General features: G+C 32.4%; 2 protein-coding genes across 6 annotated transcripts; one reads left to right on the top strand and one right to left on the bottom strand.

The window, feature by feature from the left end:
* Positions 1-17,227: 17,227 nt before the first annotated feature.
* On the bottom strand, positions 17,228-58,333 carry LOC124374460 (E3 ubiquitin-protein ligase RMND5A-like). Its single transcript, XM_046832673.1, has 8 exons — positions 58,056-58,333; positions 50,173-50,318; positions 43,734-43,871; positions 43,465-43,602; positions 38,790-38,922; positions 33,106-33,271; positions 27,034-27,136; positions 17,228-17,401 (listed from the first exon to the last, which is right to left on the bottom strand). The coding sequence occupies exons 1-8, from the start codon at positions 58,195-58,197 to the stop codon at positions 17,243-17,245; spliced, it is 1,125 nt and encodes a 374-aa protein (XP_046688629.1). The 5' UTR covers positions 58,198-58,333; the 3' UTR covers positions 17,228-17,242.
* Positions 58,334-72,306: 13,973 nt separating this feature from the next.
* LOC124374424 (inner centromere protein-like) lies at positions 72,307-143,855 on the top strand. Of its 5 annotated transcripts, none has more exons than XM_046832640.1 (16): positions 72,307-72,481; positions 77,679-77,838; positions 84,779-84,899; positions 86,737-86,891; positions 87,934-88,054; positions 93,325-93,480; positions 97,931-99,161; positions 99,995-100,139; positions 102,550-102,654; positions 106,936-107,031; positions 109,425-109,618; positions 118,083-118,326; positions 120,552-120,634; positions 129,582-129,669; positions 132,624-132,813; positions 142,481-143,855. In XM_046832640.1, the coding sequence occupies exons 2-16, from the start codon at positions 77,749-77,751 to the stop codon at positions 142,666-142,668; spliced, it is 3,207 nt and encodes a 1,068-aa protein (XP_046688596.1). In that variant the 5' UTR covers positions 72,307-72,481; positions 77,679-77,748; the 3' UTR covers positions 142,669-143,855. The 5 variants fall into 5 exon arrangements, with proteins under 5 accessions (XP_046688596.1, XP_046688600.1, XP_046688617.1 ...); XM_046832644.1 differs by having other exon boundaries at positions 72,307-72,576; XM_046832649.1 differs by lacking the exon at positions 102,550-102,654 and having other exon boundaries at positions 72,308-72,481.
* Positions 143,856-144,179: the final 324 nt, after the last annotated feature.

Below are 144,179 nucleotides of genomic sequence, written 5' to 3'. Positions count from 1 at the left end.
GGATTTTAATATTATTCCACACTCTCGAAAATGATTATCATATTCTTAAGCTTTTCTACCCTTAAAACTACCCCTAAATTAAAACAGTAAATATATATGATTACATATTATTTGAAAATAATTTAATTTATAGTAAAAAATTGCCATTTATTGGAAAAAATATTTACAAATTATACAAAATTCACTCAAATGTGTTATATATACATATAAGAAAGTTGGTATGTATTCATGCCTACATTTCCAAAATATATGAGCCATATTATGTATGTACTATATATATATATATATACACATTACAATAGTTTTGGATCTCTATTATACTGCGTACTTTCACATTGCTCCAAATATTCACAGTCCGAAAATTTTCAGTTACTAAGTAGAATAAAATATGATAATTTTTTTGACCATAACTCCTTCAATTTTCATGCTATCACAATTTATAAAAAACCATTGTAAAGGTAATTAAGAGAGCTACAACATCTACTATTGCAATATATAGTAAAAAACCTTTTTCTCAAACGGTGAAGGGTTAAAGGGCTTAAGAGAGGCTGTGATTGCGCTGCCACGCGCTCTTTAAACAATCATATTTCCGTCAATTTTTGTTTTACAGAAAAATAAAAAAATCCAAATTGTTTTTCAGAAATATACCTACTTTTTTCATACCTACACTTTTATTCGTATATGTCGTCATTTTTGAGATATTATGAAAAAGGTGGTTTTTTAAAAATTTGAAATTTTTTTTAATCGTGACTTTTTTGAAAAATATGTGTCCTGAAGCAGCCAAACTGATACAATCTAATTAAACTCTTCATAATAAAGTTGATTCTAGGCGGAATACGATTAATTTTAATTTTGGTGGAAATGGCACTTATGAAACCCATTGATTTAAAAGAAAAAACATTAGATGCTCCTCTTATTTGCAATACACCTCACTCATTTTACGTGCAAAAGACTTTTAATAGTGCTCATTTTAAAGCTTATTTCAAGCACTATAAAACTCTTTTTTATTAGAATGCCTAAAATGCATCTGCTCACCGCTAGATGGCATTGACCACATCGATTAAATTTCAGACAAAATAAAAAACGGCTTTGATTTATAATATCTAGCTTAATATTGCACTTAGAATACTTTATAAAAAACAAAATTGTTCATTTTTTTACCTGCTACAATTGTGTTCTTTGTAAAATTTTCGATAAAACGTATATTTTTGGAGATATTTGCAAAAAACCGATGAAAAACGTGAAACAATTGCGAATTTTCAATTGCCAATAACTTGAAAAGTATTGGATTTTTCGAAAAACATTATAGATGATTTTTTGCTTAAAATTAGACCTTCTATCGATATCCGAGGTTATTTTGAAAAAAAAAATAAATTCACTCCCGAGAAGGGGTGGCAACCACCCCCAGGGTGGTTGCGGAGTTCAAATCATTTTCACTTTTGAAGTTAAGGGTAAGATGAACCTAATTCCAAAATTTTATGCAATTCGGTTCACAGTAAAAAAATTCGGACCAATAATGCTTCAATGACTGCACTTTGTTTGAATGCATAACTACTATATTAGCCACATGGGAAAACCTTCAGTTGTTTTCTTCTATTTATACCAGGAAAATGCCACTTTCTGCATTCACAACTACTTTCGAAAACATTTTCGCTACATTGTGATAAAAATAATGTTAATGAGCTATAACACCAAATAAAATAATTATTAAAAACGTCAAAAGTGTATAATAAGCTAGATATTGTAACGCCATGTACGAAATCAATATAAGATTTCATTACGTCAGCCAAATAACTATTCGTGTATTTTATATACGATTTTAACTTTTCCTACTTTCCGATGCATACAATATCAAATTGTCATGCAGATACACATATTGCTATTGTACAAACCCTTTGGGTTTATCGGACTTTTGTCACAAGTAACGTGACAAACCAATAATCTCATATTTATGGTGTGACAGGAAGTCGGGTACAATCCACGTAGTCTTTTTATATTGTATTATATATAAAAGGCTGTCTGGAAAATGATAATAATAAATTTAAAAAACGTTTTTTACGGATTTCATTAAACACAAGATTTATTCCACAGAAATGATATTCTTCTCATCATCTCGTATTGAGTGGTAAGGTGCCCGAAGAGATGCACTTATCTATTAAGATGCGACCAATTATAACGTTATCTATCATTTTTCTTCCTTTAATCTTTTGGGTGATGGTCCTTAGAATTTATTTCCAGCTGCAATACAAATGAATGCTGGGTATATTAGCCAAGTAGGCAATGTATAATGCGAGATATAAACTGATGTTTTATTTCTACAGAGATCTATGATAATCATAGACATGTAATACATAGAATATTTAAATGTCTAATTTTGAGAAATTTAGTATCAAAGTATCACAATTCAAAGAGCGAATCGGCTGCGATCTCTGTAATAATCACTGAACCAAACGTAATAACTTTGAGACTCTTGTAGGCCACTCTGAAGTTATTATTGATTGTTAGAAACTGATGCAAAAGTATCGCTTTTAAATAGGTATTTGTATTATTGTTCCAGTTTGAAAACAATTGTAATTTTATGGAACAGTGTTAACATAAATGAAAAGTGTATCCAGAGGGGTCAGACAGTTTGCTTCTCTTTCTCAAACGGTTTGATAGGACTGACTGCTGAATAACCCCCCCCCCCCCTTGGGTATCACTTTGTCTGAAGTGAGAGTTGGGTGATGCAGTATTTGACACATCTACAAAAGCAGTTACGCGTTATCTGAGAATAAAATATTATCTTTCAGTTGTAAATTCCGAACTCATTCAAAATTATTATATTGCTATGAGTTTGCATTAGTATTAGAGAAGCGTTTTACTTCTCTAACAAGGGGTAAACCTATTCAATATACGCAATATTAACCATTTTCTTCAGGGTGGCTATAATATGTTTTGATATTATTTTGTTTAAATAATATTGATATTTTGCAATACTTTATGTATTGAAGATTTTCGATGGTATTCCAGTTTTGTTCCAAGAGAATATTTATTTAACGTGTTTTGTAAGGGCTTCTTAATGACTCTATATCAGTAGCGATGTGTGAGGTCAGCAGGACTGATTTGTGGTTGTAGATAGCAGTTATTTTACTTATGTATAAAGTAATAATACATTTGTGATGTATTGTTATAAAAAAATATGTAATATACTAAAATAGCTTAAATTTATACGACATTCACAGAAATTTTGTATATTATGCTGTGCCAGTATTACAGTATTGGCGTTGACTGGCAATAGAAATCGACATTTTCCATTTAAACGTGATGCAGTTTAGATTGAGTATGACTTGGTCGAAGTTTGCTGTCCAGGATGTCTGCTCGGGGCAGATGGTACGCGGCTCGGGTTACCGCACGGGCCCGACTCGACAATGGAGTTACTGATACCCCTAAGCTTGCCGACCAGGCGCGGTGGGGGTGGCTGTGGGATAATACAACTTAACACTACAAACAACAACAAACACAAACAGCTATTGAGACTATTCAGCTGGTAGTGGCGCTCTACTTTCGGAAAACCCGCCATCATCGTCTTGAATGAGTGGTGACTACTACTCATCAGAGAGAGTTTACTTTTGTAGTGATCAGAAAACATCTTACAATATACAGAAAAACATTTTTCAATGAGACCCTTTTGCATGCCTTCGGACTCCGCACATTTTCCTTAAATAATTTTTAAACTTGTACAATGCAATTTATTGCAAATAATACGTGACTAAAAGGACATTGCCAACCATATGTGCCAGTTTACTTTCAGTAAGTGCAGTGTACTACTTAGTACACTTTACTTTGGCCTCTGGTCAGACGTAGGTGATTGGACAACGAATACAGACCATGTATTGTGACCAGTGTTCTGTAGTTTTCAGTTTACTTCAAGTAAGTGTAGTGTACTACTTAGTACACTTTACTATGGCCTCTGGTCAGACGTAGCTGAATTGGACAACGAATACAGACCAATGTATTGTGACCAGTGTTCTGTAGTTTCAGTTTACTTTCAGTAAGTGTAGTGTACTACTTAGTACACTTTACTATGGCCTCTGGTCAGACGTAGGTGATTGGACAACGAATACAGACCATGTATTGTGACCAGTAGTGTTCTGTAGTTCAGTTTTTTAATAATTGGTGTTGTGTTTAGTACTCGTATTTCTATTAAGTTTAGAGACCCAGTAAGTTTAGGGTCTCTAAACTGGCTCAGTAATTTGGATTTAGCTTTGTGACGGGAGATCTTAATATTATTTTTAATTTATGACTCAAGAACTTTGTTCTTACGTACTTTTTAATAATTGTAATTTTTAATTTATTTATTTGTGGATAGCTGCCTTTGTCCCCCATACGATATATATATTATTTCTATTAAGTGCATGTTGTAGAGTTAGTGAAATTAACACACAACATGGTGGTTGTGATTCCTGACATAGGCGTGTCATAACGCTCTGGTATGATTAGTTTATTTTAACCTAGTTTGTAAATTATGTGTTAGGTTAGTTATTTACCTGAAGAATAAGATCAGATTGCAGATTTTACTGGTTTTTTGTTTCACTTAACAATGGCAAATGTCCGGAAAAAATCACATTTCCTTCACATTCCTTCCATTTTCAAAAATAAAAATCAAACAAAGAACTACTTAGTAATCGAATAAAAAATAGGTCTTTTTAATATGTATGTAGTTGGCTTATTTTGCAGGAGTTATTAATCGATTAAAATTAACCGTTATGTGTAATTTTTTGTACCTAACTTTGTGGGTTGATATCAAGAATGAAATATTAAGGTTGACGTTTGAAACCATTAATCCATAAATATTTAAAAATAATGTTCCCTTCGTCGTTCTGTACATTAGTAATGTGCGGCTAAAAAATACCACACTGTTACCAACAAAGAACGAACAAAATATCAGCTTATATTTATCAATATCATGTGGCGTGTTTTAGTGGTTACAGCAAGATAAACATATCAAGCGACAATGGGCATGATTTCTTGTTTGATAGACCTTTCATTGAAAGTATAACTCTTGGAAACATATACAGCATACTAGTAGCACAAAAAATCCAAAACAAAATTTGTTGGATGATGGTTCTTTCGTTAAGCGATTGTGCAAGCATTTTGATACGCGGTCAGACGAACATTAATAGGCGTTTCGAAAGATTTAAAAAATCTCTAAAAGTAGTAGTATTCACGTCTTCACAAAATTAAGGGAGTAATAAAAAGTGTGTTTTTTCATTTTTGAAAGTCCAGTCTTCTTTAAAATATTTTAAAACATCCTTTCATGTTATTTTTGAAAGGGCACCTAAGTCAAAAGATATTCTGTAGAAACCTAAATTACCCATTCAAGATGAACCACTTCAAAATAAAAATGTCGATTATGAACGTTGAGGAAAACCTCGCATCATGCAAAATTATAACTCCTAGCAAAACATACAACATACTAGTAGCACAAAATTAGTAGCGATTCCAAAAAAAGTTGTATGTCAATTGTAATGTAAATATGCTCAAAAGATTACATTACAATAATGATAAAATACTATATATAATTTCAATAAACATTGAATAACAAAAAGTACTTGCTCCGCCGGGATGATTCAATGTTTATTGAAATTAAATAAGGCTATTGCCATTTATACAATTTAATGTGTATATATATATATTATATATATATATATATATATATATATAATATATATATATAAGTAGGTAGTAATATGGCGGTCCTAGACCACTTTTGGAGCCGACCGAAAATCAATGGAAAATACTGTTTAAAGGACCATAAACGAATCTGTAAAATCACGTGATAAACAGTAAATCACGAATGAAAAATTAACCGAATCCGTTCCAAAAGCGACCCAGAAATCCCCATATATCTACTGACCATAAATGAAAAATCACGAATGAAAAATAACCGAATCAATAGCTGTGTGCTTCTACTTTCTTAAGCTGTCTATTGGAAACTTAGTCAAATCTGCTTCGAATCAATCTATTGGAAATGTTGAATCTGCTACGAATAAACGAAAAATCTAAAACAATTGTAGTTAAATCTGCTTTACTACTCAATCGCTAGACCGAAGCAAGACCACGAAGCTAGACCACGAAGCCAGCTCACGAAGCTAGACCACGAAGGAGACCACGAAGGAAGACCACGAAGCTAGACCACGAAGCAAGACCACGAAGCCAGCTCACGAAGCTAGAACACGAAGGAAGACCACGAAGCCAGCTCACGAAGCTAGACCACGAAGGAAGACCACGAAGCCAGCTCACGAAGCTAGACCATGAAGGAAGACCACGAAGCCAGCTCACGAAGCTAGACCACGAAGGAAGACCACGAAGCCAGCTCACGAAGCTAGACCACGAAGCAAGCCCACGAAGCTAGACCACGAAGCCAGCTCACGAAGCTACACCACGAAGTAAGCTCACGAAGCTAGACCACGAAGCCAGCTTACGAAGCTAGACCACGAAGGAAGACCACGAAGCCAGCTCACGAAGCCAGACCACGAAGATAGAACCACGAAGGAAGACCACGAAGCCAGCTCACGAAGCTAGACCACGAAGCAAGCTCACGAAGCTAGACCACGAAGGAAGACCACGAAGCAAGATCACGAAGCTAGACCACGAAACTAGACCACGAAGCAAGCTCACGAAGCTAGGCCACGAAGGAAGACCACGAAGCCAGCTCACGAAGGAAGACCCACGAAGGAAGACCACGAAGCTAGACCACGAAGGAAGACCACGAAGCAAGACCACGAAGCACGAAGACCACGAAGGAAGACCACGAAGCAAGCTCACGAAGCTAGACCACGAAGGAAGACCACGAAGCCAGAGCTCACCACGAAGCAAGCTCACGAAGCTAGACCACGAAGGAAGACCACGAAGCCAAGCCAGCTCACGAAGCTACAACCACGAAGTAAGCTCACGAAGCTAGACCACGAAGCCAGCTTACGAAGCTAGACCACGAAGGGAAGCTACTCCACGAAGCCAGCTCACGAAGCTAGACCACGAAGGTAGACCACGAAGCAAGCTCACGAAGCCAGCTCTCACGAAGCCATGAACTATCTATTAAACATTATGTCAAATCCGCTTGAAATCAATGTAAAATCTGTTTGGAAGAAATGTAATAATCTTTTGGAAATATTGTCAAATCCGCTTCGAATCAATGTAAAGTATATTGTCAGTGTTCTTATATCTGGTTTTGAGCTTATGAAAATTGTGTCCATCAAGAAGTTTGTTTGTTTGTTTAGAATTTAAGTTAAGATTTTTCTCTTATTTCACAACCCGTATTTTGGTCTAAATCTATATTTATACAGTCGGCCTCCAGAAATATTTTGTAACTCATCTACATCAATTGTGCTATTGATAATCTTTTTGACTATATCAGAAATTTTTTTCTTCATCTTCTGTATCGAATGTAAAATGAATCTGATTCTTCATTGTTTTAATGTATGTACAGTACTCTTACCATTTTTGAACTGTATTTCTACAAGCTCTGGTTTAAAATTGTCATCTAGAAGATTGTATAAGTTTTTTCTCAAATTCTTAAAGTTTGCTTCTGCATTTGGTATTAATTATAAGATTTTTTTGATTTCTTTCTTCTTCTATTTTTTTCTGTTTCGCTTTTTTAATAATGTTATTGCACTAGCCATTTATTTAAGAAAAATATTTACAAATTTAGTGAACTATTTAAAATTTTAAGTTTTCTCTTATAAAATAACCTGATTGTCTATAATTGTTTTAAACAGATTTATGCCTTGATTGGTATGCAATTTTTGCGCGTCTGTGATCAAGACTATTATCGTTTTTGTCATAAAATTCCAGGTCTTTGTTATCATTTTTATTTTTATAATATCGATTTAATCGTTTTTTATTCATACATTTTTTACAAGAATGATCTGATTTTTTTCGAGTTGTTTTCCAAATTCTGCAATATCTTTTAACCGTGTTACAAGTAGAACATTTTTTAAAACAGTTATCCATTTATTGACAACAAAATTTGGACAACATGAATGTAAAAGTTGACAACAGACATTTGACAACATGAACGTAAAAGATTGACAACATTGACAACATGAACGTAAAATAAACGTGATTTTTGTGTTTTTATGTTCTATTTATTTGTGATTTTGCATGTGAGTTTCTTAATCTGAGCGCTTGATTATACAGATTCGTTTATTGTCCTTTAAACAGGAATTTCTATTGATTTTCGGTCGCTACAAAAGTGGTCTAGGACCGCCATATTACTACCTACTTATATATATATATATATATAATATAAATACTATATTATATATCATCATTATTAGATTGGGTGGCCCAAATACCTGAAGCGGTTCTGTGGCTATATATACCCGCTGCACAGCACTGAGATAAATACAAATGATTGCCTTCCTAAGATGTCAGGAGAATGTCAGTTCTTTGTTAATATGGATGATATACAGGGTTGAGAGGCTTCACAGAAGTACATTAACACAGAGATATGGAACATTAATTTTTTCCCAATTATGAGGGCACGCCTGGGTTAGCTGCGCGGTCCGCCCATCTTAAGATCCAATTTTCACCATCGGGTCAGATAAAAATATTAAGAAAAAACGATGTTTTTTTGTTAAGGATAGTATTTGCGATAAAAAACTGTATAGCTGGAATTATAAACGGAGTAAATATATAATAACAGCTTCAGCATTATTTTTAAACCTCAAATACAATGCGTGAGTTTATTTAACAATTCCATTAAACACAAATGCGAGAAAACTATCTACACGTTTTATTGTGTAGTTGAAAATTTATTCTATGGATTTGAGCGCTATTACCATTCTTTATGCCGCGCACCAGACATCTAAACTAGCCTCGCACTCATCACGTTTTATCATCCTACCCAGTCCTAGAGATTAGAATTGTGTTTGGACACTACTGGTCCTTGATAAGCTAACTAATAGGTTTTGCTTGTTAATGCTAATACGATTTCGATCGTTTCGAAATTTTTAACACTAGGAAATTGTTGAACCGTTCGCACGTTTTGTTATATCATATTACAACCACGAAGAAACAAATTGTACAATAATGAAAATTAATAAAGATGCTTACAAACATTTACAAACTCACAATATACCACAAAATCCCTTTAAATTTTTGAAAATTGAAATATTATATATACAAAAATTCAATAACATAATTTCTAATAGCGTAGTTTTTATTCATTTTTTCATAGGACGAATCAACTTCGCTGACTTACAAAAGGTTGCCACGGTACTTGTTTTTTCGAAACCACCGAAACTCCATATTACATTGTGACAATTAACGAACATTGACTAAATTAGACAGTACTTACAATTAAAACATAGGTCCATTTTACACGAGTTAGGTAAAAATTTGTTAATTTATAATATTTGATTATAAATCTGTTTCTTCGTTGATATTATAGAACTATGAATGTAATATCTTTCTCCAGATTCCTCATATCATCTGTCCTTTTTAACACTAGCACTTTAACCCGCCTGCCTTATGCCAAGCAATTAAGTAGGTCGTTGCAATTTTACCAATACTTGGGGGTCTCAAGTGAATTATATGTTTCCGGCAGCTGTAATGTTGAGTTTGAACTTGTTGCCTAACGAACCAAGTAAAAGTGTGTCCAAATCAATGTTATATACATTTTAATCAGCCGATTGATAATTTACTCGTCTCGGTTCCTTAGTATGTTTTTGTTTCCAGACTGCACCCGCCACCCCATGACCGACGAAACAGATCAGTAAAAAAGCCTTACTTTTCTGGTCAGATGTGGGTTTTACCATGCAGTCCTTTTTAAAAGACTTATAGAGTAAAAAAGATTTTTATAAAAATAACATTTTAGAACATTCGGAGCTGGAATTAGTAACATTAATTCAAAATAAACTAAGTACTAGTGATCGAAATTTTCATTTTGCATAGTTATTGTCCCGATTGCATTCCAAATGGAGTCTTGTAAGAGTGCAAATTCTGTTAGAGTAACCTTCTTATAATTTTTAGTTGGTGTTTTATAAGGTAGATTTAGTAGTTTACCTAATATGCTGAAAATCTGAAAACTCTTGACAAAAATTAATTGGTTGTCTTCTTTTAAGAAGTATACTAACTATAAATAGGTTAAACCTGAGACGCTCCAGGGTATTGCTGGACGGACCTTCCTTAGGCGGGACATTAACTACACCTTTCAGCATAACGTACCATTCTCCCTCAGCACTAAAGTGGGTTTTATGCATGTAATACACTGATGCTGCTGCTCTCCAGTAGTGCATGGGAAACAATTTGTTTTCAGAAGCTGCTCTGGACGGGGATCCACCCCATCTTTCTTACGGTTCAGTTTTCACTAATAAATGTAAACAAATTGAAAATAATAAAACTATTGTTTACAGGGAAGTTGATTACATTTAAACAGGCTCATTCATTTTAAATACTACACAACTTTAGAGACCAATATGGCATTTTTTCCGCTACTAAGACCAGTGGGACGTACCCTCGAAGAGAGTTCTCCGAAATACGAGATAGACCTATTATTCATCCCAGGAACATGGTAAGAATATCCCATGTAAAATTTTTAGTATAATACCGGTTGAGTATTTCACGCGTGAAAAACTAAACCAAATAAAACAAAGGAACTTTTTTCCATCATATTTTTATATATATTATTAGGGATGTCAGCAGTTTGTTCCACTGTAGCCCCATTTGTTTTATTCTTGATGTTTGTTCCACAAGAAATCAGGCCAAGGCAATTAGTGCATGTCTTACCTAACCTCCATTCATCTCTGTCACTTCGTTCCCAGCAAAAAAGAACAACTCATTTTTCTCAGTTAGAAACGTTTTTGGAATTAAACTCAAAAATTGCAATTACGAACTTGCATATTGGTGGACCAGACACTTCTGGTGGGGGGGGGGGGGGGTGGGGGGGGGGGGGGGTGGGGGGGGGGGGGGGTGGGGGGGGGGGGGGGTGGGGGGGGGGGGGGGTGGGGGGGGGGGGGGGTGAAATATAGTTTTGTTCAATAGTTTATTTTTGCATACAATGTTTGGTTGATACATCTCTTCACTTCTAGTTTTATTTTAAATTAGCCTAGTGGTCTTGAACGATAACCTAATCATTACATCAAATTGGCCCGACAGTAACATAACCTCAAAATATGGTAGGCCTAGGCCTATTATATTTTTGACACATTCATCATAATATTATACTCTTGTTATTAAGCCTGTTATTGTTTCAGCTGGCAAGTCCAACTGCCTTCAAAGCTTTTCGGAGGGAGATATGATAGAAATATTTTCAAAACTACATAATATGACAACCAAAGTAGAACAGGACATTTTCATCCAATCTCTAATGGAAGTTAGTCCTGTTGAAAGAGAAAGATCCAGGCCTGGGTCATCATCTGAAAAGCCGAAAGCTTTTAGTGTAAGCTATTCCATTCTACACAATGGCAAAAACGCACCAAGGTATGTAAAAATGGATTTATGACAACTTATGGATACACTCCTAAACAGTGTTACCGTTTATCTCATTTGTTGCAAGTAAATGAAATCCCAACTGACAACAGAGGAAAGAACGTTTCAGGAAATGCAATACCCGGGTCTGTCCTGACTCGATTAAGGGCCCATGTTGAATCATTCCCAACAAAAACCCATCACTATACAGGCAAAGATAAACAGTACTTCTCAGCAAACTTGAATTTGAAAATTATGTATGATATGTTCATAAAAAAAAACCAAAACTTTCTTACAACAACTTTGGGAAGTGAAAAAAGGCTCTCATACAAGTTCTTTTGGACTTATTTTAATGAAAACTACCCTGACATTGGTTTTGACCGACCAGTTAAAGATGCTTGTGTAACTTGCGAGGAACTAACCTTGAAAATAAAAAGTCCTTTTTTAAACGAGAATGCCAAGCGAGTAGCTGTCGCCGAGTTAATGGTACACAAACGTAGAGCTAAAAAATTTTATGCCTCGTTGCAAGAAACAACGGAACGGAAAAGTGCAAAAATGAGTTGACTAGTGTTGGGATCTGTATTGATTTTATGGCTAACGTATCTCTACCTTGCATTCCTGTACAAGACACCTATTACTTCCGGCAGGTCACTGTTAACGTCTTTGGTGTGCATAATCTTTCAACAGGTGAATGTACAACTGTTATCTATCACGAGGGTAATGGAGGTAAGGGAGCTAACGAAGTTTGTACAATATTGGACTGGTACATCAAACACAAAATTGATAATGATGTAAAAAAACTTTATTTGTTTGGGGACAACTGTTCAGGACAGAACAAAAACCACACCCTGGTAAGAATGATGATGTATTTATGTGAAATAAAACGGTTTGATGAAGTAAAACTAGTGTTTCCAGTCCGAGGCCACTCGTTTATGCCGAATGATAGAGATTTTGGGATAGTAAGAAGAAAATTGGGAAGAGAAGAAAGATACTATGATTTAGCTGAAGTCGAAGCTCTTATTCTTGGTTCATCGAAAATCGCTGGTAAATTCTCTGTCATCAAAATGAACTTTGACGATTTTATTGACTTCACTGCATGGTGGCCAGAGTTTTACAAAAAGACCAGCTTAAGTGACGATTCCTATGGTAGAGATGTACCGAAAAGACAAAAAATAACATTTTCAATATCAAAATACAGGGTAATGTCTTTTTCATCTGAGACGCCTCACACGGTGCAGTGTGACATGAACATTACCGGCTTGGCAACGGATTCCTTCAGATTGAGGAATGCAGAGATGCCGATCAGGGCTCCAACAAAAAAAGCCTATGCTACGGTACTTCCGATCAACATTAAAAAAAATGGAAGATCTGAAAAAAACAAAAAAATACATTCCAGAAGAAAAATTTGACTTTTGGGACCAAATCCTGTCATGGCCTACCACATCAACCGCTGACGATGACTTAAATATTGTAGTGTAAAAATATTTTTCTTTGTTATACAACGTGTTCCTAGATATAAGATATTTTTTATCATTAAAATAAATGTATCTAACAAAATGATTTGTATAATGATTTTTCCCCATGATTTGTAAAATTGTAAAATAGTTTACCGCAGAAAGGAAACATGTCCTATGTAAAAAAAAATTAATAATCAGCTCTTTAAAAATATTTGATTGACTCAATTTCAAAATATGATCTTTAAAAGGTCAGTCATATAGAATAAAAAAATAAATATTTAAATATATGTATGTACATATGGATTTATAAGGTTTTTTGTCGCTCCTGAAAAGTTGGTTAATTTGGACTTGATGCCTTTCTGCAGTTAGCGGTTGATATGTGGTAAGTTCACTACAATAGAATAAATTGGTTTTTGAGGTCATTTTGTTCCCCACTGGGTTAACTCACCAGGTCCAATTAATTTCAAGTGAATATGCCTGTTAAATAATAATAAAGTTAAGTAATACAAAATAAAATTTAAATTAATTATTTTTGTAATTTTTTAAATAAATTTAAAATAGATTTTTTATCAGGTCTTATACTTATTTTATTTATTTCAGAGTAAAAACTATAAGGAAGTACCCATCATGATATATATATATATATATATATATATATATATATATATATATATATATATATATATATATATACAGGGTGTCCAAAAAGTCCCGGGTCGGTTAAATATTTTTCAAAATATTTAAAATAGAGCTACAAAACCTTACACAAAGTTACTGGACATAAAAATCTATTTTATCACATATTCAGTGATATATATATTTACAATGTATTTGATTCAGTTAAATTTTTGCTTATAAAGGTATGTAGTAATAATTAGACTGGTAAACTGTAGTTAGATTAGTTGGTGTGCTCTTTTGAACAAAGTAGGCTACTTGAAACTTAGGTTCTTTTTCACTTCAAAACTGATTATTATTACATTTTTTAAATAAAAGACTAACCAAGTTTATTTATAAGTTGTTAGATGTAAGATTTTGTTTAGTTTTAAGATTTGTTCTCAGTTATTTCTAATTTCATAGGTTAATTTTAAGTTTAATTAAGATTTTCATGTTACATAATATAGGCCTAAGACCACTATTAGTTAAGACACAACATAATATCATCATTTCATGCAAACACATTCCAAAACAATATTAATTATAAGAAAACATGTACCTAAATAAGAAGATTCAAAAATAATTATAATATTAACTAGCCTATCCAATTTCAACATGGCCTAACCATAATTGAATTTTAACCCTAGACCTGACACAATGACAAATAGATTAGATTTATTTAGTTTCTTATAATATTATGTAATATAGCTCTGAACATCACCAAAATATGTTAAAAATCACTTATTAGATATTAAATAGTACCATTATCCTGTAGTTAATTATAAACAAACATAATTTAGAGCCTAGTTTAACAATATTTGTCAATACCAGAATAATAGTACATTTAATAGCGAAAAGGACCCAGTATATAGATAATTACCACCCAAGATCATAAAAATCATCTACAAAAGGATTTTTGAATATAATTTCTTTCAATGCTCGGGATAACCTAACAGGGAGCAATTGACAGTGGAGGTTTGGTGTAATAATAGCAGCCATCTTGGACAGTGACCACTGACCTATCTCAAGTAACATCCTACCGCCAAAATAGATGTTCTTTCAAATCAAACACTTGCCCATGCATTAAAATAAGACTTCTTATATAACATATTTAATAATCTCTAGATTTAAGAACAAAACAAATTATACTTTTCTATAGTAGATTTTTGTAAGGAATACGAATTTAATAATGCCCACACCCACAATATAATAATTTAGAACCTTAGCATAAGTATATTTAAGCACTTGTACGACAGGAGAAGCCATTAACTATTACCAAACAATGCTTATATATTTAAAAAAAAAACTTGTCCGAATACCTAAAGATCGTTTCTTTTAATATAATCCGATATATTTCTAAATTATTATTTTTAATTATAATAGCAATAAAGGAACATTTAAATCAAATTCTAAAACTTCAAACCCAAAACCCTTCTTCCTCACTCTGACCAATAAGAAAAATTCCTCAGTTCGCCATTGTTAACTGACCACTCTGATTGGCCAGCAGTGATCTAAACAGCTTCACACGGACCCAAGCCATCTTGTTAGCATCTTTAACCAGTCTCCTCGAGGTCTTGAGACAAGACAGACCTCCGTGTACTGACTACTACATTTTTTTTTAATTTATCATAAAAACCTTCAATTTAACCAGTAAAATATCAAATTACACAGTACACTTACCTGAGCTTCGAGAATATTCCTTTTATATTTGACAAAGGGAATTAGTTGAGTGAGAACATTGAACTTATCATAATTGACACCAAGCAGTGTATTATACTTGGTACTTTTCACTCTCATATTCGTCGCTTCATCTGCCAGAACTGACATCCAGCATCAAGAGAAGTATTTCAAATAGAACTTCAAGAACTTCAGCACATAGAACATCCAGATCTTCACTCTCATCATTTCACCAAACTACCCACCAGGATGGAGCCCGTCTTCTAGACACTCGTCAAGGGTACCCTTCATCACAACCCAGCTATCCAATCGCTCAATAAAGGAGAAAACTGGTCAGAGATTTAATTTATATTCCAATATAAACATTTATTTCAAAGATCACTGTCCAAACCCAATCAAATGAACTTAAAATTGTACTAAATTTCCTTTAAAAGCTCATAAAATACTTTAATATCAATTTTCTGTCATAATATTCTTTTTTACTTACAATTAATATCAATTTCTTTATTTCAATATTTTAATCTTCCAAACAATAACTGTCATGATAAATAATTTAATATATGGCTGTCTTTTCTTTTAAATTGTCTTTGTCAGGTGAAAGAACCTACCCCTAGATAAGAGCAGAACAATTGTATTTTAATAGAGCATTCATTATATTTTTTAAAGAACCCTGAGAATTATTAATAAAAGAATTGTAAAAGAAATTAATAATTATAGTTCATTAAAAAGTTTGTAATACAGATTTGTAAACAAGAATTTATTTATTTTCTCAACTACCTTTTCTTTTCATTTAAGATATAATAATAAATTGACACCACAACGTGAGAGAGAATTTTAATATTATTATATCAGTACAAAAACTATACTGATATATAACTATATATAATTTTATATAAATGTAGTTATATAAAACTACATAAATTAAAAAATGAAGAAAAAAAAATTTACTGTCTGGACCTATTTACAAAATATAAACATTACCCTACAGTTATGCTTACACTTAGACCTTCCCTTTTGTAGCATGATGTTTGTCAAAACATGAATAAGAATGGGGTCCAGGTTTGCGTGGGCCTAGGGCCTACACTCAACCCTACCTGGTGCTAAAGATTGTTGTTCAGCCTCGTTGTCATCTAATCCTGGTCACTTACTATACTTTCATCCTCAGAAATACCAAAATCAGGATCAATATCATCGTCGTCACTATCAAATTGTTAGTAATACAGTGTTTTAAAAGATATTTACGTGTAACTTGATAGCTCTCAAAAAATTTACGTCTTATTTGTTCTTTTAATAATATATATTGAGGTTTTAACTGATTGGCTGATGCCACAATACAAACCTATAACTTATCCATTTAAAGTGAAGATTACTACAATTTATTGTAACTCCAAAAATGCATCAGGAGTAATGGTCAATTTACATAAGATTACCAGGTCCTATGTACAAAGACATATGCACCTTAATCTAATAAATGATGAGCTATGTGATGTTTAAAATTTACAAGTATATATACATATATGTTGGGCTGAGAAGCCGTCTACTTCAGCACTTGCATTCCACTTCGGGCATACAGGATGGAGTGGAAAAATGTTCGAGAAGCGTTTTGTATGAACAGGCATAACCGCAATATCATAAACTTTTCAAATTGTCCCAATTGACTCAAATATTTAGGATTAGTTTCATTCTCTACAAGGAAATTAGTGTCTATTTTACAGGCCATCCAACTCATTGCCTTTGTTGCTCATACATTGGTGTTCGTTTTTCGAATGTATGATTATCTGTAAACCTCATGCAGTTCAGTATATGCTCTTGCTTCCCAAACCTAGTTCACTATATCATCCTATTTCATTGGTTCAGTCTTGGAATTATATCAATATTTATATATCTACTCAGTATGGTATACCTCATCAGTGAAAAAAGTTCCCTGCACACTATTATATGTTATCTTGGCCGAGGTCTATCTCAATCTATACAACACCTGCTATCTAAAAATAGAGTCAAACTCACTTGTTAGTGCTGCCCAGTTTGTTGAGAGCATCCCGTGAGATGACATGTCCACAGACCAGTCTCATGGGAGGGTTCAGATCTGTGCTCTGCTGCCTCAGAATGGGGCAAGCAAACACACTATGGTATCTGTTATCTTGGCCGAGGTCTATCTCAATCTATAAAACATTATAGATAATTGAGTTAACTAAACTTATTTTGTAATATTATAAATTCCAATCTTGTCGAACTTAAATGAATATGATAATGTATCTATTTACAATATGTAATGTTTATGGTAATTAAATTAATATTATTAAAACTTGGTGCAAGGCAGAAGAACCCTGTTAATTTTGGGGTGAAAAGTTCAAATGGCAGTATGTCTGTCTGTGTGATAACTCTTGATTGGAAAGTCCTAGAAACTTGAAACTTGGTATATTACTATAAATACAAGGAGCAGAGTAAGATAAGCGGATCCGATTTTATATGGCTAGTGTAATTGTCATTATTTCGTGTATAGAATAACAAAACCACTATCAATTGATATCAACATATTAAAAATAATACAAAAAGCCATTATGCTTAAGATCAAAATAATGAATACAACGAAACAATCTAGTAAATAATGAAGGTACGATAACCATAAAAAAACAATTAGGAAATGTAATGAGAAAATATTAACACTTTTCATCTTTCCATGTTATTTTGTTTGATTTTATACACTTAGCCACCATTTTGATTTACGTGGTCACTTTTGAAGTAGATACTTACTATGTTTACAATTTGAACATGTGTTTACACTTAATACAGAGATATTCATTTATATTTTTGATTTTGTAATTTTATTGCTGACATCAATTAATCAGTATTGGTTGATTACAGGGTAGCCACTCAAAACAATTTTCAAATAATCGGTTCTTCTCCGGTTTTCCCGGTCGAAAATTTTCAGATCTCTAGTCTATTTTCAAACCAACTATAAACAACTGTAAAAACTTTATTTAACACTTACGTTGAGTGCAATGATGGCTGTTCATCTGCTGTATTTGTAGTAAATGCCACACAAGTTGTGGTTATGTGGTAAATTTTGTCACTAGCGGTATATACAAAAGAATTTGGTGACAATTCATCACTACCACCTATTTTAACTTTCTTTGTTTATATCCAAGCGTCTTTTATGTTTTGATATAACATTGTTTATATCAAATAATTTTTTGTTTTTGAAAAATAAAGATAAGAAACAATTACCAAACAGCCCTACCGTGGGGCAGACAGTCTAGTATTGCAGGTTAGAGGTGCATAAACTTTTGGTATGAGACCACGAGTTTGGCGACAAGGTCAGTTTGGTAAAACAAACAAATTAACCACATAAACTTTCATCTTAACTTCCAATTTCAACTTTGTTCATTCTTTTGGGGAAAAATAAGATTAAGAATCCTAGGTTATTTCGACAGAATGTACTCAGCTACCGCCAAAATAAATGTAGAAAATACGAATTATAATAAAATATTATTCCTTAAACTGTAGTAATTTGTTTATATACCTACATTTTTTCATACAGAAAGTAAAATAATAATACATGTTAGCAATTGGTAATTTGTGTACTTTTGCATAATTGTCTTTCACAAACAGACATTTTGATTCGAGATTCAGCTTCAACAGTCAAGTCATAATATTGTGAAACCGTTTCAAGCACTTCTGTTGATACCGGAATACAAGCATAATTAACGTAATCAATTACGGGCTCTTCAATATTCTGTATATGTATTAAGATAATACAAGAATACAATCCACCATCATGAACACAAACCTATAAAATAATTAAATACACAAAAGGCTTTGGTTCAATTCATAACGTGATTGTTAGATTGTAGTTACAGATGATTTGGTTGGAACAGTTTGAACTGAACGACCAATCGTCACGTTTGTGGGGAAGTCATTAATGATTAGAGAAAAATGGTGGGATTTCCACTAGTCGTCGTACAATGAATGCCGCTCTGACGACGAAAACCAATGATCATCTGCAGACTGCCAGCAATATTAGTTCTGACGAGGTTTGGATATGACTGTGATATTAAAACCTCACTTTTATGGTTTTGACCTGTATAATCTGATGACCAATCGAACCAGGGTGAGGAGCAATAATTTACAGACCAAACAGATGATCAGCCACCTTTAATCATCTCATGGATCCATTGGATCAACCGGCAGTGTGTGTGTGTGTGTGTGTGGCTCACTAACACATTGTCGATCATACATTGTAGTAACCACGCACTGTCCACAGACTGTAAATAATCCAGTGACATCAACACCCACGCATTGATATTCATTCACAGTTTCAGTTTTCAGGTCATGTAAAATAGGATGTTTGGGATTAATGAACTCCTGATTCAAGAATCTGTCAAATTATTTCTTGAGTTGATAAGTTCATAGAGACAGAAACCTTATTTTTAAGAATTTCCCAGTTCTACAGGGAGATTCTCGGTCAGATGGCCACCATAGAATATATCAATCGGTGTAAATAAGCAATATAGTTTGTTGATATTGATATAAAAATCCGAGTCTGCATATCGTGCCCTACCCAATAAAAGACATAGATTTTTTACACTTAAGTGATCAAATATATTTATGAAAATTTACAAGGATATGAATAGATTTATTAGCATATAACATGGGTATTACAATAATCAGGGGATAAAAGATATTTTTAAATTATATAGATATAAATAATTCTGATATCGTTGACTTCAGCAGTTAGAGAGGTTCAAGTTCTTTCACAGGGGTATTAATAGGAATATTCATTAAATGTAGCAGTGATAGGGAAAAATTAATTAATTGGACCCTGAAAACATAATGGGTAATAAATTAAAAAATTTTACTATAGTTAAATTAGTCAAGATTATGTGAAATTTATGCAGTTGATGCAGATATTTAAATGCATAAAACATATTAAATTAATATGAATACTAAAATTAAATAAATTTGAAATAACTTAAGGTAATAACATAAAAAATCTGTAAAATTAAATAAATTTAAAATCTCAATTATTCTCAAAGAAATTGAGCATAAATAATATATGAGACTTATACAAGATTACTAGATGGAGGATTTCAATTTTATGAATTTTAGAATAACTGAGGATTAAAGATAATATGGGCAAGACAAATGTGGATGATTTTGTAATTCAAGATCTTAAGGCAACACATTATTTAAGGGAACAATGAAATGAAGGAAAAGAGGTCTTGACGTAGGGAAGGAATATAAATAGACACACACAAGGGATCACATTTAGTTTTTCGGAAGGAAAAGCACTTTTTCTGTGCAGGACACTATCCTTTCAGAGGAGAAATAAGAGAGAACGGGGAGGAAAACAACACGTCACTTATCTTAAAATAAGACCACTGTGGAACAAAGGAACTCACTGTACAAATATGTTATAATAATTAAGCATTAGAAAAACATATTTAATTCAAAGAACAGTATTTACCCAAACAAGATTTTGATAAAATGGAATCTCCAGATTGCTCAAACTTTGAATAAATACTTTTACTAGAACATTGGATGTCTTTTATTATGGGTAAGGGGTATTACGGTCCATTGAGCATTATAATCAGGGTTGATTCGTCTGTATGGATAACCTAGGCAGTCGTCAAGGGCACAAAGTTTTGGGAGCACAAAATTGAAGATTTAAAAATATTAAAAAATATATCTTGGCAATTCTGCACATAAGGCAGATGGATTACCAGGTAATGAAAGGTGAAGGGTTTGATGTAGAACCTATTTGACTTAAGATGTAGAAAATAGGAAAGCGTGCCCAAATGTTAAAAGTACTCAGTTTGGGTACCTTACTGTGTGTAGCGGAGTGCAATGAGACACCTTGGACTTCACCCAGTAGGATTGTGTATCACTGGATTTCCCCCAAGATTTCGAGGGTTAAAAAACATACCTTTGGGAAATTTCTGCAAAATCTAAAAATATCCTTTTTTAAAATTTGTACAAAAAAGTGTTATATAACTGTAATTTTGTGTTGAATCCGTATTTGAGACCAAAAAGCATTAAATGTTTGTAACTTTATTACATCATGTACTGATTGCCAAAGCTAAACCTCATTCTCTCTTGACATTTAGTCCATAATTAAAACTACATGGCTTAATTAAAACTACCAGAAAAAATGGCCGACTACCTACAGTCACAGTGAAGTGAACTCCAAGAAAAGTGTGTATTTAAGTGGTAATAATCCAACAAAATATTATTTACTTGTGCACAATTCTTACCTTGGACCACATGTAAGTAAATAAGCTTACATTCCTTCATGGAAACTTCAAAACTTCATCAAAAAACTAAAGTTTAATATTGAACACTGACAGAGTAATTAAACTGTCAAGATTAAATCTTTAAAAATCTTTAAAAGTTCAATCATATAACTTAACAAAACTGTATTAACTACTACAAATTTATACAAGCTTTCCAAGAAAGTATCAAGATTAAAATAACTTAGAACACAAGCTATGAATAACTAAGACAACTTGATAAAAAGTGACGTCACTGCCAAGTCACAATCCAACAAATTCCACACCATACAGCGTTGGCACACAGCTGCTTGGCCACCTGTAACTAGACCACTGACCCCAGACATCAATGCGCATAAGTTTAATGTCACAGGAAGAACTGAAGATAAATCTGAGGCAAACCAGAAGAAGAAGGCCTATGATCTGAAACTCAGGCGACTTAGGAAGGAAGCCAATGCAGACCACATATATCACGCTAATAACAAAACAAAAGCAGTTTGGGAACTCATAAATAGAGAAAGAGCTGCTAAGAACCAATCAACATCAGACTTGAACCATTTAATAATCGACGGAATAAAAGAAACGGACCCAAAGAAAATCGCTGACCACCTTAACACCTTCTTTGTAAATATAGCAGAAAACACGCTAAAGCAACACCAAATATCGAATGACAACTTACTGTATAGTCCATGCTACAATATAGATACCACAATGACAGAAATGACCCCAACCACAGCCAAAGAAATTAAACAAACAATCCGTTCATTGAAAAGTAAAACCTCCTCGGGTTTGGACGAGCTTTCATCAAAAATCATAAAATTTTGCGAAGCTGAACTTCTGAAACCAATCCTTCACATCACTAACATATCCTTTATACAGAGCATATTTCCAAAAAACTTAAAACAGGCCAAAGTATACCCTAAATATAAACAAGGAAACAAAGATGAAGCAACAAACTACCGTCCCATTTCACTACTACCAACTGTATCAAAAATAATAGAGAAGATCACTCTTTCTAGACTACTCACTCACCTACAAGACAATAACCTCCTATCCAATAATCAACATGGCTTCAGAAAAGAAAGATCTACATCAACTGCAATAATAGACCTTGTTGAATATATTACAGACAACCTGGAAGAGGGCAACACCATCACTAGTATCTTTTTAGACTTGAGCAAAGCTTTCGACTGTCTTGGCCATAAGCTCATCCTAGCCAAACTACAAACTCTTGGCGTCAAACAGTCAGCCTTAAAATGGTTTGAGAGTTATTTGAACGAAAGATACCAAGTTGTAGAGGTTAAACAGAGAAGAATGGGAGAGACCTGTACTGTTAAATCTGAAAAACTACCTATGACTCGAGGGGTTCCCCAAGGCTCCGTCTTAGGACCAGTGTTATATATTTTATTCACCAATGACCTGCCAATATTCTTGGAAAACTACACAAATTCCATCATGTACGCAGACGATACTGTACTACTCTCAGCCCAGAAGGATGTTCAACAGCTAGAAATAAACTCCTACATCTCATTCAATATGGCCCAACAATATTGCAAATACAATGATCTGATCTTAAACAGCTTGAAAACTAAACAACTCACTCTAGGAACTAATAAAAACTATGTGTCCGAAATCCCTGGTATTCAAGAAACAGAGGACATGACTTATTTAGGAATAACACTAAATAATACATTGACAACTTATGCCTGAAGCTAAATTCATCACTCTATGCTTTGCGAAGGACCCATGCAACAAGCACTCTTGAATCTACCAAAATAGCGTACTATGCCCTATTTGAAAGTCATCTCAGGTATGGGATAGCAGCATGGGGGGGCACAACTCAATTTAACCTACTAAAAGTCCTCAAAATTCAGAAGAAAGCAATCCGGTTAATGGGGAAGCTAGGACCTAGAGAAAGCTGCAGAGCTACTTTTAAAGAATTGAATATACTGACAGTGACTTCTCTATATATTCTGGAAACGATATTGTACTGCTTATCAAAAGACTTTCCTCGAAATAGTAATCTTCATGAACATAACACAAGACATGGTCAAGACTTTCCACTACCTCTTCACAGAACAGCTGTATTTGAGAAAAAACCAACCTATGCCGGGAAAAAACTTTTTAATGCTCTGCCAGAAGAAATTAAGAAAAATGGAAACAATCACATTAACATGAAGACTGCAATAAAGAACTGGCTCTTGCAAAGAACCATCTACACAGTGGAGGAATTTTACTTATGGAGACTGACAACTTGACAGAGACAAACATGAACTTCTATATTTTATAACTATGTAAACTTTTTGTTAATTGACGCTACTTGTAATCTTAAAGATTATCAATAAAGAATTTCTGATTTCTGATTTGTTTTGTGGGGAAACTTTCAGGTATATTTAAACATGTTAATAGTGTATTTGGTATTTGTTAATTTTGGTATCTGTATTGTAAAAGATGTGGTTGCAACGTCAAGTTGTTTTGATAGCAATTTACATTACATTGTAAGGCTTAATATTTAACCCTTTGAGGACCAACATTTTTTAAAGTTAATTTTTGACAGTACCAAAAATATTTGTTGTCTTATAGAAATTGTTTATTTGCAGTCAGTGTGAAAAAAATCATAACTTGGGTAATATTTTTCATAACTTTTTAAGTTTTTCCACTTAAATGGAGTAAATTGGTGTATTTCAAAGAAACAAATTAATTTTTTTTCATTATTACTATGCATGATTAAAACTTGCCTACAGCTCAGTTGGTCGCATAAAATATTTTAAATGACTTAAAAGCAGTAAACAGTACCAAAAGTAACAGTGAAGGGGCCTGTTCAAAGCACAATGGAATATGTTGTGAAAAACCTTTTAATTAGGGCAAAATCCGACTTTCCAACTGAATGTTATGAGATCAATGAAACTAAATTTATTGTGAAGCGCTGTACAATAGCTTACACTCTAAGCAAATCGCTTACCATTAATAGTAGTGTTATTTGATTTCTAATACAATTTACAAACTCTTCAAGAGACAAGAGCTTTAAAGTGTAGCAATGGGGGAGTTGACGGTACATGGCTAGATGTAAATAATAATAATTCTAAGAAAATTTCTCAGGTGAATACACTCCCCAGTATAAAGACTAGGAACTACTTTGGAGTCCTCTTTGAGATTTTAGAAGAGGAGAAAGCCCATCTTGACATAAGCAAGCGAATTTATAACCAAAGAAAGTATCAATCAGCTGGTGGAAAACTTCAAAAACACTTCTTACCTGAACAATCTAGGGTGCTTACATTAGCAAACGGCCACGGAAGAGGGTGTTCACATATCCTTCAAGAACAGCTTGGAAATAAGTTCACTGTTGAGACAATGTTCAAGCCAAACGCATCACTGAGTGCTGATGAAGGACTTTACAGATGGGGATTGTGTTGCCATTTTCAGTGAAATTAATGATACAGAACAGGTAACAAAAGAAAACGAAAGTCTGTAAAGAGAACTTACGGAAATTGTAACTTCTTTAGTACAGAAAACGAATGTCATTGTACCTAGTATTCCTCATCGCTATGGCAATCCAGTCCTTAATCTGAAGATAGACGGAATTTTGGGACAAATAATTGTAGAAGTGAATGTTTACTCAAATTGGAAAAACTGCACACACTTATTTAGAACACTAAATTTAACAGATACAATCATACCAGGCATGGATTGCATTTTAGCAAGTCTGGAAAACTCAAAACTCTTTCAGATGATAGCAAAAGCAATAGTCAGTAAAAACTTGAAGAAAAGACAAATAGTAATCCCCAATAAAGACTATTTTAAAGAGCCACTTCATGTACCTCAAACTCCATTTTCAAATACTCATGAGGTGTCAAGGAGATCTGAATCACCCTGGCTCGGCTGATCCTCTCCTACCTCTCACAACCAACAGCACATACAGTCTCACATCTGCGACTCAATCTGCACACAGCAGCATGCCTGGTCGAAGATTTGTGGCTGCCCTTGCATCTCTCAGCACACCAACCCTTGCAACTATATCTCTGCTTGCATCGCACAGTACACATATCCAAGCAGCTGCAGACGGCCTCTCCCTTCCCAGTTCTAGTATTCATGTACCTGTGTTCTCTTCTGCACTTTAAAACACAGAAAGCCCTTATCGTCATACCTTCAGTGAAATGTCAGAGCAGTGTAGTGAATGTTCTAGTGATTTTCTACATATAAATAAAGTCAATGTAATACAACCTAAATCTGTTATGTCAAGTTTTTGGGCAGTCAGAATCCTTCATTAAATCCATGAATCTATGACATATAATGAATTACTTGTTGTGACTATGATGGGGGAAAGCTGTATATTTAAGAAGTTCTTGAGGTAAAATTTCCTAATTTGCCTTTGTAGAGAGGGTTTTATATCTTGTCTGGTATGAAAATTAAACTCTTTGTTATAAAAATTATCACAAAAGATGTTTTTCCAAACTTTTATATCTGGTAGACTGCACCGAAGGCGTAGATATCTTGAAAAAGGCACTTTCATGAAACTGCAAAGTATTTTTAAAGTCTAGGGTGCAAAAACCCCTTGAGCCAGTCCTGATTATAACCATAAGGATTGTTGCTGTTTTGTCCAGCCAAGCAATACCACTTGTAGGAAATTTGCATTAGTAAAGATTCAGAAAAAGGTTCATCAAAATTTGATTCAGTTTTGATAAGTACATGTGAATATGAAACTTTCTAGCAGTGTACACTTTGTTTTGTTTTTTTCTTTTTATTGTTTTTTTTCTTTTTATATTTTACACATTAATGCCAAACAAACAATTTCATTAATTTTTGGTGTAGTTTGGTTAATGGTTTTGGTTCAATTTCCGTTAGTTTTGACTAGTATAGTGTTTTAGCAGCTCCCACTTTGTTTTTTTAATATTCCGCAAATGAATGCCAAACAAATACTGAAAGTAGGTAAACAAACAATTAAAATATGTTCTAAAGTATTTTTTTAAATGGGTGCCGCCAGCTTCACATAGTTGCTTATACAAAATATCCTTGGATTTGGTCAAGGAAAGAGATACGAATTAAACACAAGTAGTATGGCATGACTATATTTAAATTTAACGTAGTTATAACATGTAGTAAAGGGAAAAGAGAATTAGTGGTGATAATTGCTGGCAATAGAATTTGAAAACTGTGGAATGGAAATGGAAAGGTCCAAGTAGGTTTTTATGTACTGAGATGATAGGTTAACTTTCATAGAATGTGGCTAATTCTGAAGGTCCTTGAGTTAGGCTGCACATGAATTTGGATTGTTCCTAATAAGGATGAGATCTCCAATTTGGAAGGTGTATTATGTTATTTTTAATGGCCAAAAGTTACTGTTAATGATGAAATGCAGGGCTCATTTTCTGTTGTGAATGACCAGCTCAGATCAAATATTGGTGAACAAATTTAAGAACTCTACATAAAATTGAACTAAATACAAATGGTGGTCTAAAATCATTACTGATTGCAATAACCTTTCTAAACAAAACTTTTTCATCAATAAAGAGAGACATATTACTTACTGGCAGTTCATCTTTGCCATTCCAAATTCCAGTGACTTGTCGTTGTTGCATGACTTGCTTAATGTTCAGGAGGGCTGGTAATGCTGTACAACCCGCATTAATACTGAAAACAAAACTAGATTAGATTCTCACTTTTATATTATCAGCACAACATACTAACTTCTCTTCTTGAACAACACACATACGCAATTCAAATTTCAGCATTTTACTGTAGCTGTTAAAGTGTTAGCTGATGTACACCCAGTACATAGATCAGCTGGTCAGCTGATCAGAGTTTGGCCAAAATAATAATAATAATTCATTAGACTAATGGTTATAGTCTCGGCTCTCTAACCGAGAGATCACAGGTTCAAATCCTGGGCAGGTCCAATCATGTACTTTGACAATGAAAACCAGTGCACATCGAAGCCAGCATAGCTAAGAAGTTGAGGCTTAAATGAGATAAAAACAAATTGTTGTTTACTTTTGACTTTTTGAAAATCATTCTGTTAAAAACTTTTGAATAAAAATGTTGAGTTATTTTCCTTTATTTCTTACTTTATTTTATTGTGTTTTTTTAAATTAAATTATAGTGTGTCAGGTGTTAAAAAGTTTGATTATACCTGATTATACTGAACAAACAACACCAACAATCTGGGTTTGCACGAATGTGGAATCTGACATGTGAACAACAGGTCATCTTGACCGGCCTAGCAGTCCATACCGCGTAACTAGTGTATTAAACTTTCCCAAAGACATCCACGAAAAAACCAAAGAAATCAGGGAAATTTCTGTAAAATATCTAAAAACCAGGATAGATAATGAAAATCTAAAATCCCACAACTGGGGAAAGCTTTCGTTTGACTGAGGACGTTAATCTAAAACTTTCCATAACATCATTCAGACAAATCCGAGTACTATCTGCCCATTATCAAGAACTTACTAACAAAGCAATTATAACAAAGCAGTGCTGTTGTGATGGCCCTTAACATATAGTTGTAAAACCAGACCGGTAACATTGTACACATTTTCTATCAGTAAATTTTAGAAACATTATTTCAATATGCATTTTCATTTAGTGCATCATTTGATTAATTATTTAATTGCAATAATAAATTATAAATTCAATATAATCAATCAAATAAGTTAATAAATGAAGGAATGCAAGAGAATAAATATGATTTAGTATAATATATGAATTCTAATATAAAGTACAGTTGTGTTACCAGTGAGCCTGGTCATTTTCCATACTTACAGTGGTCACAAAAATTTGCTAAAATATACTTAGCTTGTATCTAGGACACTACCAAGTTGGGGAGAGTCGAGCAGGGCTCTATACTAACTATTGGAACAAGAAGCAACAGCCATTACTTGACACATTTAATTCTTGTATAAATTGGTCTCTCTCTCCATTCCAAATTTATAAATTGTAAGTTTATTTTAGATTTTAAACTCATTTTTAATTGTTCATCTGTAAAAAAATGTATTTTGGTCAAACATAGGGAGAGTTCTTTTCTTTACTTTCCCAAATTAACTTAGGCTAGTATCCGTCATCGTACTGAGCGGATCCATAGAATTTCTAAAGTATATACCATGAGGTGATACTTGTAAAATAAGTGCACAAATTTGAAGAGTGTTTACATCAAAGCTCCAGAGCATAAACTCTGCTTAGGGCAAACTTGAAGACAAAAAAGAATCACAACAAGGTAAAACTTATGCATATACATTGGTATACTTTTTAAATGTGATCTATCTGATGATGAGTGACAAAAACGAACAACAATAAATCAAAGTTTTCATTTAGTAAGCATTTTAGGTGCTCTTACACTACCTCAAGCAAAATAATCTGCTTACAAATTAACAACATAGTTTCTTGAAAGGAAGTTCAACAACATCTTTTTGAATAAATTTGTGAAGCATATCATAGATAAACTATAAGAGGGATGTATTGTTGAATTTATTTTTTGACTCAGCTAAGCTTTTTATTGTCAAACACAGTTGCCCAGTTGAAAAACTAAAAGTACTAGGTATAGCAAGGAAATTAGTAAACTGGTTCTACAGCTACTTAGCTAACAGGAGGTAGCTTGTTAAATTGAAGCATACAACCAAAAACTTAACAGAAAAGTTACAATAACTACATGTAAATATAAAAAACTCTATTCAGGAACATTTCTCATACATAGACTCAAGCAAATGTACTCCACAGGCAACAACAAGTGGTAGTTTCCTTCTTTAGAAAACTAAAGAAGGAAACTACCACCCCATTTCACTCACTCCAATATTTTCCAAAATTGTTGAATATGTTGCTCTTTCAAGGCTTTTAAAACATATTCTTTATTCTAAACTCTAAGACTCTTTCTAAATTTGTGGAAGTTTTTCCTCTACCAGAAGCTATGCATCATCTTACATAAGATTCAAGAAAGGCAAAATAAACTTCCACAAATTTAGAAAGAGTCTTAGAGTTTAGAATAAAGAATATGTTTTAAAAGCCTTGAAAGAGCAACATATTCAACAATTTTGGAAAATATTGGAGTGAGTGAAATGGGGTGGTAGTTTCCTTCTTTAGTTTTCTTTCCTTCCTTGTACTTGGTGAACACTTTAGATATTTTTAAGTTTTCTGGAAAGATGCTTTGTTTAAAAGATATGTTTATTATACTTCTTAACAGCATAACATTTTCTCCTTTGCAGCTTTTTACTAGCTTTGAGGATACTTATCGACTTCAGCAGATGTTTTAACCCAGGAGCACTCGCGAGTAAGATAGTCACGCGGTTACTCACGTGTTAGGTTTCTTCTAACATTTGTGTCTAACCAAATAAAACACCATCGTGTGTCCAAACAATATTTATTTATGTTAAAAACCAAAATTCCACTTTGAAAGTGATTAACTGACATGACTTTACAATGAATATGATAATAATAAACTAATTTTTACTATCCTAAAATTAAGAATAATGTTCATTATTGGTAGTCAGTAAATTTAAAAAAATCTAGTTGTATAAGAATGTTTATATTTATATTGAAAACAAAAATTCCTCTTTTAAAGTGATTAACTGACATGACTTTACAATGAATTTGATAATAATATTTACTATCCTAAAGTACATTATTGGTAGTTAGTAAATTTAAAAAAAAATTAGTTGTGTAAAAATGATTATCCGAGTTTTCTTGATTTATTTTATTGATTTTCATCATTGTCATGACACTGTGAACACGTTAGAACAGTCTGTGCAGTGTGCTCTTTACAGATAGGAGATGAACAGTTGCTACAGGTTTGCTGTGTGAATCTGTTTTTGCGCACGGGACAATATGCGCAGCGAGGCTTCCCGTCGACTCGACGTGGTTGCGGCGGTGGTGGTGGAGGGAGTTTAGCCACCCTCCTTATTTTTTGTTTCAGTTCGCCCGGCAGGTGAGGGATCGCTGCTCTTCTTTCAAGGTGTGGCTGGGTCAGGGCTTTTGCCAGCTGCATTAGATAGCTCCGTCTAGACATGGTTTCTTGAGTATTTGCTCGAAACACAATCTGAGAATTTATTGCTCCTACGTTTAGCATACAGAAGAACAATGTTAGGGGCCATCGGTTGCTTATTCTGGAAACATCATACTCACTTTTCAGATGGTCAACAACATCCACACCTCCCTTCGTTAGGTTGTAGAATGTTATGATTTCAGGTTTGAGCAGGTCTCCCGAATCTTCATCAATTCTGTCATCCTTATGCATAGTTGACAAAAGTAAAACATTTTTTCCTCTTTTTGGAACGTACGAGGTCAATGTGCATTTGTTTGGAGGTTTTCCAAATACAAACATACTGCTTCTCACTGGACGATCTTTTATGTTGCAAAGTTCAGGTGGGATTTGGGGCTTGTTCTTGCGGATAGTCCCTACAATAGTTAGTCTATGGTTTGCATATAATTCATTTGCAAGAAGGACACTGGTGAAGTAGTTATCAATTGTTACATTACGTCCTGTATTCTCAATGGGTTGAATAAGGCGTTTCACAACACTACTAGCATCATTTGGTAGCAAATATGGTCCTGGGGGCTGTTGTGCAGGATACACTTCCATTTTACTCGTGTAAAATGTTCTAGCATCTACGAGGGCATAAACTTTGAGACCATATTTGGCCGGCTTGTTGGGAATGTATACCCGAAACTTACAGCGGCCACGAAATGCTTCCAGCATTTCATCAACTGTAGCGTATTCGCTTATAGAATATGCTTCGTCACATTTTGTGACAAACTTTTCAAAAAGCTCTCTGATTGGAGCTAAATTGTCAATACTTTTTCTAGCAGCTCTTGTATTTTTATCATCAAACCTTATACCTTGAACCAGAGTTTGAAAACGTTTTTTTGCCATGACAGCTGAAAAGAATTCTGGACATGTGCCATCGTTGCTCCATAACTCGTCAATATTCAAATGATGTGCCTTTTTTATACCAGCCATATACAGTGTGCCAATAAAAGCTTTCATTTCTAGCACATCTGTTTGGGGTACATCCCTTATACCACGTGAATATGATTGGCTCATCAACATCAATTTTTCGTTTGTACAGCGCACAATATTCTCAATAGTATTGTCTGGAAAATAAAAACCCCAACAATCTATAATTGTATTTTTGCCTCTTGCCACATTTTTTACACCTGGTAATCTTGTTACCACATTTTCTCTTGGAGTTCGGGTGGGTCGTGACGATGAAGGGTTGTGTACATACCAGTTAGTAACACCATCCTTTCCCACGAGTGTCGGTCCGCTGCTAGTGCCGGCGCCACTGCCTTCTCCTTGCGCACGTTCTGGAACCAGTTGTTGTGGTAACTCAACTGTATCATCTGATTGTTCTGAATGTGTGTCCTCTTCATGGCGTTCGGGCTCAGCATCCGTGTCAGAAAATACATCAGGAACTAGCTCGGGCTCGTTGTCAGACGATCCACGTACGTCTTCCTCATCTTCCAACCAACCTAATATACGAAAATCATCCACCTGTTCCATTATTTCACTAAAACAACCAAAACATCACTTTATGTTACATTTATGTCCCCGCACAATTAAAATAAATTAAAAAACCTAACCGAAAATAATAAAACTGTTATCACTTAACAACTCGCGTGTTCGATTATGTCTATCAAGTAGAAGGACGCGACCACTTGCGTGTTAGTTTCACACTAACGGGAGGGACGCGCCCCACTTTTGACCATCACAGTTCCGCCCCTACACCCCCCACTACCTTTCTAGTCCTACCCTCATTCTTAGAGATGTCTCGGCGAGGCAATGACAAAGTCTCAGAATTATAGATATAAAAATGTAGTTTTTATTACAAAAAACACAAGAATGTTAGATTTTATCTAACGGTGCGAGTGATCCCGGGTTAAATCTGAGAAAATCAACAGTTTCTAAATCTTCACTTTCAGTTATAAGACTGAGGTCAACAGGCTCTGCATAGCATATGGCTGCAAAATTTGGTTTAGTTTAAGAATAGAGGATTTTTTCAAAGTATTCCGACTGCAGTAAAGATGAAGTTAATTGTCACTTCTTAGTTACAATTATAATTTACTATCCCATCAGATAAAATTTGCATTAACAATTTAAATAGGAACACCACTTTATATTTTTTAAATTGATACAGCTCTAGGGTTAAAATCCTGTTGATCTGCCTAATACTTTAAACAAATATAATTATATATACTGCTTATTGAACATTTAATCTAAAAAGTACATCAGACTATAAAAATGTTTTACCTACTTTGAGGACAGTGGAAAAGATGAACAATTTAAAACAAATTAAAATATGAACATTTTAAATGCTACATATTATTCACCAACAACCTATGCCTGAATGTCAAAATCAGTTTGTTTATTTGTTTACCCAATGCTTACTTACTGTACATAAAACATAACATATGTGACTCATATACATGAACATTATAAATAATACCATTATATTCTGATTCAGGAAACAAATATTTTCACTAAAAACCAAATTTGATGTTTTGGATCTTAACAATTTTCTTTCATAGTCTACAAATATATAGAAGAAAATTGAAAATAAATTGAAAATAAATAATAATTAATTAATAATTGAATTCATAAAGCTGCATCTCACCATATACTAAGAGGACTCTCTACACTGAGACCGAGCTGGAAACAGGCATCTCTCGTGAAAATGTCGTAGATCTCTGACCACAGTCTAGGTTCCAGCAGATGTGAGTATGGGGACGTGTTGATTCCATGTGGCAGATACAGGAACATCCCCATCAAATTCTGGATATCTGTATACAATGCAAGAGATCACATTAAAACAACTGGTCTTAGAAGAGCATTGTTTATGCAGAGTTGATGTCTAACAAACTGCTCTTTGATAAAGAAATAAATCCTTCAGTGTTACGACACCTTCCAAGGAAATTTTGTCTGAGGGATGGAAATCTTTTCAACCAGTGGAGCTTGAATGGTTTACTGATGGCTCTAAGACAGAAACTAGTACAGATGTTAGAATTGTAAAGGGTGAGACTATACAGATAACTGGTGGTCATTATAAATCCTCATCTCATATCAGGCAGAATTCATGCCAATATGGAATGTGCTTGTGAGAACTTCTTTGGTACAGGAACAAGACGATTAGTATTTTCACTGATAGCCAAGCAGCTTTCAGAATCAGAATCATTTTATTGTCGTCCAACAATTACAAATTTGTATTGACAAAGTCAAATATGATATTAAAAATATCACTAAGTAGGCCTACAGAGCCTAAAATAAATACAATCTATATCTATGTTAAAAGTTTAAAATTGTAAGTCACTAAAATTAGCATTAAAAATCTCATCTACAGAATAAAATGTTTTTCTCTTGAGCCACTCTGCAACAACATTCTTAAACCTACCAACAGAAATTGATCTAGCACTTAATGGTAACTTATTGAATAGCCTAGCTCCGGTTATTGCATAGTTCTGTTGAGTTTTACTTAACCTAGCATATTGCACATCAATTGTATTTTTAATTCTAGTGTTGTGTTCATGGTTAAAGCTTCTAAGATTGAGTCGAGATTTTCCTTAACAAAAACTAAACTGTGTAATATATATATATATACATGGAAGCGTAAGTATACCAAGTTCTTCAAAAAATGGCCTACAGGACTCATTGTCGCTAATTCCTACTATGCAGCGTATGGCTTTCTTTTGCCACTTAAACACAGTCTTGGCTCCACTAGAGTTGCCCCACATTAAAACCCCATACAGAAGGTGTACATTAAAGAAAGCGTAATATGCACTAATGACAAGATTAAGACTTGTATACAATTTTAGTTTTTTTTAGTAGAAATATTACTCTTGCCAATGTAATACATAAATGGTTTGTATGGATTCCCCAGCTAAGCTTTGAGTCTAAATTGATACCAAGTAGTTTTACAGACTTATTTACAGAATTACGTAAACTAAAGACAATTTCCTCGGTCTTGTTATTATTCACAGTTAATTTATTAGCAGAGAACCAGAGATAGGACCTTTCCCTCATATAGCCCATAACGACATCATTTAATTTTGAGTCTCTGTCTGATGATAACAGAGTAGTATCATCAGCATACAAGACAACCTTACCAGGGACAAATTTAGGGAGATCATTAATGAAGACAATAAACAAGAAGGGGCCCAAGACTGAGCCCTGGGGAACCCCGCTTGCCACCCTCTTAAGTCCTGATCTCTGGTCACCCACTTTGACAAGCTGAAGTCTATTGCTCAAATAAGACAATATCAAAGACAAAGCATTGTTCTCCAGACCATAATATTTCAATTTTTGAATGAGTTCATCATGAGGTACAACGTCAAATGCCTTACTTAAATCCAATAACACAGCAGCTGTTTCTTCCTCATTTTCAAAGCTATTCAATATATAAGAGACAATATTTTCTACAGCTTTAACAGTTGACAGATTTTTCCTAAACCCATACTGAGATGAAGAAATCAAATTATTGTACTCAAAGTAATATTCCAATTGGTTTTTCACAATAGTCTCTATTAACTTTGATATAACGGGTACTAGGGCAATAGGCCGGTAATTGTTTAAATTCATTTTGTCACCCTTCTTATGTATAGGTACTGTTATTGTTATTTTAAGGCACTGTGGATATATTCTAGCTTCTAAATACTATGAATACAATAAGGATCTGTATATAATATTTTTAGACTTTAAAAAAGCATACGATAGTATCTTTAGAAGTAGTCTATGGAACATTTTGAAAAGGTTTAGTATCCCAAATAAACTGATAAGTCTAGCAAGAAAGGAAAAGTACAGGTGGGAAAGGAGTACACAAACTTGTTTAATATAAATACAGGAGTGAGGCAAGGTGATGGAATATCACCAATTCTATTCAACTTTGCTCTGGAAGAAGCACTAAAAAAGATAAAGGGGATGCCTGAAGGAGTAAAATTGGGAGATAAGTTCAATATCCTGGAATTTGCAGATGATGTAGCCATTCTAGCTGAGAGAAAGAGGGACTTAAACAGACTAGTAGAAGCCTTTTTAGTTGAGGCTGCAAAAGTAGGATTACAAGTAAACGAAGACAAGACGCACTACATGAAAATAAGCAGAAGAATGGAACAGGAAGGAGAAAAGCTAGAAGTACTCAACCATGAATTCAAGGCTACAAAGGAATTTAAGTATTTAGGAGTGACGATAACACATGACAATAGAGAAGAAGTTGAAGTCCAATGTAGATGTAGATGCAGCAGCAGATAGAACATACTGGAGCCTTGCAAAACTTCTCAAAAGCAAACTATTAATGAGGAAAGTTAAATTAAGAATTTACAAAACCATGATCTTGCCAGTTTAGATGTACGGGTCAGAAGTATGGGCACTCACAAAGAAATCCCAAAAAAAGTTAATAACCTTTGAAAACAAAATACTAAGAAGAATTTTTGGACCAGTTCAAGAAGGAGACATATGGCGGATCAGGAAGAACAGAGAATTAAGAGAAATATACCAAGATACCGATGTGATTGCACTGATCAGGAGTAAAAGAATGAGATGGATGGGCCATGTTGCCTGTAGGGGAGAAGATAAAATGATAAAGAAGGTGTGGCGAGGGGAACCAGAGGGAGTGAGGCCATTGGGCAGACCTAGGATGCGATGGAGAGATCAGGTGGAGAAGGATTTAAGAACGATTGGCGCTACACTGGAAGTGGCTCAAGATAGAGGAAGTTGGAAAGACATTGTTGGCGAGGTCAAAAACCATCTGGGTTTCGAGTGGCCACAGGAGTAAGTAAGTGGATATATTCCATCAGTAAGCACCCAGTTTATCAGCTGTGTTAAAGGATAGATTATAGCACCTAATATTTCCTTTAATACAAAGTTGGAAAGTCCATAGACATCTCCTGATCTGGAATTACTTAACCTATACACAGAACTATACAGTAGAGTCCCGATAGTTTCGAGTCTCGATAGTCCGAGGTTCCGTTAAATCCGAGCCAACACGTGTAAAAAAATAAAATGTGATATTGACATACTTTGTACAACACACCTCGAGCGCATGTCTGTAAACTGAGTGCTAGGCTACTTGGAGAAGCCGGCAGCCTGACTCATCATTGCCACTCCAATCATTTGCACCGCCCCACCCCCACCCTATTGTCAAGGTCACGGAACATCGCGCCCCGTATTGTCTAAAAATAAATCAGTCCGTTGCTCATCACACGTTCGACTGCGGTACGGTTGTTCTAGATTACGATCGCAGTGCGCTTATCCGTCTGTTATTTACAACGTACAGTACTTGTTGTCTAAATATTAAGTTTTAGTAAAAAAGAATTTTCTGAAGTGTTTTATGTGTTCATTGTACAGTGAACTATGAGTTCAAAAAGTAAAAGAAAGTTTGTACCGATAAAAACAAAACTAGAAGCTTTTAAAGACTTAAAGATAAAGGTGAAACGTTAAAAAAATTAGCTGCCGAGTAACGGAGTTGGTGAACTTACAGTTGGTGACTGGCGAAGGAATCGCGATAAAATTGAAAAGTTTGCAGCAGAAAAGTGCTCGGAAAAGTGTACTAATGAGCGGAAGTCTGAAGAAAGCAGAGTATGACAAAACTAGCGAGGCCCTATTTTTATGATTTTTGTCAACAAAGAAACAAAGGTTGTCCTATTTCCGGACCTATTTTACAGGAAAAGGCATTGTACTTTCGCAACGAAATCAATGAAGGTGAGGAAGATTTTACGGCAAGTGTAGGATGGCTTGACCGTTGGAAAAAACGGTTATGGCGTGAGGCAGTTAGAAATTTGTGGGGAGAAACTTTCGGCGGATTCCGAGGCAGTTGTTCAGTTCTGTGAAAAGTTAAAAAATCTTATTAAAAGTGAAAATTTAACACCTGAATCAGATTTACAATTGTGATGAAACTGGTTTGAATTTTAAAACTTTGCCATCAAAAACTCTAGCTTCACGGGAGGAAAAAGCTGCTCCGGGTCACAAGAAAAGCAAAGAGAGACTGACTGTGCTAGCCGCTTCAAACCGCGTCGGGAAGCCATAAATTAAAACTAACTGTCATTGGCAAGTCTGCTAAGCCTCGTGCGTTTAAAAACATGTCTATTTCAACGCTTCCATCAACTTATACAAACCAAAAAAAACGCATGGATGGACAAACAAATTTTTAAAAACTGGTTTTTTAGTTAATTTGTTTCCTGAAACCAAAAGGTTTTTGAAGAAAAGCAACCTACCCTCTAAAGCCATCTTAACACTTGATAACGCAGGATCACACCCAGATGAAGGGGAACTGCAATGCGATGGCATACGCACGATGTTTTTTGCCACCGAACGTGACCAGCCTCATTCAGCCTATGGACCAAGGCGTTACTTGAAACTTTGAAAAAAAAGTACAGACGCCGTTTGTTGCAATCAATGTTTCCAAACAATTGAAGGAGAGACAACCATAAAAGATTTCCTGAAAAAATGTACAATCAAGGATGTAATTTATTGGATCGCTGAAGCTTGGAGCGAAATTAAAAACCAAAAACAATCCAGAAATCATGGAAGAAAATCGGAGTGTATAAAATTGAAAATGATGATGAAGATGACGATCTACCGTTAATAAATTTAATAAACAGACTTCCTGGTTGCAATGGGACAAATCAAACTGATATTGGAGAGTGGATGAGTAGGGACGAACAGTTAGAGACAACAGACGACACCATAGTTGAGATGGTCACAGACATGACAGCTTACAGGAGTGAGGAAGAAAAAAATATGCAGGAGACAGACCCGGCAATGACTCACACAGCAACGGCTACGCGGCACTGGATGCGGCCCTGCGCTACGTAGAGCAGCAAGCAGAGGCGACAGCGGCAGACACGTTATTGCTTCGGCGGTGGAGAGACATGGCTGCCCGCAAACGCTGCAGTGTGGTGAAACAAAAAACTCTATACAGTTTTTTTTTAAGTAAACATTGATTCTTTGGACCTCTGTGAGTAATTTCTTAATGCTGGTATTTGTAATAAAAGCATATTTCTTATGTTTGCCTTCAGTTCTAATTATAACCCAATTTTTCTCAAAGTGTTCCGTATAATTCGAGGTTTTTCACAATTCGAGGTACGTTCGCGTCCCATTCACCTCGGATTACCGGGACTCTACTGTATACATCTCTACTATTTACAACTGTCCACTTAAAACTAGATAGGCCAGGGGGTTTAATACCTGACGATTTCAACATATCAACAGAACTTGCTACATCTAAAATATCACAGTTAGATTTTACAGCCAAAACTGGTTACTATAAATGTGTATCCTTGGCCCATACATAAGTGATTGAAGTACACCAACCTTTCTCATGCCTGTGTACGAACTGGCTTAAGTGTGTTCTGGCGTACGCTATTGCATCTGACTGTGCTGAAGCTCCTTGCTGTATTAGTCCTATGAAACGCAACTGGTGCAGCTTGAACTCCAGAATTGAATTCTACACACAAGATCAGAATGAAAATAAAATTATGTTGTCAAAGATAATGTGAGAATACATGATCATGTGTTATGTGATAAGGTTTTGTGCTCCAATTGTGACCAATGGACTGAAGAATTGTTAAATGCCCAAGTTTAGTGCTAAATGCATTTTAAGATTTAAAAATCTATTACAAATTAATTCATTCACATCTGGAATTTTGTGATTAGTATAGTCACTTGTAAAATTATGGTGAAACAAATAAAAAAACAAAATAAAAGTAAAATTGGTTATACTAAGTTTGAAGAGAAAGATTTAATAAAAATATTCATTCTGTCCCTGTGAATATAACTTATATTAGTGATCAAATATATCACACAAATACGCTAAATTTCCAACACCTTTTTATAATTATAATACACATAAGTCACAGTAAAAATTTCTTTATTCATATATATATATATATATATATATATACGATATATATATATCAATATTGCACGATTGAGTTGTCATTATTGCCTAATTCTAAGTTATCTTAAAATTATATACATGTTATTATTGTATTTTATATTACCAGTTTTTGTTTGGTTGTTAACCTCACTTTTTTTTTAATTAAAGGCTTACAATTATTGGTTTATTTCACATAAAACTAAACATGAACTTTTTATGTACGTTATTGTCTAATTTTGAAACTAGTATTTATTTTTGAGGTGGAAAAAATTGTCGAATGAGTAGTGTTGAATTTGTAAGGCAATCTTTCAGTCTTTGTTTTAATTTATTCCGATTATTTTTAAAACTGCTACCCATGTACACTGTGTTTTTTAGGATAATCTGTAATTACAGGCAATTGTCTTTATTACCATTTCTTTCTCTTCTCCAATCCAAAAAAGATGGTTTCTTTTCATATTGTGTGGTATAGCGTAGAGGTAGGTGGAACTTTGATGCGTGGCAGATATTATGTCTCTATACGAGGCAAGTTCAGAAAGTAAGTACCATTAAAAAAAAACATGTAAAATAAATTTTTTCAACACAATTTTATTTCTACATAAAAGCCCAAACCTTAAACTTTTTTCAACATAGTTTCCACTGATGTTCAAACACTTGTCATAGCGGGTGATCAATTAGTTTACACCCTCTTCATAGAAGGTTCCCGCCAACGAATGTAGCCATGACTCCATGGCAGTTTTCACTTCATCGTCGGTTTCAAAGTGTTGGCAGCCTAGCTCACGCTTCATGTGCAGGAACAAGTGGTAGTCAGACGGTGCCAAGTCCAGGCTGTAGGGCGGATGATCGTACTGCTCCCAAAAAAATGGTCGAACCAATGTTTGAGTGTCATCAGCGGTATGGGACCGAGCATTGTCATGGAGCAACACAATTCCGTTACTGAACATTCCTGTCCATTTGTTTTGAATTGCCTACCTTAGTTTCCTTAAGGTTTCGCAATATCTTGCTGCATTAATGGTTTCACCTCTTGGGAGAAAATCAATCAGCAAAACATATTTCCAATCCTAAATCCCAATTGTCATCTTGAATTTTTGTTTCTTTCGGGATTGCGTGTGTCGCCACTCCATAGACTGCTGTTTGGATTCCAGTATGATATGATGGGCCCATGTTTCATCCCCTGTCAAAATGTTGTGTAAAAAATCACCATCATACCCGTACTGTGTGAGAAAAATCAAAGCACTTCTGAGTGTCTTGGTTTTGTGCACGTCAGTGAGCATTTTTGGACCCATCAGGAACACAGCTTGCGATAACCTAAGCAGTCCATAACAATTTCGTACAAAAGATTGAGTGAAATTTGTTGGAAATCGTCAGATAATGTTATCATAGTGAATCGTCTGTTCTCTTGGATTTTTCGTCAACTGCTCTTAATAGATCATTGGTGACGAGAGAAGGCCAACCGCTCTGATTCTCATCATGCACATTTGTTCGACCACCATTGAACATTCTAACCCACTTTCTCACCATTCCTTCACTCAACGTGTCTCCCCCATAAATATTTCAAAATTTACAATAAATTTCAGCCGGTTTCACATTCCTTGCGCTTGCGTTCAAAAATTTAACTACAGAACGAATCTCACAATCGGCGGGATCACTAATTGTCTTAACATTTTAAACGTTCAGAGAAAGCTGAAAACACAATGTAAAACAACTAAAATGGCACGAGTCGAACAAGGACAACTAGTACGCATGTGCGGAACACCGAAAGCAGCGCTGCAGTGGCAGTAGAATGAAATGGTACTTACTTATAATGTCTTGATTTAAAGATTTCTCTTTTTTCATCAATAAACAAACTCATTGGTTTAAACTGATATTTTTGGAGGATCTAAACATTTTTTCAAGTCATTTTGTTTATTTTTTTAGATCACTAATTATCCATTTTTGGGGTTTAAAAGGTCTTTCTTTAATCGATACTTTAGGACAACTTATATCAAAATAATACAGAAATGTATTGTGAAAATCAAATTAGTTTTCTATTGAGGCCTGGTAAACATCTAACCATTCTTCAGCCTTAAGATATCAAGTAACTCAAAGTTAGAGCTATCATACTTTCTATATACTTTTTTAATGTTATTTTTACTATTATTGTGTATATCTGGTATCTTAAAAAATTGAGCATCGTGATCAAAAATGTTTTGTTATTATACCTCCAGCAAATATTTTTCTATTGTTTATATTTGTAATAAAGTTGTCAATGGCCGTTTCAGTATGGATATTTACTCTAGTTAGAAAATCTATTTGTAGTTCATGTTGTACTTTTTAAATATATTTCAGAACTTAAAATATATGTTATCTTTTCTTAACACATTAATGTTGAAATCTTCAGTTACAACAACAATGACAAATCTACCGCATAGTATATCCAAGAGAATTTCGAATTTATCTAAAAATGAGTGCAAATAACAATACATAGGAGAACGATAAACACAGGCCAATACAAAAGAATAATCCCCGATCACAAATTCCGCTATACAACATTCAAATACCTTTTCTGTTACAATTTCTTGCACATCACGAATCAAGATAACTTTACTAGTAATATTTTTCTGAGCTAAAATCATAACCCCACTACCCGAAGCTATAGAATGGGAAAAGTGGACCTCAATTTATAACTTTCTATGTTAAGGTACACTGAATCCATTTCACTCATCTTGTGTTCGGACAGTCCAATTATGTCAGGTTTAATTTCCTCTAAAGTTAGTTGTAATTGGTCAACACGAGATGGAAGGTGTTTGATGTTATAGTGCACAATTAAAATAATTTATCAAATGTTTATTTTTTTCTAGTATTCTTAAAATGTTTCTTAGTTGAGTTGAACTTTTTGGAGTTTTGTTGTATATTTTGGTCTTGTAACCCTAAAGTGCAAGAATGACTACAACATGGTATAATACAGTTAAGACTTCTTCATGGGTTCTCTATATAGTTGGACTGGCTATCGTTATTGTGACTTTCATTAACAGACACAAGACCAGGGGGCGGACTGATATATCCTCAGAACACTGTACTTCACACTCAGGCAGGGTAGGGGCCACATGATTCTGGTATCCTTGGCCGTCCTGAGATGCAGAACAACCATCCATCCCAGGGGTCCCCAACACTCCATGCTCCATTTCCTCCACAAGTTTGACCAGAAGTGACAGTGAGGTAGTGCTCTCATTGAAGGTGGAAGGCAGTGGTGGACATCCTCGGAGAGACAGGTAGTCTAGTGGCAGTTCTCTTATACATGTTTACCAAATTTATTTCTAAATGTCACTGCTACCCCAGCACTCATTTTTTTTATTTGAAATCTGGTGATATGCAATGGGAAAAAGCTGTTTTTTAATTACAGTTTGTATTTACAACTTCTTCCATGCCAGCCCTGATAATTCTTATTGTTGTTCCATTTGCATATGTTTTAGTATTTTTAACATTTTTAGGGAGATTTAAAGAAATGTTATTTTTTTATACTATCCAGTAATAGCTTTATTAATGATCCATGCTACTTTTGATTTTCCTAATTTGTTTAAGTCGAGTCCATGTTGAGTAAAATGTTGTCTTTTCAAATTGTTTAAATTATTCAGCATTTCCAGCTCATTATTTGTAGGCCCTTCTATAGGCTGATCATATCTAGCAGGAATGGTTGCCATAAATACTGGCCTACTTTCACTAGATTAAGTTTTTTTTCTAAATTCTCATACACTTCATGAAGACTGTTGTCAATGCTGTTGTTCTTGCCCCCAGCAGAATGAGAGGTTTATTATCATCCTATTTTAGTACCAAGTTTGTAATGTATATCAATGTAATGTTCGTTGGCTTGATTGTAGCTGAAAGCACCAACTTGACCACAACTCAATTCTTCGATTTTATGCTGGACACTGGTGCCTTGACTCCCTTGGTGCGGAATGTATGCATTGGTATGGAAAATAGTCCAGCAGAGTTTGTCTACACGACTAGAACCTCTGTTGTCATATATTATAAATTTATTTAACTCCAACAAAAAAGCAATTTAGTTTCAGATAAGTGTTATCTCTTTTCAGTTACCAAAAATTCAAAATAACTACTAAAGATTAAACTGCTCACCTGTGCTTCCAGAGCCTCCCTGTGAGCAGCCGCCCACTCCAGTGCGGGCCCGAGGTCCTTCTGTTTCAGGCTGTCCAAGATCCTGTTCAGTTCTGTGAATGGTTCCTTTACATCCTCCTCAGTCTTTAGTCCTGCATCCTGACCAACAGACAGGAGAATTCAACAGTGGAAAAAATAAATATTACAACCTGACTATTGATTCAGAAAACTGAATAATAGTATTGGTAATATTAATTCACCTTTGGGCTAAACAAATCTAAATTCCTTACCTGAGCCAATTCTTGAGCAATGTCTAACATTCCTTGACGATAGAAGTGTTGGCATATCACTTGGTTTAACAACATTATTTTTTCTGGTCCAGAAAATACATCTTCTCTGCTTGTAGAAGCAAAGTCGGAGACGAAATTCTGAAATAACAGTGAATAAAATTGATGACAATCATACACAAATAAAACTTTGTTTTATACTGGCATATTTCACAATTAATAATGTGATATGAATTGGACAAAGACTTCCTTATTTTCTACTACAAATGAATGTATTAAGATTTATTTCATTTCTTACTCTGAATATTAAATATATACTCTTTCATTTGCATTAATTATTATTAACAGTACTTCTAGCTTAAAATATAATAGTAATCAACATTAAACACTATTTATACAAATGTATACAATTTAATAAGGACCTGTCAGCACTTTCTTGAAATCGTGTTGTTATCTTTCCATCACTTCATCTATACAATAACTCTTGATGGAAAGGTCCTAAATATTTGAAACTTGATACATAGGTCTCTCTTTGTCCAAGGAAGAGCTCTACTGATTTTGGGATCACAAAGTAAAGGTCAGTCTACCAGAAAGTGCTTGCTCTTTTGTTACTTTCTTTCGAGTCCTTCGATATTTCATTGTATTGGTTTATTTTACTGACCAGTAAAAGTATATGTATACTTTATACTATTATAGTAGAACAGTATAAAGAAACCCGTTTACACTCTTTGTATTAATTGATGTCTTGCAGAAGAGGGTTTTCTGAAGTATCTAAAATTGGCTAAGGTAAAAAACTAAAACTTTTAAAATCTTACTTATTTATCTGTAAAGAGCAGTAAGATGATTTGTCTCCAAAGCTATAGATAGGTGTAGTGTTCATCAATTCTCGTTTAGATCTTTTTCTTTTTCTGACAGCTATTAATGACCTTCGTAGTAATTTGGAATGTGATTCACATTTGTATACTGATGATACAAAATTTTCTATGAGTTATAGTAAAAATCTTAATCTTGAACATTTGATTAACTGTAACATAGACACATCAGAAGAGTGTTTGGTACTAATGTTTTCATATTGAATAAAAAAAGAAAACAAAAATAATGTTTTTGATCTACCAGATATATGTGGTTTAGATGATAACGCTATTTGTAACGTAACATGCTGGATTATAAACTTACATGGGGAACACATACTGACTTAATTGTTTCAAGAATTTCAAGTTCTATTATTATTCAAAAAGTGATGTACCATGTTTAAGTCCAAAATTCTTACTTTGCTTTGTCCAATCTTTAACTATACATGGTATTTTATGGAGGTTTTCCTAGCACAGTTTGAAGAATTATGAGTTATTAAAGAAAAATTGTTTGCATGTTTACAAATTCAGAATTAATTTAGCATTTTTAATTTTTACTTTTACGATGTTGCCTTTATTCTTGGTCATAAACAAGATTACGACCAGACGTGTCATGTATGTTCTTACCATCCAAGGAATCACCTTCCTCTAAAACTTCCTTTTATTAGGCTGGAAAAAGTGTACAGGTTTCATATTGGGATAAAATAATATTCAAATAGTTACCAAAAGTCAGACTCATGGATACAAGATTATTAAAAGAACAGATTTTATAATTCACTTATACAAATTCCTATTTATTCATTGAATTACTTTTTTCAAAACCAGTAAAAGAAATAACTATTATGCAATATTTCTCCTCAACTAATGTATTTCATGGTAACAATTTAATGTTCAATGTCTAATCATAGTTGTGTCTAGATAGTTGTTATCTAATTATTAACTTCTTTATTTTTAATTATTTTTAAGATACTATGTTTAGTGTTACTTATTTATTTCATGGCAACAATTTAATTTTCAATGTCTAATCATAGTTGTGTCGAGATAGTTGTTATCTAATTATTACCTTCTTTATTTTTAACCCGCCGGGTGATGTGTTTTTACCGATGGTAATGGGTATAGTTTGATTAAATGTGCGCATTTAAAAAAAAACATTTTTTAAACAGCATAAACTGTATTGTAATATATTGTGTTGCATATCATTTTATTCTGTACATTCTAAGGAATCAGAAAATAATACTATAAGTGAATTTAAGCTAATATGATGACCCATTGTACTCTGCTGAATGTTCAGATTTACATTTGCAAAAAAGTTTTTTCAAATTCTCACAACCAATACCTTATTATACAAATAAAAATTAAAAATGTGGAATAGCCATTTTGTTCACTTTTTTATGTACATTCAGAAAAACTACACATGTATGGCTCAATTCATAAAAAAACTCAAACTATATATACAATAATGAAACTATGTACACCTCTTTTTCTGAGCAAACTTCAATAGGAGTCACTGTTGGGCCTCATCCTCTTCCTCCCAGTCTTTAGAGGCCTTGGATAGTGATCTAAATATGGAAAACACTCCTTGTGAATACCGCATTACACTGAGGACACCAATATCTGCTTATTTTGGAGGTTGTTGGACCACAAACAGCACAAAGGCGCAGGCGACTTCCCTCAAGATGATCAATTTTGTGGCCTGTATCACCACCTGGTCCTGGCTGGATTCTTTGGGGAATATTGTCTTGACTGTTTACCAGATCATGGACTATTTCTACTAAAAATCATACCTTGAAACTGGTCTATCAGTATTATTTGAATACAGAATAAATGCATTGAAAAGAGCGATGTCAATGAAGTTCATGAAGAGTTTTTTCCAGTGTTTAGGAGTAGTTCCAGTACATGAATAATGATGTATTGACTTGTCACTGACATCAATAGCTCTCATAGATTGATTATATTTATGTGTTACTAAAGGCTTCATACATCTCAATCCTTTTATGCTTGTGATCATCTGGTCTTCTGCATGGCAGGCTGATGTTGGGACTAAAACTGGCTTCCGAGATTTTTTCTGCTGGTACTTAACCAAAATTAACTTATTTTTTCTAAAATAAATACTCTCTCTTTCTCCAAGCTTTGCTGACAGGACAGATTTAGGTAAACCTTAAGAATTTTTGTTAATTGTCTCTGTAACAAAAGTGTTGTGAAGGCTCAACACTTCGACAAGTGGAATTTTGGTATAAAAATTATAGAGGAAAATGTGATAGCCTTTATCTACTAATTCAGACTTTTCAAGAAGTTGAATCACAACCTTTTGGGTGAAAGGGCCACAGTTATCTTCCAAATAATCTGATCCACTGTACAATTCAATGTGATAGATGTCATTGGAACGGCTATCACACAGTTCAACTTTTTTATTCCATATCTGGAATGTCTTTTATTGGGAAGATACTGAATATACACTCATCTATTTTTCATCCCAACAATAGACTCATCTATACTTAAGTTCTGAAAGGGAACAAAAAACTTTTTTATATTTTCATTGAGGCTTTCCAATAAAAACCTTATTTTGACCCAGGGATCGTAACCTGGCTGTCCTCTCCTTACGGGCCCTTGTGATGTTAGGTGAAGCACTGAATTAATTAGTTGGAATCTATTGCAGCTCATTATTTTTGAGAAAAAAGGGACATTTTGTTCAAATCTTGTATTCCAGTAAGTTTTTAAATTTTTTTACCAAATATACCCATGTTTTATTAGGACAAATATTACAAAATATTTTCTTAGTTCATTCAGTGTCAGATCAATCCATTTCTGTAGCCTAGATGCATTTCTCATCTCATTTGAAGTTCTTTTAGTCTGGATAGTCTTGTTGGTATATTTGTTAATTTCCCTGACAATACTATTCAATACTGCACTAGTGAAAACAGTAAAAAGTATGATATTGGCTTTGAGTTTCTAGGAGGAAGGTTTCTGGTACGAGTATTTCTACCCCTGAAATCTGATTCAATATCAATGACATATTCTGGAGTATAAGTTCTCAACCACATGGGATTGGAAAATTCTTGAATAGGCCTATTTGGATTAGGTGTATCATCTTCATCACTATCACTATTTACAGCATGACGAGAAGTATCTACTTCAGAAGATTCTGTCTTCAAAGTTTGGAACATATTCCTCACCGCTGCCAGAAGAATAATCCTCTAATGATACATCTGAATCAAGTTCCGGCACATCTATATCACTAGTATCTTCCAAATCACTTATTTCATCATCTAAAACATCTCTGATTTGATTTGAGCCTAAATTGTTATCCATTGCCACTAAATACAGCACAATTCAAAACAATAACACAGTAGACACCATTACTGTGGGTGTAACAACAACAGAAAACAACTGGTTGAAAAACATCAATATATCGACCGCCAAAACAATCTATTAGATTCCATAGAGAATATAAAAGAAACTTCAGAATTTCATGATTACGGCACTATATGAAACACTAGATTTCAACGAGAATTGTTGAAGGAATTACCGTTGCAAAAAGCGCTTACATAATAGTAGCGCTCGCGGCGATATCACCTGGGCGGACGATATAATCGTCGTGGTCGATACTATAAAAACAATAATTTCATAGTTAAAATGGTTTTATACACAGCACTAACTATAAAAAAACAAAAAAACTAAAAAATCATATTAGGAAGGAGAAACATGAGACCAACATTAACATAAAAAAAATCATGTTAGGAAGGAGAGATATGAGACACAGACACGACTCAGACATGGTGGAATGGTGAAATTTAAAACTTTGATTTATTTCACTAACAATGTCGACGGTTCATACAGGAACTGACTAAAAAATATATGAATTAATTATATGCCTCGGCTACGACACAAGCGAAGAGTGGCAAATGCCCAATGATATGTCTGGCTTAAAAAAATAAGCATTGAAAGGTTTTACATTTGCGGCTTGAATTATACCAGAGTTCTTACTATTTACCATCAAAACAACGACAAAGGGATTATTTCTGTAGGTTGACAAGCAAATTTAAGTAGCATAAACCTAGTTCATAATAATTATATTTTAACGTACAAGTTTATTAGAACATCCCTGAAATCTGCAAGGATGTGAGATATTGCAACTTTCCTAAATTATTGATTGGTTAAGAAAAAAATTAAGAGGGGGTTATGTCACCCATAACAAGGTAGTGAGTGATAGATATGAGCTATAACTATGGGCGGAGTTATTTATAGCATGAAAAGAGAATGGGCCAGAGGGCTCCGTAACTGGGCCTCTGCTGATTGAGTTAAGATTTTACTTCTAAGTGTTGTTATTTTTTACATATAAAATATGTATGGCTAAATAAAATAATATCAAATTTAATAATTGCTATACTGGAAGGTACTTTGGTATTATGCGAAGGCCACTATTTTAGGAAGACTACTTCTTACCGGGTACTTAAAAAAACTACTTTATTACAAAAAACGGACTTTATTTTACTTACTGTGAAAATTACATGTTATTATGACAATCGGTTCTTATTTTCTACCTCTCAAAAGGAAATGATGTCAGTGAGAAGGAGGCCACTCCGTCCCTATCTACTATTTGTTATAAGGCTATATAAGTAGATAAATACATACATACATACGTATTATAAATATAAAAAGTTAACGAGCACACAAGTGACCTGAGGTTAAATTTAGGTACTATCTCGAGGGACTTTTTCTTTTTTGTGAGAAGTAGAGGGGAACCCTACAGGTTCCAAGCCCCGCACTGATAGCCAGGGGCATTTCCAATCGGTACTTTCCTGACCTCAGATCACATTCTAGGTCGCTCAATATGATCTTACGTTGAAAATAGTTATGATGACCTGGAATGTGATCTGAAAAATTGAAAAAATACCAGTTGGAAATGATCCTGGCCATCCACATCCGTGCAGGCTTCGGTGATGCCGGTGCCACCCCGCACTTCTAGTGAAAAAGAAAAACTCACTCGAGATAGTACCTATATTTCCACTACTCGTGGGAACACATGAGTAACAATAACAAAAACCAAACCAGAGAACTTTAGCTTCTCTCATGGCAATGTGGAGGAAAGTTTAAGAAGAAGAGAAGGACTAGAAATGCTTAAAAACAAAGAGATGGCTCTACTCCGGAGGCACACCTGAGGAAAAAGACAAGAAATAAAGTACAACAGGTGATACGAAGGGAGCAATCTGCACTTCCTTATAAACCATCCTACTCGCAAGTGACAGAGGGAATAAGGGTGGACCGACTTGAAAGTGGGTTTCTGTTCTTAAATTAAAGATTTTATCTAGAAAAGTCTGATATCTTAAATTGAAATGAACTCAGGTTTTAGTTTTTTGTTAACAACAAATATGCAATTCATAAGTCACATCATGTGAACTATCCCTTAATCTCAGTTGGGCATGAATAATGTACTAGATTCAATTTGTATATTTGGAAATTTTTCTGCAAAAGTTTAATTTAGTATAATGATAAATATTTATTTAGCAACCAAAAAAATCATACACAAAGAAAAAGAAAGATGATGCATAAGCACATTTGTCCAATTTTACTGTAAACTAATGAGTACTTACACGATCAATAGCCTTTCCCACTTTAGAAACTGTGCTGTGTAAATCTCTATGGTCAGTAGCCAGCCTCTGAACTGTTTCCCGCACTTTATTCATAGCCTGTTTCATTATCACCACCTGAGAAGCCGTGAGTTCATGATCAGGAGAACCTGAAAAAATATTTTAAAAATATTTTTAGCTAGCTAACTTTAGTAACATTTTCCATTATATTCAGATCTAGAAATTTAATTGCTAATGATGGAAACTTTATAATTAAATAAATATTTATTACAAACACAATAACAATTACAAAATATTATTTGGCGAAATCTTTTTCGTGATGTAAAAATTAAAATCTTTGGGTCAATACAAAGAAAATATATAAAACTTTTAATTAAAAACTGTTATCATAATTTTGGTAAGCTCTTAATGCTTGTTTACAATAAGACAGTGATAGTTTTGTGGACTATCATGGTTATTATAACTATTGTAACAACTAAAGTGTATATAATCTGCATATAGTGGTAGTTACAAGTTATTTTATAGATAATGGTGGTTGTGAATAAATATGGGTTTTTTCAGAGGGGGTGTAAAAAATGCACAACTGCACGAAAGCTTTGCCTTACCATAACCAAGCCTACAAGTTTGGGGCTCTCCGACAGGTGGTTTTCTCACAGGTAGACAAACCCATTTCCACATCCTGTGCAGGTATGATCTAAAATAACCATGGTCTGAGAAGAAATAAGTGAGGAAGAAGTCCACCTTGCCGTGCTGTCTCTCCATCCACTCTGTGATTTTACTGATTAACTCTTTCGTCTAACTCCTACAGGATTTAGCATCCCGCGAACTTGCCATCTCTGCATGCTTACAACTTGCTCTGCTTTCTCAACTCCGAGCTCTTCCTTGCTATCACAAACGTACTTATGTTCTTGTGCCTTTCGATGGGCATTATACTTGCGATAACTTGAACCACTGGCCAGAGACTGTACGGTATGAGCTAGTGACCCTCAGCGGCTTTCCTCTGAACAGAAGCCATTCTCTTTCAATACTTTCCTCTCCTTATAGTGTCAGCCCAAACCTCATGTCCTTAGAATAGCATGGAGTTAGTAATCGACGTCAAGAGTCGCTTTCGCCCTGTGGTCAGGCCCCCAATATTCACCATAAGTCTGCTCAAAGCTGATGTTACCTTGTTAGCTTTTTCTGATAAGTACTGGACATGCTCCCATAAAAGAGAGCTTGGTATCCAGGTACACACCAAGGTACTTCACTGCAGGCTTTGTATGCATTTCAACTCTTCTAACTAACTTGGAGTTGGATGTCTATAAGAATTCTTTTCCGTGTGAACAGAACCAACTCAGTCTTTTCAGTCACTAGTGTTAACTCAAATACGAGGTTAGTTATAGTTGTTTTATAGATAATCACAATTTAAACTAAATCTAAGATATTCACGGTTACAGCTAATAATGTATATAAAAGGTTGTGGATAAATCTGGGGTTAGTTGTAGTCAAGTTCTGCAATTATAACTAAATGTAGATAGTCATGGATTACAGCTAATAATGTAGATGATAGTGGTAACATCCAACTTAAAATAATTATGGTTATAACTAATCTGTAAATAATGTAATAATGATATTGTTTCACTGCTCTTGTTGTTACTATTATAAAAACATCATTATGTCTATTAAATTACCTCTTATTTTTGTTATATTGATTACAATGTGTTACAAATTCTATATCAAAATGGTTATTCTATTGGAAGTAAATTTTGCAATAATTTATTGTGGTTACACCTAGATCAAGAACTGTTCTTGCCAGTTTCAGAAATGGTCCATATACTACAATGATCTGATAAAACATGATTCTACTTACCACATACAAATCTGTTTATTAATGACTCAAAGGTTGTCTAAACTAGTTTAGAGCATATATTATAATAAAGCTGAAAGTTTTACCAATTATACATAGATCTTATTCACCAGATTGATGTGAAAACATATTTTTATTTAATATAGGGACCCAAAAACATAGGTCAAATGTTGAAACGAGAAAACAAACAATGTTTAAACAGATAGGATGAACACAAAAATAACAGTACATTGAATTCACGCTAATATGAGATTGGCTAGAGCTGTGCAATAGGCTTCTGCATTATTTTTTCCCTTGTGACATGAATTCCACCAACAAAATGCCATGTATATCCCAAAAAACTGTTACAATAATCTTTTACTGTGACAGCATTTTTTTAATCTTGATCTTCACAGGAGAGAATGTGTCTCAGCAAGTCTTCTGACACCACGTATGGTCAAAATCAAAGTTTAGACGTCCATCTTTAACCTCCCTTACCCATTTCCAATTTTAACCTTCACTCATTACAGTATCACCATACACTTAATAAAGCTGATAGTGAATGTGAGCAACGGATATGTTTCTTGCAGTGAAAATACATATCACTAACTGAATTTCAGAGGCAAAGTGTCACTTTTAAATTAGCTACAGAGCTGCCACTGATACATGTGTTTTACAAGTAATGTTGAGAGATGGTGTGCTCTCTCAATTTCACAGATGTGTCAACTAAGGGACTATAGAGAGAAATGCCCTTGTAATTATGAGTGTTATATAACTAGTTCATCTTCAACTCTTAACTTTGATTAGTAGGCTACCTTATTTTGACCCTTTGAGCATACCTTTTAGTTTTTTACACTGTATAATTTATTACTGAAATAACGTTGTTTAGCAGTTTTCTCAGAAGAATAAAATGCTGCATAACATAACAATAATTTGTTTGCTTTGTTTGTTCTTTATAATGTTAGATATTTTGTTTAGGAATAGACTTGGTTCCCAAAAACTTTTTAATTTAGGATACTCGCTGAGAACACTAAAACAATTTTATATTAAAATCAAAAATATAAATTTTGCCCACACTTTGTATCAAACAAGAAAAGTACTTTTACATTACATTACAAGTACATTAGTACTTTTTAAAGTTATCATAAAATATTACAATTACTGAATGAAAATTCAAATATTACAAGGTAAATAAATAATCCATTTTAGACCATATTATTAAACACATAATAAACAAAACAATGAAACAGCTGTCTCAAATATAAACTTTCCAAGGTAGTGTCATCTTTTTATGAGGTATACATCTTTAGAATAGTCCAGTCTGATAATGGTTTGACAGCTCTCTTTTGAAGTTTAGATCCAGAAATTATAAAACTCTGTGAAAATTTAAAATTGTATTGTTTTAAGTTAATATGACACACTTTCTAAACTTGATGTTTATGAAATAAAGAGATTCTGATTCTGAATATTGATCCAACATAACCAGTTTTAAGCACATTTGCAAATACTCCTGACTTTAATGATGCATTAAACAAATCTGTAACTGAGTCTGATAAGATAGTAGTACAGAGTTTTAAAGCATTTGGAATAACATATGGACCGTAACCTTTGGACTCATCCAACCTAGATATACCATAAGACTTTATGAGTAATCTGCAACTGAAATAAACAGATAGATGTGTTGAATTGACAGACATAACTCTTACTACTTGATAGTGTTCAGATAGATGAAAATAATCTAGTGAAGAAGTCACAAAATGTTGATCGATCCGAGGCTTTGTAATCTCTTAAAAATGTGTTAAAAATGTGGAATTGAATTATCCTGATGAAGGCTCTTGAAAAAGCTCCAGAACACCTTTGGAATAACAGGAAGTGCATTCCGTATTTCTCCAATGTACTAAGAGTAGTAGATTCTTATAAATTCCTTGCATCGGCTTCTAATTATAAAAAAAAATTGGAATAAATATAACTTTTAACCCTTATAATACCAGAGGAATTTTTCAATTTGTGCTCCACCAGTGCCAAGCATTTATTAGAAGTGTGTACCTGCCAGTGCCAGAAGGTTTCTATCTCATTTTGCAATGTGGTGGTAAATAATTTGATCTCTGTTTTTTTTTTTTATACAAATTTAATGATTTTTATTTCTAATTAAACATACAACTCCAGTGTACTAGGATAAAATATAAAAACTGCCTTACTCAAATTAAAATATATTTTATTTAAAAAAAACTACTGACATAAAAAGTGTTCCGTTAATTCACTACCAATCCAATATTTTTAATAATATCTCTATTAAATTTCATTATGACAAGTCACTTAAGACCCTAGCTTGCCTATTCAAAGCTCAGATCACGCGATGCTTGCCCGCTGCATAGCGCTTCGCGCTGCTTACTCTTTTAGACAAAAAATTAACTCGAGCTTGCAAACTCCAAGCCCAGATCAAGCGGCGCGTGTTTATCACTAAAAAAAAAAGATAAATCCTATCGTTTCCGTATTATGTATTCCAATTGGTCCATCCGTAGGAATTTCCTCACTGCGCATGTGCGTGGAGATAGAATATATAGGGTGAACTGTTAACACGCTTATATAGGTAGGAGGTGGCCAAACTCGTGATTCGTCGGTTAAAAGTGACCAACCAGAGTTTAAGGATTTCCCGCTTTTCAATAGACAATGAATTAACCACTTTAATCGGACGATCTTTGTTCAAAATGAACCTTCAATCTTCATGCGATCGCAGTGATCAGTACTATTTACAACAATAACAATTGAACATTGGTTATCCTTTTGAATTATAAATAAAACATATGTTGGCGTGTAAAATGTTTTTTAGATGCTATTTAAATCACTTCATTCCAGGTATTTACTATTATTAACTAACATAATTGGCTAAAGAAAACCAAAATTTAATCTAATTTAAGTACAAACATCATTGGTAGTGAATTAATGGAATTCCAGACCATAAAACTAATGGTAGTGAATTAACGGAAAAGAACCAAGTGTTCCATTTCTAAATTTAGTCCTCCTTATGGAGGTTAAAAAATAGATGGGCTCTATTCAATAACTTTGCTGTAAAGAACATTAAGTTATGAACACCCTATTGAAATTTCACAGTAAAATGTTCACAAATAAAAATATTGTAGCTTTACAAAATAATTTACTTAAATGATTTATTCTATTAATTTGGATCTTCTTATTTTAGGGGGGGGGGGAAATAACTCAATTCAATCAATCTACTGTAAACATAATTAAGGGTAAATCTTAAGATCAGCGACTACCGCTCCAATCGCCGTAATTTTTTGCATACTAACACAGGTTAACGTAATTTCACAGAAAAAAATAGTCCCGATTATCGCTAACATATAAAAACCAGTTTTTTGGCAGTACAATGTTGGCAATACAAAACACATAAATAACAAGATTTTCGACTATCAAACTAAAAACAATGGCCGACCATGGTCGTTTTGATGAGTTGACAGTAGTCACATGACAAACAGGAAATTTTCCGATTGGCCGGGCGGATCACATGACCTATAGGACGGCTTCGATTGACCACCAGACGTAAACAAACAAACCCAAATGGACAAGGAATAATTAGTGAAGTTATTGACATGGCGTGTGATGGTTTTGTCACACGCTAAAAAGACCCTAGCTTGCCTATTCAAAACTCAGATTACACGATGCTTGCCCGCTGTGCAGCGCTTTGCGCTGCTTGCTCTTTTAGAAAAAAAATTAACTCGAGCTTGCAAAGTCCAAACCCAGATCACGCCATGACTGCTTACACACACAAAACTCAGACAGAACTAACGCAGGTTTCATTACAGGCAAAAGATAAGCGGCGCACGTTTATCACTGATAAGATAAGACAACTTTATACTAGAAGTAGTACCTGGACTACTGCCCTACGAACTAATAAGACCAAAAAAACGAATAAATGCACTGTCAGTCAGGCTTTTTTTATTTTATTTTTTTCAAATTTTTTTTTGGTGGGGGGAGCAAACGGCTACGGCGATAATTGGGACAATTTTTTTCGGTGAAATTACGTTAACCTGTGTTAGAATGCAAAAAATTACGGCAATCGGAGCGGTAGACGCTGATCTTAAGATTTACCTAATTAAGTTATAAATATCCTGTTGAAACATTTCATAGTTAAATGTGCACAAAAACGTTAGACCTATGACAATTTTGTTTTAATTTAAAACCAAAACGATTAATAGACTTACAAACATGATTTTACACAAAATATCAGGTTAAAGAAATAATACAAACAACAATTGAAGCAAGTCAATATTAACTATAAACTATACTTTCTAAGAGTTGTCAAGATTTTTTGAGTAGTCCACTTACAAAAATAATCTCAAGAATGACCAAAAACTTAGCACTGATGAAAAGACCAACTTCTTCGTATTGTAATAAAATCTTATACATATATACTAAAATAATGGTTTATCAGTAAAAGCATGGCTGCAGTATTTAAGTTAATAATCGGCCACCACCACAATCAAATAATCAATATACGTGATTATCTATAACCTACATAAATATTAAACTACCGAAACCATAATGTTGAAACGAATTTCATTAGCCTATATAGGTATTTCAAATTATAGTATAGTTGTTTTTATATAAAAAAAGTAATTATTTAATGATAAATAAAAAAAACTGGGTAGAGTACGATAAGCGGACCTGGTTTTTTTTTATATCATTGATATCTAATATTCGCATCTCAAATCCTAGCTTATCAATTGATATACAAGTATCTATAGTCCCCAATAACAAACATATGTTTTAAATTAAAATGTGAATTTAATATTAACAGTGATCAAACAAATTATTATAACCAAAATTTGGAAAACTGAAGACGACCATATTTGCCCCTCTCACAGTTACTTTTCTTTCTTTCCCACAAATTTCACATAATGGGTTTTTCGGTACGAGCCCTAAATGTTGAAGCCACGAAAAACACGTCTTATCATCTTTCAAAGCAATGTTGTGTAGTTTTCTAAAATTGACTGTATTTTTTAATAATCAAATGTTACTTATGTAAAATTGAAATATTACCTTACGTGTATTATTTCAAAGTGTTTACAGCTGTTGATATAGATTATTTAAGTTGTTCAAAATAATTAATTAGTATCGATTGATTATATTGATGCTTATGATTAAGTAATATCCTGCCCAACCCTACCCAAAAATCTATCTTTGAAGCTATGTGTATTTCCAAAAGTAACAAACAGAACAGTGTAACATTTTATTATTTTTTACTATTTTGAAAGATAAACATATCTGGCAGCTTGTGACACAAATAACACATGTACATGCCATTGTACTTGTGGCCATTACGCAAACAACACACAAATAATTTTACTTTTTTGAATTTATTGGGAACAATGTTGATGTAGATTATTGCCTACATTAAATGACCTGGCAATAATTAATGGAAAATAACTATAATTAGAATGTTCTTATATTCGATAGTTTAGGTCTATTGAATCGATAATTTGGTAACCTGATTGGATTTTGGTGTTGGCTGCTTATTTCACTAAAGTCAAAAGCTTTTATTTACAATTTAAAATATTTCTAAATAAATAAAATTTTTATTTTTGAATGTTTACTGATTTTTTTTAGTGACGCCTGTTAAATGGACATTGGCATTTTTGGCAATATTTTTAAAATTTCCAAGCAGGACAAATGTCCAAGCAGGACTTTTGGCACTTTAGGTATGGTTTTTTTAAGGCCTGGATAACAGGACTATGGCGATAAAGAGGTTAACAGTAATAGGCTATTTATACAAGTAATTCTTAGATTTACTTATTTGACTTCTACTGTCTTTTACTATTACAGCCTGTCATATTAATGATAAAAAACTTATTAGTCTATTCTACCAAAAATTCAATCCTATTTTGAAAAAAATCTGGATTTGGTAAAACCTAAATTTTTGTTGTTTAAATGATACTCATATAATGAGGAAAACAATGAGCAATCTCCTACATTCGCCATCTAAATAAAAGGTGTATTATAATTGTCTAAGAAAAAAGTAATGGAAGAGAATCAAAACACTCACAATTGTCAAGTTCCCTCTTCAAGTTTTCAATGTGAACACAAATATCTCGCATTACTCTTTCAGCATGTTCATTAATACCACCAAATTTTGTTAAAACCTTATCAATCTCTCTTTCAACTGCAATACATGCCTCCATGTTCATATATTTGGTAAAATTGTTCTCTGCCAGAATAAAGATGACAAATATATATATTTAAGTAATGACTACGACTTAATAACAGTAACTATGAAACAAAACAAGAAACCTGCTCACTGCTGATTGACTTCAAAAAAACCAAGCGATGTTTTCGTCGACAACAATAAAATTAATGTCAAAATATAAATCAACGTCACTTGGATCACGAACAACAAGGCAGACTCCAAGACAAACCATAGAGAAGAGAAGAAATTAGTTTAGTTTATAGTGGTCTGTAAAATTGAAATTTCTGACGTTCAATAATGTATGCGTAATATTAAAACAACTCATACTAAGACAGTCAGTCAGGTTTTCAAGTTACCAAATGAATACATTTTAATTATGTTCTTATTTATGTTTTGATATTTTTGATTCCTTGTTTTATTTTATTTTATTTACATGCTATAAAACAGGATTTACTCTAATAATATTACAGCAATTCAAAAAATTCCATAACATGCATCAATGGCTAGAGTTATATCTTAATACTCTGTTTTCACTTATGGCATTCAAATAATAATAAAGGCAACCTTTGAAAACTTGTCATCAAGAATAAATGTTTGTACAAAACATATAAATAAGCAATATAAATAATATAATAGTAACGAAAATTAATATATATATATATATATATATATATATATATATATATATATATATATATATATATATATATATATATATATATAATATAAATAATATAATAGTAATGTAATAGTTTTATCATGTTTTTATGAAATTACTGGAGATAATTGGTAATTAAAAAGATAGTTCTGGCACTTCCTAAAATTAATTCCAAACAAACAATTCTACATCCAAATTTTCTAACTTTTTTAGGTAAAACATCTTGCATGATAATTCCTCTGTGTTTAACATTCTCTCTAATTTCTTTTCATTCTCAGAAAGTTACATTTCACACTTTTTGATGTTTCACTTAACATACCGTAATTAAAAGTTTTTTCATCTAATCCAGATCTAGTAACATTTCAAATTCTATACCTAACCACTTTAAAATATTTCTAACTATAAGAATCACAGTTTTTTTTATAATTGGAATATATTCTCCAAAATGTAACAAATCTTTCAATAATCCAAAATTTTTAAGTTCCTTCTTCTGTTTATAAGAATATTCAATTCCGATTCCTCTGTTTTCTTGTGTTTTCTACTTTATTATATTGTAAATTTGTTAAAAATGTATCATTTTTAAAATTTTTAATTCATCTACATTCAATTAAATTCTGCAGATTTTCTTTTGATTTTTGTTGAAAAAGTTCTTTATATGTTCAATTAAAATTTCAAAATTACTTCTATACTCTATCCTAATTTTCTTTTTAAAAACATTGTTCAACCTTTTGGAAGTGCAACAAATATTTCACCTAAACTAGCATCTTTCGATCAAATGTACCCATTGCTTGATCTTGTTAAGTTTTATCTGTAATATGTCTACTATTTGTATCTCTGAGGTTTGCATAAACATATTGTTTTCTTTTGCAGCTTTATCTAATTTATTCATACTAGGGTGTCTTATTTTCACTCTTTTTCAAGCTTTTTTCCTAGTCCCAGATATTAATAACCTGGTACGTGCAATTCAAATGGTAAATTGTCAATAAAACCGTTTAAAAGTCCAATACCTAAAATTGATAAATTTATTGCAGGTAAAATTATATTTTAATACATAATTCTGGTCTGGTTTTCAGAAAAATTCACCAAGTTTACTTAATAACATGTTTCATTGCTTTCTTGTTGTACAAAACTTGTCGTTCTCAGCTTTTTTTTAGCACAAGTATACTTTATATTGAGCATAATACTGTCGAGTTGTTTTTTAAATCATAAATGTATCTCAATGCGATTTTATTATTCCAATACTTTCTTATTTCAGATCCTTCGACTCAATTTTCCCAAATTTATTTGATTAAATTAATATATATTTTACATCTGGCCTACTTTATTTTGGTGTTTAAGTCGATGGATCATTATTTTTATAGGTCGAATCAGATTTCCATAACATTTAAATATCATTTTTTTACATCTTCTAAAATATATATTATTTTTATGTGCATCGTTGTCTGCTAACAACCTTCACAAACCTTCAGTTCCTTCATCTTTTTAAATCATCAATATTTATATAATAATGCACAAAATTCACTCGTAAATTTTCAATCATATTTTTTTTATTCCAATACAAACCTAATTTGTTACCTTATGCTTTGGGAAGAATTATTTTTCCAATATTACCAATTATTATATATGTTCCAGGACCTTTTGGATCTATTACTGTAGATTCTAGGTCTAAACGGTGTTGAGGATGGTAATTTTGGTAATTCAAATTCTTCTCCTGTTTCTGGTATTGATATATCTGTAATTTGTCAAACAGTTGGAACCAAACCCATAATATTTTGATTTCGATTTAAAACATTTTCAATTCTGTCTTCAACATCTTTAATAGCAGAAGTTACTGTTTGGCCATTTTTAAAATAATTTCTTGTTGTTTTTTTTTTTTTTTTTTTTTTTTTTTTTACTTTAATTTATTTACAATCTGTTTATATACAACAAACAATAAGTAAATTTGATGATAAATCTTAAGGACATGGTTAATCAAAGTTCATTAACCTTAATTAACATAAACATTTAAGAGATTGTTCATCTTTAAAATCGATCAGCTAAGTTTAAGAAATCATGTCTTTTTAGCCGAAATTGATGGTCACTGTTGTCCAGCAGATTAACAGCCAAGTAGTTAGGATGAGAGTTTAATTTGTTTTGATACTTGATGCAGAACTTTGGAATTTCTTCAGTAACAAAGGGGATATTCGTGTCTCTGTGAATGACTTCATTACGAACATACCATGGGGCCTGTAATATCTTTCGGAGAACTTTAGATTGGAAACGCTGTATAATTTCAATATTTGATGTAGAAGCAACTCCCCACAGTTGAATTCCGTACGTCCAGATGGGCTTTAGAACAGTCTTGTACAACAACAGTTTGCTTTCTATTGATAAATGGGATTTGTTCCCAAAAAGCCAATTTAGTTTTGAAAATTTTGAATTTAATTGGAGCCTTGTGTTCCATATGTGTGGTTTCCAAGTCAGCTTCCTATCGAGATGTACACCCAGATACTTAGCTTCATTTCTTTGAGGAATTTGAATGTTGTTTAAAAACACTGGTGGACAGGTGTCATTTTTCAACGTAAATGTGACGTGAACAGATTTAGTTTCATTCACTTTAATTCTCCAAGTTTTAAGCCAAACTGTGATAGAATTTAAGTTAGTTTGTAGAATTTGTGATGCTACAACATGGTTGGAGTGGGATGCCAGTACGGCAGTGTCATCGGCGAATGTTGCTGTCAAAGAATTTTGATTAGTTGGAATGTCTGCAGTGAAAATTAAGTACAGCACTGGTCCTAGTACACTTCCCTGAGGTACACCAGAGTTTATTTCATTCAGATCTGAAAGACAATCATCAAACTTGATTTGAAAATACCTTCGTTCTAAATAAGATTTTATAATGTTGTAAACAGTGTGAGGTAGATGACTTTTTATTTTAAATAGAAGCCCTTCATGCCACACTTTGTCAAAGGCTTGACTCACATCGAGAAATGCTGCAGAACAAAATTTTCTTGATTCCAAATCTTGCCTTATTATATTAGCTACTCTATGGACTTGTTCGATAGTGGAGTGGTGCACTCTGAAACCAAACTGATGATTGGGAATTAAATTGCATTCAGTTATAAAAACCTGAAGTCGTTTTAAAAATAACTTTTCGAATAATTTAGAAGGTGTAGGTAGTAGACTGATTGGCCTGTAGGACATTACTTCGTTTTGAGGTTTTCCTGGCTTAGGAACAACAATAACTTGAGCCACCTTCCATTGTGATGGGAAGTATTCAAGCCTCAAAATAGCATTAAATACGAAGGTAAGAAAGAGTATGGCTTTCCTAGGAAGCTCTTGTAGTATCTTACCTGTTATTAACTCATAACCAGGGGCCTTTTTGGGATTAAGATTTTTAATCTCATCATATATTTCAGATGGTTTAAAGGAGCCAATAGGTAGTGAGAGTTGGTTAGGTGAATCAAGAAACTCCTTTACAACATGTCTATTATCAAAGTTGTTATCTACAGGGTATGGTTTGAAAACATTACTAAAATATGCAGCAAACAAATCAGTTTTCTCTCTGTTACTTTTCGCCCAAGAACCATCTGGTTTAGATATTGGAGGAATGGGCACTTGCGGTTTCTTTGTGCTTTTTGTTACTTTCCATAAAGAATAGTCTGTTGCTTCAGTTGGGGAGAGATTTGAAGTGAATTCTTGAAACCATATGTTTTTTAAGTTTTTAAGCAAAATCTTTAACTGTCTTGATGCTCTGTTAAACATTGTTTTATCTCTTACATTTCTAGAATTTTGCCATATTCTTCGTAAGCGACGTTTTTGAGCAATGTGCTGCTTAATATATATTGGGTAATTGATATTGCCACACGTTGTATTATTAAGTTCAGGCGTTGCACTCCAAGCAGATTTCTGAACAGTATAATTAAAAATTTCCACAGCGTTGTCTATTTCCTCTCTTGTTTTAAGTGATATATTAAGACTTAAACTGTCATTTAACGTTTCACGAAACTTCACCCAGTTTGTGCCTTTATTCGATAAGGACGCAGCCTTTTCTTTCAATACAAATGATGAACTTATTGATAGGATGACCGGAGAGTGATCGGACGACAAATCAAGAGATGAAACAGCCTCCATATAGTTAGGAGAAATACCTCCCGTAACAAAGAAATCAAGAAGATCTGGAATTTTGTTGGGATCTGAAGGCCAATAGGTTGGTTCCCCTGTAGATACGTAACTCAAGTGATTGTCATTCATGCAATTTAACAAATTTCTACCTCTAGGGTTAATCAACCTTGAACCCCACATGACATGTTTGGCATTAAAGTCACCACCTGCTACAAAACGAGGCCCTAAAGTTTCGAAAAATTCGTTGAATTGAAGTTTGGTAATATTGTACCTCGGGGGACAGTAAACGCCAGAAAATGTAAGTGGTCCCATCCAGTCCTCAACCACTATGCTTGTAGCTTGAATATGATCTTCTTGAAATCTAGGTAATTCATAATGTTTTATTTGTTTTCTGATTAGCACAGCGCTACCTCCATGCGCCGTATTGTCAGGGTGGTTTGTAGAATAAAAAGTAAAATTTGGGATTTTGAAAAAAATTTAAGTTTGTAAAGTGGGTCTCAGAAATTAACATAATATCTATTTTGTGTATTGAAATAAAAAGTTGAATATCTTGGCCATGTCGGGCCAAGCCATTGGCATTCCAGAGTCCAATCCTATAAAATCTATTCATTTTAGTTTTGATATGACAGTTGTCAATAGGTTAATCAATGTACCTATTTGCTGGGCTTGTTGAGACATCATCATTTCGAATTTATTTAAAAATCCATCAATTATTTGATTCAGATTGTGATTTGCTTCTACATTTGATTGACCTGATGCCACTCTAGCATAAGATAAGGTTGGTGATACTGGTTGAGACTGATTACCTGTTGAATTTTGAGTACGAACAGATATAGGTCTATCTACTTCTCGATCTTGCACTGGAGGAGGAGTGTCTTTTTTTAACGCTGGTCTTAGAGGTGGAAAAGCCTTTTTCTTAATATCTTTGTAAATAGAGCAACCTTTATAGTTGGCTGGGTGCTCACCACCACATAATACACATTTGGGAGGAACATTTACAGATTTATTACAGCTGCTAGTATCATGATCTGAGCCGCATTTTACACAGCGATTTTGGTACCAGCAGTAAGCCTTTGTGTGCCCATATCTTTGACACTTTTTGCACTGCACCACATCATTACGTTTGTAAGGGGGCTCAAGTACAATTTTGGCATTTAGTAGGAATTCAATTTTAAAAATGTCTTTGTTGTTTGATGCTGGCTCTAAGTCTACAAAAAAAATTGACAGTGGATCTTTAGATTTGCTACTTCTAAGGTTCGACACATTCCTAACTTTGTGGTTATAAGCTTCTATAGCTGTTTTAATTTCCTGGGGTACCGTAGAGAAGTGCATATTCTTAAGCACTACTCTATAAGCTCTGTCACCCTTTATTTGGTATGTATGGAAGTTTACTTTCATGTTAGTTAAATGTTTGACTAATGCGCGGTAGGCTTCAATAGTATCAGTGTTAATTTTTACTTTATCTCTAGCTATGCATTTAAATGAATATGACTCTTTTTTAATTACTTGTTCAATGTTTACCATCATTTTACTTATGTTGACAATGTTGGGGACAAATATAGGTGGAGGCCTCACCTTCGTCCTACATTTGTCGTCATTCATCGTTTCTTCTTCAGAGCCTAGGTTGGCGTTACTCAGCATTTCAAATCTGTTGTGCAATTCAATAGGTCTAGCAGTTTTTGCAACGTACTCTGTAGGTCTACAAGGTTTCTTAATTAACATCTGAAACGTTGGCTGTTGACAAATGTCTTTTGTTTCTAGTTGTTTCGATTTGCCACTCGTTTTGATTATTGACATCGTCATTAGAAATAGTTTTTCCTGAAATGATGTTCATTGTTTGCTTATTAGAACAATAATTGTGATCATTAGTTATGGTATCAAAATCCAAACAGTTTGAGTTGTTTGAAGGGGCAAATTTTAAGTTGTCCATTACCTTCTCACTTGAAAAACTACTAATAGTAAACAAACACTGAAAACAATTAAAGTTAACGGGTAAGGTTAGTTGTAGGAAAAGTACTGAAAAAAAGATTACGAAAAAAATCTAAACATTTTTATGTAAATTATGAACAAAAATGTTTTAAGAACTGTTTTATATAGTTTTAACCACTAATTGGGTAAAAAAACTACATTTTAAGTTAAAATAAAGGACACAACACTGAAACAGCACAGCTGGGGTTCACACATACCGTGTTATTCATAAAAAACATTGCGTAACGCGACATTGGATGTTCGTGAATGGATCTTTTAATTCTTTGACCAATTCCTTTACAACTTGATCAAGCTTCTTCAGATGTTAAGTTTGCTATATCTAAAAACCAAAGAAATTACACAAAATATTTAAAGTTTCGAAATATCAAATCACTGCTTTTGCAAAGCTTGCTATGTCTTGGTTCATATAAATTCCATAAACTTGCTTTTCTATATCCACAAAAATAGAATATCTTTGGTTATCTGTGATATCATGCATGCAAACCAGTCTATTTTTTAAATTTCTATCTAAGATTTGTATCTGTCAAATGTTTAGATAAATAACAAAAGCTATTATAATTTGTAACTTATCATAAACTTGTATAGTTTATCTTTTAATATTTTTATTTTTCGAATTTTTTGTTAAAATAAGAATTAGTAAAACAAAAAGAAAAAATATGTTTGACCTTTAGCTTATTCTAAAGTTGGGTTAGCTACTTATTTAGGAAAATTTAACTTTTCTGTTATTTTATAATATAAATAAAAGCTAAAGATACTAAAAAGTAATTAAAATAAATGTCTTATTAATAAAACTTTCACTACAGCAAATAATATATAGTAGAAAATGTATTTATATATTTACCATTTTTAGTTTTAAAAATTAAATTAATAGTTAAACATTCTTAATCTTCTTTCCAAATTTTACTATATAATTAATTAAATTGTTTAAAACTCATATCAGAATCATTAGCCATTTAAACATAAGACATAATTAAACAATTTTCTAAAATGGTCACATTATTTGTAATAACCTGTTTATCAACTTTAGATAAACATTATGAAAGGTAACTACAAGATATGCTGACGTCTAGACATTACAAAATATTCTTTGACAACACCTAGATTTTCTAAAATGCAATCATCAAAAATGTTTAAAGAGTCTGGCTTACAGTAGCTCAAAGTAACAATATCTTCTGAAGAATTGTAAAAATCTAATATCTTAAAATTTTAATATTTAATATAAATATTTGAATATATAAATAAATATATAAATTTGAATAAAGAATTAACCATTGCATATATAATTTTAATAATGAAGTTGTTTGTCCACATCCACTTGAACGAACAATTAATAATCTTATTTATCTCTCTTTTTTTCTTCAAATGATGTAGTTTTATTTGATTTTTTGTTTAAAAAGTCTTCATTTACATAAGTGAAAATAAAAACATTTAAGTTAACTTCTGAAAATTCTCATTAGTTCTAAATTTATAACATCAATTTCGTTTACAATTTTTATCGAATTATTTTATTGGATCAAGCGGATATTATTCGGATAATATTCTAATGTTGTTAAAGATGCTCTGCGTAATTTTTAAAACTATAATAAATCATTTTACAACATTATAAATATTATGAAATTAAGAAAATATATACTTTTGATCAAATTACAATGTTATTAAAAATTCAAACAATTATATAAAACTTTAAAATTTCATGAAAAAGACTTTTTAATTAAAACAGTATTTAATAAAATCTAACTAAAATCTCTCGAATAATTTATTAGAATTGAAAGAGCAATTTTAGAGCAAAATCAAATACATTTCGAAAATCCTAAATTTAGATTTTCGATGTTATAGAATTATATTTTAATATAGTAGAAACTACTATTGAAAATCAGTCTGAAAATTATGGTTTACATAAATTATTTGAAATTGTATACACTTTCTCTTCGAATATTGTTTTTGAATATAATATTAATAAGAACCAAAATGAAATCAGTTATATTACAATTAGAAAAATATTTTAAAATTCAAAATATTGATCAAACACTCTAAGATTCTTATAGAGATTAGTTAGGAAATGAAAGAAACCCAACTTTTCATTTAAGATTGTAAGAATCTTATTAAAACATGTTGAAACTACAAGAGGAATGATTAAAAATTTAAATCGAATACAGTTTTTTTTAATTGTAGGCCTTTAAAGTGCACCTAAAAAATAAAATTATTCTATAAATAGACTACTTTCAAACTCTCAAATTAATAATAAAAGAAGATTTTTAAAATTAAAATTTACTAATCAAATTAAATAATGTTAATACAATTTGCTGTTATGATTTGGTTCAATAGATAGATATTCATACCTTATAAATATTCATATAGACACGGTATTTATTAAATAATATATTTAAATGAATGATTCTGTATAAATGTTGTCTGTATAAATAAAATAAGTTGAAGACCTGACAAATAACCAACTTTCATTCAATATCAAACACCTTTTAAGAAAATAATGATATTCATCTAACAACCTTAGATGAAAATAATGATATTTGGTTAAAAGCTGAAGATATTTGTTTAGAAGTTTAGAATATCTAGATTCGAAACAAACAATTAAATAAAATGTTGACAGTATTAATAAAATTTGTATTTTGACTTAAACACAAAGGGGTGTATTAATAGTACTGATAAAAATACATAGATATACTATATTTATCAATAAATCAGGTATTTCTTCTCTGATTTTAAAATCAAGTAAAAATGAAACAAAATGATTTAAAAATTCGATAGCATAAGAATTTTTACCTTCGATTAGAAAATTTGGCGAAAGGGTTTTTTATGAATGAAATCTAATATAAATTATTAGATTTTGTATTAACTAAAAACAGTTCTACTTTAGAATTAATATCATGTTGTAGGAAAAGATAAATATAATACTAAATGATAATTAATAGAATTAGGAGGACATTGTTCAAATTTAGAAGTATTAGAATGTATTCAGGATCTTAATGCGGTTAATATTTATAATCAGATGAAAGAATCATAAACTTATAAATTATTGATAGTCATTTTATAACAGATTTATATAATGATCAACTCAAAGAGGCAGTAAAAAGTTTACAAAGAAAAACCATTAGATACTATTAGATTTTAGAATAAACATTTTATTAGGATAATTTTTTTATGATAATTTGTAATATGAATATCTCTTTACATTCACAATGAGCTGGTTTATAAAAATTGTTTCCTACACATTCTGTACCATATACTTGCTTTTTATCTTTACTACAATGCCAGTTATTGAATTGTGAAATAATCTTAATTTCTGTACACCTTCCATACATTCCTTCTGTTCAAAAGGTATTGTTTCTGTCTTATATATATTATACATATATATATATATATATATATATATATATATATATATATATATATATATATATATATATATATATATATATATAAATGAATGTTTATGTGTTTGTCCTTTATGGAATCGTAAACTATTTAACCGACCATTATGAAAATTTGTATATATATGTATTTTTCCACAGATAAGGTTTATATACTATGCCCATTGATGTAATTCGCCTCCAGGCAGTGCTGCAAAAGACAAGTTTTCAAAGCGCCTGCACACTAAAAACTGCAATTGCGAGACAGTGTTATGTATATTAAATAACCAAACACTATATTGAAGTTATGATGTATATTTGTCTTGAAGATAAATTTCTGATTGAACTTAAAGTTTGAGTGTTAGACCACTTTGTAATAAATTACATGTAAGTGTATGATGGCTATAAACATACACAGATTTTCTTGATCGTGGCAACAAGGTAAACTCGACATCGGCACTGGAAATATAATTCACTTGAACCAGAAGTGCACATACACGGGCAAAGCGTACGAAAAGCGTGCGAAGCGGCGGAATACAGCTAGTTATAAATAATAAACATGAATCGCAAAATGTGTTGGTAAGCGCTAATCTCGAGAACGGCTGGACCACTTCGGTTAATTCTTTTTGTAAAATGTCCATTGAAATCCGAGGAAGGTTTTGATGAAGAAAAAGTTAAGAAAATTTACCTGGAATATTTTGGAATTCAGAAAAATTTTAGTTTTTACGTTTCATAATTCAAATTAAACTGGCACTAAACACAGGTGTTGACAGGTATAGTTCGACAAACTTTCCGAAACATCTGTTTATATTTAAATTTTATCAATAATAAGTAAACACTGCTTGATCGGTAGTGTAATGCAGATAGTAAATAAAACATTAATATATAAATTTTACTTCAGTGAATTGTTTTAATTTTCACATTCTTTTATCCTATTTTGAATCGTGCCATCTAGTACTGCGCGGTCATAATTGGTACTCCTCTTACCAATTGCTGTATTTAATAAAGCCTTATCCATAGGTATCTTTCTTGAAATATGTAGTCAACCACATAGTTATCATTCATAAGAGAGGATCGGCTATATTTTTAACAAATTAAAGATCTATTTGCTAGTCCTTGCTAAGGTGTTCGAAAATATCATACTCAACAAAATTTAGTTTATAGTTAGATAGCTGATTACTAACTCCCAGCAAAGGTTTGCGTTTGGTAGGCCTTCATCTACTAATCTTTTACTTTTGCTGACATATATACTCGTATTTGACGTTTTTTGTAGCATCAACATGGCTAAAGAGTTGGATTTTACCAAGACTGAGTCTCCCATTGTATCTTTCTCTGCAAGCTCAAAACTTATAGTATATCTGATCAACTGGTTTGGCTCGTATCTGGAATCCTTCAAGAGCATATAAATCTAGACCTACTCTGTCTATAAAATTCATTGTAACATCAGGTTTCCGGTATAGGTCTCATCCTGGACTCGTTCTATTTAATTTGTACATAGACAACGTTGTGTCTAATCTTCAATGTGAGAACCTTCCCTTCGTTGTTAACTTTATTACAGTCTTTAGTCCAAGATGCGTTACTCCTTAAGACGGACCTAAAGCGGGTTGAAGAGTGGTGCCATGATAATTCCTCTACCTAGACACAAGTGTTTTCATAACTTTTCACGGTAAGATCTCTCCACTGCTCTATAATTAATCTAGGTGGCAATACCTTCTTCAGACATAGTGAAGTGAAAAAATTGGTTTACTCTTACTTCTTTGCTATCATGGGACCCTTAAGTGTTTAACTCCTGCAATAATGCTGTCTGAAACCTTGGTCTAATATGGTGAGTATTTAAACCCTTTACGACCTCTACATGCTGAAGGTCTTGTAGTGTTCTTTGGTTCACCCTCACTTAGACTAGGGTGAACCAAATCGAATCAGCGTTACCTTAGGGAGTTCATTGAGAGAATTCAGACATTGTTTCTGCGACTAGTGGGTCAGCGCTTTGAAAATAAATATCTTGATGATCCAGCTGACTTGGTAGCTTATTTTCTCAACCTATAAACATTGGGGACTAGACGCTACATCCAGGATGTTATCTTCCCGTCTAATGAATGCTGAGATAGACTGAGGTGATATTCTAAATTGGGTCCAACTTCAAGTGCCTAACGGTACCCGCTCTAAAAATCTTTCCATAAGATCCTTAGATGTTTAGGCTACAGCGCCAGGGCAATAACCTTCTAAACCATCACATCTACACACGTATAAGAGTGCACATTCAAGAACAGTTAGTATTATATCCTTAACACCTACTCGTATGCTTCGTCTTACTTACCATTAATAAGATGCGTGTTGTTATATCAGATTATTTACAGAGTCTCCCAGAACTGTATCAATATTTTCAGATATTATTCCTAGACCTAAGAAGAACCAAAATAATATACTAAACCATTTTGTTTGTTGATACTTAACTATTTTAAATTTGAGAACGTCTTGTTTCAAGTTAAAATTTAGTATATACCCTGATGTACGAAAAGCGGAAAATTTAGTATATTCCCTCACGTGACGTGGTGCCCGAAACACTAAGGTCATCCAGGCAGTGGAAGTGGCGTGCCTACTTCAGCCGGAACCCTGACCAGCCCTGCGATCCAAGTGTTTTTACTTTATCTCAACTAGGCTATTTTGCAGCCCCCTTCATTTTTGTCTTATTTTAAAGTTCTTAAGTGTATTTGGTTTCTGATTGTTGAGCTCTTACGTGAGGTGAAGGGGCCGATGAATAATATTTGAAATACCTATAGTTAGAGTACGCTTTATTTTCATTATTTTGAATAAGAATCTTTGCTATAATTTAAGATAGATCGTGGCATTCCAAGGTTTAAATCGGTGATATGATTTGATGTACCTTTCCCCCTATCTTCTGATGTGACAGCTGTTTCTCATAGGTGGACTCATCGCTTTTTTCCTCTCTAAGTCTATCCTATAGTGTCGCTTGAACACCCGAAACCGCATTGTACCGTCGGAGTCGTTTTGAGTAAAACATGGTCTGGAGGCGGTTTTTTTTAACAAAGGTCTCGCCTTTTGTTAGCTCGTTCGTATGAGTGCGGCTCTGAATCTCGTATAATGTATGTTCTGTAGATCCTTAAATCCGAGATTAGTGACTTCCCATCAATCACCCCCCTCTCGATGCCAGTGATTGTTGTAGTGACAAGAGAGAGGTGTCGTAAGTGTTCGTTTCACCGCAGACACCGGTCGATCCCATGAACGGGCTGGAGTTGCTGTCCCTGTGAGCCAGGCACAAAGCTACAACAACTTGATGAGTTGGCGTCAGTTTCCCTTTCTTCCTCATCACTAGTCTCTAAATCAAGCATAAGAAGCCGAGCGGATATGTTTGTGTGTATGCTCTGAAACGTAATAATCCGTACCTTGAACATTTTGTTCCCTCAAGCTTGGATCTCTGCTTGTTTTAATTTTACTATAATTGCAATCTGTATACAATAGAAGTATAAATTTAGGCAGATTAGAGGTTGTTCAGAAGATTTTTGTTAGTTGTTCCCAAAGTACCGTTACTTGTTCTTTAAACAATATGTCTTTAGATACTTGCATATATACTAACTGTGGCTAGTTTGTAATTTATATTTGTTTTTTACAATTATAATTATCATTCGTAATATCAATATTTACTGATTGATCATTTACTTATAAAATGTCTCACTGTAGGAATATAAATAAATAAAAATTAACATAAACACAAATTATATAATGTAACCTCATTATATAGATAACTAGTTTTTTAAAATTCTTTATTACAGTTTTTTTATTTACGAAATATTATATACATACATTTGTCTTTTAATCAAAGTGTAATTGTATAATAGACAGTAGGCAATTGGAAGTAGGAGTAAGCAACTGTTACGAAATCTTAGTTGGCTACATTGACTTTTACTGGTCTCTCTTTAGATAAAAATTGTACCACCAATAGAAATAAACTTGAACAACAACTGTCTATTTTAACTAACCGCCTTTTTACTTGTAGTTTTATATGTCGGGCTATTCGGAATCGTAATCGGGTATCGCGACGTGAACGCGAATTATAAGATTTGGAATATAGGATGTTCAATTCATTTATGTTAAAATCACATCGGTAGAAAATAATTTTATTTGTGTAGTGTTTTAGCCTGAGAAAGGTAAGAATGATTCAACATTCTGCATATGTGTCCATACAATCTTAGATTGGCCTAGCTAAGTTCTGCAAAGATAGAATTTATTCTACATTTAACGTGTAAGTTTCGTATTTTATTTTTGAGCCAATAAAATAAACTGTACATTATTAAAACTGTTATTAGAAACTATGCATACAGTTTGTATTATAAGTTATTCTGTGGTCGTTATAACAGTTTGATTTTCTTTCACTTTACAAGAAATAAACAGACATAAATAATTAGACATACACCAAGTTGTCCTTATCTTTTATCCATGTAAAGACAAGCATTGACAAGCAAGTCAAGGCAATGAATGTTTTTTTTCTGGGATAAAAGACTAAGGATAACGTAATTTATGTCAACATTTCTTGTGAAGGAAGATAAAATTTGGCTAGCTTAACCTTAGGAGCTAGAAATTCTAAATTGAATTCTTAAGACTATAGGTTATTAATTTTATTGTTATAAATGCGAGTCAAACTGCATAGGTCTATAAATGTTTAGGAGGGTAGAGTATGATAAGTGGACCCAGTTTTTATATTGGTTCCTACAATTATTGATACGAACAACAACTATCAATCGATATCAACGCATCTGAAATATTAAATTAAAGTCACATGTTTCAGGTTAATAGAAATAGTTTAAACAATTACCTAATGTAATAAATAATAATGGGACCATAACCACTAATCAAATGGTAAAACTAAGACAGGTGATAGGAAAAATGACATTTAAATAATAAAGAAAATGTAGCAACAAAACAAACATTTTGAAACTGTGAAACACACAGTCAATAATCTTTTAGTGTTATTTTGTATAGTTTTCTAAAGCTTTAGTTAATTATAAAACAAATTGTGTTCAGATTATGACAGTTTAGAAAATGCATGTACAGTTGGTATGCAGGTGATTTAGTTATTGTTCAAATTAATTACTATTGGTTGATTATACTGATGGGTATAATAATTAAATATCCTTATAATAAACTGGGTCCGCTCATCGTAATCTACCCGTTTAGGTATAGGCCTATAAGTAATTTTACTTTTGGCTGCAGTATAATAAACGGCCACCACGACAATCGAATTAATTATTATTATAATTTTTGAAACTATTAAATGTATAAAAACATTTGATGTATAGATATCCATAATTAATAATTGTTAGCTCATTTATTTTACAAAAACTATAATGTTTAATAATAACTTAAAAGTCGATAACGTAATTCGGTTCAAAATTATTGTTTCAAATTAATTCAAAGAAAGTAAAATAATGTGTGCATGGTATTAGAGTTATGCTTGGGGCTGCAAGTACTATGCCGAGTTACTTGTGTTAATGGTGTCACAAGGTGTCAGACACGTTTAAGTATAAAAATAATAAAAAGTGACTAAATGTTAACACTGTTTTTTTACATTTTATAGATATACATAGCTTAGATAGTTGAAGATGTTAAAACAGCTGAACTAAACTGTAATTTTTAATTACACATGGCGTAATTTGGTTTTAGTAGTTATATAGGGGATTATTCATTACTCATAATGAATAATCAAGAGTATTGATGATTCTATTGTAGTATTAGCTGTGTAATATACTGTAGCCTTACTTTTTTTACAGTTCCAAAAACTGATTAATCCCGGTAACGGCAATAGACATTATAATATTGATCAGAATCGGTTTAGTAATAGCAATCGACAGTATAATGTCGATCTGAAATGCAGTTGTTTTGACAGTTGATATAGTACATAATAAATCTACACTACCACCATTATTTATATACAATTTCAAACAGGAAGATTGACTGATTTCAATGGTGAAATTTCGTTTGCTGTTTTGGAAACAGTGATGTCATAAACATTGCCAGAAAGATCAGAAAGTCATTTTAAAAATGAATGATATTGGTATGGTTTATTATTTTGGTTTATAGCTTTGTTTAGGCTCTCATTTAAATGTTGCTAATATGTCATTTGACATATTTGAGAATTTGTTGACCTGTCAGACTCAGACAACCTAGGCTTATTAACACCTAGGTTTCCCTTTATGATTCCTGAAATTTTTTTTTATTTTAGTGTAAGAATATAGGTATGTCCTACCACTTTTCATTAATAAAACAAATTTGAAATCGGTTATTAATTAATTATTTTGTAGTGCATATAATTTTCAAAATTTTTACGTGTTTTAGAAACATTTAGTGTAAGAATTATGTTTTTTGTACATTTTTGAAAAATTTGTACTCATAATCAACTTTTGTACTATTTGTGGATTTTACAATGTACCTATTTAATTTTTTTAAGGGAACCTGGATACCATTATTTATTTTATCTAACTAGATAATATGAATTAATTTACTATTTTAGATTCTAATAGCCTATTTGTTGTAATAACACTTTACAAGGCGCAATCCATCCATAAAAAAAAAAAATAAATAAAAAAAGTGATAGTACAAAATATTGTTTTATTATTTATGCATAATTAATTTCTTTATAATATGATTATCTCAACATTTAACCGAAAACAATAATGTACTACAGTACACATGTAGGTTTATAATATATATATATTTTTTTTTACAACATTTTTAAAATACGGTTGTAAAACAATTAAAAATGGCATGCCAGTTCCAAGGTTAGTAATTTATTTACTCCTTGTTATTTGGGACAGAGTATGATAAGCGGACCCTGTTTTTATATTGATTCTATCATCGATAATTTATATATCGAACAATAGTACTATCGATCGATATCATCGGATAACTATAACCTTAATTTAATCAAACAATAAAATTAAGACAGGTAATGGGATAACTTAAATGAAATTTAAATAATGAAGAAAACGTAACAATAAACCATCTTGAAACTGAGAAAGGCACAGTCTGTTATCTTTTAGTGTTATTTTATAGTTTTCTAAGGTTAATTATATATTTATTTTTAACAAAAGTTATTCATAGAAAAAATTATGTTTAGAATATTGAAATGTGTGTATAGTTGTTAGTTGGTGCAGCTGATTTAGTTATTGTTAACATCAATTGTTATTGGTTAATTATATCTATTGGTATAATTTTTAAATATTGTTTGATAATTTTGATATAAAATACTCGGTTCGCTTACCGTACACTACTTGTTATTTGTCCCTTTTTCAAAAGAATAATGCAAATGTAAAGGGAAATATCTTGTTAAAAAGAAATATTGGCTGAGCATAATAAGTGACTATCATGACAATCGAATCACCAATATTTCTTATTATCTAAAGTACTGAACTAAAAAACAAAATGACAAACCGAATTACATTGTATGTCAAATAAAAAACCTTAGTTCAGCTATCTTTATATGTAAAAAAGTAATAATTAGTATAATGATAAGTTCAAAACTATCTTTTGCCTATGTGTATTTATTAACTTACTTGTGTATAACATTTGCGTCTTATTATTTTGAAAGAAAAACATGTCTGACAGCTTGACATAAATGATGCATGTTCATTTCCATAGTTGTTATGGCCATCACTCAAAAATGACAAAAGTGTTTTTATTTCATTTGAATAAATTTTCTCAAATTTTAAATTTCCTATTAATAACTAACATAGCAAGTTTATATTTAATAAAAATTTCAGTTTCTCAGTTAATAGTTGTTTAATCTTAAATATCTTTATACTATAATTTGTAGGATATTTAAAATTTTTGTCTCTTATAGGTTTCTATTAAAATTTAGACATATTTAGCTTAAAAATTTTAAATGACTGCCATTTAAAAAAAACAATGTTGCACACAATGAAACTTTTAAGAAATATGTAAACTATTAATACCAATATTCATACATTATATTTTGTTATATTAAGTAACTTATGAGATATTAACCTTTTTGTAAAAATCACATATTGATGGACGGAAAATGGAGCGAGTTAAACCATATGTTCACGTGACATTTTTTGTTTGTTTTATTTAACCTTTAGAATAACCTCCAGAGATAAGACTGCCTAAATGCAGGACAGGACACTGTATATTACATTAGGCCTTTATCACAATATTATGCCAAATAAAAACTGAAGAAAACTACAAAACCCACCTTTACTTTAAACCAACTTGAAATACTTTTTAAATTCTAACACAATTTGCTCTAAAAATAACTTCTTTTAAATAAAAATAGATAGTAATGTATGATAATGTATTAACAGTATGATTAACTGTTTTATTTTTGTTTTAGATGTTTGTTGTTATCTTTTCTTCATTATTTAAATGAAATTTTTCTTATCACCTAATTTTATCGTTTGATTAATGGATATAGTTCCTTTATTATTTATGACATCATGTGATTACATTTATACTATTTCTATCAATTTAAAACATATTTTTTTTAGTATTTTAGATATGTAGATATTAATTGATTATTCTGTTTTTGATATATAAAGTGATAAATTGTAATAAGCGATATAAAAACTGGATTCACTTATTCAGTGCATTCTACAGTACAACATAATACAATACACAATATGTAATACATAACATATGTGTAATACAAATATGTAGGCTACAGTAGGCCTGCATATAATAATCATATTGTGTACAATTACAATAGGCTTACTAAAAATCTAACACATTTCATGGTCAAAAAGTATAAATTTAGATGTTAAAAACATAAAACCTACAATATATTGTAAGGCTAAATCCATCATATCATCGTATTCCATGAATTAAATGAGACCTAATGCTATAAAACAGACTAGCCAGTTGCTGATTAATACATTTACTAGCACACATTATCAGAAAATTTACTTATGAAGCTCAAATGGTGTTATAAAATTTACGTTAGTGTATCAATAGAATAATTAGTTGTTTATGACATGTCTATAGCCTATTGTAGCGGCTATATATAGGTGTTTGCAAGATAACAAGTTAAGAAATAATTAACAAATAAGAGGTGTATATATGGTTAACACTGAGCGATCCTGTTCTTACAAGCAGTCTATCAATTGGTCTTTCGTGATGGTTTCAAAGTAACAAACATGCAAATTATTCAGTTTTGTAATTGATTTAGGTTAGGAAAAGGTGGAATTTTATGCTGGTCTAATGCACTATTTTGTTATATTTTTGTTACAAGCACTATTTTTTAATATAGTTGTTAATCTTTTTTTAAATATTCTTAATATAAATTGAATTGAAATATTTTTGCCTTTAAATTGTGTGTTGACGTTGTTGTTTCAGGGTTAAAGGGGAACAGTTGTTAGCAGCAAACTTTTTATAGTCTATACAAAGTTCACATTCTTTGAAAAATATGAAGACTATGGCATTTTTGAAAAGTAAATTTAAAGAACCAATTAATAATACAAGAAGCATCTGGTTTGAAAACATCTCTAGTATTTCGGTAAGTTTTAGAACTTAACAGTCACTTTATGTACATGTAGTGCACATCTTAGAAACCATATTTAAATACCAGGGGTATTTGGAAAGTAAGTTCAATTAAAAGAAACTAGTAAAACAATTTTTTTCAAGTCAGTTTTAATTTTACATGAAAGGGCATACTCTAGACTTTTTCTACATAGTTTCCACCAATGTTCAAACAGTGGTCATAGCGGGTGATCAGCTTTACAATTCCTTCTGAATGGAAACTTCCTGCCAGTGATGGATGATGTTCATGATTTCATAGTATTTTTCAACTCATCTTCGGAACCAAAGCGCTTGCCGCCGAGCTCGTGCTTCATGTGCATGAACAAGTGATAGTTGGACATTGCCAAGTCCGGACTGTATGACAGTTGATCGAACTGTTTTTATGCACTGCAGGTCACTTGGTTTTGTGAATAATGGTGAGCATTTTTTGAGCCTAAACCATAGCTTTTGATAACCTAGGCAGTATGCAATAATTTTGTACAAATCAGTTTGTGAAATTTACCAGATTATCTTTGGCACCAGAAGGATGAGCACTTTGAGCCTCATTGTAGATGTTTGTTCAGCCTTCATTGAACATTCTAACCCATTTTCCCATCATTCCATTTGCTTATCTTGTCTTTACTGTAAATGTCTTTAATTGACAATTATTTCAGCTGGTTTCACATTGTTTGTGTTGAAAAATCAAATTACAGAACTAATCTCATAGTCAGCGGAATCATAGTCGGAGTAATTGTCTAAAACATTATAAACGTCCACAACAATTAGGTAATACTACAAAAATGGCATTAGTTAAGAGCTAGTGAAAAAGAAGACTTACATGCATACGTGGAAGCTACCGCAGTGCTGTGACGGTGGTACAATGAAACTGGACTTACTTTCCAAAATGTACACAGCTTGATTTGTAAAGTTTTAATAAATATCGTGTAAGGAAAGCTCCATTCCTGAGATTAAAAGCTCAAGAGATAACATATATGTATGTGTATTGTGCATAAGATTACCAAAATATGGTTAGGCCTATTGTATAAAATAATATTCAAAACTTTGTTCAAATTTATTTTTATTGTTGCAGCAAATTTACAACTATTACAAAACTCGCATTTGAATGTTGTAAGAAAACATTATTTAAGATTATGCAATTTGGTTACTTTGTCAAATAAAAAATCCTACTAGACATAGTTTACACTTCGATATGGTAGTTTTATCACATGGCTTGGTGTTATTATGGTCTAAAAGAAAAGTTATTTAACCCTTAAAAGCTATTTTTATTGTTATGATTTAATAATAAATACCTTTAAAAATACAACACAAATCAAGTGATATAAACAAAAAATATTTTTTATCAAAGACAAAAAAAATTATAAATTATAGGAGTTTTGAGTGTAGTACACTTAGGATGTACAAGAATACTTTGGCCATCAACTTCCACCCAATCCAATTATTTTTAATTTAAGTTTGGCCTTCCTGCCAGCTTTACTACAGACCAAATGACTCATAAATGTACACTAGATAAAAAAAAGAACAAATAAAAAGAACATTAAAGTTAGGGACGGGAATCTAATCTGCAACTCCAAGTGTGTAACTCCTGTGTCTGAGAATAGTGTCTTAGACAGCACAGTCATCTTGACTTGATGTATTGAATGTGCAAATAGCTCATTTACAATTTTGCAATGCTCTGATTCACAATAAATCGTCTGCAAAGCATGTTGAATTATATGTTACGTGGGTAATATGTTGGGATGATATGAAGCGTCCATCAAATCATCTTGAAGGGTTAATACCTTCCCTACTGATCTATACTGAGTGCTCTTGTCTTGTGTCTGGAGACTACTTTGCACTAGAGCGTCTGCTGCAGTTAACTAGTTAAACTACTGTACAATAACTGTCCGTCTATAATAAATTTAGTTAACATAATTTTTTCATCCAAGTGAATACTATTTGTGGTCATTTATTATATAAAATAACCTAAATAAAGCAAACTTTTTCAAAACTGGATAATCTGTGATAAGGATATTAAAATTTTTCTTTCTATTAACTATTATTATAATGCACTTTATTTGAAAATATAAGGAGACACTCATAAATAATCAGGAGACTAATCTAGATGTTGGAGTTGGGTTCAAGGAAGAGACTTGATAAAAGGACAAACCTACAATGTCTATATGAAAACCAAATTTTAACTCATTTCCCATGCTATGAAATCCCCCCTTCTCCCTTGCAGCCTCATGTCTATCATGGTTATCAATGGTATGGTAGTATACCAGACATGGAACTACCATAAGGATTGAATAACAACCCATCATTAACTACAATATATGATTTAAATCCAAAATGGAAGGTAGGTTGAAACTAATCAATTTTTAATGGGATGACCCATTGGTAATACCTTAAATTATAGGTCTTAATGAACCAAAGTGGTATAAAAAAACCAATTTCTGGCGGCTCTCTGGAAAATGTGTATCCATTTGAGTAAGTGTAAAATTCTACCTTCAGTTGGACGCTATGTTGAATGGTTTAAGCTTAGATCCCTTTAATTCTTTACCATCCTTCTCTATTTATTGAAATCTTCAAACTATCTTTATTCCAACGTCATCTGTCAATTCAATACAACAATAATATAATGTGACAATTTGCAAAAGATGAACAAAATATATCAACAATAATAATAGTACTCCTGCAATATACAATGACATTTCAACAATACACTATTAATAAATATAGACTATTGAAATATTAACGTACAAGAATAAGGATAGACATCACAAAATACAAGGCAAGCATTTGAAACAGCAATAAAAAAATAACAACTGATAAATATTAATAAATTAACAATAAATCATAACAAAGGCATAATTTTGCAATAACTACGAAAACAATAACAAAGTTAACAACAAAATGAGGATTGAGGAAAACAACAACAGTGTTAACAATTAATGGTGGAAAATGGTAATCGGAGCATGAGGTACGTGAATGTGAAAGTGCGTGTGTGATAGTATTTAATGGAGAGTCAGCAGACGATTCCTGAAGGGGGCCACTTTTCACATGGAAGAGGTCCAAGTCCTCGGAGATAGTTTGTCCACTCCTGCATCCTTAGCAGAGGACTGTTCCTCGCGTTGTTTGTCAAAACGACTGGTCTTGCAAAAACATTACATAATCTTGTTCCGGCAAGCACTCTGAATGCGATTCACTATAGAAGGTCGGAGCAGTTCACCTTGGAGTTGACCAAGCGGTGTAAGGACATGATGTCTTGAATAGTCTTGTCTTGAGAGATGACAGATTGAGAAGATTAATATAATGAGTAATATTATAACTTAGCTGTATTAACTTGACGAAGCTTATTGTAATTTGTGTTACTTAATAGCCAATAAAGAATCTGAATCTGAAGACTAGCAGTACCAAGCAAGGGTGTATCGGCTTATCTGAACCCAAGATGGGTACAAACCAGGCGGAGGAAACGATTTTGAACCTTTTCGAGATTAGATTTTAGGTAGGCCTGATGAGGAGCTCAGAAGACACTAAAGTACTCCAGATGAGGTCGGATGTTTTTGAATGATTTATGGAGGCGATGGGTGAGGCCAAGAATACGCAGTTCTCTGGTGCAGAAAGCATGAACTTGATGTTCCCAGTTCAGAGATTTAACAAAAATTACATCTAGATCCCTCACTTCTGATGTACGCATGAGGGTAGCATCACTGATAATTATTCACACTGATAAGGGCTAATATTGCAGTCGAAGGGACATTGAGTTAGTACCACACCATTTCACAATACAATCCAGTCCAGCTTGAAAAAGATCACAGTCACTAGCCGAAGACATTTTCTGATAAAGTTTGATGTCATCAGTTTAAAAGTAAGTACTTACAACGCAGCTGGTTTGTGAAATCATTAATGAAGATGTTGAACAGGTGAGGACCTAATATTGATCATTATGGAACCCTAGATGTGGTTTTGAATGACTAAGAGAGCTTCATTAAAGCGAACTTTTAGTGTCCTACCATGCAAGTAACTTGAGATTCAGTCGAGCAGTCTGCCGGTAATTCTAAATATTTCGAGCTTTCTTAACAACAGGATATGACAGACACGATTGAAAGCCTTAGCAAAATCAAGTTCTATACCATTGACCGCTCAACGAAGGTATCAAATAGGATGTCTGTTTAAAAATATTGCAAGTTTTGTTTTTTACGGATATTATTGATTTTTTTATCAATATAAATTTTGTCCCCTTCAAAGTACTCCCCATTAGATATTATAGACTTGTGCCAACGTTTCTTCTAATCCTTGAAGCACTTCAAAATGTTGTTTTTTTGTGATCTTGTTTAGCTCCTCCTTTGATGCCGTCTTTATCCCTTCAATCATAGCGTAGCTTCGTCCTGTCATGGGCCTCTTCAGTTTCGGGAACAAGAAAAAATCAAGAGAGGGCCAGATCTAGGGAATACGGTGGCTGTGGCATCATTAGTATGTTTATTTCGGCAAAAAAATGCACACAAGTTATGATGTGTGAGCAGGGGTATTATCATGGTACAAAAGCCAATTTTTATTCATCCACCTATCGGGTGTTTCTGGCAGATTGCTTCGTGCAAATTGTGTGTAACTTGCAGATAATATTCCCTTATTGATAATTCTACCCTGTGGCAAGAACTCATGATTCACCACGCCTCTGGAATCGGCTGAACTTTGCGCGCTTTTCTCGGTCTTGGCTCATGCGGCAGCTTCCATTGGGATGATTGAGCTTTGGTTTCTACTCTGCTGTTGTTTGATCGAAATTGAGATAACTTTTTCCTTTTTTTTACATTTGTCTAAGTGTTCACGGAATTCATCGAGGTATTATTTGCGTTCGCTGGTCCTGTCCGCAGGTCCTGTCTTGGGAAATTGTAGCACTGGAGATACTATCGTTCGAAGTTCTTATGAGCATTAAATGTTAAAGGCCTCCCAGAACAAGCTTCATCTTCAACTAACTCTCAGTTCAGTTAAGGGGCATTGGTCCCTTTCTATTCAAAGGCTCTCCCGTTGAGCTGAAGTCTGAGGTCAAGTACCTGGGCGTGATCCTAGATAGGGTTCTAAACTGGGGACCTCATCTAGAAAGGGTCATTGCCAGGGGGAAGTGGTCTCTAATGCAATGCAGACGTGTGATAGGTGGGCCCTGGGGACTGAAGCCGAGGCTCTTGTACTGGCTTTATGTTTCCGTGGTCAGACCTGCACTAATGTACGGAGCTGTCGTATGGTGGCCAAAAACGGAGGCCAAGACGGTGGTAGCTCGTCTGGCGGGTATCCAAAGGATGGCCTGCCTTGCTATCACTGGGGCTTTTCCTAGTGCACCAGGCGCGGCTCTGGACTGTTGTCTTAACCTCGCCCCCCTGGACATTGTCATTCGGGCTATGGCCAGGAGGAGTGCCTACTATCTTCAGCAGATGGGACTCTGGTCGGGCTGCAGTGGTGAGCACTGCAGAATTAGCACTCTGATACAGGAGGATGTTCTGCACATGATCTCTGATCAGATGCCACAAACATTTTCCTTTGACAAACCCTTTAGGAATATTTTACCCTCAAGGGATGATTGGTCAGAGGGAAGGAAACCTCTTCCACCAGCGGAGCTCGAATGGTTCACAGACGGCTCTAAAACAAAAAGCGGCACAGGCGCTGGAATTCTGGGAGTGAGACCATGTAGGGAGCTGGTGGTCCCTATGGGTCCGTATCCGACAGTCTTTCAAGCGGAGGTCACAGCTATTATGGAATGTGATCGTGAGAATCTTCGTCTGCGATACAGGAGCAAGACGATTAATATTTTCACGGACAATCAGGCAGCGCTGATCGCGCTGGATTCTTGCGTGATCAAATCCAAACTGGTTTGGGATTGCTATCAGGCCGTTTCCTCCCTTGCCAGAATCAACAATGTAACTGTTTGTTGGGTTCCTGGTCATGAGGGGATTCTTGAGAACGAAAGAGCTGATGCCCTGGCCAACCAGGGCTCAGCGACAATTATGACGGGCCCTCAACCGTTCTGCGGTGTTCCAAGGTGTGAATCCTCTAGGGTTGTCTCGAAATGGATTCGCGCGGAGCATGGGAGAAGGTGGAGGTTGCATCCAGGTTTGAGAGTGAGTAGAATGGTATTACAGTCACCTTCCTCCAGGGTGGCTTCGGACCTTCTCTCATTAAACAGATCAATGTCTTCCAAGGTCATTGGTCTCATTACGGGGCATGGTCACCTGAGGAAGCATCTTCACAGAGTCGGCATCCTTCAGGAGGATCCGCTCTGTGGAAGGTGTAATGAGCAGGAGGAGACTGCTGTGCACCTGCTCTTTGATTGCCTGCAATAGCAAGAGAGCGGTATGCCATCTTTGGTAGTTTGGACAGGGGTGGTGAATTTTCCAGGAGGACTTGATAGATTGTTTTCGACGGTTTGTTGAACTGCTGAAGTTGTAGACTGGTGGGCCTCATGGTGTGTTTCCGGGGTGCGCAAAAAGCCCTTGAGGCTTAAGTGCATGGCAGTAGGCCGCCCCAAGGGGGAAAAAAAAAAAAAAAAAAAAAAAACAGTTCTCTAAAAATGCTTTATGTTACTGTTAAACTTGGGCTCTTGATAATGAATGTTTAATATTTTTGTAGCTTGAAAAGTCAGAGTCATAGATTCACCCAGCCTAACACAAAATTTAATGGCTCACCAGTGTTTAATGGAAGGTTACAGTGTTTCCAGATCATTCTGCACACACCTGCACGTGCACACGTGTACATACACACATGTATACAATAATTTATCCTTAAACTAAGTTTCTTTGAGCGATAATAGTGAAATCTTTTTCTAAGATCAAAGGTCTAGCATGTGAGGCCTTATGTGATATCAATACATGCAGTGAACCTAACAGATTTATAATAAAATAAAATTTGTAATATTTTAAATATAAATTATTGTTATTTTTGTTATGCAGGATACTTTTGAAGAGTTAGATTTCATACTTCATTGTGTTCAGAACAATTTAATTACAATCAAATCAAAAGGCAATGAAAAAACTGATGAGAATGCAGTTAATGAAGACAAAAATCATGATGGTAAGAATACTTTCTTATTACATAGAATAGACATGTTAGATTTAAAAGAAGAGTGTGTGGTTGTATGATGTTCTTAAAAACTTGTGGATTGTATTTTGTAACTCAACTTAGTTTATAAACAGTTTCTTTACTCACTAGCTTTACTTGTCAGTTTCTATTCAGTTATCGTCACTGGGTCGTAGTCAACACATACAACCAACTTCTTCTTTCATTTTTGTGAATTCAGGAGAAAGAACAATTTTTTTATTGGTGAATTTGTAAAAAGGGTGAAAAATCATTCACAAACAAAAATGTTTTCAGAGTACAAGGCCTGTTTAGAAATTACTGTTTCGGTATAATGCCACTGTAGTGTTACTCTGTTCATGTACACTTATCTTTAGTATATAAATTAAAAACAATTTATTAATCCGATAATTGAGATTTGGTCTGTTATTCAGTTTTTAATGCAAAAATTTTAAGACAAATGAAATCTAACGTAAAATTACAGTGAAAGTGCAAAGAGAGATGGAATGATATGAAACTAGGTTAAGCAGTCCAATAAAATGTATACAAATGTCCATGATGAAACACGAAGTAGAATTCCATCTGTTAATAATGTCTTGGGGAGGAGTGAGAATGTGAAAAATAAAGAGATTATAAAACGTGTAGTAATAGGCTTTTGGGTGAATTTCAACAAGTTATAGCTATTAGTGTTAGATTATAACTGACACTTCTGTATATTAGCATTATCATTGTTCATTTTTATTTAATTCAAAATATTATTTTGTAGTAAGAAGTTGAATGTACCTAATTTATTTTTGAGTTATATACAGTATAGCTTAAACAACGACTTATTACAATCGAGTGGTAAGGGAGCTAAACTCTGAAGACCTCTATACATTTTCTTAATCTTTACATAACTAAATTTTAGTTATTTTTAAGACCTACCAACAGACTCTAAAAATGTTTATAAGAGTCACATAAACATGTTTATACTAAAAAGAAGACTGCTGAAATAGCTATTCTGCTGAGAGGAATAAAGTTATAACATAAGTAACATTTCTAATCAACTTATGTTGTGTGCCAAAATCTGCAGAACGAAGCTTTTAAAAATTGATTGTAAGGATTAAAATATTTTTGTATATAATATAATGACAATATTTTTAGTTTAAACATAATATATAAGATAAAAACTAGATATATTGATGGCCTGTAGAACCCAATTCATTATTAACACACTAATAATAACAGTTAAAACACACTTTTAAATAAGCGTTAGCCCTTTCATACAAGTAATATAATTTATTTTGTAGTATTATTCCATTAGCCCTGTAGCCTGATTGGTATATTTAGGTCTAACATCATATTAGATGTGTGCATTGTTTCGTAGTTCCGGCTTAGTTTATTGTTGCCCCATGTGACATGGAAAGCACGGTGTAGTGCTGCTTGACGGTTTGCTCCATGCTGGTGCGATGACAGCATAAAAAATCACATGTCACAAAATCCACCTCTGATCTCAATACATACCCTCAGGCGACAGAATTAAGTGCACCTGAATGGTGGGAAACCCCTCTACCGAGGCCAACCGGTTGGACCCCCTCTACTGCTCCGTTGAGGATATGGTGAACCAGTCCCGATACTTATTGACCAGAGCCTTGTATCCTGTAACTGCAATAAAGGTGAAAAACATAATGATTTAAGTTAAATCTTATGTGTACAAAATATTATTCGAGCAAGATCGTTAACATTTCATGAGATATTTTTATCTCACATACACACAAGATCTTTACTATACTATATATTTGTTTATAATTTTTGATTTACAAATATTCTTAAAACCACTGTGCTGGTGTTTTAGAAGTGTTCAAGCTTCCCGTTGTAGGAGAGAAGAAGAAGCGAGGCAGACCTATCAAACAATCTACCGCTAGTGTAACAAGGGACTCTGATAGTGGCTTACTTGATGATTCTGTTTCCTCCAGCACGTCCTCTAAAAGCCGAAGAGCTGCAGCTCAGGTAATAAAAAGTGTTATTGTCTTTATTTGTTATTTAGTAAATGAGCTATAAATTTGCATCAAATTCTTCTGACATGTTTTTTTTATAAATAATGTCATAAAATGTAGAGCCACAATCCAAAATTTGATTGAGCCAGCATTAATATAGTACAACTATTCTGTCTTTCATGACAGAGGTGAGCTTCTGTTGTTTCGATTTTGTTTAGTCTCTTTAGTCTTTAGTGTTTAAGTACAACAACCACACTATGAGATTACATTAAGTATAAGGTGACTGATGGTGATAGTCAAATTGATCTTCACCATTTCACTAGGTGTCAGCTCGCTTTTACAAACTCCTTTTGTCTGGTGCATACCTTTATGTAATACCTTGATTTGTATAAAATTAAAATTTGTAATTCTGGTTAGTAATCACTGCAGATTTCAACAATTTTGGTACAAGGATGGTGGTGGCTTCCAGTCATTCTTGGAAGGTAAGACATGTAACCTTGTTGATTAACGATCTCTCCACACACGGCTATGTTTTCAAAACTTTTACAAGTAGTTTTGTTCAAAAAGTTTTGGTACCTACAGCATTTATGTTATTTTGAATAAAATTTATAATTTATATATTTTGGAGGTTTCATTACTGAATTATGAAAACATTTATAACTTACCTTAAATATTTTGTGCTCTGCCAGTCAACTAGACTATCTTTCTAAACCCCAAATGGTAAATATTTTAGTTTTACTTTACCATATTAATAGAACATATATCGTGAAAAGATTATACATATTACTTGATATTTGATTGCATTTTTGTATTTATAACGTAATTAAAAAAAGAATAACATGACATATGCTTGAAAATGGGCCAGCACTTTAAAGTGATATAGTTAGCACTTGAGGGATTAATAGTATTCTCTTTATTCATGATTAAAATATCTCCTTTATACTGACGTGTTATGAGGGTAATTAAAATTATTGCCTCCTTTATAAAGTTGTACAAATTTCAGATAGATTTCTGTTACTACATGTTTTAACGTTAACTAAATTTTTTGACTTTAGGCTGCAGGGCAGAAGTTAGCTCAGGTGCAGAGCTTTATGAAAGCAACAAAACTAAGAAGACCGACAGACTTCGATGACAAACAAGCAAAATGCAGAAAAACTCGCCAGAAGCAATCTGCAGGCACGTAACTAAACTTTGTTATTTAAAATTTGCGTAGAGAGTAAATATTTTATTTACATATCTCTCTTTGGTAAAACTCTTGATTATTTAGAATAATGTTGTGCATGACCGCAGACAAAAAAAAGTTGAGTATCAAGGAGAACTAAAAATTACACAAATATAGCATACTACTCTGTTATTAACTAATTACAAATTCAGTGACTGTTCTATATTTGTCAGTCCAAAATTAAAGCTTTCTTGGCAAAATTAACCTTCTAAAATCTAAACATTAATGAATAGTTCTAAAACACTAAAAATAAGCATGTTATGTTTGTAAGTTTCTTTAATCCTTTGGAAAGCACATCCAATATGTTGCATGTTTAGAAAACTGCATTTTAAATAATGATATAATTTTTAATAAAATAAAGTATTTTTGTGTTAATTTATTAACAATTGTACCTTAATATAACAATATTTTAAATTATTTTAATTCTGTTAAGAAAATGATAAAATAAACTTCACTCATTATCAGCTGTTGTCAACAAATGATGACTGCACATAAGTTGTGTTTCAGCTGCGTAATTACCAGTTTGAAAGGATAACAGGATTTTGATAACATTTTGATAACCTTTTATAACCTATAACGATGGCAAATGTCCGAAATCCTGTTATCCTTTCAAACCTTCCATCGTCAATAACAAACTTGAAACAAAAAATTACCAGTTTCTTGTTCTGTTTCAGAAGATGATTATAGTTTTTATGTTTAATTATATTGCTTCTTTCTTTGTTTGTTCATATTTAAGTGCTGATATAATGTATTTTTTATTTTCGTTTGGGTAATCTGCAACTTATATCTGCAACATTTTACCACATAAGCCAAAATATTTTGGAACAACGCAATCTTTTTAAGAAAATAAATCTTTAATGCATAATAATAAGCAAAAATAAAGCAAAAAAATGTAGTTTAGGTAAAGTTGATAGTTTTTACAATGTGCATAGATAATTTTATTGCCTAGGTAAGTATTTTCAAAACAATTGTAAATTCTGCCAAAATGCAGATATTGGACTAAAATTTGGAAATAATACAGTCAAAATTTTATAAGTGAATATAATTTTAGTGGATAAAAAACAAATTAAAAACATTTTGTGCTTATATGACATAAAAGTGAATATTATAAGAAATAAATCAACAACAAAATTATCATTATTGCTTTAAGCATTAAAACATTTAAACCATATATGAAAACATATGCAGAATGCCTGAAATGAGCTCAGGTTTTAAGTTAGTAAGTCTTATGTTTGGGTGTGTCAAATCAAAGTGTAGACTTTTGTCTGTCTTCATCTTCATTACGTCTCAAATTGGTGCAGTTTCCTTGTTGTTTGTTTTATTATACTAGGTCAAAACATTTTAGGAATCTTATCATTCTGTCTTCTTAGAAAAAGAATTTTAATATGTTTGCTATTGGAGACTTATTCTTGAAAGCATTATATTTTTGAAACTAAATTAGGTTTTATTGATATAAAACTGTATGTGGCTCTTTCTTTGTGCTTCCTCATCTGTATCCACTTGACTTCTTTTTTCCCATGTTCTAAATATTTTTTTCTGGAACTGTGTTAAATAGAATGGACAATGGACAGCCTACCCTGCCTCAACCCTGTCTTAATTTTGAATGATTCTGATAACCCCTCCATAACTTTAAATATCAAACTGTAGTTTTTAATGTTTCTTAAATTAGTTCTCTAGTCTTAATATCAACTTCCACTTCTCTTAGTGTACTGAATAGACTCTCTCTAGTCATAGGCCTTCTTTAAGTCAATAAATTTTGCAGTGGTGTTATTGATATTTTCAAGTTCCTAATTTGTTCACTGCATGGTTTCCCTTCCTGAATCCTTCTTGGTATTCTCTTATCTGTGTTATTAACTGTGAATCCTGAGACTTATAGTTATTTAAAATCAAAACATATCTATATCATGATCTAAAAACTCCTCTTGATTATTATAAAATGGACTTTGTTTTAGACAGTGTAGTATTTATTTTTGTATATCTTAACGGAAGCAGTTAAGAAATCACATCAAGTTTATTAGAGAAAGCAATATTTTCATCTTGTGAGATGAACCTACTTTGGCCAATCTGTGCTGTGGCATATCAAGCTTATCCCGATTTCTAGTAGCCTATTATAAAAATATCATCTGATTGTAAAATAAGTGCAGATCACTATTTATGTATAATATTTGATTTAAAGTTAATAGATTTACAAATTTGAGTATTTTTAAATGAATAAATAGTGGTTTACAGTGTTATAAGAATTCTACAAATTGTTCTTAAAACCCTCTTTGGTATCATCACAATTTCTTTAACATGATAAGAATGACCGCAGAGTAATATCCATAAGGAATATGATATAGAAATATTCCAAAATATGCTATTCTCAGGTATTCAATAGAAACAACATCTCTGTGTCCAAAAAATGTAACTTACTCTGTAGATCCTACTACATTCACTTACAGTATAATGCATAGACCAGTTTAATTTTGAGAGGTTTTATATTTGGGAGGTACACTAATATATTTTAAGTTTTAGATTTGTAGTCATTTTATTGTCATTTTGAGGTCAAGGTTTGTCTTGTCATGACTCCTGGGTACTGTACTGTAAATTAGTATGTTCTATATTATTTATCAGTGTTCCAATATTGTCAGTAAGTCTTTTTAAGATTGTGCTATGGATGTTGTTTGTACCAGTGATGAATCAGAAGGTGGTGCGTAAGTCTTTCTGTGAGCTGCTCAACTTCTTAAGTGACCCTATCATACTTTGTTCCGGTTCTTAAAAAGGAGCTAGCACTTACTGAGGATTTTTGTTCAATTAGCTTGCATGGATATTTACTGTGGCTATCAGCCAAAATAATAAGTTTAGATTTAGCTTCTGATTTCCTTCCATCTTGAGTTTTGGGTGGTTGTCTCTAAACTTGAAAGATATTGCAGTGGTAGGATTAGTTCTTGAATAACCTAAAATGAGAAATGGATCCATGGCTTGTTCAATGTATTTAGACAATTATGATGATTTGATTCTGATTTTAGTATCCTGATTTTTTTTCTGATAATAGTTCGTTGTCATTTTTAAAAGCTTCACTTTGTATCTAAAGACTTAGATTTTCTTTTTTATTTGTTGAACACTTACATTATGTGTGAAAGTCGTTATCGTTACTCTTTGTTTCTTATTTAACGAGGGTTTCCTCCAAAGAAATACATTGATCTGTGACAGTATATAGTTTAGATGAAGGTTAATCATAGTATTCACAGAAGCATCTGTTTTATATTGGTTTGTTAACTAGCCTTTTTGTATTCTGAAACAGAGGGTTTATTTAAGCTGATATACAATTTCTCATTTTGAATTAGGTTTTTGATGGTATGAGAAATTTTATCTTTGGTGGAATGTTTAGAAGAGATTACATGCAGCATTTGGTATTTTATGTAAATTTATTACAGGAGAATAGTTAACACCCAGGCCTTTGCTATTTCTGTTAATACTAATTTATAGCGTCTCAGTGCAAGAGATTCTAGAGGAAATTTAGTATTATTGCCCTCATAGTGGCACAATTAATAATTTTATTAACAATAGCTGTTTCATTAGTTCCAAAACCTTCAACCTTGTACTTGGTAGTAGGTTTTCAGGTAATTTTGTCAATATTTAAAATTTTTGCTGGCCATTGAGGATGCCCCAAAACCTTAGAAAAACAAGTTGACATTAAAAACATGTATTAGTGTATTTGCAGGTGAAGTCATTTATAAACAATAACTACATAATAGTAAATAGTGTTTAGACTATTCAAAATAATATACCTATGGCGTAGAGGCTTAGTTCTAAGTTCAGTGTTGCTCAGTATAGACCAGCAGTGAAGATGTTAACTACATGTATTATAGCTAGACAAGTATTGTACAGTAGTTTAACGTGTTGACTGTGACAAACGCCTTACAGCCCAGAGGCAGTGCTATATTCGGTGCCACTCAGTATAGACCAGCAGTATAGACCAGTAGTGCTATATTCGGTGCCACTCAGTATAGACCAGCAGTGAAGATGTTAACTACATGTATTATAGCTAGACAAGTATTGTACAGTAGTTTAACGTGTTGACTGTGACAAACGCCTTACAGCCCAGAGGCAGTGCTATATTCGGTGCCACTCAGTATAGACCAGCAGTGAAGATGTTAACTACATGTATTATAGCTAGACAAGTATTGTACAGTAGTTTAACGTGTTGACTGTGACAAACGCCTTACAGCCCAGAGGCAGTGCTATATTCGGTGCCACTCAGTATAGACCAGCAGTGAAGATGTTAACTACATGTATTATAGCTAGACAAGTATTGTACAGTAGTTTAACGTGTTGACTGTGACAAACGCCTTACAGCCCAGAGGCAGTGCTATATTCGGTGCCACTCAGTATAGACCAGCAGTGAAGATGTTAACTACATGTATTATAGCTAGACAAGTATTGTACAGTAGTTTAACGTGTTGACTGTGACAAACACGCCTTACAGCCCAGAGGCAGTGCTATATTCGGTGCCACTCAATATAGACCAGCAGTGAAGATGTTAACTACATGTATTATAGCTAGACAAGTATTGTACAGTAGTTTAACGTGTTGACTGTGACAGACGCCTTACAGCCCAGAGGCAGTGCTATATTCGGTGCCACTCAGTATAGACCAGCAGTGAAGGTGTTAGTGCATAAATACGAGTGACAATTAATCTATAGATTTGTCATTTATAAAACTAACTTAATATAATTTAGATACTTATTTAAACTTTCCAGAACATTGTGAAATGAAATTTGGTGATTAACTATATGAAAAATAGTTAGAAATTAGGATGATTTGACAACTATAACCGAGTTATTGAAAAATACTTGATTAAATATTGCACATGAATTAAATTTATACTGATTTTTGGAATTATTTATTTCTAAAATAAGAAGGAAAGAAATAATTTAGATTAAAATTAAATTTATAAATAACATTAGAGAAGAGGAATTGTTATGTTAAAACATTATGAAAAAATTAATAAGACTTTTTAATAGTTTTTCATGATAGTTATAAATTGTTACATGATAAAACCTCAATTGTGCGATGGAATTTTTTTATGCAATCAAATTCTACCACTGTTTTATTCTATTTAGTTTTTAACGACTGCTGTAGATATTCTGCAGCATTCAATGTTGAGCCGAAACCTTAATATTGGGACAGAGTACCATGGTAGGCTAGTATTTCTCCAATCAGAATTTTATATAATTTTCAGGTAGTTCAAGAGAAGGAGGAGATGACCAAATGCAAAATGATAATCTGATGATAGATGAACAAGTAGTCAATGGGTATAATGTACAAGTTTGTGAAGTGGTATTAGAACGAATAAACACACCCACAATAAAATTGTTTACAAAGAACAGAGCTGAGAGTAAGTCCTTTTGTAACTCTTAAAAGATCTACTGTACACTTTTTAATAATACTTACAAATTAATCTTGCAGGTCTACCAGATTCTGAGCAGTTGTATTCAGAATACATGTGTTTTTGCCAATACTATTTTGTTAAATTTACTAAAAAAGTTCACGGTGGAAAGAGACAATTTTAACAGTTTCTTAAACATTTAATAATTTAATTTGTAAAAAAGTATGATAGAAATTTGGTTTTTATGTATGATTTCATCAGAGCCTAATTTTAATACAAGTACATACAGTGTAGATATAAATCACTTTTGTTCATGAAAGTTTTTTCATAGTAAATGTGCAACTAGTATACTTTAATTATAGATTATGGTAGTTTTCAATTCAAAATTTAATTTTTGTTATAAAATAATTGTTTTAGTAACTTTAGAAAGTAACTGTCATCTTGGGTCCTCAAAGTCCTCTAGTTTTCAGGTTATAACATGCTAAACATGCTAGACCGTGTACTCTGTTACTTTAATCAAAAAAGAACATATACCAATAAATTTTAATAAAAGTGTAACTGATTCACACATACTTATGTCACCTGTTATGACCTGTAATAGTTCTATATCATCGTGGACTTCATTTGATATACTTGTTATCAACTGTCTATGCAACTTTGTTTTTGTCATAATTTAACAATTTGTAGTTCATATTAAAATATATGACATAACTAATTGATATACCAACATGATCAGCAACTTCGTTTATTGTATTATGTGTTTGTTCATAACAGTCTCTTTCAGCTTTTCATTTTTCAGGGTGGCCTCCCAACTAGGAAAACCGGAAGCCGGAAATAACCAAACCAAGAAAATCTCGAAAACAATTTTTCTGTCTCTAAGAACTCACGAAATCCACAAATAAATTGACAGCAACTAGAATCAGAACCTGATTGATCTTGAATCATTTAATTTTACACGGCATATTATGCTAAGTTGTGAATGAAGTTCGACATATGTTTATGAGCCCCATATCTGACAAATTGATCCAAGGTTGCCTTTATTAGTGTAGTGAACTATGTCTTTGTTAGTTTTACCCCTGTGTCGCGGCAAGCCCCCCAAACACGTAACAACTAAAATAGGTCGACCAATCTTAGACCTCAGCCACTATACAAGGGGTAAGCGGTAGAGTGGCAGAAAAATAGTGGCCACAATAAAAAGGGTTGTTTTGTAAATAAGATTTATTTATAGTCACTGAAATGGGGTCTCCAGACGAAGTTGTCCAACTCCGTTTTTTTTTTTCTCCTTTTATTTTTTTGTTTTTTTAAAATTTTTTTTAGTGAAAATAGCATTTTGAAACGGACGTGGGCTAGATAGATTGCACAGGTCAAAATGTAGTGTTCACCTTATAAACAGGCCTAGAGTTCGGTTCGGTGAATATTGTCTGTTTAACGGTTTGTTACGAGATGAACCCGGTTTTTGAGTACACCAGATGGTTAGTTGGATTCTTACCAGACCTTATAAGAGACTTTTTGAAGATGAAAATTGTGAATTTATGACGAGTAAAGTCGAGAAGGGGGCGTTTGGATCCTACATGATGCACATCGATGAAAGAATGAGCTGAGGACTGAGCAGCAAGATTAAAATTAAATGTCTGGAGTTTACGGTAGATCAGTGGCACCGTGTGGTACTGCCCTGCAGCTCACATTTGTGGTGGGCAGCATTGAGGGTTCTTCTTTTGTACAATACAACATTAAACTGTAAGTCACCATTCGAACGCTCTCTGCTTTCCCCTTCTATTGTGGCAGAGATCTGTTTGGTCTATGAACAGTTGCTACTCACACATGTTCCGATTGGTTGTCAGATTACATAGGTTGAAACAAAGAAAGGGTTGTTATATTTTGATATCACGGTCATATCCAAACCTTGACTGAACTAACGGCGTTTACACTGGCAAAAAGTTGTATAAGTTTTTGTCCGAAAATAAAAATCGCTACTCTAAATGGGTGCAAGAGAGTTTGCAAGTATTGCAGCATCCAATGTCAAACAGTTGTTTGCAAGAACTGGAGAGCAGTATCGGCAATTAAAATTTCTATTAAAAATTTGCTGTTTGTGAACAGACTTTGTATTGATTCCCGCAACAACCAGCGTTAAAGCCGTAGCAAGTACTTCTAACAGTTCTGACAAATAACATTGCTTATGTTGTTTCACATTGTGCGACAGTAGAAGTACAAATTCTCTCACAACTTTACTTGTCAGTGTAAACCCAGCCACAGTACATTCACGGGACTGGAACCAGGATTACCAGTGACAGGAATCTGGAAAAGCATGGACTATGTATCAATTTAGGGCTCCGGAAAAACATGTAGATTATCTTTACATTTTTATAATGTGGCTGGAATATTTACTGGGGATGGATCGATTCCTTTACTTGATACCGTGGCTCTTTTCACTCGATTCTGATACTATCAGAAGTGCTTAAGATATTCTTGGAAAAATTACATTTCACTCTATGAATCCAATAAATCTATCCAGGGACAATGGCTGATCGCCAGTACGCGAATTATCAATTGCTAAAACGTGTTTTTGTAGTTCTTTGTGTATAAAAACTATTTAGAAACATACCTTAACAAAATAGTGTGATTTATAAATAGTATTTTAATTGAAAATCGTAATTTGTAACGGCAACATTTCTGCTTATTGTATACGTGGACGTCAGCTGCTCGACAGCTAATAGTCGATCGTGAATATTTATTTTATCCATACAATTATAAATTATATCAATAAATTTTCCCTAAATATATATCCTTACATTTTTATGTTAATGGAATGTATTCTGGAAGCTCATTTTATAAGCTACCATTTTTTATTATTTAAAAGTAGTAGGTAGAGGTTATGACTTGTAGTTTTAAAAATATATTCCTTTCCCTGAATCTGCTAATTCTTTTGTAGTAGAGTAGTGTTCTTAGGCTTGTGTTCCCAAAAGATCAAACAAAGTTGTACTGAACCGACCTTGTGTACCGGCAAAATTGTGGTCTCTTACCAAAAGTTCTTTTACTGCAGGCCTCTCACCTGCATTGCTGGGCTGCAGTCTGCCCCATGGTAGTGCTGTGTTGGTAATTATTTGTTCTCTTTTTTTTCTATTGGATACATGTATTTTCCGAGCAGCACAGAAAGGTGAGTTATTAGGTATATAAAATGTTTGTTGACACACTCATGGAGCACACTCGGGATTGATATTGGTGATTGGTGGCATTGTTGCAATCTTGCGGGTAGACCCCACAAATTTTGTTTGTTTATGTAAGTGCCTGCGTGCAACTGTATGGAAAGGTGAGAGAAAGGCTTTAGTTTTAAGATATATACCGTGAAAAATTAGTGTTATTGACTATTGCAATACAATGTATTATATATTGTCAACACAATAAACGTATTCTATTCTATTTCTATTTTACATAACAAAATCAAGAAGATTTTTAATATTGAATACAGATCTATTGGAAACTATATTATACTCTCTTCTCAATTCATAAAAAGTTAAGCTATTATTCTATCAAAATTTTTCGTACTGATTACACACAACATGTTTCCAAATCTTCACTAACACCATGTATCATTTCTATACTTATTGTTTGTAAAAATATGTACATTTTTTGTGTAGTTGCGTGAGGATAAAATCTTTGTTATTGATAGGCCTTGTATAAATATACATTTTATTAAGAATTTGATAATTGTCTATTTTATAACTAGTTACTTTTAGTTACAACATTTTTAATTGCTCCAATAATATTCACCCGATATGCCTAGCAATGTGCAGATGTTTACCAAATCAGTAATGGGCAAAAACACATGAATCTGATATAAACGGTATTATTGCAAATCTTTCATTACTTTTTGAATTACTCTATTAATACATTACCAAACAAGAATCATAAATAAATTGTGGTGTTGAACAGCATTTTCTATTGGTTAAATTTGTAAGCGAGTAGTAATATTGCACGTAACTGTAGTAAGGCGCATTGACGTTGGAACCAGTGTAGTGGGATCAATAAATTAATTCACAGAGTTATGTGGACCTTTACAGAGGCAAGGAACAGCTAAAATAATACTTTCATTGTGCCGATACGTCGATAGAGTGGACCAACCAGCTTTGATTAATATCCATAGCAAAGAACTCCATAAATTAATGAATCTGGGAACGTCATGAAGTTAAGTTTAATATAGTTATTATTAATTTCATCATCAAAATCATATATTACAATTTGGATGCTATTTCAACTATAAGATTTTGCATTCTTAGAGCATCCAATTATTTCTTTTTAAGGGGTCTTCAGAAATATTGAAGGTGTACTGCTGTTTTAAACTTTGATGATGTAACTTCTGAAGAAAATTGAAGCCTTTTAATAACCAATAAATTGCAAGTGAGAATTTGAAATGTGGTAGTTTAAAAGAAATATTGTTAGTTATTGGTTTCTTTGTTTTCAGGTAGTAGTAGTAGCTCGAGAGAAGATGAGGACGAACCAGTACAAACTGAAGCTTTGGTTAATGGTGAGAAAGTAGTAAATGATCACGAACTACAAAACTGTAAAGTTACTTTAGAACGAATAAGTACCCCCAGAGTGAAATCGTTAACACGAAACAGAGGGAAAAGTAAGTCCTTGGAACGTACCTCAAGGAAAAGAACTAGTGCAGACTTGTTCAATGATAGTGCTCCACTTCTTGAGGCTAACAATAAATTGGAAAGTAAAACACCTAGTCCTTCTGTGAAAAGTAAAAAAAATAAGAATCAAGTGGAGAAAGGCATTGATACAGTCAATGGAAATAATGAACAGCGTCGAACAAAGAGATTCAAAAGTAGCACTAGTTCTAATGACAATCCAGTAGAACAAGAAGGTTTACCAATAGCACATAGTTCTCCACTTTTATGTCAGTCGCCAACAACAGATGTGGTTTTCAATGGTTTTGATTCGAAGTTGGAAAATAATCCTACAATCAAGTGTAGTACTTTTGTTAAACAAGAAATTGATGAATCTGAAAATCCAGACAGTCAAACAAAAGTGAAAAAGGAAACGGACGAAATTTCAGTCATCATAAATACAAAAACTAAAAAATCAAGAAATAAGTTATTGAAAAAGAAAGAAAATCAGTTAAAAACTGAAGAAAAAGAAAATATTAATCGCAATAATATTACCTTGACTCTTAGTGATGAATTAAATGAAGAATCTAGCGAAGAAACTACTAACACAAAATCAAGGACGAGAGTACTGAGGAAAAAAGATCAGACTGAGGGTAAAGACGAAGAAGACAGAAACAACAGGAACAATAAAAATAAAACAACTACAATTGTCCAACAGCAAGATGAGTCTCCGAATGTACGTTCTAGGACTAGAGTTATAAAAAAAGCTGATGAAGGCACTACCCAAATAATAAATAGTGATGATAACAATGTGATCGAACTTGTAATTGATGATAGCCCTGAAATGAATATACGTTCAAGGACTAAAACTTTAAAGAAAAAAACTGGTGATAGTCCTGAAGCAGAAAGCAATACTAGGTCTAGAACAAGAACAATTAAAAAAGTACCACAGACTGATAATATTGAGGAAAATAATGCAAAATATCTGGCATCACAGTTTAAAGAACCATTAGAAGATGCAAACAGACAAAACAAAAGATTAGTACCAGAACCACCACCTAGATCACCAGCTCCTAAAGGGTAAGAATGACAAATATGTGTTCTAGAATAAACTTATAAACAAATTTTTCGAAAAACGAAACAGAAAAGAATGAAATGCAAGTTAGTTTATATCCATATAAATAATAAAAAAAACCTCATTTCAAAATAAAACAAATCAGAGTACTTCTTGTATTGTAGTGTTTAAAAAAAAAAAAAAAAAAAAAAAAAAAAAAAAAAAAAAAAAAAAAAAAGTTATATACAGAGTAACTGAATAAAATAACTAACTATAGTTTATAGCACACAAGCACAAGGAATATATTATGAACTAAAGCACAACCTTTCGTCAGCTTATTATTTATGTTTCCAAGCCCATTTAAGAATTGTGTTAGTACTGCTATATCGTGTATATTGTTGAGCCTACACAATGGTGATTGCACAATTTTACAGCCCAAAGACACATTCAAAATCAAATTCTCTTCATAATCACTTACTGGCATATACCAATATATTACTTTTTACATTTACAAAATGGAATACACCATTGATTTACATATTGTATTTTTGAAAATGTATCCTAATTTAAGTATGACATTGATAAATTTTAACTAACAGGAGTTAATGTTGAGTTAGCTTTAAATTGTTGTAAATGTCTGTACAAATTCAACTTGTAAATATTTGTAACTATCTCCAGTTAAATTATTGATTTATATTAAGTTTTTAATATGCTTCTACAACATTTTTGAATTGGAAATGCATTGTTTTCATTACAATTTTGTGCAAAGTTTAGGTACCAAGGCAGTAATTTTCTAATAATAATATTTTATCTTGTGTTGTAAATAAAACATAACTTTATTTAGTTTTTTATTTTTTAGAGAACTAGTAAAGAAACGGGTTGAGGATTTTGAGAAAATGAAGAATGGGGAAATAATTGATGAAGAGCAACCAAGTAGAGTGACGAGGAATGCTGCCAAAAATAAACCTGCGCCTTCTGTGAGTTCCGAGCCTAAACTAACACGAGTGAGTATTATTCTTTCTCTCCATTAGACTAGATTTTTGTGTTGCGGCTTTATTTTGTTTAAAAATCTAAAAAATCAATAAATAAGTTTGGACAGACCTATTATTATGAGAATTGTGATGTGTTACTATACAAACATGTTACTGTATTTAAAGATAAACATTTATTAAATACATAATCCCTTTTGTTATCATCATATTTAACTAGTTTTTTTAAATGTGTATCATTGCCAGGAACATTTTAAAGGTCAATGACTCCCCCCCATCTAAAATCTTTATGCTGTGAATCGCCTTTGTTATCATGTCACTATCTAAGGTTGACAACTGCCTTAAAAGAGTAATTGGTTAATAGCCCAATGGCAAGGGGACTGAGGGATCTACAGTTCCATAGGGATGTTGAACCACAGGTATTAGTCTGATTATATTTCTAACCGACTATCTCTAATTGACATGTCTGAAATTGGCTACTAAATTCTAATATTATAATAACAAAATGCAAATAAACATTTCAGCAATAGAACAATTTGACAGTAAAATGATCAAATACAACAATTCAATAATTTGTTCCATAGTTCAGTGTTAATGTGACAGGAGCTGATTTCCAAAGATATAACCTGTTAATCAAGTTCATTTAAATCTCATTTTCATGCCATGGCATTTTGTCAATTCTTATACGAAATGTGCCATGACATTTTATTGAAAAATTTTGAGTTTTAAGCAAAATTGCGCTGTATCTTAGTTTGTATAACATATTCTTATAGGGTTCAGAATGCAGTTAAAAAATAAGTTGGTCTTTAAAAAATATTAAAATGTAATAAAATATGTATTTTTACATTTTAATTTGAAAATGAATAAAAAATGAAATAAAAATGTAGACTTTCAACTGCAATAATATACTAATACAATTTTTTTTGCAAACTAACTAACAACAGTATTTTGCAAATGAAAAGCAGGACAATTTCTACAAGTGTCATGATTTATTTTGATATAAGATTTTATTTTTGAGAAGTAAATGAAAATGTGTATGAGTGATTTATAACAATATAGTAATCATTGATTTATTTGCAATAAAGCTGCAGAAGGAATTTGTCATCACTCATTGTGGATATTATAGTTAAAAAATGTATTAATTGCAAAATAACAATGAAATATTTCACCTAACTCACACAATAATAATTAAAACAATCAGCAGCGTGGGGTGGCAGTCAAAAGAAAATAATGATCACACAAATGCAATTGGTAATACAAAGCAGTATCATCTAAAGGTAGAGAAAGAGTACAAGCGCTTGATTGAAAAATTTAGATTGTAACATTTTTCCAGCAAGATAAAAATTGAAGAGGACAGATATCCTATTAAAGATTTGCAATGTCGATGTCAGTAACTACCAGAATTTTTGCACTAGTACAGATCTTCACAGCGATCCTTGGCACAATAAGGGATAAAGGAACTCATTTATAATAATTCAGACAGAAAAAGTTGGTTTATGGCAAATTTCAAGAAGATTAATTCAGTTCAGTTTGCCTTGTGAAGTTGCACACATATTATATAATCTTGAAAAAAAGAGAGAACACTAAAAGGGTTCCATAGGGTGGAATTGATTAAATTTTATATTCCTAAGTTTGTATTACTTCAAAGGAGATGACAATAGTTAATTTTCTCTATTCCCTAATTAACTACACACTCTTCACATTATATGATTTAATTGGATATTTGTGACTTTAATATGTTTTGCACTCAACATACAAAATGAAAATAAATTGAATTCCCCTTAAGTTCTACAATAACAGAAGAAACAGAAGCTTTTGGGGATGTTAATTGAACTCCTTAATGATTGTTTTAAAATATTTGGGCTTGCCTCCAAAGTGGGAGAGGCTCAACTTAAAGGTGTCAGTTAATCAGTTCCGTTTTGTCACTCATCAATGAAAGTACAAAAAATCCAATCTGTTTAAAAAGCTGTAAGCCTAATGTTGAAATTAATTATTACTAAAACGTAATTGTTTTCTTGTGGTAGTTGAGGATCGCACCGTGCTAAATAATTTTCTGATGTCCATATACCCATATTGTAAAATTTCAAATGCAAATCCATCCAGTATGATTTTTTGATCTATTTTGAAGATTATATTATTTTAGATTATATATTTGAATCATATCTCCAGAATAACTGTGGAATTAATCTACAATTCAAATAAAGATTTCTTTTCAATTTTAATTTAATAAAAAGATTTAATTTTAATTTGATTTATTTTTTAGTAATAAATGTTGTTCAACACAAAAGATATTACAGACATACTTGTATTTTAAAAGTTTGTTTAAAATGTTAAATATGATAAGCGAGCTATACTTATTATAGCTATACTGCTGTACTGCTATAATATATAATATTTCATTTTTACTAATTTTGTTTCCGTTTAGAGGAAACGTCAGTTGTCTGTTAGTTGTGTCAAGACTGGAATAAGAATGTCCATTAGGTCTACTAAAGCAAAAAGAAATAAAAGGGAAGAGAATCTGAGCCAATCTGTAAGTGTAGGTTATATTTAACAGTACTACAATAAGTAAGTTTTAAATTTTATTGTATACTTAGCTGGAAATATTAATTTAAAGAATCATTGTAGGTAGAATACCTCATATTTAGGGAGACGAGAGTCTTGTATAAGAATAAGTAAATACATTTTTCTTGAAATCTAAAAAAATCTAATCTTCAACAATTTTCCCTGAGAAACGATTTTATTGTCAACCATGCTAGTTTTGGTGGAGGTTAAAATTAGAATATTTCAAAAAGTTAAGAATTCAAAAAGACAATGTTTTTTAAATAATATTTTTCTTAGCTTGACACACTTAAAACCAACCATCACACATATAAATTAATGCCGTCAGCTTCAGCCAACCATATACAGATCTTTAGAGTGGAAACTTTTAGTCTCTTTTTCTAGTTCTCTCTGACATAATGCAATTATTATTTATGTCTCTGACTGTCAGTTTTAAATGTATTAACTGTATATTCTTAACCTATTTGATATTCTTAACCCTTTTGATCCTCCCATTTCGATTTCCATTAAAATTAACATGGCTGACAATAGATTTTTCCTTAAGAAAAATTTCTCTATTGATTTGAAGACAAGCCAGGTTGTGTGCTTATATATAGGGTTTTTCATTTTGGGCGGGTAGATGTTGGCAGCCTTTGTCCAATGTTGTTTTGGTGTCAGCTGTTTCATTAGTGTAAAATGAAAAAGATAGAACATACTGGAGCCTTGCAAAACTTCTCAAAAGCAAACTATTAATGAGGAAAGTTAAATTAAGAATTTACAAAACCATGATCTTGCCAGTTTTGATGTACGGGTCGGAAGTGTGGGCACTCACAAAGAAATCCCAAAAAAAGTTAATAACCTTTGAAAACAAAATACTAAGAAGAATTTTTGGACCAGTTCAAGAAGGAGACATATGGCGGATGAGGAAGAACAGAGAATTAAGAGAAATATACCAAGATCCCGATGTGATTGCACTGATCAGAATGAGATCAGTGCAGAAGAGATGGATGGATGAGATGGATGGGCCATGTTGCCCGTAGGGGAGAAGATAAAATGATAAAGAAGGTGTGGCGAGGGGAACCAGAGGGAGTGAGGCCATTGGGCAGACCTAGGATGCGATGGAGAGATCAGGTGGAGAAGGATTTAAGAACGATTGGCGCTACACTGGAAGTGGCTCAAAATAGAGGAAGTTGGAGAGACATTGTTGGCGAGGTCAAAAATCATCTGGGTTTCGAGTGGCCACAGGAGTAAGAGTAAGTAAGTTTCATTAGTGTATTGTTTGTTGTTCAGTAAGTTCTGCCATTTCATTTATTTTCAATTCAATTTATTTCATCATGACAAGTTACACGATTGAGCTGTGTTCAGATGATTAAACTGTATTATCAAAATGAGTGTTCACTAGTTAAAACGTTACGTGCGTTGCGACCATTTTACGGCAGACGCGGAGGCCCTTCAATTTCCACTCTTCAACGTTTGGTAGCTAAATTCGAGAAGACCAGTTCGGTAAACAACCAGCCTACCCCCAGACGTCAAAGGAACAGCAGATCTATTGAGAGCGTTGCCACTGTCCGTGAAAGTGTGCAGAGGAACCCGAGGCAGTCAATTCCTCGCCGTGCACAAGAACTCGGCCTTTCGCAAACTTAAACTTGTCGAATTTTGCGTCTGGATTTAGGCCTGTATCCGTACAAAATCCAACTGACCCAGGAGCTTAAAGTTTATGACCATAGACAACGCCATTTGTTCGCTGAGTGGGCTTTGGAGCGTTTGGAAGAGGACCCTAATTTCGGCCAAAAAATTATCTTTAGCGACGAAGCACATTTCTGGATGAATGGCTATGTTAACAAGCACTATTGCCCGTATATGGGACAACGCAAACCCACATGAGGTTCACCAGGTAGCGGTGCTTCCTCAAAAAGTTACTGTTTGGTGCGGGTTTTGGGCTAGCGGTGTGATTGGTCCGTATTTTTTTTTAAAACAACGGTGAGGCCATTACTGTCAACAGCGAACACTACAGAACAATGATAACGGATTTCTTTTGGTCCAAGTTGAACGATATGGATATAAACGACATGTGGTTTCAGCAGGACGGCTCTACGTGCCACACAGCGAACGAAACCATTAACATTTTGCATGAACGATTTGAGGGTATGGTTATCTCTCGCAGACGTGAAGTGAATTGGCCACCGAGATGGTGCGATTTGACGCCCCTAGTCTTTTTTTTATGGGGTTTTCTAAAGTCGCAGGTCTATGCCAATAGGCCTCAATCAACCGACGAACTTAAGATCAACATAACCCAGGCCATCGTTCAAATTCAACCGGATTTATGTGGCAGAGTAATTGAAAATTGGACTAGTCGAATCTGTACTATTATGAGAACCGCGGTGGACATTTGAACGATGTTATATTCCACACATAATGGCATACATGGGCCTTTCAAATGAAAAATAAATTTCGTTAATATATCATATACTGTATAGCGTGTTTTATTATCTCAACATCTATCTGCCCAAAATGAAAAACCCTATTGATTGTGAATTGGCTGTTGGCACCTAGACCGTAAAAAGTAATAACAACACCCATATTTATGAGTAAATAATTAAGCTGTCCATTTATTATAATTAAATTAATGTGCTATTGTTTTTTATCAATATTGGTAACATCTGAGTACAATAATTTAGATTTTAACATGTTTTATTTGTTCTGCATATAAGGATAACCATTCTAAAGTAAACTTTCTAGCTAAACCAAGTGTTGCAACAAGTGGAAAATTGGAACAAAACATATCTATTCAGTGAACTTATTTTACTTAAAATTACAATGTTATCACAGATCCTTTTATTTTTACCATCCATATATATTTAAAAATAAATTAAGATTTATTTTTACCCTTGATATTTTAACTTAGAGATTACATATTACTCAACTTACTGCCAGTACTTATTTTACTATTGTATGCTATTTTTACGTTTTTGTTGCAGACAAATTGTAGATTCAGTTGTTTTATTTAAAGCTATAAAGCTAAATTATACACAATAAATTATTATTTTTGTGTTTTAAATTTTAAATACACTTACGTGTTACCAATATTTTTAAAACTACTTAAAAAATTGTCCCTATGCTTGTTTATAAATTTAAAAGTATTATCATCACAAAATATTTATTGAAAATATGATTTATCCATTGCAGGTTATTATACCATGCCAATTTTTTTATAAACTTTCGGTTTATTACCACAGTAGACTTTTAATATTGACCTATAATTTACATGTGACAAAGGAATTGCTAAAGTATCTGTACAGTTCAGTTTTTATTGGTCTTAAGACATTGACGATCTCAAGAAAGTTATTACAGATCACTATTCTAGAACCTGCTGATGCTTCTTTTCTTTCCTGCTTATTAACTTTATGGTCTGCCTCTCTATGGTAAGCAGGACAAGGGAAATCAGCCTGGCCACTACTATTACCACTAGACCTTAAACAGTACAGTAGTTGCAGGTGACTCTGAGTGCTGCTATTGTAGCTAGAACTGGTAATAAGCTGTCCATAGTGTCCGCCCAAATCTCTGTGACTTAGAGAAGGATATTTTTAACTATACCATCTACCAGATTGTTACGTCCCATGAAGTGGGAGTAAAAATGAAAAATTGATTTAACCCCACACCAGCTGTGACTGTTGCCTAAGATCCATGTTGAGCACAATGTAGAAAGGATTAATTAAATCAAATTAACTGTTACTGTATTTTTTTATACCAACCACGATTAAACAAATCTGATAACAATAAAACATTTCACTAGTGTCTTTATTGCTATTAGATTTTTCTTACATTACCCCCATTTTTCATGTTAATTGGCATATGTTTTATTAAATAAATCGGCTCATACGTGAAAGATATATTTATATAATTCCAAGTTATGCCTTTATAGGATAGAACTGGAATTTTGAGTTTGATGGCGATGAGAAGTAGACACCTGGTTGACTTGTCTGTTTCCTAATGTAAAGAATATAAGCAAAATGACATGATACCGCCTATAAAATTATGATTATTGGATGTTTCACTTTGTAATGTGTAAAAATATAAGTTTAGGTAATCTGGAAGCATTAGCAGTGATATTTTAAAGATTTCATCAAAATCATTGAGGTACTTGAAGACTCATACTTTTTTCAACTTTCTCTTAAAATATTTGTTACACGTCCACTTGTAATATTGTTGATACTAACAATAACAGCAAATCCTTAATTCAAAGCCCAATTTATTCAATATTGCTGGCTTTCAGAATGTTCCACTCACAAAACTATTGGGCAGTGCCAGTAAGCAGCAGAAGACACCCATTTCCACTCCTGGATTTGATTCTGTTTCAAGAATGCAAGTAGTGAGTGGCATCTTGAACCCTTAGTAATTTTAATTTTATTACTTAAACTATTGAAGAAACTATTTTTATAGTACCTCTGATGTCATTGTTGACTCATTTTTCTTTGGTATATAGTGAAATTTGTAATTGAAATGTCTATGATTCCAATTAAATATGTTTTGATCTATAAATACACCTGAACTCCATAATTCAAATTCTATAAGTGTGAAATTAAAAAATTGTTAATGGGACTTTGAGACCAGTGCATAGTTATGCATATTGCAGGATTAATTCTTGAACATTCACTTCCATCGCATCATTGAATTCTCCCTCTTAACATACATATCGGCTAGTTTAACTACAATAATCTGGCTTTAAATAAAGGAAAGTATAGTGTTTCTTTTCAAAATCAGCATAAACTGTAGTTGATGTAATCGTTGAATTCAGCAGACTAACATCATCTAGAATTGATGTCAGCACATAAATAGCTGTTTAAATTTCACAATTATTTACATTTATGCATATTTTTACAGTAAGGCTTGTTTGGTCTTTAAAAATGAACTTGTGAGAGAATGTTTTTACTGACAAAATTAGTTTAATACATACCTACTTTACTTTTCACATAATTGCTATTCACCTCTAAACACTTCATAATGTTATACTACCTTCTTTAAATCCTCAACATAGAAGTTCACCACCTTGGATTCGAACCATTTGGCAGTTTTGAGTAAAGAGAGTGGTATAAGAATATGCTTTGGAGTCTATTTGTTCCCCACCAGATCCAGTTAATTTCAAGTGAACATGCCTATATTTCAATATTCCTTATGTACATGTAACTATAAACCGATAAACTATAATAAACTCTTGTGTTTAAAAAAAAAGAACTTCATATCAGTGCTTTGAAAAGTTAAGTAATGCAAAATAAAATTTGTATTCATTATTTTAAAAATAAAGCTAAAACACAATTTTGTTCAGGTTTTTACCTATTTTATTTCTTTTTGAGCCAAAAATGTAAGGAAGTAACAGACATAAGTATTAGTCATGTTCTAAATACCTACATAATTAAGTTCATGGCTTAGCAAACATGTCATTTGAAAATAAAAATGGATAATGCATGATATATACAAAGTGTTTGATTCATTGTACATTGTATTACTACACTCTTGTCCTCAGAAATTGCAAAAATCAGGATCAACATCGTCATTGTCACTATTAAAATCAAACACTGCATCCTCAATATGTTCATTATGCAAAACAAATACATCACCGCCGCTTCAGCTCGTTGATTCCATTTCAGTTGAAAATGTAATCTCAATTTATATGTTTATTTGTTGACAACAAAATAAATCTGTATCTATTCCTAAAAAAACGACTTGAAAACAAATGTTTAACCAAACAGCAGTAGATGCTTCAAGTCGTTGGTTAGCTAAAAATAAAGACTATGCAGGTTTTCAACTAAGCATTGTAATAATGCTGAAAGTGAAACCATACAGGAAGGTAACTTGTGACTGGTTATTTAAAACCCTTTCACAAGATTTACAGAGATGTTACATTGATCAAATATGAGTCCGAATGACTTTTTTTAGTTAGATATTCACGTTGAAACAGATGTCGGACTGAGTTTGCCTGAAAAGGTTAAGCCATAAGATAGTATTCTGGTGCTGTAGATTTGGATCAAGGGTCTCAGTTTTGTAATTGCTTTGTAGTACACCTCAGATATAATTGGTTGAGCATTTTGAAAGCTTATCACTCTGGGGACAGATACAATTTCTCTTCTGTCTGTTTATCCTTATCTGCACGATATCTAAAAAATGAACTGATATATATATTTTGAAATTTTACATGATGCTTTATTTTTATATAGACAACATTGAGTATATAGTATATATATCACTCCTGGGATTTGCTGAGGCTTGATAAACATTTTTATATTGGTCTTAGGAGTAAACATGATGACGAGAAAATTACGGAACAAACTGATATGTAAACAAATTAAGAACAATAATCATGTGACATAGTAAGAACAATGTTAAACTTCAAACAATTTTTTATCCGTAATATTGATCATAGAGTTATGGGTCATGTTTATTTTAAAGATAATTAATTAATACATATCCAAATGCTTTTTAGTTTTTTGTAAACTGAGTACTTTGTGAATGTTTAATGATGAAGTACAAAAAAATTTGATTATCTCAATTCTAAAAGTATAAAATCATAGTGTGAACAAAATACGATACTTTAAAATTTGCCCGTTCTGGCAAAAACTTATTTTGATGAATGTACAGCTTACGGTATTACACGGTCTGTGTTGAGCTGTGTTCGCTGTAATTATCTCTAAACCCTTAATTAATTACCTTAACAACACTACTAATAGGGCAGAAATTCCACCTTTTCTACCCAATTGTCTGTTACAGGTTAATAAATTTCCTCATGGGACAAATCGTATGACGCCAGCAGACAATAATAAAGCCTTGGTGCATAAACAATCAGCAGAGGAAGCTGAAAAGAAGAGAAAAGAAGAAGATCATACGAAACGTCAGGCAAAAGAAGAAGATGCCAAAAAGAAGAAGGAAAAAACTCTGAAAGCCACTGCTGAAGAGACAAGAAGGTATGCATTTTAGCTGTAAATAATATAATTGTCACTCACATAAATGTCAGTGGAGTTCTTGGCTTACTACCTTAAGCGACACCTGTCCCACAGATTGCTAAGAAAAATGAACTGTTTGTATATTTGTCCCTTTGTCAACACTATAACAGATGACCAGTTTGAGCTATGACGTTTATGTTATAAGTAGAACAACTGGAGCATACTCATCTCTTTGTCACATTATAATAGTTATTTAGCACTGTAAGGATTAACCCTTTTAGTGCCAAATAAAATTTTCGAAATTTGTACCAGGAATGCCAGGCGTACACATGCATGTTTGTACCAAGATTGCCAGCCACGTTTAGCCAAAATGTACCGTAATTCTTTAAACAATTGTAACTACACTATTTTTTAAGATAAATTCATGGGTTTTTTGTTTTGTTTTTAACTTAAATAGTTGTATTTTGTATCCTGCACTTTATTTGACAAAAAATTGTGTACATTATTTAAAAAAAATTTAATTATTAGTATTTAAAATTTTTTATTTTTTACTTTTTTGAGTTTAACTTGTGATACACAACAGTAAAATGAACATTGGAAAAACATTGATTACATCACTGAATTCCTACTTTTATTCTATTGAAATTTACAAACTTTCAAACTGATAAATTAAAGATTGTGAAAGAACAAAAAGAACATCCAAAAGTGTGCTAACCTGGAAAAACACTCCGTTTTGCCTAATCTGTTCAATGTCTTCTTGTTTTCTTGAAGGTCTTAACACAAGAGTCAAAATATTTCACAGATCAATAGGCTAGTAACTCTCTTGAAATAAATAAATATTGTTCTCTAGGGATCACTTAAAATAACAAGTAACTATTTACATAAAAATGTACAAAATAGAAAATTTGAAGAGAACATTCAGCAGAAGTGTAGAGGGTAACACTTGGTGTGCACTCCTCTCTTACATTTAAAACACATATAGGATGATTTTTTTCGTTTTCCTCCTGATTTAGTGCTTGCTACGCTACATACACAACAGTTTTTTTTCCTTTTTTTCTCCAATTTTTTCAAAAAAACGTCAGCATTACCACCACCACCACCACCACGGATGCTTGCCATAGGTCTAGGACTGGTGGCACTTTCCTGCAACTGAAGCCACTGATCACCTAGCTCGTCAACAATGGATACCAGAAATTCTAGATGTGATATAGGCTTTGTAGTGTTTTGCTTGTATAATATATAGGCATTCAAAAGCATTCTGGATAATAGATTGAAGGTAATTTTTTTCCAAAATTTAAAACTTCTCCTATCGTCCAGGTATTGGTATAGCATTTGGTCTGATCCATCAACCCCACCCATATTAGCATTGTAATTACGTATCATTTTTGGTTTGTTAGATATGACAGTAAAATTTCCTCTGCGTTTTACTTTACGCTCTGAAGCAGCGACATCATTTGTAGACAACAGCAAAACCTGCTTTTTTGTGCCTGCTTTTGTCTGTAGCCAAGAATAATCATTTCACTTTTCCTCATGTATTTTGTTTCTCCAACTTTAAATTTTTGTATCATTTGAGCAGGGATACCTTTACGATTGTGTCTTAGAGTGCCAGTTATAAAGGATTCCTTAGAATATAGATGTGTTGCCAATGTCAGGGAGGTGAAAAAATTGTCCACAAACACGTGGTATCCCTTATTGTACAAATTAGACATACTCATTAGTTTATCCACTACTGTAAAGCCTAAACCTTTTTCTTTTACCGTTGTCTTCTCATTGCCTTTGGCTCCTTTGTATACAAAAAAACTTACACAATAATGAGTGTTAGCATCAACCAACATCCATAACTTCACACCCCACCGGTGATGCTTTTTAGGCATGTACTGGAGAAGCTGTGAATGTGTTTTGGTTGCAATCATGCTTTCGTCAATAGATAAATTTTTATCTGGTGTAAAATGTAATTTGGAAATCCGGTTCATGTGATCAATCAGTGGTTCGAACCTAGCACAAGGATCGTAGTTTGGTTGGCCTGACTTAGGTAAATTTGTAGTATCCACCAAGTGAAAAAATTTCAGTATTGCCTGAAAACGGTTCCTCGTCATCATTCTAGGGAACCAAGGAATCAATTGACTTTTAAGAGTAGACCAAAAGGAAGCGATAGTGTTTTGTCTTTTGATAGCCATATTTATCAACACCAGAAGGAAAGCTTGCATTTCGTTTACAGTTACAGGTCTCCAAGATTTTAGCCTACTGTGTTCTTTCATTCTATCGCGATTTTTATCAATAAAGTTCCTGGCGTACTTGTTTGTAAACCGAACCATTATTTCAATCAAAGGAATGGTAAAGAAAATTTTGAAATAAGCACTTGGAGGAGAGTTCATTGGAGGACAGTGCTTGACCCCTGGCTGTTCCTGAAAGTGTATGGAATGTTTAGGCCTGTGTTCAATATCATTGGTTTCATTCACTTCCACCCAGTCAGGTTCATTCTCAGAGTCTTCTGCAGAGCTACTACTGCTATCCCTATCGTTAAGCCTAGATCTTTGAAGTATCAATCTATGGCCTTGTTGGTTAGGCCTAGCCCTATGACGACGTGATGGTTCACTATCAGATGAATCACTGTTAGATTCATCTGAATTTGTATCAATTACCAAGTTTAGTCGATTCAGTCCTAAACCTTGATTACCTGAGGAAGTTGTCGGTCCAACGGGATCGTAGGTCGGGTCATTATCTGTATCGTCAACAACCGAACTTGAACTCGACACTTTTTCATTTTCTGAAATTTCACTCACGAAACCGTCTGAAAGATATTCACTTTCTACTAATCTAGCGATAGTATTATCACTAACAGGTGAATGAGAACGTTTCATTTTGATAGAAAGAAGTCATTAGCACATTTCACTTCACTCAAAACACTCACGAACAACTAAAGTACAACTGTAAACAACAACGACAATGCTGTCTAATGTTGACAGCTGAGAAACGAAATGCACAGAATAGCCAACTTTAAAATCAAAATATGGCTACCTAGTATGACTTATAAACTGGGTAATGTAATTATCAGAAAGATCGTTGTATTGCGATTCTAAAACATTACAAGTATGTTTATTTTGACTAATTAAAGTAATTTTTATTTTTTTTTTTACAAAACGTCCGAAAATACGGACGCCGGCAATCTTCGCCTAAACTGCCAACGTCCGAAAATTCGGACGCTGGCAAACTACGCACAATAATCCAACGTCTGAAAATTCGGACGTTGGCACTAAAAGGGTTAACATTGTACACTACAGTTATAGTAACCGATATTGAAATAGTACATTGACATTTGAGGTGATGATTCATATTAAAACAAATTAATGTAATCAAACATACATACATTTTATAGTAACAACTGATGTGTTTTTAATGCAACAGATGTTGAGACAGATTAATAATTTTGTGTACATGTAAAACTGACAATAATGTTGGGTGTGGGGTGTACAGGGGGGATTCAGACGCACCAGCCACCAAGAGTGGGAAGGTTGTCAAGTTAGCAAAGCCTTTTTCACAGATTGGTTGGGTACAATAAAAATGACATTCTATCTAAAACACTTTGCAGTTTACAACAAATGACAGTGATAAAGGGAATGTAGTTTAATGATTGCATATGTTTATTCTTTTGGAAACTCTCTCATGAACTTTTTGTAATATCTGCATCTATTTGGTCTATATCAGTAATTTAGTAAAAAAAAAACTTTAAAAAAGTAAAAAATGAAGAGAAGAAATCCTTACAGGCCAATGCTAGAAGCTGCTAAGCTAATATTGACTCACTGTGCAGTAGTGCTGTCACAACAGGTTATTGCCCTATGGGGATTGTGATTGAGCAAGTTTGAGTTGATACTGAGTAACTCTTGTTCTCATGGACATTTGTCAGAGTTCAGTACCAGGTCATTGGTTCAAATAATACACTTATTTCTTCTTGATTTAAACTTATAAAATTAATTACAAGTGCCTATAAAACAAAATGTAAACAAAGATCATTGCAGTGCTCAGAGCAACACAGGAAAATACAACCACACAGAGAATCTCTAACATACAGAACAACAGTAACTTAAACAGCAATAAAAACACATGTAAGAATAAGAATAAGAATATGTTTTATTGTCGTTCAGGCTTACAAAAGCATTGACAAAGTTATTTATATTGAGCAGTATTGCCACATCACTAACCTACTTAAATAAATAATATAAGGATATTTAAAGTTACAACAAATAAGTCAATAAATAAAAAACAGTTAAAAAATGTATTACTTAATAAAATCTTAACAACTTAATCTCTATGAAAACTAGAGATCAAAATAACAATAGAAACAATATAAGTTATACATACATAAACAAAACATAAATTTATTTATTAATAAAATTAGACAAACACTTATTATAAAACGTTAATAAATAATTTAGTACAGTTGCACAGTATAAAAATAATTTCTTAGTTTAAAAATTGATCACAGACAGTAAAAAAAATTCATTTAAAGAATAAAAGGGATTGTTGAGTAACCACTTATAAAATTTGTCTTTAAATATCTTCACTGAATTTTCATTTATAAGGTGAATAACCTTATTGTACACTTTAATAGACAATACAATGTGACTAGATAAAGATTTGCTTAGTCTGTGATACTCAATTACTGCCTTATTCTTGTTACGAGTATTGTGGTCATGAATTTCATTTGTAAATTTTAACGAGTCATGATTCTTCAAAATGAAAGTAATCAAATCAAATATATATAAGTTTATGATTGTTTGCACTTCTAATTGAATGAACAAGGGTCTACAGTGAGCTTTTGTTTCTGATTTTGTTATTACTCTAATTGTTTTTTTTTGAAGAATTAAAATTTCATCGATCCTAGAACAGTTGCCAAATAAAATTAAACCATTTCGAAAAACTGATTGAAAATAAGCATAATAAGCTGTTTTCAGATAGTGACTTGGTACACAACTTGTTAATTGTTTTAAAAGATATATAACTCTTGATAATTTTGAGGATATATAATCTATATGAGCCTGCCAACTTAACTTATTATCAATGTAGATTCCTAAAAATTTAGTCCTGGAAACCCTATCCTTGTCAATATTATTGCTGTCCATAGTTCTTAACGTAAATAACATCTTTTGAGTTTTATTTTCATTGAGCAAAAATCCATTTGTTCTGAACCAAGAAGCAGCATCTGTTATAGTGGCTTGAGATAGTAAATTAAGTTCATTCACATTATTGGCAGTATTTAGGAATGTAGTATCATCAGCATATAAAAATGATTTTGTGTTTAATGAGTTTGGCAAATCATTAATGCTAATTAAAAATAAGAGTGGTCCCAACACAGATCCTTGAGGTACTCCCTATTCAACAAAAACATCCTTGGATGTTTCACCATTAACTGAAACTGACTGTAAACGGTTCTTAAGATAAGATTCAAAAAATTTTAGAGTTGTACCAGAAATACCATAATATTTCAACTTCAATAAAAGGTCATCATGATTTACACAATCAAAAGCCTTACTCAAGTCACAAAAAGTAACCTGAGCAAAGGCTTTATTTTCAAATGTCAAAAGAATTTCTCTTACCAGCCTGTCCACAGCATCAATTGTCGATCTTCCCTTTCTAAATCCAAACTGAGAAAATTGTAGGTAGTTATTATTTTCAAAGAAGAAGCTAACCTGATCATATACTATCAGTTCAAACAGCTTGGCTAATATAGGGATTAATGATACTGGACGATAACTCTCGGGTTCATCCCGCTCCCCTTTTTTAAAAATCGGACATATTTTTGATTTTTTTAATTTGTTTGGAAAGACACCTTCCATTAAACACTGGTTGAAACTAAACGACAGAGGTTCAGAAATAGTGTGTATTATATTTTTTAATAAATTATTAGAGATGTTGTATATATCTTTACTATCTGTATTGTTAAGCCTTTTTGTTGCATGTATAACATCATCCGCTGAAATTAATTTCCATTCAAAATGTCTACGATCAATATTAACCTTATTTACTAATTCATTAACACTTATACTTGGTTTACTTATGCTTTGTTTAACTTCCTTAACACAATTGATAAAATAATCATTAAAAGTATCTGGTGGTAATTTAATTTTGTGATGTCTGGAGCTATTACTATTATTATTTATTATTTTCCATGCGGCCTTACATTTATTATTACTTTTTTCAATTATTGTATTTGCATTGTACTTAAGCTTGGCTTCACTAATTGCATATTTATATTGCTTTTTCAACACTGTCAACTGTGCTACAGAGTTATGTGTTCTCAGTTTACCTAAAAACAATAACTTTTCCTTCATTTTTGCAAGGTCAGTGGTATACCACTTCTTATTTACTTGTCTGGAAGAACTGGTTCCAGCTCGTTTTAGGACTATAAAAAATTGTAAGAACCTCAAAATTACTTCTAATATCATTTCAAAAATCTGGTTTGCATCTTTATATGTAAACTTGAGATAAAGACTATGCCTGTCAAATGAGACAAGGCTGACTATTAAATCTAACACAGCAGAGTTAGGTAATATAAACTTAAGATAATCTGTTTGCATACAAGTTAAATTATTAAAACTTAAATCTATACAATTAATACAAAGTAACAAACCAACATGATCCGAGTATGGAAAATCAAAAAAGTTACAAAACTCTAACTGATGTCTAGCACAGTTAATAAAAATATTATCCAGGCAATTCTTACCCCATGTTGCATCTGAATTTAGGCAATAAAAATTGTTTTGTCTCAGTACATTGTTTTGTGTAGTCACTTGTCAACACAACCTTCATTTACAATACCACCTTATTCATTTACATTATCACCTTTTTTTAGCACATAAATTGCAGAAAAACCCCGTGAAATAGATCACAGAATTAATAATGAAGTTTCAGTGTGACAAAAACAATAATATAAGAAATACAAACAACATAACCCATTTCCATGAGAACTTACAGTAATTGCCCTTATCATCTGATAGTTTTCATGATTTTGCTAGATAGGCATACTAAAGCAAGGAGCAGTTAATCATTATATATAAGTTTTCTGTTTTTCACCAAAACATTAAGCATTTGTCATCCCCTTTAACTACCTTTTTCCTGGAATCACAGCGACAACCGAGTGCCAGGCTTAGTTACATACTAAGATCTCCTAACACAGAGTAATTTTCCCTAAGTTCAGGAGTTTTTTTTACATAATACTTTAAAATCATTATTTAAAGTGTGTGTGTTTTAAGTGTAATAGAGTAAACTTATTGTACTGACACTATTCTTTGTACCTTCTAAATATTATGGAATAAAGTGGTTTTGCTATTGACGTACCTTCTGAAGTCACTTATTTGGTGTAATATGTAAAGTCCTACAGTCACAGTGGTTAAAAATAACCTCTATGAGAAAATGTTTGCATAAATCTTTGTAAAACATTTCTTGAAGAACTTTTGTTGTTCGACATTATTTCAAAATTTGTTCCATGTATATTTATGTTTTTATTTTTGTTAAGGAAAAAACAAAAATGCAACAGAAGAAATCACATGAAAACTCTTTCTCAATTTATAAAAAGATCATGTTTAGGTTGTATTATATACAAATACTTTCTTATAAAGAATGAAACTAGGCAATTGAAACAGGGCAATAATTTATATGTACTTCATTGTCTGTGGTCTCCTTTCTGAAATGTAGTTATTACTTCTCCAGCACATGAAGATTTTTACATTATTACAAAACATGTGTTTCTCTTATATACTTTTTTTTTAAATAGAAATATTTTTTTTGTACTATTACTGTTATCTACTAGTGAATAAAATAGTGTTTGGTAGCAGAGATTATCTTTGGATGGCTAATATATTTGAAAGTAATCAAAAACGGAAATAAAGTAAATATTTTGAACTTATAAAATGTCACCAGATTTAGTATTAAGAAATTGGGGTTTATCAAGTTCCACTATGTTTATAATTATATTTTTAACAGTCTAGATATGACATTTAAAGTCAATATAAATATTAAGTAAATTATTGGAAATAGAGGTGATCATATTACTGTGATTTAGTTCCTCAATATGTTTGTATTAATAAAAGATACAATTTCCTCTACTATCAGAACTAAAGAGGAAACCTCATTAACTTGTATCAGCCTAAATAATGAAGTGAGAAATGGACACTCCGAGCGAGGACTGAACATATCCCTGTGCCCAAATAGATACACTTGGCTGTTATAAGTTAATACGAAAATTGGGTATATAAATCTGTTGTTGCATAAAAACATATTTAATGAGAAGCAATTTTATTAATTTTTGTTGTAATTAACATTTATTTTATGAATAATGATGTTTTATTATAAAGATAAGTTCTTAAAAATTGTGTCAATAATTAAAATGATATTTGTTACCATTTACAAGCATCCAAACTAAAAATGTACTAATTGGTTTGTCATATTATAATTGGTGAGATGATTTACACAAGAACAATATTCACAGGAAAAGAGAAGAGAAACTCCAGAAAGCTGCTGAGGCGAGAGCAGCTGCAGAGAGAGAGAAAGCTTTGTTGGCTGTCAAATTAGAGAAAGAAAAGGAGGATAAAATGAGGCTCATTGCAGCTGAAAAAGAAAAACAGAAAGAAGAACAGCTTAAGAAAAAACTCTTGATGCAGCAGAAAACATTGGAATATGAAGAAAGACGGAGACAAGAAGAAGCAGCTCGTTTGGCCAAAATCAAAGAACAGGTATTCAATTCAAATTTTTTCATAAGCACTACTTCAAAAATTTGTTCTTAAATTTTAAAAAGTGGGATTATACTTGCACATATCTTTTTTTGCCACATATGTAAATTACAATCTGCAGGGTTCCTAACCGAAAAAACAATTTTAAACAGCCCTATTTTTCCCTTATTGCTTTTATAATTTAACTGTAATTCACTTAGTTTATAACGACTGCCCAAATATAGACAACGTTTTCTTAACATGTAACATTAAATAAAGTTGAAATTCTGAAGTAGAAGGTATAATATATTGGACATCTACCTAATTTTCTGTTCTATTGTTATCCATGTTAAAGGACTTATCTAACAGTAGTCACTAGCTGATTATAATCTCTGCTTTTTAAGAGATTATAGATAGAACCCATTATGCCAATACTTATATGTTACCACATTATACAAAAATGTTCACCATATCTATAGGAATATATTGTAGTCCTTGACCTTTTCAGATCTCCATGTTATACTCTTAACCGTAAAAACCTATTCGTTCATTCTGAATATACCATAACTATTTAACTATCAGTTAACTACTTATATGAGTAGTATATAAGTAGTTAACTATTTTCAATTTATTTATTTGGGTGAATTCTCATCAGATCTGAATTAAACAATTGAAAAGCTAAATGTACTGAGAATACGTTACATTATTACATTATTTTAATTTTAATTTTAGTCATAATAGAATATCTTATTAAGTTTATAATTATATGTGTTAAGTATAAAACACAAATTATCTTCTACATTTCTTTTGATATGGTAGGATTAACTTTAAAATCTTCCATCTAATAATTTTTGTTTTCTTTATATCTCTTGTATGAATATTAACTTTTTAAACATCTCTCATCATCATTACCAATAGTGTCATCACTGTCGAATAGTTTTTTTTTAGTACTCTCATCTCTCACATGACCTTGAGATATATGTATGTGAATGTAAAAAGACACGAATTAAACAACAAAAATGGCTGATGCAATTTCGTATTTGTAGTAATCTAAGATTAGTGAATACCAACACAATTTACAGGCAACTTTACCAGTGTTGTAAACATTGGCTAACAATAGTACAAATGGCAAATAAAGCAGGTGTGGCAGTGGATTGAACCAAGAATGTTATGATGTCGGGTGTGTTGTGAGATTATAAATTATAAATTTAGCTTATGTTTTGATGTTAACCCTTTCCGAGCCAATGACGTTACTAGACGTCATGCTTAAACTAGCGCTAAAAGCCAACGACGTCCACTGACGCAAAATCTATTTTTTTGAAATATATTATTTAAAAGCATTTCTGTGTAACAAAATTAGTAAAAACTGTTAAACAAGGTTTATTTAAATAAGAGACAACCGTTTGTGTCTATTTTGAAGGTCACGGCTCTTGTTCGAGCGACAAAATGGCGGGCGGCCGGTTGTTCATAGTCTCCCGCCGAGCCAACGACTTCTACTCACGCGCGCGCGCTCAGTCTGCCTGTAGCCTTCCGTAAGGTAGAGGTTTATTCGCCCTTCCATTTTCGATCCGCGTATTTATCTTTTCAATTTTGATGTTAATCAATATTTTTAATCAATGTACGGTGTAGTTTATATATTATTATCGTGATGTAGGGCTTTATTGTGCGCAAGACGTGCGCGTCGAAGCCTGCCTTGCATCCTGACCTGTGTTTTTGAGATGTACCGCACACAACAAACCTACGCCTAAGGATCACGTATATGAAGCTCGTTTTTAATAAGTATCATTTATAAATTTTCTCATGTTATAATATTGTAAAATGTAGTGTTTTCTTTATTTTATATTTGGAAAATTGAAATTTTTGGTAGTTTCATTGCTTTTATTTAATTTGTATATATAAATTTTTACTATATTCTTTATATTTTCTCTTAATACAAATTACTATATGCTTGTGTTCCACTATTGTTATTTTTATATAAGAACACATAGAATGTCGAAATTAAATTTTTTCAGTGAAATTATGATTTTACCATTTTTTAGCTGTAAATTAACAATAAAGAGTGAAAAAAAATATTTTGTTGTTTTTCTTACCTCTTATGTTATAAGAATTAAAAAAAAAAAAAATTGGTTTTGGTATTTGGGAATTTTTTTATTTTTAAGGTGTATGGCTCTTAGGAGTAGTTTTGGTTATTTATTTGTGGCTCGCTAAGGGTTAAGAAGTTTGATGGTTCATACTTAGTTTGTTGACAGGAGGAGGAGCACCGGCGAATTCTAGCGATGAAGGAGAGGGAGCAAGAACTGCTCCAAAAACAGCAGAAAGCTGCAGAACTGAGGTTTGTTGGAATGTAATTGGTTGTATTAAGGTTTGTAGAGAATGGAAGAAAATGAAATTGTTTGTTTTGAACAGATCAGAATATAATATTACACTCATCATCACTGATAGGAAACCAGCAAAACTTACCTTAGTGAAACACAATATATGAACTTTACAGATAAGTCTTACTAGTTCTCTATCAGATTTATTTTTTGTCCATAACCTTTCTGTACCAGAATCCTTTACTAACCTGAGAAATATCACCACTGTAACTGTAACTGTTTCCTTTTCAACAAATCTGATATTCAATTTTGTGTATTCAAATTTGATAAACATATTCAAAATATATACCCTAACTTGCTGACTGAGCTCAGAGCTTCAATTTCTGGTATCCTATGTGAATAATTTTGGATAGATACAGGAAAGTGCAGTATACGTCTGAGTTTTACTCATGGTGTGTATGTAGTACATCATTAGTACACTTAAAAATGTACTTTTCGTAGTAACTTTTTAGTAAGTAAGTTTTCTGTCATATCAGAAGGACATAGATGATTGTTATTTTATTAGTAGCCACAAATTAAGCGCACTAATAAATCAAAGACAAAATGCTGTTATAAACTGAATGCTTAATTTTGTCTTTCGTACAAAAAGGTACATTATGAAGTTAGTTATCACAAGGGTTAACAAAATCCTAATTTATTGGTAAGGGGGCAAAACTGGTAATGATGTACCAAGTGTTATTTATTTTTCTGTAATCAGCAGAAGTACATCAGAAAATATTAAGCCAGTGCAGGACTTTAACCCATTGAGGTAGACACATGCGCTGGTTATGTTGCGCTGAGTCACTTGCTGGTTACATAGTCATTTGACATTACACTGTTTTGGTAGTTCACCGTATTTCAGCTAGATATCGATGGTATGATTCTTACTAAGTGTTGTGATGACACAAACAAATAATTTCCTTATAATAAACTGATTTAAAAAATATTTTGTGTCTATTTCGCTGCTGATCAGCTGCTAGCTCATCTTGTACACTGTGTTCTCTGACTGTTTGTTTACATTATGTGTAATGATGGAGTGTGCAAACTTGCGTGATTTTGAAGTTGATAAAGTGTTGTGCTGTGATTGTGAGTATAATTCAAGTGAGAGTTATAGTGATGAATCGTTTGAAGATTGCATTATACCCCCCCGATCTAGAAACCACTAATTTAGTTGTAGGTGACTCAAGCCCTAATGATGCAGGTTATCTAATATTTCTAATATCTAATATAAAAAAGACGTGTCTGCAACTAGTATTGTGAACTATTAATCTTACTATAGAACAACACAGTCACCATAGCTACTGACTTTTGTGTGGAATGATTAAAATTTTAAATCTGAACTCCATCTTTTTGAATAATGGAAAAAGCATTTTTAAATTATTTAATTTACAGCTAGCCATCAATCAGTCTAAATAGTTTTAATGAATTGTACAGCCAGCCATCAGTCAATCTAAACAGTTTTAACCCTAAAACTGGCAATGTGGTTCATTTGGTCTTCCTATTTTTGTTTTCACGGCTTGTGAATGCATAATTATTCACTAATCATGTTTCATCTCATACAACTGTAAAGAAGAACCAATCTATATTGGTTTTTGCTTTTATGTTGCGTTCTCTATGTTAATTTCAAAATGCTATTCCGCGCCGCTGTAGTATGTCGGTAGACAGTTGACGACAACGTTTGTTTTCGTTGTTGTCGATCAGTTGTTGTCGCGTACTTTATATCAGTTATGTTTGTTTTGTTTTTGTACTATAATGTAAGTGTTATCCAGAACTTTTTGTTCAATTGAATTCGAACAGTATGTGTAAATATAAATATTTACATTATACATCTATTGAAATTACTTGTAAGTCTAAAAAAACTGTTCTATATTATATTATTTAGTTGTTTAGTTGGATTCTGAATAGAGTTATGCATGATATATTGTTTTAGGGTCTTGCATGCAGATGTTGGGAAGTATTAGTTTTTTTAGGTATATAGATTCTGTAATATTTCCTGAAAAAGTTATCTATAATATGTTATATTTAGAATAAGTTATTTGGCAGGGTTCAAGCTGAGGTGAAAATCTTTTTAGTAAAAATGCTACAAGCTCTTCAGACTTTTTAGCAAAAATATTTTTCTTGCGGCACTTATTAATAGCATTGGTATTCCGCAGGAGACTACCAATTACTTATCGAAAAACAATCTGAAGTTCTATAATACTTAGCCTCCAGAACCAATATTTATATTAATATTATGTAGTGTTGTTAAAATATTTAAAACTTTTATAATTAAAAGATTTTTGTGGAGAAATTTTATTAAAAGCAGTATAGTTAGGAAATAAAGTTGTAAATTTATTGTAAAAATATACAAACAAACAAAAAGTCTTCTCTTAATTTAAAATACAAAATAAAATAAAATAGTATGGTTATTTTTTATAAAACAAGTTAACAAGTTACTTTTAACATCAGTTTATCTTTAAAAAAAACTTGACCTTACCAACATAACTCAATCTTTAGCCTTCTTTGTTTTGAAAACACCAATGTTTAAACCTCATTGAAATGGATTCCTTTCTATAAAGACTTTCAATAGAGATCATTAACAAATTGCTTAGATTGGTTATGCTTAACCTTTTACGAATGTAAAATTTTAAAATAAAATCTGACTATAACGTAATCTCAAATCTCCAGTACTAGTAACAGATGCCAAAACAAGACGTTTAGAAGGATGCAACGTTCGTTTTTGTTCAAATGTGTGTCACCTATTTTTATTCTTACAGACCCAAAACTTGGTTATTGTTTGTAAATAATTTGCTTTATATGTTTGTATGCAGAAATAAACAAGCTTAAGTGTAATGTAACTCCCATAATTTTAGCTTAGTTTGTGGTTAAAGTTCAAACTTGGGTATCCATAGTGTTTGATCCATTAGTAGGTAGGGGTTTTTCAACCAGACAGTTTGTCTACCGGCGGCATGGCACAGTGTCTAATATTTTATATACAGGAAATTACATGTAATGATCTTATAGTATCATTGAAAAACAATATTTTTAACGCTGTAAACTTATATAATTTTTGCGGTTAGTTCTTTCTTGTTTTCGTTGCAATTTTGCAAGAGCTTCTCTAAACTGCATTGCATTTTCTCTGCTCGTTTTGCAAAATGTGACAAATGCGATCGTACCTTAAACCCTGTTATTTGGTATAGATACTTATTTTTAAAAAAACCATTATAAATTGGTTTACATATTATGGCATTTGAGGAACAGCCATTGCCAATTCTAGGTTTAATGAATTAGACAGCTGCAATTCCAAAATTATTGGTTGGATGTGAGGTTTATACATATTTTCCCCCTTTGTCCCACTGTGTAACCTGTCTTGTTCTAACCTCAGATTCCAATCACTAAACTAAATATTCAAAGTGTGTTTAGGCTTACAATTTGTAGCTCCTGAGCTGTTGTCAGTTTCTCAGTACTAGATAATTCCTACTACAAAAATGACTAGATTATTTATGTTTCTTAATGTTCGTTGATAATTACAAAGTTATCACAGTAATAGTTGTAATTATTAAATCAGTTTAATTTTACTTTCTAAACATAGTTTACAAAGATCCAAGATGAAGATTCATTTCAATAATAATAAAATGGATTGAAGTGAATCTGTAAGAAAAGACATTAGAAAATGATACATTTACCAATCTAAGTATTGGGGGATTGTAACTCTCCTTTTGGGAAACTGACAGCCATTTGTCCTAGCTTTGTCTCAATCACATCTACAAGAACTTCTCTGATGTTACTCTTCTCTAATCCAACGGCTTGTATCTTGTCTATCTGATCATTGATGAAAATAATTTTCCTTTCAAAGTAGTCTCTGGCCCCTTCAAGGTCTTTTTGAATGAAGTAACCGGTCCCAATATCGAGGAGCACAGTCCCAGCCTCAGCAATCCTTGCAGGAATGTAAACTGATACGCTCAAAGGAAGCATAATCTCTTTGCTATTCCACTCCACTGTGATTTTCTCCAAGCACTCTTTTGAATCTAAAAACTTGTTCATTGCAATTTTCAAACTGCACATGGAGTCTTGGAGGAGGTTAAGTTCTTTGTCGACTTGTATCTTGAGCTGAATCAACTGCTTAAAATTCAATTTGGACAGTTCAACACCTTGTGGTTCTTCTACAGTAGCCATTTGTATACCAATTTGATGACAGAATTCAATAGTAGGTATCACTTGCATCAAGTAAACAATATTGTCTAACAATCAAAACATCAGATTAAATAGGATCAGATGGACTGTTAAAATAATGAAAACATGTGTTTTAAAGTAGAAAACATTGATTGATTCAATAGTTATTATTTTGGCTTCATTTTTGGATGGAACAAATAAATACAAAGGAGTGTTAGGTTATTGATAATTATCCTTTAGCAAAAACCAATTTCTATGTATCAAATTGTATAGGTTTTATATACCTTTACAGCGTGTGGCATTTTTTTAATAACAAATATTGTTTTGACAATTTTAATGTTTGAAGTTTTTAGTTTCATCAGTTAATGTATTATAATACACATTATGTTTTAATCATATTTCCTGTACTCTATAGGAATAAAAAAGTTTTAAGTAATAAATAGAAGTTTTACATCAATATTTTGAAATGGTTATAGTAAATTATTTGAAAGCACATTTATAACTATATTTTACCAACAAAATAACTTGTGATACTCATTTAACACATCTCTATATGTCACATTTACATTGTTATTAATTTTAGACTAGAAGTAACACTCATTTTACATAATACATATATAGCTTTTGCATGAGAACAAAATAATGTTATAAAAATATACAAATGAATAATTTCTAAGCATAACATATTCAGTCCTTTAAAATAAGATCAAGTTACTGAAGCGTTTTATCCAGTATAAATATTCTTGGAGTTAATTTTGCATAAATATAATTTTGGTTTTTCAAAACAACAACATAAAGATGTCAGTTTTTAAGATGGTAAAAAGAGCCTGAAAAGGCCTGCATTTTGAAAAAATTAACTCTGACTACCACTCTATATTACTATGTAAAACGAATTTGAACTTTCTTTATGTAAAATTTGCCATCTTATACTACCAGCCTAGAGTTGTATCCAAAACTAAGATAAAATGTCTGTATTTGTTACCAGTTCACAATTTTTTACTATTCCAATACAATCATGTTGTAAAAATATATCAGATGTATACCAATGATGTTTAAAACCTTTCATATATTACTATATATTGTATTTTAATAGATATAATATTGATTACTCATATATTCAATGTTATAATACGATATTGCATAAATATTCAAATACGTTCATTTCTATGGTATTTGCAAAATACTGTGATTTAAAAGAAAATGGTAGGTGTCTTATCATTTGTCATGTTGGGCCGAATGAAGGATTTTTGAAAGAAGATAAGTACATTTTTCAATCCACACCATAAAACAAGATTATTATGAGCTGATGTTTTTGCCAGCAGTGACGTGATATGGCAGCAGCGATGCTGCACCGCGCCTCTATTGGCTGGTCTTCAAACTGTCTTCTTTGCTGCTCCTGGATGTAGAGCATTTAGTTGCCTTGTTTTAAATGAATCAATGTCTGATTCAACATTCCTTATATTTATTAGATTCAAATTAGGTTGAGGATTTGATTCTAAACAATAAATTTTAGGTCGAAGCAATTTTCGAAATGATTTTGGCCGTTGAATTCCATGTGCAAAAAAATGGCCTCTCTACTCAGAATTATAAAACAAACTATTAATTATTTTTACTCTTAAACAGTGGTTGCTTTAACAGTATAATTTTTGGGATCAAATATATACATATGTAGAAATTAAACTGAGAAGTCTTATTACAGCCAAAAAGCACAGACTTCTTTCTGTGCTTGTCACTTTGGGTGTAGAGGGAGTAGACTGAAAAATCCTAATTTCTGGCTGTGCCTTATTCTTCAATCGACATACATTGGTGCTAAATCTCTTCACTGCAGGTAAAACTGTTTGAGATAATTTATCCAGGCATACACACAAAGATGTGAACTTTTCAAACTGACCTGATTTGATGAGTTAAGCTCCATATTTGTATAAATGTATTCTAAATTTGCAGGCCACCCAGCTCACCACCTTTTTTTGTACCCTCAGTATTTGTTTTTTGAAGGAATGAACATCTGTAAATCTGATACAATACAGTATGTGATCTCACTTTCTAATCCCTATTCACTATGTCATCCTATTTCTTTGGTTCAGTCTAGGAATTATATAAATATTTTTGTACCTAAACAGTATTGTATGCCTCTTCTGTGAAAAGGAGACGTGATGTCTCCTCGACAATTTTTATGCTATCCAAAATTCTATATATTGTTGGGTGTATTGTGTAGTGTATTTAGTGTGATAAACACTAAGTTGGTAATGTACCCATAGCAATATTTAATGTCTGCACCAGTTATGTTGGCAGTATGTATTGTCAGGCGATGTATCATACAATGTAGTCTGATTTAATCCATACGAATAAAGAATGCTCATAGGCTGCTCTCCTGCGACGTCACATCACGCCACTACCCTACAACCAACTGTCCAAGCTAGCTAGCCATCAGTCCACTACCAGACATCGTCATGTAAACCTTCGTGTCCCGTCCTTTATGAGCGGTCTTAGAGCAATGATACTCTAAAATGTAACGTCTTATTATTTATCCCGACCCAGATAGTGTTGAAACCGTACATCGCCGCTCGCACACCCACAGCAAACCATCAGGGAAGCGCGCCCCCATGGTGGCGAACGGGAAGCCGGATCAAAACTAAACTAGGTAAAATAAAGAACACCGTGGTCAGTATACTCAGGTTCATTCACTATGACATAACATAGGCCTATCCAGCGAGAGAAAAACAAAATTTTTCAACAAATTTCACACCAAAATGAACCTTCCTGTCAATATAAATATATATACTATAAAATAAAAATAAAAAAAATAATAAAAAAAAAAAAGTGCCTGCAGTAGTATATACCTCAAACAATCCTTGTCAGGTGCACCTGCATACAAAAAATTAGAAAAGCCATAATTTGAAACAAGAAATGCCAATTCCACCCGGTATCCTTCGGCTAAGGGCGGGCTCCTAATGAAATCCAAGAAATAACTAAATAATATCTAAAACTAACTTAAAATTAAATAACAAAATATAAACTATATAAATGGCAACAATAACAATAACAAATAAATAAAGAATATGAGCAGGGTATCACAGATGTTGACTAGAAGATATTGTCCATCATGGTGGCCGTCCTTCAGCAGAGCGCAAAAGCGAAGGTTCTCTGGGACCACGCATGATGGAGAGATGACAGGAGAAAATCAACTCATCTCTTGGACCCTGAAACCAGGTTTCAGCCTAGTACCCTTTTAAAGTTAATAATAATTAATAAATAGTTGCCAAACAATATAGATTTTAATAAAAGTAAAGTTGCCAAAAGTTATCTATCAAGAATTTTAAGTTAAGTTAAATTACCAAAATTTCAAAATATCACAGACCAATCAATTACTGATAAAAATTAAAATAAACCTTAATATAGAAGCTGGTAACATTAGAAAACAATAAATAAACAAGATATTCCATTTAAAAGACTAAAACAATAAGTTATAAAGAAATTTATTTGAGGTATACGCAGTAGCCTACCATACGTAACAATTTGGTTAAAACATTTTTAAAACAGACATTTATTGACAGAATTGGCTCAAAATTGGTGAAAAGCAGGGGAAGGGCATCCTGCACTTAAAATAAAATTCCCAACTCAAAACAACAACCCCAAAGAAAGTTAGTATGAAAATCCCCTCTGTCACAGAACAAAAATTTAAGCGTTTTACTCTTGGTAAAAAAAAAAAAAAAATTTAATTATTAGAAAAAAAACTGATGGCCATAAGTAGCAGCCTATTAACAGGAAACTAAATTTAAAATTTGATGGCAGAAGGCCTTAAATTAACCAAGTAGGCTATAAGGGGGAGTTATGGGCTAAAAGACCCGAAGAACGTTACATCTCTCAGAAAGGCTTAAAAAATTTAGTAAAATGAACCTTCAGCAGTCTCTCTGGGTTTGTTTACAAAAACTACATAACACGTGACACATTACAAACAATATTGGCTGCAGAATAAAAATGAACTGTAACATATAGCCTAGGACTGGTCCTCACTGAGAGACAGAAAATTAATTTAAGCCGAAAAGAAAGGGTGAAAACTAATAAAAGTGTAAGAGAATTAATTTGAAAGCCAATTTAAAAATTTAGTTAACAGCCAGAAGTACTAAAATTTAATAAAAAGCAAAACTACAATTTGGAAAACCATGTGCTCTTAACCTTCACAGTTTGAAAAATAAAAATAATCACTAAAATTTAAAAGAAAGCAAAACTTACTCATCAGTGAGGGGCCGTAAACTTAGCCGCACATGTCAGAAGGAAAACAGCTCAGTAAAACTAACAAAACAACTTAAATAAACAAAATTTTCAATCTGGAGCTACTCCTAACTTGTACACCACGGTTCGGACTCTTGACGCCACCCTCCCGGAAAGGCCAAACGCCTTCAAATGGTCAGTGGCCTCTGCAGCCAATAAACCACACACACATACACTATATAAAGCACACATGAGCCGGGGAGATATAGGTATTGAACCGGCTCAGAGTACAGTGACGACCCGCATATCTTACATATTGCTTTGTGACTCCATTTGCTGTGGTCACGGGTTCACTGCACTCGCTTGTTTTCTCAAATTGTTGCCATGGAGCAAATGGTAATCAATTTTCTATCACCTTACATGTGCACATTTTCTATTTTGTTCATTAAGTAAAACCTCAGTAAACTAATTGGTTTGAGTTCATTACTGATGCTATCAATAAATAGTATAAATTAAAGGGGTTTAATCTAAAATTTTATTTCATTTTATTGTCCTCACCAGGTTAGCTGAAACCGAGAAAGCAAAACAGCAAGGAAACAGTAAACTTGGAAAAATTGCTGCAGTCAATAATGCAAAAATGAAACTACAGGTATGTAAAGACACTGTACTTAGGCTATTAAAACAACACAATTTTAGTTTTTATTTCTGATAAATTGCTGACCCTTTAAGTCACAACTTGTATGAACCTTTTAAAAAGTACATTACTCTATAAAAACTAAAAACTTTTTTTACAAAAATTAACATACCCATTATTACAGAGTGAGGAGAAATATGGTTGTCTGATATTAACACTTGCTTGACATATGAATGGAAAGAGTGGTTTTACAAGTTAGTATCTTGGGAGTAAAAGGAAAGTATTGTTGTGAACCATTGAGACCAGCCAGGTTTTGGTGCATGCTGTGTTTAAGACAAAAGAATTAAAAAAAACATTTGATTTGTTATGTGACAATTTTCAACTTTTGGTTGTACTTACTAATATTAGCAAAAACATCACTCCAGTAACTTTTTAAGTACCAATTTGTATTATTTTGAGATATTGAAACAAATTAAAATTAATTAGCTTCCAGTGATTATCTTTTAAAATCTCTCGTTCATTGTTTTCTCAAAGTTATTTCTGAATAAGACAAGATTCAGAAAATAGTAGATGAAGGTAACCAGCGAAAATTGTAGCAATATATAACTATAAATGTATTCTTTATAAAGTAATTATCTACAGGATTGATAGTTGTTCGTTAGATTCATGGACCTTTTTTAACAGCTGTCATATATTGGATTAATGCCTTTCTGTAAGTCCTCTAAAATCTTATCTACCATTATCTCTATAACTTAAGTTAGTTGTTTAGTAATGGTTACAAAGGTATTACTGTTACCGATTAATGTATAAAGTTTTGTACAAAAACAATTTTTTTATGATGTAAAAACATAGTAAGAAAAGACCTGCACAAAAGTGAAGTATTATTAATATTTTACATTCTTATATGTTAGTTGAATTTTAAACCAGAACTTATACATTTATGAAATGTATAAATGCAATAAATTTAGTATTTATATAATATATTTATGTTGGTGTCATAATTGGTTTTAAAAGATTTTTATAATTAGAATGTTTTTATAAAGTAATAATAATAATAATAAAAACTGAAATGCATTTTAGGCCACACAAGTATATTTAGCTAAGGTGTAATTTTTCTTTTCTTATAACAAAAGACCAGGTTTCCTGTTGCCTCTCAGCCATGTGGCTTATTGTACACCCTCTGCTAGGTTTAAGCTGTGTCAAATCCCAGGCCTTTACAAAACCATGATATCTTCTGAACACTTTTTGCCTGTTCCAATCCCTCTTCAGTATCTCTAAAGAAACCTAGAAATCTTGAGCTTTTGCTCTGTAATGCAAGATATTTAAATATGACATGCTCAGCTGTTTCATTAGCTTGAGCCATTAATAATGTGTCAACATGAACGTGTTAAACTGTATGACCTCAGCAAAATAACATTTTTTAATTAAACACGTTTCAGTTAAATTAAAGCAGGTGTAGGCCATTGGTGACTTATTAGCCAGTATTAGTTTTAAACTTTGTCAAGTGTTTAGTTTACTTTTTTAAGTAATAAGTGTTCGTATAAAAATTGCATATAATGAGTTTATATAAAAAATATAAAATAATATTAAAACAACATAACCCATTAATAATTATTAATAAGTAAATTACCCGTTAATTGAGCAGACCGTTGAAAGTTGGCAATGCTGTTCTGTGCGTGTACTATGTGTGGTCTTTGCAAATGGGAGCATTCCACACACTTCCACAAGCATCTCTCACAGTGCACACTTGCTTGCTTGTATGTTTAATTGTTGAATATTATCATTTTGCTTTTGGGTACTCTGAAGTGAATACCATATTTTAGTATTTTTAATAAGATGTTTTACTGTAACAATTATTTTAGTATGAAATGCAAAATGTTTATATAGTGGCTATGTTTTAACTATTCATCCCTCTATTCCTTATAATTTTGTAAACATTTCCTCAAAATTTAACTGAATTAGTGCTGTTGAAGAGTTAGTTAGCTGTATAAAAGTGTTCTCTCGAACAACCCATAGCATTTTTAAATTTGATTTTTAGAATCAATGGGACAAAATAAATACATTTAGACAAAAAAATAAAATATATATTTTGAGGCCAAACACTTTACTGTGGTACTTTTGAAAATTTTCAAGGTCGTTTTTGTACAACATGCATAGTTTAATGAAATTTTTATATGTTTTTTAATAATGAATTAGTGGTATCCAAATCATTATTACGTGTTATTTAATATTTTTAAATTAAGAAATAAAAATATTACAAATTTTGAAATGAAAACTTTTTTAAATGATGTAAATAAACTTTTAGAGCAGCCTGCACCAAAATAGTCTGATGACGTATGAGGTGGTGTGGTCATATCGTTGCAGACCACCATCATCAGCCATTTGGTTTGGTGTGCTCTGTTCTTGTAGATTTACAAAATATGCATTATAAACTTAGGTAAATTTCTTGGTATCATTATATAATTCACTTTTTGTCATACTTTCTTGATTAGAAACATATTATACAAACAATATTTTTGTAGACGTTTTATATACTGAACAATCGGCAGTTCTAAAAACCCAGGATGTCTGAATACCAGACATTGATGAGAAAGGTATAATTGCTGACAATATGTTAGTAGAGCTGAAAATAATTCTTTCTTAATTGTTTAATTTTCCAAATATTTATTTTTGTAAGTATGGTATCTACCCAGGTTCCTGAATAATCCATTAACTAAAAAAATGATTTTGTAAAATTCTATAATTATGATGAAAGAAGATAGAAAATAACTCAATATTTTAATAATAATAAAAAAACAATAAATTACACAATACAAAATTAATAACACAATGCACAATACATTTGTTTCTACAAAAATTAAATAAATATGTTCCCATATAATGAATTAATATTATATTTTGCAATTTACTCTTTTTGTTATTTGGAAGATGTAATACTTTTCCTTAATTTGTTGGATATAAAATTCCAGCTTGGAATGACTCCTTCGGAAAAGACCAACAATGTTCCAACTCAAAGCTACGAGATAACTCCTGCACGTGAAGATAGACCCCTGCTCAAGCCCAAGACTGAGGATGATTATGGACTAGATGATGCTCACAGCGATGACTCTAGCGATGAGGAGACCTGTCCAAAGAAGGAGATTCCTCGATGGGCACTTCGTAAGTACATGTTTCTATTTATGTATAAAGAATGTTCAAAAAGTAATAGGAATTTTGATTTTTTGAAAAAAAAAAAAAATTTATTAGTTTACATTTATACTGTCACCTTCAAAATATTTCCCATTAGATATTATTCACTTGTGACAGCACTTCCTCCAATCTTCAAAACACTTCTCAAACTCGATCTTTGGGATAGGCTTTAGTTCTTTCAGCGATAACTTTAATATTATCAATGCTTGTGATACGACAGTACTTTAAGGTTCTCTTTATTTTTGAAAATAAAAAAAGTCATATGAGAATATGAGAATAATGAGAATAATGATTTATTCCTTCAAAAAATTACAAAAACAGTACAAAAATAAAATCTTAGGAATAGCCTAATCACATGTCCAGTAGCGTGATTAGGATTAACAAAATAAAATAAACTTAATATTACTTTTAGAGTTCAGTTTGCATTAAATTACATGCTGGCCACTCTCCGAGGTGCCTGAAACTACAAATGAACTAAAAATAAGAATACAAAAAATATAACCAATATAAAAATAACTAGTAATTACTTATCCATATAATGTCAGAATAAAAATTATCTAATATTAACAGTAAAAACAACATAACAATTAGTATCCTCTTTATACAATTCGAATTAAAAGAAAACAAAACAAATTAAAAACATAGCAGCAAACATAGTACATTAAAAACAAATCAACATTATAAACATATAAATAACTTCCGTCAAAGAAAAAATCAATGCGCTATTTAGGCACATTCACTATTACAAAATGCATGTACATGCATTCAATAACACACAGTACATTATTCATTATATGCAATAACCATCTATATACAATTTGGTACATGAAACCAAATTAATTTTTATATAAAATAAACAGCCATGAAATGCACGAAATAATGGTCGTATTTTGAAGCCATGTCTGGGAAATATGGAGGCTGGGGTATCGTTACAGTAATGTTTTTAGCCAAAATTCACGAAGAAGCAATGAAGTGTGAGCAGGTGAATTGCCATGGTGCAAAAGCCATGAATTGTTTTACCACAAATTTTTCAGAGTTTTTTTTTTTGGATTCTTTCATGCAAATGGCACATATTACTCCTTATTGACCATTTAACCTTGTGGCAAGAATTCATGATGGACTATGCAATTAAAATCGAACAACACAGTAAGGATAACCTTCACGTTCAACTGCACTTGTCGAGCATTTTCGGTCTTGGCAATCCAGAATGTCTCCACTGGGGGATTAATTCTTAGTTTCAATGTCATATCCGTAAAACCATTTTTAATCACTTGTAACACTTTTCAGTAATTCTGCATCGTTGTTGACTTCATGTAGTGACTTCTGAGCAACTTCCATTTGCTGCTGTTTTTGTTCTAAAATTCCACAATTTGTTGCTGCCTCACATTTCATACAAAAAGCATAAGTAAAATTTAATGGCATGAGCCATATGATATGGCAACATCATCAGCTAATTCTCTGATTGTAATATGGCAATCATTCATAACCATTTCTTTCACTTTTTCATGTTTTCATTTGTTATTGATGTGCTAGAGCGTCTGGAGCATTCGTCATTGTCATTGTCTTCATGGCCATCTTTAAATTGTTTATACCACTTGTTAATCCTTGTTTTACTTGTAGGCCTTTGTTAACATTTCCCACACTTTGTTTGTTGTACTTTATTACATAGTCTACCAAAATTTTGATACAAATTCTTTGATCCATTTTTTGAACTAACAAAGATTGCTGAGTTCATAAAACACATCTACTTGTAGCAGTTGCCACTGAAAAAGTAAACAATGAATATAGCTGGAAATGTTATTATACTTCAGGAGCATGAGTACCAATATAATAAAAAACAAACAAAAATCAGACTCCAAACCAGGAGCTGGCCCTGGTGATGCTCCAACTAGATGCTTGAAGACCTTTGACGCTATGGTTGTTATAAATATGGATTGCTAATTGGCATAATTAATTTTTGAACCCATCGTATGTATAGGTGTGACACTGTGAAAACCTTTAACTAAAGGAGGCCCAGCCACTCCTACAGTCTTCCTCTGCAGTAAACTAGACTTATCAGTCAACCTTTTTACTCCAATATTTCAACGTTTGTGTTTTATTCCTGGTCGTCCATTATAGGTCATTTATTCCTTGTCTAGATCTAAGTGATACATCAGTTCTTGCTCTACCAGTGTAGGTTCTACTGGCAGCAGACATAAAACAGTTAGATGTGAACCTTTCTGGGGATTAAAGTGAGGGGTTATGTATTGGTTGGACAGGAGAATGGGATACTGACTTTGACTTTGTGTATACATTCAGATTGTTCACATGAGTAAATTCGTTAAATTCAAACAGGCATGGTGAATAATCTGGCTGTGAAGGGGGCGCTCTTTTTTGTAAACATCGTTATGGTACTTTATTCAGCCACACAGCAATGGCTATGTCTTGATACATTGTAATATTGCCAAACATACTTTAGGAATTTCGGTTCAGTAATAATGTAGAATGGATATAAATATTTATAATTACTGAAAAAAAAATTTGAACCAACCACCATATACTTATACATGTTGAAGATGAAGCTTGTATTAACTACTCTTAACCCTTCCCGCGCTACGGCAATTTGGGACGCACCATACCCAAACGCTACATATACCTCAAAATTTTTTTTCCCATAAAGTCAACGCTAATGTTGTATTTGAGTTTGTTACCATATAAAAAGACTTTTGGGAACGAAAAAAGTATAATATTTTTAATACGTTTATTTAAATTATAAAACAATATAAATACACCAAATTTAACGAAATGTTGAACGAAATTTTACTATCGTGTATAATATTATATTATAGTATATTATATGTAAAGTATGTATATTATACAATTAAAATAAAACATTAATGGGTATAAAAAGATCTAAAATTAGCCATCACGGTGTTCAAGATAACGTCAACGTGTGGTACGTCTTGAAACACGTATCCGGGTGCAGGTTCGGCTGGGCGGTACATGTCTCGCACACGTAAATGTCTCCTTGCGTAAACTGTTGCGTGTACACACAACACATCTTCCCAATATGTCAAAAACCAATTTGACAACGTAAACACAACAGTTCCACTACGAACGAACGAACTAAACCGGCGAGTTAGTTCGTCAGTAGCGCTTGTGTCTGGCAAAACAGGCAGTGGCATGGGTAGTGCGCTGCCATTTTGCAGCTTGGAGAAAAACCGGGAGGCGGGGACAACTATTACTGTGCTTTTCTATTGAGGGATAAATACTCCATCAGTTGCTGCACTCCACCGGCAAAACTGAGAACTACTTACTCCCAATAATAACCTCAATGTTTAAAAGCGAATATATTTGTCAACAGCGTTTTGAGCAAAGTAAATATTGGCGGTTATATTTGTCAACAGCGCACGAAGGGTTAATTCAATCAATACATAGATATTACAAGACTAATATTTATTACTTTTTATTTTGTGAGACCTTCTAATAGCAAGGCTATATTCTTCAGACACATCACAAAAGATATGTACAAATTTACATAGTACAAATTCAATACCAAAGGACCGGAAGAAAGCTTAAAATTATCCATGTTCCACTTTACCTTGTTTTTGCCCAAGTTTCGAGAGCTGTTAATTTCAAGACGTGTGCACGTGAAAAACCACCTTGTTTTGATTTCTTAACCTATGATGTGCTCTGAAACTGACATCAATTTTGAAACACACAATAGTTGGAGGGGAAGGGATTAATCTTATTGTAGACTGAACTAATTGGCTCTGTAAATTAAAAAAAGTAATGAAAATTCTCTGCGTAAAAATTATTTTTTGTGAGAAAGTGAATTTCTTTTATATGGAGGTACTGATACGAACTATGAAGACATTACCTGAAACGTAATAGAAATAAAAGTTTTAGCCATTTTAGTATGGCAAACATTTTTAAATTTTTTCTGGTGTAAGTTACGTTCTTATGGAATGACTACTTTTTTAAGTTTATTGAAGGGGACAAAGGTGAAAATAGAGAAAATACAAACATTTTATAAATTTGATAATATATTATAAGTACTGTATTTAGTATAGTATTAAACAAGATATAGTATAGTTTTTATCCTATTATCAATATAAAAGTAATTTTTCTTTGTTTTTGTTCACTGTTTATCATATTAAAAAAAATAAATTTAATGTGGAAAACAACATTTATTTTAGTTTCTTACTCTGTTTCTTATAAGGGTAAAAAATTAATGCTAGTTTAGTTGGAAAATAAGGATTAAAATCACATTTACACATAAATACACAACATAATCGCTAGTCTAACTCAGGAACAACGTGATGCAACAGCTGTTACACAATGTGAAAAAGATGTAGATAACTAACCCATATCTGGTTAGTTATAAGTTAGTTAGTTAGTTATATATGGCACTGCTGCCATATCAAATCTAACAAAAAATGAGATTTGGTTTTTGTCCACGTTGTGAGCCTTTTTTAAACGATCTGTAAAAAATAGTATACACTATAGCACATAATTTTTCTCTCATGAAATGTAGTTTTAGAAACAGTTACTATAATTTATGAATGTTATGTTTTACTATATGCTGTCATGAGAAGAATGAGAACAAAAAACTTTAACTTTATCACATTTTGTTAATAAAAATACATAAGTAAATTCCAAATAACCAAAATGTGTAGAATATTATGTAGAAAAAGAATATGTGCATAGTTTTCCAGTAAAAATAAAATTGGAAGATTTGCAATATATTTTGTAAAAACATGTGCAAGTTACAGAAATATTAAATATTACTCTTAAGTATCTTTTTGTATACTTTAGTGTAAGTGTAATATTAAAAAATCCATTATTTTTATATTTTGAAAAGTATACCCTTTTCATATGTATATAATGGAAAATGACAATATATGTAACCAAAGCTGTAAAGATATAATTTTGATGCAAAAAAATAAAATAAAAATACCATGAAACACAAATTTTGAGTGAAAACCCCAAAAAACCAAGCTACAAGTTCGGCCCTGTAATTACTGAGTTTTTATATTTTTATTGAAAATATATTCCACATAGGAAACTAATTAGATAATGAAAAATAAGTAAAAATCAAAATACTGTGAGTAATAAATTAAATATAATATAGTATATAACAGGGTGTTTGTTGACATATGTTCACTTTATATATATTGCATACAGTTTTTTCTAAAAATAAATTATAATTTTTCCTATAGCATATTTTGTTAGAACATACATGTGTGAATAAATACATATAAAATATGTATAAATAAAAAATACATTATGTAATATGATATCTTATCATAGTCTTCTTTATTGTAAAGATTAAAAGATTTTTATAACTAATAAAATGAAGCTATTATTTACACATTATAATATGTTGTTACTGGCTTATATCATTAAATATTTTCTCACACTTCATGTGAAGACCAATATCACATCCAGGGCACCAGAACAATCCTATTTTTCCACACACACCACACTTGTGCTTCGTCCCTTACCTAGGTGTTGATCTTCAAACACTTCTTGTAAAAAAAACTTATGTACAATAAATCGTCTAGGTTAGACCTTTACTATTCTACGAATAATTTTGAAAAAGTATAAAACATAATTCTAATTGTAAGAAATGTGTAAGTTTGCTTTGATATTCATCAATATTTGTAGTAAAAAGAATATTTATCAAGACTAAGCACTTATGCGTACAGTAGTCTAGGTTAGATATTAGCTATTCTACAAACAATTTTGAAAAAGCCAAACTATTTCTCAAATTTTTAGAAACATGTTGTCCTTCCTACTTGATATTCATAAATATTTATAGTTAAAAGAATATTGATCAAGAGTAAAAACTTTAGAATAGTTTAGGTCGGAACCTTGCTATTCTGTGAATAATCTTGAAGAATATAATCGAAATGGTAAGAAATATGTAGGCCAACTTGATATTCATCAATATTTACAGTAAAAAGGATATTTATCAGTTTTATTCATATTGTTTATTAATGATTTACCATTCCTATATCAACCCACACGGCAAATGCTTTATGTACACTGACGATACTGTAATCTTACCTTCACACAAATCTGTGAACAGTCATGAGTTCAACTCTTTAATAGCATTGAATATGGCTCTTGACAAAGAAAAGATGAAGCAGCTGATATTTGGAGTAAAGAAAAATGAAATAGTTGGTTTACCTAATCTTGAAACCATTGACCACACCAAACAATCCTTGAGTTATTGTGGATGTTGACATCTCTTGGAAGAGCCCTGTTGACCCAAGAGCCCTCTGAGTTCATCTTGTGGCAACCTAGAAAGGGGTTTGCTTCTCCAAAAGAAGGCAATAAGAACATTGGCTGGATTGGGAATACTTGATAGCTGCAGGAAAACTTTTCCAAGATATGGAAATTTTGACAGTGGTTTCTCACTATGTCCTGGCAGTGATTTCGTCTGCTTGTACAAACCAGATTTGCCATTAACTGCAATCTTCCATTTCACTGCATTGTACACAAAGAAACCAGCATACGCCAGCACCAATCTTTATAGCAGTCTCCCAGATGAGTTGCAGAGTCTAAACAACCATAATCTCAGACTCAATTTGAAAAAAATGGCTTGCTCAACGACCATTCTTCACAGTGGCCTGTCCTGGAGAAACTTTGACAAATATTTATATTTAATGTAACTTTGTTCTTGTAAAAATGAGATTTAATGTAATTTTTTGACACCTTTCAAATCTTAATGATTTTTGAAAAAAGTTATTCTGTCTCCCTTTCTATGAAGGCTAAAATCTCCCACGTAGAGTAGTGTAGATTAGACCTTTCCTATTCTACAAAGTTTTGGAAAAATGCATAAAATATCCAAATTGTAAAAAATGTGTAGGCCTACTTGATATTTATATATTTGTGTAACAAAATGAACATTTATCAACACTAAAATCTTCCATGTACAGTAGTCTGGGTTAGATCTTTGTTATTCTATGAATAATCTTGAAAAAGCATAAAATATCCAAAATATAAGAATCAATAAAACAAATCAATTTAAAATTACTATTTCATCTACAAAAATATAGTAAATGAATATTCCATCTTGGAAAGAGAGATATGCCTAGAGGCACAAAGAAATATGAACTTTGTTGTACGAATAAATAATGGTTTCATAATTGTTTCATAATCGATTTATATATAGAACACTTCACAATAATACTTAAAGTAGTCCTTAGTAGTATATTTTCTAATTAAAACACTACACTTCACAAACGTTATAACTCATGACACAACAAAGTTTGTATTTTCATGAAAATGGTTAGTCGGCAAACTGTTTGGACGCCCATTTTGTGAAAAAGAAATTGGCTCCACGTCGTTTTGAAACTGTCGCCAACCCCACAGCACAAAATACTTACTTGACAAATACTTTAAATGCATTAACTAATCTCCAATGAGATTTTTTTGATTTAGATTCATTAAATTACAAAGAGTTTATTACATTTTCATGAACTATGTATTTGATGCAACTTACCAGGCCCGATGTAAGGGTTTGTATGAAAATGTATTGTAAACAAGTAGGATATGGAATTAAATGGCAATCACAGTGCTGAAAACATAATTAATTTCTGCATTTGGTGACATTTGGTGTGGTGTGTGAGTCACGTCATCAGCCCTGTGATCGGTTAAAAATAACGTATTTGGTAGTTTCTTCAGGCGTGGGCTTTCAAAATGATATCTTTTTTAAAGCGTTTAAGAAAAAAGTTGCATTACAGATAAAGACCTATTTAATAAATATATATTTAGTTTACTACTTCCTGAATACCTTGGTGTAACTATCAGGTATCTTTGCAATAAATAGTACTTTTCTCCAAAAACCTTGAAGCACATGTGCTTCACACACAGCTAGAGTTAAATATTACCAACACGACCATAACAAATTTGTAGAAAGGGCATACGTTAGCCTAGAGAATAATGATTTTACGATGTTTCATGACTCATAAACAGTCAAGCAAAAAGCGGGCCCACTGTTTTTTTTTTAGTGTTGCAAGACTAGTGTGGGCTATGTATAGACTCGGGACTATGTATCGGTTTTGGGTCCTCTGTTGTTCTTATTACAAATAAATGATTTACCAAAAAATATCAAGGCCAAATCTTTATTATATGCAGATGACACAACTTTTATTAACATAAACTCTAATCTCGATGAATTACAAGATCTTGTTAGAGAGACTGTACAAGAGGCCTCATTGTGGTTTAGGTCCAATGGATTAGTGCTCAATGAAGCCAAGACTCAGAATATTATATTCAGCTTAAAACAAACACCATCAGATGATACAATAAATGCTTTTTTTACTACTGTAAAATTTTTGGGTATCTATATCGATAGTACTTTGACTTGGAATTCCCATATTGAGTACATATCCAAAAGGTTGTCTAGGGTAATTTTTCTACTCAGGCGATTATTGTCGTGTGTGCCTAAAAACTACGTAAAATCAGCTTATTACGCATTTTTTCAATCAGTTTTAAGATACGGTTTAATAATCTGGGGAAACAGCAGTAAGATTGAAGACATTCTAATTCTGCAAAAGAAAGCTGTGCGAGTGATAGCGAGGGCCCATTCTCTGGACCACTGCAAGCCTCTGTTCATTGAACTTAAATTACAAACTGTGATCAATCTCTACATCTTTGATTTAGTTACCTATTTACTCAAAAATTTTCAAACTCTCACTCTAAGAAGTGATATACACAGCTACTATACTAGAAATAGAACTAATATTGCCATAGATCATGTTAGATTAGCCAAATCTCAAAACAGCCACATTATAATTTCTCAAAGAATCTTCAACAAAGTAAAACATTTGGCAGATAAGTATCCCACAAAAATATTTCAAAACAAACTGTACCATTGGCTTTTGAACAATCCTTTCTATACCCTATCAGAGTTTTTTAACTACAAGGATATTAAATTTTAGTTTGTTAATAATGTATACAGGATCCACTGTACAGCTCGCTAAATCTGTTATACTACAATTGAAAACATATATTTGTAAACAACAATGAGATTTCAGTAAATTGTTCAATTTTAATCTAGAAACTGTCCTTTTTTTATTCAGTACTGTAAATTTCATCTGTAGAATTTTATATTGTAACCTGTTATCCTAAGATTTCAAATTGTTGTGCTAGTATTGTAGTAATTCACGTGCAATCAGTTAAAATATTTTTTAATTTAATATCTGTTAAACTTTTATAAATTCTTTTGTTGTTCAATTATTTTAAAATCTCCTCTTGTTAAACTATTGTCTTTCATTATGATATTGATATTCAAAGAATAATAATTTTAAACTGTAATGATATTTTAAAAACTGAATAGTTTGGTTTTATTGCTTGTTTCTGACCATGTCATCTAGACAATATTACTGACTTTGTCAATGCATGTCATATGTAAAAAGGCAAATAAAGATTGATTGATTGATTGATTGACTGCATCGTCTTCTTGGACAGCATACTTTTTGGGTTGTAAATAACCCACTTGCTCTAAGAGGGGTGATAAGTTCTCTTACCAGAGTTTTAATATCTTAATGTTTTTCGGCACAGAATTATTTAGTGAACAGTAATTGCATGTTTTGTTACATTAACAAATTTTTGTGGTCTATACATGATTTTGTTGTGTTTACAGCTAAAAATCGTGAGCGCCTGATCAAGACGACAAAATACATTCCCTCCTCTTTATGGGTTCAATTCATGGTACCCAACGTAAATCCTGATCTGAGTAAAATGTTTGCCGGTACTCAGATTAAAAAGAGAATCAGAACATCCAGTGCTGTATGGAGGACCCCACCAAGATGTTCTCATTTCCAAAAATAGATTTTTCATTTGTTTTTATTGGTCTTATGTTAATGTGGAGATAATTTTTCTCTCCTAACACTTCTTACATTGTGATTGATCATAATAATAGTATTTTGTAAGAATAATTATTTATTACTGTCAATTTGTGCACTGTAGTAAATACACTTGTTTTTAGTAATAACTAAAATAGATTTTATTCAATATGACCTTAGAAATGATTTTTATTTGTATTAATAATGTTTTAGGGATTCGATTAGGAGGTCTTTGATGTAATATATTGTTTTCATATTTATGTTATGTCTTCTGTGTAAGAGACAGTTAATAAAAATACTTCAAGTATATCTATAAACATATTTTGATTTTCATCGTATTTGTTCTATTGCACTTGTATATTGTTTGTAGATAAATTTATAAAAGAATAAAAGGTATATTGCTGGCTATTAGAAAGTAAAACAAATTAGTTTTTTATTACCTCAGAAAACATTTCATTTTTGTAAGGCTTGTTAAGAAATAAGGTAATTTAACATTACAAACAACAAACTTCTAAATAAAACATATCATGTAAAAGGTGATATTAACCATATGAATTTTAGTTTTAAAGTATTGTTAGAGTTTTAAAAATAAAATAAAATTGAGAAAAATGCTGTTAAATTTAATTTTATGCACAGATTTATGCAGCGTATCTTTAATATAGCCATTTTGTTGTACTTTGAATTATTCGTTACATGTATTGTGCAACATTAAAATATGAAATTAATTTAATGTTGCAGTTTGTTTATTAAAGTTAGCAATGAATTGATAACTATATTCTTATTAAGTTAATAATTTGTTTTAATTTTAGTGTTTGGAAATTAGGTAGGTATTTTCTTATACAAAATATATTTATTCATAGAATTAGTGTGAATATTTTTCTCTCAAAATTAAAGTTACAATTTATGGTAGTAAAATCTTGAAAATAGTTATTGTAAATAAAGTCCGGTGTTATGATTTGAAGAATAAAATAGATTTGTTATTATTGTAATTCAGAGTTTTGTTTGGCAACATCAATCACTTAAGTGTTTTTATAAATATAAGGGATTGCAGGTCAGATTTTCTCTTGAAACTGTAAACTTGTATATAGTTAAGCAATACTATTCTTTTACAATGTGTTCTCTCGTATAAAATCATGTTTCCCATTTTTACCCAAATATAATAAATAACTTGTTCATGGTTTTTGTATCCAATCCTTCTTAAATGTCTTGTTTTATCTTAGTCAATTGCCATTTCTTCTGACTGGTACATTACAGAGGAAGAGTTAAATAGTCCAGTAAAAAATATTTATTAAAATTCATAAGAAACATACTAGATTTTCGAAGATTTGTTTGAAAAGTAATTTTTTTTGCTGGATTCGCTGTTTGAGACTAAGTTAAAAAAATATAAAGTTGTTAAAGTCAATATTTTTAACCCCTCATCAAGGTTTGATTTAAGATCCAATTATATGGTTTGAGGTTCATGTAATGTGCGGTGACAGCCCAAGGTTATATCTTGCA

Source organism: Homalodisca vitripennis, chromosome 1 (genome assembly GCF_021130785.1).
Source record: "Homalodisca vitripennis isolate AUS2020 chromosome 1, UT_GWSS_2.1, whole genome shotgun sequence".
Classification (NCBI taxonomy): Eukaryota; Metazoa; Arthropoda; class Insecta; order Hemiptera; family Cicadellidae; genus Homalodisca; species Homalodisca vitripennis.
This window is presented reverse-complemented; position numbering and strand designations above follow the sequence as displayed.

Excerpts from the sequence above, each read along its gene's own strand:
- LOC124374460 (XM_046832673.1), bottom strand. The coding sequence starts at position 58,197 with ATGAACATGGAGGCATGTATTGCAGTTGAAAGAGAGATTGATAAGGTT. Across the intron at positions 43,872-50,172 it reads TGGGAAAGGCTATTGATCGT|AATTTCGTCTCCGACTTTGC; the intron begins GTAAGTACTCAT and ends CTGTTATTTCAG. Across the intron at positions 33,272-38,789 it reads CGTACACAGGCATGAGAAAG|ATATCCAGAATTTGATGGGG; the intron begins GTTGGTGTACTT and ends CATTGTATACAG.
- LOC124374424 (XM_046832640.1), top strand. The coding sequence starts at position 77,749 with ATGAAGACTATGGCATTTTTGAAAAGTAAATTTAAAGAACCAATTAAT. Across the intron at positions 77,839-84,778 it reads AAAACATCTCTAGTATTTCG|GATACTTTTGAAGAGTTAGA; the intron begins GTAAGTTTTAGA and ends TTTGTTATGCAG. Across the intron at positions 129,670-132,623 it reads ATGCAAAAATGAAACTACAG|CTTGGAATGACTCCTTCGGA; the intron begins GTATGTAAAGAC and ends ATAAAATTCCAG.